The 144,179-nt window shown below is 46.6% G+C and overlaps 1 protein-coding gene across 5 annotated transcripts; it reads right to left on the reverse strand.

The window, feature by feature from the left end:
• Positions 1–2,517: 2,517 nt before the first annotated feature.
• On the reverse strand, positions 2,518–67,453 carry LOC120397750 (hexokinase-2). Of its 5 annotated transcripts, none has more exons than XM_039524152.1 (18): positions 67,391–67,453; positions 52,755–52,917; positions 39,715–39,863; positions 36,931–37,050; positions 33,535–33,630; positions 31,836–31,935; positions 31,040–31,223; positions 27,613–27,768; positions 24,624–24,857; positions 23,410–23,714; positions 22,047–22,195; positions 19,263–19,382; positions 16,311–16,406; positions 15,297–15,396; positions 13,251–13,434; positions 11,813–11,968; positions 9,439–9,672; positions 2,518–8,022 (listed from the first exon to the last, which is right to left on the reverse strand). In XM_039524152.1, exons 1-18 carry the CDS (start codon positions 67,451–67,453, stop codon positions 7,878–7,880), a joined length of 2,754 nt encoding a protein of 917 aa, XP_039380086.1. In that variant the 3' UTR covers positions 2,518–7,877. The 5 variants fall into 5 exon arrangements, with proteins under 5 accessions (XP_039380086.1, XP_039380090.1, XP_039380087.1 ...); XM_039524156.1 differs by lacking the exon at positions 67,391–67,453 and adding an exon at positions 67,358–67,376 and having other exon boundaries at positions 7,878–8,022; XM_039524153.1 differs by lacking the exon at positions 67,391–67,453 and adding an exon at positions 67,253–67,366 and having other exon boundaries at positions 7,878–8,022.
• Between the last annotated feature and the right edge of the window lie 76,726 nt (positions 67,454–144,179).

A 144,179-nucleotide genomic window follows, 5' to 3' on the forward strand; every position in this document is an offset into this window, starting at 1 on the left:
GTATCATTATCCCCATTTTACAGATGGAAAAACTGAGGCACGGAGAGGGGAATGTGTCTTGTCCAAAAATCACCCATCAGGCTAGTGGTAGAGATGGGACTAGAACCAAGGGCTCCTGTGTCCCAACCCAGAGCTCCAGCCAATAGGTCACACTGCTCCATAACAAGAAATTGCTAATAGGCCATGATTCACTGTGGCTTGACTGTTAGACACAATGAGTACCTATCACTTCCATTGTAGTCAACAAGAGCTACAGGTGATCAACCCTTTTGAAAAAATCACATCACCGGTCTACACAGCTTTTGTCCTGGAATAGCTGTGTCGGTTGCGGGTTGTGTGTTTCTACCCAAGCAGTTTTAGCAGTACAACCCCTTTGCACCAGTATAAAAGTGCCTTAATAGCAAGCTATATTATTCCCCTTCCTGTACAAGAATAAGTGATGCCAGTATAAACACCTGTATGCTGGTAGAGCCACATCCACACTAAGTGCAAGTCCACACTTAAAACACAGCAGCACTGATGCAGCTGGAGTACTTCAGAGAAGACACTTAACTCCCGTCCCTGAGAGGCAGGCGCTGTATCTATGGGAGCTCTCCTGTTGACATGGGGGTTAAGGTCGATATAACTACATCGCTCAGGGATGTGGATTTTTTCACACCCCTGAGCAACACAGGTATTCCGACACAGATCTGTAGTGTCAACCTAAGGGACTTAACTGTACCAGTATAGTTTACTGCTTTAACTATAGCAGTATAGTTAAAATGTACAGCCTGTGTATTCAGACACGCTCTCAGGTCTTATTCTCTATTACCCTTCAAGGGTGGCACTTTGGCCCTGAATGAACATTAATTATGTCTTGTTGAACTTGGCAATTTAAATGGCCAGCCCTTTTCAGTTTCCTTCCAGGCCAAACGAGGCTATGCCCAGCAAAGCGCAACACTGCAGACTTCAAGGCAGTCACACGTCAGATGACACGGCTCCCAAGAAGGGTACAAGATCACGCTCCTCATTTTACTAAGTCCCGTCAGAGGCTGCATGCTGGGGTTGATGTCAAGAATGGTGGATCCTATCCCTTGCTCTGCCCATGGCATGCTGGCTGCCCAAGGGCATTGCTCACACCAGCTGGGTCTCTGGTTCCCCATCGGTAAAACAGCCAAGAATAATGCACACAATGTATTATTCAGCCACTATGTGTCTCTGTGGTGTACTCGCTGGTAAATAAATGAGACAACTGGAATGCAAGCTGTGTGGAAACCACTTTGTGTCTATAGTTTATAGCTGTTCAACTAAAGGGGATGTGCAAGAAAAGAAAGTTGGATCTGGGCCTTTTGGGGCTTGGCTAGGATGCATATAAGGCTGAATAATGCTCATTCTGGGAGATTTTAAACTTTTTTTTTTGCCGCTTTATTTTCTGCCTTAGATATATCCGGAATATCATGTCTTCACTTGCCTCATCTTGTTGGAGAACTTTTTGTATTACTCAAAGAAACTGGCAGTTTTCTTAGCCTTAAATGATGGGGAAGGGCCCTTCACTCTAAAAACCCTTCTCTAAAGCACTGTTAATAAAAGTATAAACACTCTGACCAGGACCACTACCGTTTTCAGATAATCAGGTTTCACTTCATTGCTATTGCTGATGTCAAACTTACTGTATTACCCAATAGCACCAGAGGCCCCAGCCAAGATTGGGGCCCCTTTGTGCTGGGCGCCATATAGACATGTAGCAAAAGACTGTCCTTGACGCAAAGAACTTACGATTTAAAACAAGACAAAATGTGGGAGGTGAAACTGAGGCACAGAGGGACAACGATGTGCACAGACGTAGTGGAGTGAGAAATAGAACTGGCAAGCGAAGAATGTTCATTAGTGTGTTAGGTAGATACGTGAGAGGGAGAACTAGTGGAGGATTTGGGAATAGGACCCAGGTCTCCTAACTCCCCATCTAGTGCTCCAGCCACTAGACAGCACTGCCTCCCTAAAGCCTCTTCCAGGACTGGGAGGCCCCTGGCTTTCTAGTGTTAAGAAAGCATTGACTGAAACAGGGTGTGTGTGTGAGAAATCACATTTGTGCATCATACAGAATCAAAACCAGGGCAAACACCCTACTTCTTGTCTTGGTTTCCTTTAGAAACATTAAAGTGGCTTATAGAGGATTAAGCAATCCTTGAATGAGAGGTGCTAGATGAGTGTGTATGTAGTTTCTCTTCATACAGCTTGAAATATAGAAACTCCAGCACCAGAGCTTAATGGTCCGTGGTATGTCGGGAGGGTCCCACTGTCTCAAACCCTCCCCTACCCGCATTGTGGCTCCAATACAACTAAATGAGTCTGCACCGAAGGGCCTGTATGCTCACAGGGGGTCTCAGACATCATCACGTCAGCAAGATGCCATGTAGGCAGAAGGGGATCCTTTGAAGGCTGGGCCTTAATTAAGGTTCTGTCCATGTGCGTCTCTTTGTGAGATGAGATTAAGACGTTCTGAAATTATTTGAAAAGAACCACACAAGCCCAACCAGATAAAGTTGTGCCTTGGGGAAGAGTTTTTATTTGTAGGAATAATCATCGTGCCACGGGGAAGCTGGAAGTACAATACCACACTAAGAAAAATGGTATGAAAAAGTACAAAAATAAGGAATCCTATGTACGGCAGTGAATTACTAAAAATAAATATTGTAAACACAAAAACAACAGAACAGCTGAAATCTACAGTCAATCATTGCGCTAATAGCTGAACGATCTTTGGCTTTAAATCAAATCTCCTCCGGCCTCCTAAGGAGCCCATTCTGAAGACCTCATTAAGATGCACTTTTCTTTGTTTCAGACCAATAAAGAGAGTCCAGACTGTCTCTAGGACTAGCTCACATTTTATAGGAAGTCTGTGAAATAACCTCTCTCTATCTGAAAAATACTATGAATCTTGCAACACAGGGCCACCTCCAGAAGGTAACACTCCATCTTTAATGACGGCTTTAAAGCAATAAGGAATAATAATTCTTATCTCTTTCATAGCAGTCTCCTTCCATAGATCTCAAAGTGCTTTGCACTAGGATATGCATTATTATCCCCATTTTACAGATGGGGAAACTGAGGCACAGATTTTTTTTTTTAAATGCCCTAATTTTTAGTGGGACTGAACATCCACAAAGCCAGCTGAGTTCAGTTGGGGTTGTAGAGATATTCAATATATCTGAGAAAAGGTTATGCAGAGAATCAGTGGCAGAATTGGGACTACAACCCAGGTTTTCTGAGTCCTATGATCCACTGGACTATGTTGCCTCTGAAATATTCTACTGCAATTTAGAGACTTATTAGATTATATGTATTGCTTAAAGGCAGATTTCACTATAATTTGCACCTGGCCTAGCTCATTCTGCTCGGAAATCTGCATGTTAAGGTTCTTCCTACCATGCACAATATTTTACAGTTTGTCAAATAAAAAATCCCATCCAAGGTAACAGCCAAGTGAATAATTTGTAAGGTAGAAAGAATGATTCTCTCTTACACCTGGCAACTAACATCAGGGAGAAAAATAGGTGCCGGCTTGCTAAAAGATGAATCCCTGCCTTTCTGGAGAAGAAATAAACCTTACATCAAAGAGAACAAAGAAAATGCATCTGAATGAGAACAAAAAATAAGCCATCCTGAAAAGTGTTGCAAAATTTTCTTAGTGGAGGAAAGACAGACCAGTGTTGAGAATCAATGCCCGTCTACATGATCTGATCTTCCTTTCTCATTTTGACACACATTAATTTAACATCCCATTGTAATTTCTGGTTTAGAAGTTACAATCCCGCTTTGTTATGTCTCAGTTCCATTTCACATTGGCCAGTTTCTGAACCAAGAACAACGTCCTCCTGAAAAAGCTGCATTCACAACCTGCCATCAGCTATAAAATTCTTAATATAGTTCTCCTAGCTCCTAAGCTGGAAGGAATGGTAAGACAGCAGCAGCTTTCTATGTGTACTAATGCTTTCTCTTTCGATACAGAAAAGTGCACAAACTGTACTCTTAAAGTGAACAGAGGAAACATTCTGCATAGACACAACTGAGCCATATGCTGAAGACATATTTTCAGTTACATGGTCTGGAGATGATCTGTATGTTTCAAGTATAATTTTTGTTTCAGGTGAACTGGGAACACATTGGATTCTGGTTTGCATTTGAGTCAAAGTGGGCATGAAAAGAGGGCAGGAGCCTCTGCTGCAGCTTAAGTCAAGTGTACCCAGTGCATCCCTAAGAAGCTGTACAAGGAGGTACAAGAGGCAGAGTTTTTAAGAGAGATGGGCCCTGAACTATCCAACCCAGATTGAAATTTTGGGGAAGCTCGGAGACAGCCTTCGCAATTAGCCCATTGCTCTGTAACTGGGCAAACCCAAAACTCAGATGGGAATTCCCTCCGAACTTTGAGAAAGTTTGGATCTAGTTCCCACAAGTTGGTAGCATAGAAATTTTGAAACAATACATCCCACATGGAAATGCTTTCCTTTCGCACTCAAGAGCGCCCACCTCTTTGCAGATCTCATTTGAGCCTAAGCTGGGGAGAAATTCCAGGAGCCACATAACTACACACTTGTCAGGACAAGAAAGCTTGAAGATAGTTGTGAGCTCCTGGTAACTTATCCTGCCACCATTAAGCCTGTTCCATTTGCAAGAGAGCAAATGTGCCGAGAAGCCTTCCACTCCCAAAGTCAATGAGAATTAAGAGTGCTCAGCTATCCCGGATCTGACCCTCATTCAGAGAGCCTAATGTAGCTTTCCTTGCTCACCCAATTAAGTGCCATTGACCCCAATGGGACTACTCACCAAGGCCCAGATCCAGCAGAACACTGGCACCTACTGAGCTTGAAGTGCATGAGTAGTCCCACTGACATCATGAGATTGCTCCCAGGCACCTACTTCAGGGCCGAGCTCTGCAAAGCACTTAATCTAATGCCCATTAAAAAAAAGAAATCAGTGAAAGGACTCCCATTCGCTTCAGTGGGCATTGGGATGGGCCCATAAGCAAGGGTGAAGGACTATGGCCAGGGACTGGTTCCATCTAGAAACCCCTTATTCATGCAAGTCAATCCACTCACGTCAATGCAACTCTTCAGGTGAGAATTAAACCATTTGCACAGTCGGAACCCACTATACTGCAAGGAAAGGGAGAAGCCAACATTGCCAAGCCCCGGAATCAGCAGAGCACTTAAACATACACTTAAGTTTAAGCGTATGCTTATAACCCCTTAAGTCACATGCCCAAGTGCTTTGCTGAACCAGACCCCGAATCAGCTACAAAAAGGGACTGCCCTGGCACCCACTATGTCATTGATTGCAAAGAAAGCATCTGTTGTAAAAGTGAACTCATTCACTACTGGTGAAATATAGTGCATTTCAAAAAGAGGTACACTGCTGGATAATCCCTTGTCTTCAAGTTTATAAATATACTCCCCAACTGTAACCCTCTTCACTGTACAGTAGATATAATCAAAGCAAAAAATGCCTTGATCAGTAGGCAAATACTAGTAATCCCAGTAAAAGAATCACACACAACTGCTTGGTATTGGATTAGATGGTTTTCTGTTTTTTTTTAAAAAACGATAATTTATTTAAATTCATCTAAAGTTTCTAAACTGGATGATTCTCTTACATTATTTCTGTACACATCATTTTTGATTTTTCCATTTATTTTATATAGTAATCTTGTGGCTTATAAAAAAATATAAGCATTTAAAATGCCAAGAGACACGTGTGGCGTGCTTTAAAATGGCGCTATTGGAATTGACAGCCACATAGAGATTCTTTTGGTAAAGACGTTACCCCAAGCAGTATAAAAATATACAAAAAAAACCCCACCCACACACAAAAATTCTATATCCCTCGAAACTGATGGCCAGGTTGAGGTTTTTATGTGTACATCACCAGACGTGTGTTAAATATTTACAAAAAAGTTTATGCGATTCATCACACACCCCTGCATAATTTTGTGTGTGAATTTGCTGGTTTTGGAAACAACAAATTGCAGAATTTAATTCGTCTGCACAGTTTTCTGTTGGCAAAATTAACAACTCTTTACCATAAAAAGCAAAGTGGTGAGGAGAGTTCTGCTGCACAGAGCAAACCTGCTGTTAGCTTTGGGGTTGCCAATTTGGAAAACCAGAAGGATTTTGACATTTGGGGGTGGGGGGTCACAAAATTACGCTTATTTCTTTGCTACTGAGCTCCTGCACCCACACACGTGTTTAACTATAAGCAGGTGAGTGCTGCCATCAACAGCAGTGGGTTACTCTCGTGCTTCAAGCAAAACACGGTGCCTGTTTGCAGGACTGGGACCAAATCTCATGAGAAATTCGGGCCTGAACCCCAACTCCTGTTGAAGTCAACAGTAAAACTCCAGTTGCTTTCAATGGGAGCTGATGGTGGTGGTGAAGAAAAACGTATATTTGCAGAATAAAATGTTTAACCCTTTAGATTAGAAACAGCTAGAGCCTAATCCTGGTTTATTCCAGTGAGTAAACCAAGGACCTACTCCTGCAGTGCTAGTCAATGGGGATTTTGTCACTGACTTCAGTGTAAGCAGAATTAGGACCATGCCTCAATGGGGGCCTGCTCCCATGAGCAATGATTACTCGTGAGTCAGAATGAGCAGGATCAGACTCTGAACTAACCAATTCATTTGTTCCCTGGCTGCCACTATTTCTTTTAGTGCACTGAATACATGGCCTTCATACTTCCATTTCCCCTGATGATATAAGACCTGAAATGACTGCACCCCTTCCATACATCTATCCTCAGAAATTTCAGTCCTTCTAGCCTGCTCCCAGACAGTTATTTTAAATAATAAAAGAGCATTCTGCACTAGTCTCTCAAACCACATTAAAACTAGTCAATAACAATCCCCCATTCATGACTATATACATAAAAGACGTAAGATCTCTCGAAACATAAATACAGTGCATAAATCCAGATGTGACCTATGGGGGTTTTACAAATAAAGATACATAGCTAGTTCACAGACAAAAATAAAACCAAAGTCACCACATCAATTGAGGGCACAGTGTTGAAACGGTTGTGGAAGAGAAACCATTCATTTCAGCGATGGTTTTTTCTATGCACGCATGCGCCAGTAGGGGTCGCCATTGGCTACACATGTCAAGTACTACATTTAATGAATAGAGGAGAAGCTGGGAAATGGGACTACACCCTGAGTCCCCAAGTATTTCCAGGCACATGCTCTGCTGGTCGAATTAAAGAAGCACCTTTAACTCGATCCAGCAGGTACTTTAATATTACTCACCACTCCATACGGACACTTTGTATCCTTCGGCGCAGATTCAAATGCATTGGTTTAAATGCTGCGCCCTGTGCTTTTAAGAGCGTTACCATGACTTTCATGGAAATAACACAGCCTTGATCAGGGTAAAAGACTAGTGGAGGTCTTTAACCCAATCTTAAAAGAGGTTTTGCTTTCTAGTGTGCTTATGTTAAGACTTGGACATCTACAAATAGGTACTGTTTACTATCGAAGTGACAATGCAGTGTCTTAATTGCTCTGGCATTATCCTTCTACTGCTACAGAACAAACGCCATTGTGGTTGGGGAGGGAGGTTTAGTATTTTAAATAGGCTGTGGTGAAACAAAAAGGGCTTTGACTGGAAATGTAGCTACACTCCCTGAGGACACTTTTAGCTTTACTCGATAGGTAGTTTGATGGCATGCAATAGAACTCCTAAGAAAATAACTTCGAACACACGGCATCTCAGGTCTCAGTATCTTGATAGAACAAGTAAAGCTAAAAATCTGCATGTTGAGGAGCAGGAGAAGGTGTGTGTGTTGGAGGGTGGGAAAGGGTCCGCTGGTTTTGCTCTGTTAAATCCAAGCCTTCCGAACGACCCCTCTTATCGCTGCCCGGCCTCCCGGATCCGGCACGCCACTGCCGTAATGAGCGCCGCCCCTTTGCCGCTACCATCTTCTGACTGGAGGAAGGTCACTTCGCACTTCGGGGTCAGCTGCTTCACCGTTTCGTGCATGATGGAGGAGAAGCTGCAGCGGGTGGAGGACAGGAGTGAGTATATCTATGATGCTCCTCGTCTCGACCCTAGATTTTGGCCTCAGTTCATTTTAATCTCCGCTAAGAGGATGGTCAGAAGGACAAACCTTTCCCCCAGAACTCCCACAATGACCATCTGGATGAATCAGCTGTGGGGAATGAACCTGAGACCTCTGGATCTAACCGCATGGTCTCTACTGTGTAAGCTAAAGGAGTAAGGTACCCATAAACCTCTCTATGTGGGCCAGCCAATAGATGGAAACAGAGACCCACTCTGAAATGAGGTGGGTTACATTAGGCACCATCTAACAGTACAAACTTGGACCTGAGCAGTCAGGCTGTGGACTAGGGAGATCCTCTGGGATGCAGTGAGGAAAACACTTCCCAGTCCTGCAGAAAGCTATTCCATGCCACCAGAACAGCCTCAGGGCTATAGCAGTTGGTACCTGCTCTTTGTGAACGAGAACAATCTAGCGGGTCCAGATAGCAGCAGCTCCACTGGCCTCCACGCTCCTTCTACTACTTCCCCTGGGTTGGTAGCTGAGGAGGCCAGGTTTAGCTCAGTGAGTCTCCAGCACGATGGACCCAACGGGGTAAAGCTCCTTGCGTCCCTGACTTTCGAAAAGCTGAACTTTCCAAAATGGCATCCTCAAAGCTGATCTAGCCCATAATGCACTGCACTGACCGCACAAGCCATCCCGGGGCAGAAGGAAGAATACTTCCTGAGCCCTGCACTGACCCAATTAGCAATGAAAATGTAGACACAGCAACACAGCTATTCACAAACGAATGTCAGTGATAGAAATCCAAGACCAGCTGGATACAGTCTTTAAAGCATGTCTCATGGTCTCAAAAGTAGGTCTCCCAGCCCTTTGCTAAAGTGACCAAGACAAGGGTGCTTCTACCCCTTCCATGCAGAACATATTCCATCATCTAATGGATCACCCCTAACCCACTCCAGGTTTGGCCTATTAATTTCATCCCACTGTTTTAGGACTGGTTGAGAAATGGTTGCATAGTTTGGGCAAAAGATTTAGAAACAAAAATCTCAATTTTGCATGGATTTTTTAAATTTTTTCATCTCAATAAAGTAATTTGTTTCAATACGAATTTTTCCCTTTCATTCCTCTCCTTTTTCAGTCCCTTGGGAAAGAGAAAGGGTGAAAAACCAATACCCCAAAAGTGAACATTTTTTCATTTCAATGTGAAGCAAATGTTTGGTTTCCAGGGAGGGGAAATACTGAACAATATGAATATTTTTGGCTTATCCAAAAAAAGGTGGATGAAAAGTTTTCAACCAGCCCTGGTTCTTATGTCTGCCTACAATGCTTGTGACAGTCATATCTGGCTGCCAACGTCCCCTTGGAACAACCTCTGACCTACGGAGACTCTCACCCAGGGTAACTTACTGAGGATGCAGTTTGTAGAGTGTCCCATCCACACCAACTGTGACCTTAAGGAAGTCCAGCTTGCGGTTCTCCCGGATTTTATCCACCACCGCTGCCATACCAGCGCCACAGAGCTGAGCAGCACGCCTGGCTACCACGGTGCACACCTCCTTCACAATGATACTGTCATCACATGTGCTCTCCAGGCCCAGGTGCTGGAGGATGGAGCGGACCTGGAGCAGGGCTAGGCAATCGCTGGAGGAAGGCAGACAGGGCAGGACAGAGGCATTAGAGACCAAAAGAAAGCCTGTTGTCAACATCAGAATGCAGGAACAGTCTGAACTCGGATGCCCTTGGAAGTATAGTTCTAATCTAAAGAATGACGTCAGTTCATTCCTTCTCGTGCAGCATCACCTGTACTAACAGCTTCTGCCTTCAGTGCAGCCCCACCACTTGCACTGGGCGTAAGTGATCAGAACTTGGCAAAGAATCCTGTTGATGATGCACAAGGAAGAAGAGATTTTCCAACTCACTCTCCTGCAGCTGAGCTGTCTCCACGGGGCTAAGAGAGTGATAAGCAACAAGGTCTAGATTTTTAAAGCCTTATGCTTAACCATCTGTCCCACCTTGTATTTAGCTTGGACACTCTGGTTACCACCTCCAGACATGAGGAAGAGCTCCGTGAAGCTCAAAAGCTTGTCCCTTCCGCCCATTCAAGTCGGTCCAATAAAAGATAGGACCTCACCTGCCTTGTCTCATTTAGATTTTGAAAAAGTATTTAGGAGATGCTCCACTCAGTGCTGCAACACCTAAGTGACTTAGGAGCCAGGCTCATTTTCAAGAGCACCTAAGTCAAAGTGCCTTTCAAACTTATGCGTCTGATGAAGTGGGTAAAGCTTATGCTCCACGAAAGCCCCACGAAAGCTTATGCTCCAATACATCTGTTAGTCTATAAGGTGCCACAGGACTCTTTGTCGCTTTTTACAGATCCAGACTAACACGGCTACCCCTCTGATACTTTAAAACTTAATACTTGTATTTGTCACTCAGATCAGCAGAACTGACTGAATATCCAGGAGGCAGATCTGTTGGGTAGTAAAGGGGCAGCATTTCATGTATACTGGGAGTTCCAAAGAGGTCTAAAGAAATTAGACGCCCCACTCCCACTGGATTTTAATGAGATCTGGGTACTTAAATCCCTTTGGCACCTTTGAAAATCCCAGTTTTCCCATTCAGCAGATCTTACTGGCGTGAACTAAGTTTACATCATAATCAGAGTGGTGATTTCATCGTAAAGCCCCCGATGATGAGTGCAGAAGTAGCTCCTCCAGTTAACAATAGCTTGTTAATATCTAGTGAAGCGGGAATAGAGAGCACTCTGCACTCACAGCTTTGTTTCATCCTCCGCCACCCAAAAGACCCACGCCATTGACAGTGTCACAGCACTAGCCCTGGGATTCTATCTAGTTATTTACATGTACACCTAAGAATTTGGAAGGATTCTGGATCTAATGTGACTTGGATGAAATTCCACTGACTTCCTTAGAACTATATTACTAGATTACTCCTGGTTGCTGCTTGCGCTGCAGATGTTTGGATTCTCCAATGGAGTTTTACCATGTGAGTCAATCAGGAATCAGAGCCTCTTCCTACCCCTCCCCACCTCCCCTAGTGCTTTAATGGAGGACATTATTTTTAAACGGCAGCAATTAAAGATCAACACCGCAGCCAAGCAGGGAGTGCAAGGCAACCACACAACAAACTTGAGCGTGCGTGCACAAGAAGGGAAATTATTTCAGGAAGGAAATATCAGGGTCAGTGATATTACAAAAAATAGAGATGAAGAGTCACTGCTGTATGGGGGACTGGTTTTAATGCAGCATGAAAACCCTCGGCATGACATTGCTCTGCAAGAAGCAGACCCCGCAAGGGACTGAGTGGGGTAAGTGGGGGCTAGAATCCAGCAAGCTGCTGAATGCTCAAAACCACAACTGGGCAAAATGTTTAGTCTGTCACTGGGGTGGGGGCAAAAATAATACAGAGTTGGCAAGATCCAAACATTTCGCCAATCATTTCAATTAAAAAAAAATCTGAAAAATATCAGTGTTTTGTTTCAAAGTGTCCTTTAATATTTATTAAAAACTCAAAACCGTTATAAAAAGGCTTGAAATCCAAACAAAATGTTCAGTTTCAGGTCAAATGAAACTTCGGTCAATGAACCCCATAGCAAATTTTTTTTCCCCCAATTTTTCCATTTTCTAGCTGTACTCAAGACCTTGCTAAATTTCACTGGATATACTTTCCCCAACTCGATTACATCCCATCTGTAGGCAAGGGGCAAGCGTCTTTGTTCATCCACCTACCCAACCCCTCCCTTCTGCGTCTAGAATCTCACCTCTCAATTTGAGACAAGAACTTCGTCTCGAATATCCCTCTGGTCTTCAGCCTTTCGGAGATCCGCCCCCGGAACAGCAGCCCCCGCTTGGTGAAGTCGATCAGGATGTTTCGGACAATCTCGCCCAGGTACATCCCGCTGATCATTTTCTCAAACCTGGAGTTGAAAAGGCACAGCTGAGCGTGGGGTAGGAAGGACAGGGTAGGGGGTAAGGCAAAGGACTGGGACTCTGGAGATCTTGATTCCATGCTCAGCTCTGCCACAGATTCCCTGAGTAATCTCAGGCAAGTCACTGAATCCCTCCTCCTCCCCTCCCCCTCACCCCCCCCACCCCATGCCTCAATCTCCCTCCCTCCCAATCTGGGAAAACAAACCCATGTGAGAAGCACCCAGCACTACCCTGCTGCTAGTGTAGCTAAGTAAAAGACAAGTACAAGTGGGTGATTGAAAAGTCATGTCATCACATGACATCACATCTGCATCATCTGCATCATGCATCATGTGTTGGTAGCTTAGGAGGTGGGAGAGGAGTCAGCATGCTCAGCATGATGATCAGCTCAGCAGGGGGTGAGAACCACCTGCCTCTGGGAGGGGTTTGGGGAAGAAGATCCAGGCTGCTGCCTTTTAACTACTGCCTCGTGGCACTTTCTTTCCAAGGATTGCAAAACAATGGGCTGGATTTTCCTGTCACTTAACAAGGGTGCAAATCAGTGTAAACGCCACAGACTTCAGCAGAGTTATTCCTGATTCACACCTGTGGGCGAGTGAGAGGCGTATCTAGCCCAGTGAGTTAAACCTGACACCATCCCTGTCAAGTTGTAGCATGATCCCCCCACGCTGCTGGTGGAAAACAGAGGCACAGAGAGATGAAAAAGAAACATGATGGTCATGGGGCTTGGTCCGACCCCCTGATGTCAGTGAGAACATGGTCAGGCCCTTAGGAAAGGGTCAGCTAGTTTAGTGCTAAGTCTCCAAATTTCCATCCCAAGTTCTAGCCTTGGTTTATTTCAAATTCTGCCCGAGGTGATGGTCAGAAAAACGGGGAGGAATCTTCATGATGCTCAGGTACCATGCAATGAAACTAATGGGACAATCCTAGCCCCTGGCCTGTAGCCCAGGATATGCTAGGCCAGGGGTTCTCAAACTGGGGGTCGGGACCCCTCAGGGGGTCACGAGGTTATTACATGGGGGGTTGTGAGCTGTCAGTCTCCACCCCAAACCCCACTTTGCCTCCAGTATTTATAATGGTGTTAAATATACAAAAAAAGTGCTTTTAATTTATAAGGGGGGGGGGGTTGCAGTCAGAGGCTTGCTATATGAAAGGGGTCACCAGTACAGAAGTTTGAGAACCACGGTGCTAGAGAGATCCCTTAATGCCATGTGTTCTCCAAGAGAGCGTGGAAAGCATGGCCGTCTTCAAAGCTATGCGCACACACACCTTTGTTTCCCAGCATTGAGAGAAAGTTCGTCCACCGCCACATCAAATTCGGTCCGGAAGTCATCCAAGCAGCCGTTGTCCCCGAATGCCCCCCACTCCATGTTAATGCACATTCTGCCCTCTTCACCCTCCACCAGCTCCACGTTCCTCATCTCCTCCATGTAGCAGGCGTTGCTGCCCGTGCCTGTGGCAGAAGAGCACAGAAAGGTCTAAAGGTTCATGAAATGTCTCTTGCTTTGAGGGGAATACAAGGGAAAGCAAAAAAAGTTGGAAGATAAGAGCTGTACTACTACTGGCAGTTAATAGAGACTCTTTCAGCTCAAGCAGGGGAGAGACCTATCCCAGATGCTGTCAATGCCTGGTGTAGCATACAGCCATGATGTCTATAGTGTGCAGTCACTCATCTATTACTATATATGATCTGTTGCTATGATCTTACCTGCTAAATGCTGGGGCAGGGGTGAGGAACCTTTTTTCTATGATGGGCCATTGACCCACAGGAAAAAAAAAATATCAATCACTGGCAACACACAAGTATCATAGGATCATAGAATATCAGGGTTGGAAGGGACCTCAGGAGGTATCTAGTCCAACCCCCTGCTCAAAAGAATCACAAAACAATGGCTGGATTTTCCTGCCACTTAACAAAGGTGCAAATCAGTTTAAACGCCACAGACTTCAGCAGAGTTATTCCTTGATTTGCACCTGGGGGTGAGTGAGAGGAGTATCGGGCCCAGTAAGTTAAACCTGACACCATCCCTGTCAAGTGGTAGCATGATCCCACCAAGTAAAAAGCAACTTAAATTTAGTGTGGTTTTTTTTAGAGACAGAAATATAAAACGTTCAACTCACCCGCCTGCAGGGGGCGCGGAGGCTCAGGGCGTCCCCCCGCAGTGGGGCGAGCCGGCGCTCGCAGCACCAGCCCTGCAGGGAGGCACCAAGACTTGCCACAGGCTGGATGACATTAAGCGGCGGGCTGGATGCAGCCCACGGGCTGTAGGTTTCCCACCCCTGTGCTAAAGCTTGCTAAAAGTCACTTCGGCAGAATCTAAATTTTCCATGGGACCATGTCATTTTCAACAACAAAATTTTGCCAAGGAGAAAATGGACACGATTTCCATTTTGACATTTTTGGAACAGAACATTTCGGTTTTTCTTTTCTAAACTGATTTTATATCGTCCAAAAATTGAAAAAAAGTTGACATTGAAAGAAAAAGCCATTTAAATTGACCCCAAAGCAATTTTTCTCCAACATTTTTGTTCCGTGGAAATTTTGAAATTCAGTGTTTTGTTTCAATTCAGAACAAAAACAAATTTTGAAATCGTAGAAAATTCCAGTTCATGCTCTGCTGAAGGCCAAATATTCTGCTGACAATTCCACTGAAATCAGTGGAGCTAACCCGGTAGATCATTGCCCGGTATGAGCTCAGATGTGCTAAATTAAGAAGTTTCTTTGTTAGAAAGCAGGCAATAGGGTTTAGGGGTTTTACCATTACTCTGTGCAACCCTGTCAATGCAAATTTCACAGTCTTATGTGATACCTGTGTCTACTATCTCTGCAGCATGGCCTACACAACGGCCGTTCTCTTGAGCTTAAACAGCTTGGGAAAAAGCAATGAGCGTTCCGTGAGCCTCTCAAGAATGAAGCAAGATCACCCGGATGGCTTAGGCCTGTCAAAACACGCCACCCACAAAACCTAAAGTATTCACCAGGAGGAATTCTTTATCATTACCAGCATCCTTTATAGTCTTTCACCATGGAAGGTAATAAAGTCACATCTGCTTGTACCACATCTGAATTTGGTCCCAAATACTCAAGGAAATGAAGCTGGTTGGGGGTGAGGAAGGCAAAAGATTTCCACTGACTTTGCCATTTTTCACTGAAATTTCAAATATTTTAACATTTTTCCAACCATTGGTGGAAAATTCTGATCTGTACTAGATCTCCCGGGAATAGCTAAAAGATACAGGACATGAAAGGAGTACAGAACAGGAACTGGGTACGGGGGGAGAGATTGGTTTGTTATGTAAAGCTTCAGTTCTTACCAACGATGAGCCCGACTTCACAATAAGGATCTTCATAACCACAGGTCATCATGGTGCCTACTGTGTCATTCACCACTGCTACCACATCCAGATCAAACTCCTGAGGAAGAAAGGGCTACCATGCATTATTCTGGAAGAACCAGCACCTTTTACGCTCCCTTTCACTGTTGCATTCAGAGCAACACGCTCGTGAATGTAGGTTTAATACAGCTCCCTATTACTGGAATCAAAGCAACTAAGGGCATGTCTACACTGCAGTTAGACACATGTGGCTGACCCATGCCAGATGACTTGAGCTCAGGCTAAGGGGCTGTTTAACTGTGGTGCAGATGTTTGGGCTAGGGCTGGAGCCTGGACTATGGGACCCTCCGACTTTGCAGGTTGGGAAGGTCCCAGAGCTTGGGCTCCAGTCTGATTCAGAATGTCTCGCTGCTATTTTTAGCCTCGTGACACAGGACGTGGATTCAGACTCGCAGACGTGTCTCCTCCCCCCAGTGCAGACTTACCTTAGATGGCGATATTTAGTACTTAGGACTGTTCATCTACAGAGCCAAGTGCTTTAGGAAACTGGGCCTCATCCAAAATACCCCAACAAGGTAAAACTGCCTGTAACTTGGCTCATTTACACTGGCAGGTTGAAGAGCCGGGATGACCTTGCTACGGTTAGAACCTGCAGCTGCAAGAATTTCCCCTAATGCCCTTTTTCGGAGCATGTTATGTGTCCCCAAATTCACAGCAGCACAGCACACCTAAATCTGCTACCGCTGCCAGCTAGGGGACTTAGTCCAATCGCTCAAGCTGTAGAGACCCTTGCTCTTAGCTCTGAAGGTCCCGTGTGGAGTAAGATATGGCAGTCATATAGCCATTTTCTGACCTTATGCTCAGCCAAGTAGATTTCCTTTCTAGCTGCAGTGAGAATTCCAGACGGATCTGGATTATCTGAGTGACTAGCCGCAAATTCTCCCTTTCATTCGCGCACTGATCGCTCATATCAGAGGTCCCATGGACATTCACCTCTCTCCTGTGAATAGCTTCTTTCAGTAGGTTCACCACATCTTCTCCTTCGCAGCCAGTAGCTTTGAATCCTTTAGTCCATTTCAGGAGTATCCCCTTAAAAAGGGAACAAAAGATACAATAAACCAGAGGGGGAAGAGAGTGCAGAATAGTTAGCAGCAAGCAAAGACTTTTGACTGGTCTACACTGGGGTGGGGGGTGGGGAGAATGTTTAGAACTAAGATACACAACTCAGCGAAGCTGAAGTCGAAGTATCTTAGTTCAACTTACCTGGCCGTCCTCATGGCGGCGAGTAGACTGCGCTTACTCCTCCTGCCGAGGTGGAGTATGGGCGTCGATTAGAGGATCAATTTATCGTGTCCAGACGAGACGCGATAAATCGATCCCCGATACATCAAACACTACCCGCCAATCTGGCGGGTAGTACAGATGTACCCTTACAGTCACTTAAGATCTGCTCCGGTAACAGTGCTCTTTATAGCTACATCAGTTCACGTACACGGCTAAAGGGGACTGTGGTCAAGATTTAAGATGGACTCGTAATTTTAGGTGCCCAACTGGTGGTAACTTAAAGGCTCTGATTGAGAGTAGGCCTATTAGCCAAGACGGTCAGGGATGCAAGCTCATGCTCGGGGTGAACCTAAACCTCTGACTGCTAGAGGCCAGGAAGGGAAGACGGGGTAGATCACCTCAACTGTCCTGTTCTGTACAACCCCTCCCTCTCCTAAAGGTCTGTTACTGGCCACTGTCGGGCTAGATGGACCATTGTTCTGACCCAGTATGGCCGTTCTTATCAGAGAAGGCTCAAGAATTCCTTAAAATCAGGCCCCTTTAAGGCATCAGGTTGGGTACAGTGTTAAAAGTCTTGGCCAGCCTATTCAGAACCTATTTAAGGGAAAGCTTTAAAACATCTTTTGATCTAGGAGGACACCAGCTGACCAGAATGGTACTTGTTTTCCAACAGATACTACTACACACAGAGGGCGGAGCCTAGATACCGTTTTCGTCAATATCAACTAGTGCTGTGTCCTCTTCTTTGTCGCAGTGATGCAGGTTATTAACACAGGAGGAGTTTTTTTTAAAGGCATCAATGGATGCCTACCTCCCATTCCTGCCTGGGGAAAAGCTTCCCTATAATGTTCCCATCAGTCCTGGCAGATGTTCACTGAAATATCTGCATTAAATAGCTCCGCATCATGACATCTTAAACTACCGTATTTTCCGCACTATAAGGCGCACCGGATTATAAGGCGCAGTCTCAATTACGGGATCTATTTCTTACATAATACTTAACCATATATAAGCATATTATATAAGGCGCATGCAAAAACATACGGGGTAAAAAAGAAGGTAAACGCGGCGTACGTACGACACGTAATGTTTCTCTGATTGGTTTATCGCGCACAGCGCACGAGTTTACGACACGCCTGTGTCAAAAAAAAAAAAATGGTCCAATCAATCAAAAAGCAAAGCGCCAACAACAACAACAAACAACATTTTTTTTTTTGGAACTCAGTGCACACATACACACGATTATATTATAAGACGACGGCCAATTTTTTGAAAAATTTTAAGCTAGTAGTGCGCCTTATAGTGCAGAAAATACGGTAATTCTAATTCTTTTTTTACATACCAAGCTCTTCACACACGGCATTGCAATAGGCTTTACAGGGAGAATTAAGATGCTAGAAAGAAAAGGAAGGTTTAAGGTGAGGTTTAAAAAGGAAGGGACTCTGGACGTAGGAGGGCAGGGGGGAAGGGAAAGTTCTTGGTAGAGAAAGGGTTAAAAATGAACTAAAGCGACAAAGTGGACGGTCAGAAGGGGAAGTGTTAATAAGAACAAAAATGAGGGATTGCAAGTCTTGAATCTGGGTCCCCAGAGATTCCTCAAACTGCAGCCACCACTCGGCAGCCTGCTGGCATCAGCGGGGAGCATGAGCAGGTGGACCCTAGCTCACCAGAGGCACCACCTACGCAATTCCTGATTGGAGGAGACATCTAGTCCGGCTGATTGGCTCAGACTCATTATTTAAGCCAGAGGAGGCACAGGAAGTTGTCTGAGCAACTAGGTGACGTGGCTGGCTGCTCCATCAGAGGCCGTCTTTCTGCTTTGTTCCAGTTCCCTGCTTCTGCACCCCTGAAAGCTACTGACTCCGGCTCCAACCTGCAGCTCTGACTCCCCATCTCCAATTCCTGCTCCAACCACTAGCTCTGACCATCACTGCTCTGACAACTAGGTCTGACCACTTGCATCTCAGTCCACAACAGGAAACTAAGGAGAACCAGGGAATAATGTTGTGTTGCACCCTCTGTATCTACATTTGGTCTATTTAGATCATAAGCTCTTTGGGGCAGGGACCTCTCCTTCGATGTGCCCAGCATTGCTTGTGGGTGGAATTAATAAAAACATACATAGTAATACACTGACATTTAAAAACTATCACAGACAAGGGTATGACAAGTCACAAGACATCCCTCCATGGAGAGAAACCTGGAAAGGACAGAGATGAGGACCAAGAGAGTACATTTTGTGAAAGACATCCATGGGCAGCTATCCTCTGGTAGGATTTAGTCCCTGGATTGGTGGGGCACAATGAAGATGAGATTAGAGTGGTCAGAGGTTCAAAGAGAATTTCAATAGTTAGGAAGGTAACTAAGGTTGATGACGGTCCATCTTGGAGCAGAATTGCTGTGCCAATGGTGTTCTGGAAGACTATGGAAGAGGGAACTACAATAGGATGGAAAGGGGTTAGGATATGAGCAAGATTTCAGGTCAGGTAGGGTCAAGATAAGGAGAAATGTCTAGAGGTGGCAACAGACTCACAAGTGAGACAGGAAAAGGAAGTTTGAAAACAAGGATGTCATCTTCTAATCCTTCCCTCTTTTTCTGAACAGTGTAGCAATACAGGCTAGTTAGTAGGTACAGATACCAGGTAGCTGGATATAGGTTACCTCATCAAGGTTATTCTGTTGGCAAGGGAAAGAGAAGGTGAATCCCAGAGGAAGTGACACGCCCTTCATTCCCATGTATTCCAGGAAGTCCGAAATGCAGTGGACGATGTGATCGAACAGCTGTAGACAGACAACCAGAGGCAGTTGCTTTAATAACTGCAGAAAACTTGATTAAGTACCAGGCTACCAGCTAAGTAAGAGTGTGTCTGCTGGTACTAGCAAAGGCCAATGGGCTACCACTTCAACTCAGCTGCATAACCAAGTAGTGAAAAGTCCATCTCCATGGAGGTCTTCCTCCTGTAGCTAATTATACAGCGGCACCTATATAGTCAATATTTAGGAGATGCCTGAATCCAGAGTTTGGGGCTGGGTTACCTGTCACCCCATCTGCAATGGGATACAACCCCACCCCCTCTCAGCCCCAAAATTATCACCTGAAGTTTCAGACTTTTCTTCTTCAGCCCCCTTTTCTTTATTTAAAAGATTTTTCTCTGCATTTCATGCACAGGTTAAAAAACAAAACAAAATTCAACATTAATACAGTGTTCTTCACCCAGAGGAATGCAAAAGCACTTTACAAACTTAAGAGACACGTGCCTTATAGTGACAGGTTACAGGAACTCAATCTATTTGGTTTATCCAAGAGATGGTCATGAAGTGACTTGATTATGGTCTGTAAATACCTACACCCGGGGAAGAGATTTCAGAGAGCAGCCAGTTCTAATTGAGCAGAAAAAGGCAGAACATGATCTAAGGGTTGGAAGCTGAAGCTAAAACAAATTCAAACTGAAAAAAAAAAATGTGCTCTTTATTTCTGAACAGTGAGGTTAGCTCACCATTGGAGCAACTGACTCAGGGATGTGGTGCATCTGAAGCCTTTAAATCAAGACCTGGTCTCTTTTTAAAAAGTTATGCTATAGCACAAACAGAAGTTATGGGCTTGATGCAGAAGTTATTAGGCAAGGTTCTTTGGCCCCTGTTACGCAGGAGGTCAGACCAGATGATCACAACAGTCCCATCTGGCCCTGTGAATCTCGGGGCTGATCTGCAGTGCCAAGATCACACTCCACTCTCGCTGATGCAGTGGGTGTTGAGGAGGCTCAATCTCTCCAAAGAGGTGTTTAGCACCTCACGAGAGGGGGCATCATTTTTGCCCAACACTGAAATGCAGCCACCTCTGGGATGGAAGCCCACAACTGTTCCACCAGCACAGAGCTACGCTAGAATTAAGGTTGTGTTTGCTGTTATCCTTCTCTAAAGGGCTTCTCTACACTATGGGTCTACAGCAGCACAGCTATGGCATGCTGCAGGAACTTCACCTCCCTGACTGACTATAAAGTAGGTCAGCTGAAGCATCCTTCCATCACCCTAGCTACTTCTACCCCTTGGGTTACGGGGACATAACTATGGCCCTCAGGGGTGTGGATTTTTCAGCCTAAATTTTAAGTGTACAGGGGAAAATTATAAGCAGTATGAAAATTCTTCTTCAGTACCCTCTTCATTTGCTCAGTGCCAGGCTAAATTCTCTGCTGCCTGAATTCTATCAAGGGCAGTGGGTTTACAACAGCAAGGAATTTGGATCATGCTGATTTCCCAACATTTGCTGCTCTATTTTAGAGCTTCTGTGATTTACTCTCTAGTGAGGGGTATGGAGGGGAATACTTCAGTGAGTCATTTCAACGCATTGGGGCAGGGAGGGTTAGGGGAGAATCTCCTTTTCTTAGAGCCTTGTTTTGCCTGTTTTTCAGATTCAGGTGATGGGTCTATTAAGTTTCAGGGACAAAGCAAGAGCTTGAGCGGTCAGGCTGGCTGCTAGAATAGCTGGATTCCTTGGAAGAAGGCCTTGTGACAGGAAATATGGGCAAGGATGGGTTAACAGAACCACATGGCCATCATATAGTCAAGGCAAGATGGGAATGCTGAATGCAGGGGGCTGCTCTGCAACAATGGACCTAGGCCCGTGGCTTTGATCTCACTCTGCCACTGACTGTGAAATATTAGCGAGGCTTATTTCTTCTGTCTTTTAACAGGAACAAAGCTACCAGCTGAACTGAGACACAAAATCTCATCTTCTTTCATGTGTCTGAATAGTCACAAGGCATTAATACATCACACCTACACCCTGCTCCCGCTCTCCTCACCAAGCCCTCTTGCCTTGGTCCCTTATTATCATTATAACAGTGACAAGTGGGCACAGGACAGCTGCATCTTTACACTCATTTTATATTGGGGCAAATGACAACACAATGCCCAGAATTTGCTCCAGTGCAACTACTACACCCAAAACAGCCTGAAATACTTTGCAGAATTATGCTTAAGTCACCGTGTGACTCTGGGAAGTCACTCAACTTCTGTGCCTCAGTTTCCCTACCGGTAAAACACGATCTTTGCACACCTTTGCGAAGTGTCTGCATTCCATGGATGGAGAGCACTATCGCAGCGGTATGAGTTACTTGAAATGGCTTTGATGGTTTCTACAGATAGGCATTACGAGTGCATCCATTTTTGGTGTCCAAGCATGTAGGTCTGCTGGACTGTGTAATTTCAGATCCCAAATCTGTAGAACTTCTCATCCATAGATGTCAAAGCATTTCACAAAGGTGGAGCAGTATGACCATCCCATTTTAAAGACTGAGGCACATAAGGGGCTTGTCCAAGGTAACAAACAGGCTGCGGCAAAAGCCACGGCTAGAAGCCAGGTCCCCCAGCTCCTAACCTGTACCCTCACCACCAAGACACTTCAGGTGAGACACCACCTCTTCTTTCAAGCTGGCCCTTGCTCACCTCCTCTCCTGTCCCCTGCATGATCTCCTGCGGAATTGAGTAGATCTTATTGTGCATCTCAACACCACGCCTAATCCCGTTCCGCACGCGCACCAGCAGCACACGGAAATTTGTTCCCCCAAGATCCAAGGCCAGGAAGTCTCCTTTTTCTGAAACCCAAACAAAGGCAGTTACAACACTATCCAGAGCAGCTGCCAGCAAATGATGTACCCAGATCACCCCAAAGACCCAGCCAGCCCCAACCTCTCATCTACAGGCAGTGGAGCAACCAAGGAATGCAAAGTGAAGGGGAGCAGGCAAGACAATGGGCTTGAAAATGGAGGTGGTTAATTCCAACCTCACAGAGACCCGTGGAAACTGAAGTCATGGGAGTTAAACCAGTGAGAGATCAGAATCCTCCCTCTGAACAATTCTGGAGAATCGGAATGAACCATGGACAACCAGTTCTCCGTCCCCATTATGCTTTGTACCACGACAATGCACAGAGACCCCAACTGAGATGAGAGCTTCCCTGTGCTAGGTGCTTCAATCTAAATGGACAAGACAGAGAACGTGTGGGATGGGAAGCAGGGACACAGAGCGTGGAAGTGACCTGCTTATGGTCACACCGCAAGGTTAGTGGGGGTGTCAGGAGTAGAACCCAGGTGAATAAAGTCCTAGTCCAGTGCTCTAGCCACTGGGCCACATTGCCTTGAAAGCTGTTCAGGAACTTTCTTTGCTTCAAAGTGTGCACTGGAAACCCAACTGCATGTGCAAATCTGAAGTTCACAAATACAGGGCTACAAGTCCCCAGAGGGCCACCCTGTTCCTCAGTGACTCATGTTTGTTAATGCCTAGTGCCAGCATGAGAGTCCACTCTGAGATGGTGCCCGAGTGGATTAGGAAGCTCATAGGCACCGACTCCGTGGGTACTCTGGGGCTGGAGCACCCAGGGGGAAAAATTAACGGGTGCTCCGCATTCACCGGCAGCCAAGCTTCCCCGTCCTCATCTCCTCCCCCGCCCCAGTACCACTCCTCCCCCCCCACACACCTAACAGCTGCTTGGCAGTGCTTAGGATTTTCGGGGAGGGAGGGGAAGGAGGCAAACAAGAGGTGGGGCAGGGGTGGGGACTTTAGGGAAGGGGCAGAGACTTTGGGGAAGGGCTGGAATGGGGGCTGGGCAAGGGTGGGAAGAGGTGGGGGCAGGGACGGGGCCAGAGTGGGTCAAACACCCACTGGGCGGAGGGGAAGTTGGCGCCCATGAGGTAGCAGATCCAAACCTTGAAATACAAAGGAGCTCAGATTGAAGGTTCTGGCCCCTTTACGGCCTGATGTTCTATCCAGCAGGGGACAGGAGTGTTCACACACACACACAGTATGTTACCTGTTCCATCCGGAGTGGCGCACACGTAAGTGGGAAGCATTTTCACAGTGGCGTCCGGGTGCGATGCTTTGCTCAGTCCCCTCTCCATCTCTGTCCTCATCCTATTCTTCACCTCCAGCAGCTGCTCATGGCTCAGCTTCAGGGCTTCCAGGGTCTTCTGCCTTGCCTTATGCTGGGCTGCTAGCCTGTAGGCCACCGCCGTGACCATAGCGGCCCCTTTGCCGCTCCCGTCTTCTGACCGAACGAATCGGATGTCACAGTCTGGCAGCAGCTTCCGCACCGTCTTCTGAAGGCGTCGAGCAAAACTGCACAGGACAGAGGTGGGAGTGAGTGTCACCCACTCAGCGTGGTGCTCCAGGCCCCTCTACTGGTGGCTGCCCCGCATACAGACACTGACAGCTCAGGGAAGCTCATGCTTTTAGATCCAGGGGGCCCACGTTCAATCCCTGTTGCCTACCCCCACCCAGCCTTACGCAAAACTAGACCTCATTCAGGTCTGTAGCCTTGCAAGAGCTTATCCACTGATGGACAAGCTTCTGAAGGCCTTTTCCTGCAGCTCTTTAACTTCTTCCAGGCCCTCCTGTAAAGCCCTTTCACTCAATGCATTTTTACAAACATTAACACTGGTGGTACCTCAGACGGGCAGGAAAGCTGGGAAAATGGAGTCCCAGAGACCTGGCACAGCTAGGATTAGAACCTGGTTCTCCATGTTTGTAGGCTTGTGCCCTATTCACTGGACTACACTGCCTCGCAGATTGCAATCTACGAGGGTCTAATTCCCAGGCCATGCAATCTACTTGGCTTGTGCCTTAACTGATACACTACTGATCTGGGCTGTGAACAGCATACTGGACTCTCACTGACTTTTCTGGGAGTCACAGCCCCTTAAGAGCAGCAAAGAATCCTGTGGCACCTTATAGACTAACAGACGTATTGGAGCATGAGCTTTCGTGGGTGAATACCCATTTCGTCAGATGCATGTATGTATTCACCCACGAAAGTTCATGCTCCAATACGTTTGATAGTCTATAAGGTGCCACAGGACTCTTTGCTGCTTTTACAGATCCAGACTAACACGGCTCCCCTCTGATACTTGACAGCCCTTTAAGTGCTCTGGGATTGGGTTGCTTTAAACTCCATCAAGCTGCAGAATGACCCCCAGGGCCATTTCCTCGGAAACTCATTGCTAGCCTCACTTAGGTCCTCAGGCTTACTGGGGGTGCTTCTTGTACACCGAGCCATCCACGCCGACGGTGGAGCGTAGCCTGTCGACTCCTTTGTTCTCCTTGATCCGGCGCAGCACTGCGGCCAGGGTAGCACCACAGAGGTTCGCCGAGCGGGTGGAGACGATCTGGCAGATATGCTGGGTGGCTATGCAGTCTTCTGCAGATGGGTCCAGCCCGAGCTTGGTCAAGATCTCGTGGGCTTTTTGTAGTCCTTCCTTCTCCCTGAAGGTCAGGGAATAAAAAAAAGGAGTTCAGTGCAGTAGCCTGAGATACTGTTGAGGTAACTCAAAGTATTACAGGCCCAAGGTTTCTGCCGGTCCCACCTCTTATCCTAGAGGTTAAGGAAATCATAGAAATGTAGGACTAGAAGGGACCTCGATAGGTCATCTAGTCCAGTCCCCAGCAGTGAGGCAGGACTAAGTATTATCTAGACCATCCCCGACAGGTAATTGTCTAACCTCTTCTTAAAAACCTCCGGTGTTGGAGATTCCACATCCTCCCTTGGTAAATTTGTTCCGGTGCTTAACTACTCTTAAGAGGGTGATAAGTGACAACCAACATGGATTTGTCAGAACAAATCATGCCAAACCAACCTAATTTCCTTCTTTGACAGTATGACTGGCCTAATGGATGGATGGAAGCAGTAGGCGTGATATATCTTGATTTGAGCAAGGCTTTCAAAACAGTCCCACATGACATTCTCATAAACTGGGGAAATGAGATCTTGATGAAGTTACTGTAAGGTGAGTGCACAACCAGCTGAAAAAACATACTCAAAGAGAAGTTATCAATGATGGGCTATCAGACTGGGGAGATCTATCTAGTATAGTGGTTCTCAAAGCTGGTCCGCCGTTTGTTCAGGGAAAGCCCCTGTTAGGCCGGGCCGGTTTGTTTACCTGCCGGGTCCACAGGTTTGGCTGATCGCGGCTCCCACTGGCCACAGTTCGCTGCTCCAGGCCAATGGGGGCTGCGAGAAGGGCAGCCAGCACATCTCTCCGCCTGCGCCGCTTCCTGCAGCCTCCATTGGTCTGGAGCGGCGAACCACAGCCAGTGGGAGCCACGATCGGCCCAACCTGCGGACGCGGCAGGTAAACAAAACGGCCTTGCCCACCAGGGGCTTTCCCTGAACAAGCGACAGACCAGCTTTGAGAACCACTGATCTAGTGGGCTCCCCCAGGGGCTTGGGGCTTTTCAATGTAGTGGAGAGTATGCTTATAAAGTTTTTAGATACTTGGTGTCATCACTTTGGCGGACAGGATTAGAATACCATATGACTTTGACAAATTGGAGAACTGATCTGAAATCCATGAGATGAAATTCAATAAAGACAAGTGCAAAGTACTACACTTAGAAAGGAAAAATCAAATGACGTAATAAAAAAATAACCCAAACAAGTGTAGTACTGCAGAAAAGGATCTGGCAATTATAGTGCATCACAAAGTCAACAACCTGATGCAGTTGTGGAAAAGGCTATTATTACTCTGGGGTGTATTAACAGGAGCGTCAACTGTAAGAAACTGGGTGCCACACTTTAGGAAAGATGTGGATAAATGGAGAGAGTCCAGAGGACATCAACAAAAATGATTAGGGCCCTACCAAATTAATGGCCATGAAAAACGCGTCACGGACTATGAAATCTGGTCTCCCCCCATGAAATCTGGCCTTTTGTGTGCTTTTATGCTATACTATATAGACTTCACAGGGGAGACCAGCGTTTCTCAAACTGGGGGTCCTGACCCAAAAGGGAGTTGCAGGGGGGGCGACAAAGTTATTTTAGGGGGGTCATGGTATTGTCACCCTTACTTCTACACTGACTTCAGACCTGGGCGGCTGGAGAGCGGCAGCTGTTGGCAGGTGCCCAGCTCTGAAGGCAGCACCCCACCAGCAGCAGTGCAGAAGTAAGGCAATACCATACCAGGCCATCCTTACTTCTGCGCTGCTGCTGGCAGCAGCTCTGCCTTCAGAGCTGGGCTCCCGGCCAACAGCTTCTCAGCTCTGAAAGCAGGGCTGCTGACAGCAGCAGCGCAGAAGTAAGGGTAGCAGTACTGCAACCCCCCCTCTCTTCCCCCACCACGCACACACACACACACACACACACACACACACACGCAAGCCTTGTGACACCCCCACAGCTCCTTTTTGGGTCAGGATCCCTACAATTACAACACTGTGAAATTTTAGATTTAAATAGCTGAAATCACAAAATTTACCATTTTTAAAATCCTATGACATAATTCCACATGACTTTATTGAATTTCATCTCGTGGATTTCAGATCAATCTGTGAAATTGACCAAAATGGACCGTGAATTTAGTAGGGCCCTAAAAATGATCAAAGTTTTGAAGACCTGACCCAGGAGGAGAGGTTAAAAAACTGGGCACATTTAGTCTTAAGAAAGGAAGACTTGAGAGGGGGTGAGTGGGGGCATGATAACAGACTTGAAATATATTAAGGGCTGTTATAAAGAAGACAGCCATCAGTGGTTCTCCATGTCCACTGAAGGTGGACAAGAAATAATTGGCTTAATCTACAGCAAGGGAGATTTAGGTTAGATAGTATGAAAAACTTGATAACTCTAAGGGTAGTTAAGCTCTGGAACAGGTTTCCAAGGGAGGCTGTGGAATCCCCATCACTGGAGGTTTTTAAGAACAACTTGGACAAAACCCCATCCAGGATGGTTTAGGTTTATTTGGCCCTGCCTCAGTGCAGAGGACTGGACTCGATGAGCTCTCAAGGTCCCTTCCAGCCCCACACTTCTACAATTCAATCCCTTAAGTGATGACATCACACAGAACTGGAGGGGGGGCTAACCTACTCACTTTCTACTTGGTGGCAACACAATAGATCGCTCACCATTGGCTCGACAGACCTTTCCCTTCCCAAGAGCACACGTCTTGAAGAGATGAGGGTGGCCTCCCATCCATTGTGGGGGGCTCATTGAGGATAGAACCATTTGCTCAGGCTCTTTCTTACTTACTTTTCAATAGCAGACACATATCCGGTCTCGAAGTGTCCTGTGGTGAGCAAGCTTGGGGTGAGCCTTCCACCGAACAGCAACTCCTCCTTGGCCATCTTCACCAGGATGAGCCTGACCAGCTCTCCCATGTACATGCCGCTGATCATCTTTTCAAACCTGCAGAGAAGGTAAGCACAAGGTTCAGTCCACTGGGCAAGTCATTCTACACTGTCACTTTAAGAGGCCAATATCTAGGGCTACACGTGCAAAAAGAGGCACCCGAATTATCCGTGCAAAGCTGCATTCTACACAGGTAAGCACATGAGCTCACAAAATCTCAGTGCACCCCCAAATGAGAAGGCTACTGTTTGTACCAAGGTCTTGGGACAGCTAAGTACTTGAGTTAGTTTGCAAGAAGAACAACTCTTAAGCGTAGTCATGCAATTTGCCCATTTAAAGAATCATGAATTATGGCAAGGGATCCTGATTGTCTCCATCTGATTGTCAAAAACAAAATTGTGTCAAACCAACCTGATAGCTTTCTTTGACAGGGTAACAAGCCTTGTGGATAGGAAGGAAGAGGTAGATGTGGTATATCTTGACTTTAGTTAAGCTTTTGATACTGTCTTGCATGATTTTCTCATAAACAAACTAGGGAAAGGCAACCTAGATGGAGCTACTATACTGTGGGTGCAAAAACTGGTTGGAAAATCATTCCCAGAGAGTAGTTATCAGTGGATCACAATCATGCTGGAAGGGCATAACAAGTGGGGTCCCACAGGGATTGGTTCTGGGTCCGGTTCTGTTCAATATCTTCATCAATGATTTACATAATGGCATAGAATGTACACTTTAAAAGTTTGTGGCCATTACCAAGGTGGGAGGGGTTGCAAGTGCTTTGGAGGATAGGATTAAAATTCAAAATGATCTGGAAAACTGGAGAAATGGTCTGAAGTCAATAGGATGAAATTCAATAAGGACAAATGCAAAGTACTCCACTTAGGAAGGAACAATCAGTTGCACACATACAAAATGGGAAATGACTGCCTAGGAACAAGTATTGCGGAAAGGGATCTGGGGGTCACAAGCTAAATATAAGCCAACAATGTAATGCTATTGCAAAAAAAGGTGAACGTCATTCTGGGATATATTAGCAGAAGTGTTGTAAGCAAGACATGAGAAGTAATTCTGCTCTACTCTGCACTGATTAGGCCACAACTGGAGTATTGTGTCCAGTTCTGGGCACCACATTCCAGGAAGGATGTGGACAAATTGGAGAAAGTCCAGAGAAGAGCAACAAAAATGATTAAAGGTCTAGAAAATATGACCTATGAGGGAAGATTGAAAAAACTGGGTTTGTTTAGTCTGGAGAAGAGAAGATTGAGAGGGGGCATAACAGTTTTCAAGTATGTAACAGGTTGTTAGAAGGAGGAGGAGGAAAAATTGTTTTTCTTAACCTCTCAGGATAGGACAAGAAGCAATGGGCTTAAATTGCAGCAAGGGAGGTTTAGGTTGGACATTATGAAAAAGTTCCTAACTGTCAGGGTGGTTAAGCACTGGAATAAACTGCCCAGGGAGGTTGTGGAGTCTCCATCATTGGAGATTTTTAAGACCAGGTTACACAAAACACCTGTCAGGGATGGTCTAGATAATTAGTCCTGCCACGAGTGCAGGGGACTGGACTAGACTTCTCAAGGTCCCTTCCAGTTCTATGATTCTATGATCTCATATAGTAGCCCAATACAGATACCACCAGATTTTGCTTAAAATCACAGGAAGACATTTCAAAACCTTCAGTAAAAAGACTGGGGAGTTCTAGTCTGGAGAAACACCTGTGCTTTGTAGGAGCTTTGCATTAGCCCCATAGAGCTTATGAGTTCTGTAGGAGTGGAGCTGCAGTCCCTGAGGCAGGATCTACACACAGAAAGGCTTTGCTGGCATAGCTGTACCTGCATAGGATACCAGCCCAGCACTCCTAGTGTAGACGCAGTTTAAATTAGCATAATCACTGGTAGAACACATTCCAGTCTCCCCACCCAAGGACTAAATAAGCACAGCTTTTCCTGGCACAGCTACGTCAGCCTGGGATCACAACTCTTCAGCACCCCTGACCAACACAGCTCTGCTGGCAGACGCTTGTAAAGTAAACGTGGCCTGAGGATACCGTCTTTAGAAGCACTATGCAGCACTGAAAGTCAGTGGGACTTAGGTTCTTAAGTCACTTACAGGCCAGGTCTACGGTACAGGTGCTACTGTGGCACTGCTATGGCAGTACAGCACCACAGCTTAGACACTTCCTACAGCGATGGGAGAGGTTTTCCTGTCGCGGTAGGTAATCACTGAGCGGCATTAGCTAGTCAACGAAGCACTCTTCCATTGACCTAGCCAAGAATTCACTGGGAGTTAGGTTGGCATAGACTGACACTTGGGGGTGTGGATTTTTCACCACGCTGAGTGACGTTGCTAGATCAGTCTACATTTTAAGAGCGTCCAAGGCCTGGTCCACTTTTCAAACCATCACCCTACAGCTCCGGGGACACGGCCAATCATCATGTATCCCAGAGTGTTGGTTAAACCAGAGTAACATCAAGGTTCCAATGTAACAATGAGCACATGCTTGTTGGAGGATTCTGGCCTTCAAATTAAAACTAGAAACACTGTGGAAGATTTTCCAAGATGCACATGGGAGTTGAGTTCATATCTGCCCTTTGGAAATATACCCCACATCTCCCATCTTATCTTGCGGTGGGTGAGTTTGTATGGTCTGCAGAATCCTGGGGAAATTGCTAATGTATGGGCTAGAACTTCTCCTGTGGGCAAGGTTTGAGGTGCCTTGAGAATAGGTGGACTGAACTGTGCGCACAGAAAGAAATGCAACTGAAGGATCAAATGCTTAATATATACAGTATATAGAGAGAGGGGGAAAAATTAAGCCTTCAGGTGACTTCCTCTCCCATCCATTGTGATTAGACGTAAACCTGAACCAGAACTCCAGAACCAAAACTATTTCTGCATCTTGGAGGAAGCTTGGATCCAAGTTTTATGGACTGGGTCCATCTCTAATTTAAAAATAAATCTCGCATTCACCAAGTGTGATATCTGTTGGTTGCACTGATGGTATGAACACTAGGTGACGCTGTTTGCCTTCGGGTGATGATCACTACACTGAATGGGAAATCCAGAAGTAGCTGTTATTCCATTCATTAGAACATGAAGCAAAGCAGGGGGATATGGGGAGGGGGTCGCTCTTGGCGGTTCATTCAGAAATACCATCCCCAATTTGTGGTACAGTCCCAGTTTGCATTGGTCTAGCCTGCATCCTTTAGGGTCCTGTAACCCAATTAACCTACATGACCTCTTCCTCACACCAAAACAATCACAACAGAAGGACAGACAATACAAAATAAACCACCCCCTACATCTGAGCCACAGCCAAGAATCTGCTTACAGTTGTTTCCCTGGATTGAGTGAACCCATGTCGATCTCACGGTCGAACTCTGTCCTGATGTCGTTCAGCACGCCATCGTCTCCGAAGGCTCCCCATTCCATGTTTATGCACATCCGCCCTTCGTCCCCTTCCACCAAGTCAATGTGCCGCATCTCCTCCATGTAGCATGCATTGGTACCAGTACCTGTGTCAAACAGATCACAAGTTAGTCACCTGGGAGAGGGAGTGGTAGGGTCTTCATCACTGCTTCCAGTGTCTACCCATCCCATAAGTATGGCCTAAATTGTTTGTTCTTAGATGCACACATTTACACTTGGCCATACTGAAATGTATCTTGTTCGCCTGAGCCCATCTTACCATGTGATCCAGATTGCTCTGTATCAGAGCCTTCTCTTCTTCATTATTTACCACTCCCCCATTCTTTGGGTTGTCTGCAAACTCTCTCAGTCATATTATGTTTTCTTCCAGGTCATTCATAAAAATGTTCCATAGTGTAGGACCAAGAACTGATCCCTGTGGGACCTCCCAGTAAAAACACTCAGTGATGAGTCCCCATTTACAGTTCTATTTGGAGATCTGTCAGTTAAGACAATTTTTGATGCATGCTACGTTCATTGTGTATCGTTCTAGCTTCTTAATCAAAATGTTGCATGGTACTAAGTCAAACAACTTATAGAAGTCTTTGAATATTACATCATTGCTCTTACTTTCTTCGGTCAAACTTGTAATCTCATCAAAGAGACTTCAAATGAGTTGGACAGAATCTATTTCCTGTCAAGGTTACATTGTGTCTTACCAACAATGAGCCCAACTTCGCAGTTGTGATCGTCATAGCCGCAGGTCATCATCGTCCCTACGGTGTCGTTCACCACGGCGACCACGTCGATGTCGAAGTCCTGAAACAGGCAAAGGGGAGAGACATCAAGTCCACGGAGTCAAGTTTGACCCAAACTTACCATTCCTAAGATTGACTGTGGGGGCTGGGGAAATTGATACTTTAGCGGATAGAAAGAGCAAGGCTCCAAGGCCAAGATTTGGGATCCGTGCCCATAAATATTCAGCCTCATTTGGGCCAGGATTATCAGCTGTGACTAATTATTTTGGCTTGCTAGATTTCTCAGTGCTCAGCTGGAGATACCATGAAGGGGCAGATGTTCACAGGGCAGGTGGCTCAGCACTTCTTATCAGCTCCCTTCTTAACACATCTCAAGGTCAGCACTCAAAATCATTAGCTCCTTTTGAAAACCATGGCTCAAGTGGGGGCTGAACGTTCATCAGCACAGATTCAGTGTGGAAGAACATTAATAGGCTGACTATCTTTAGTAAAAATTGTTCCTTTTATAGTGCTATTCAATGTCAAAGCACTGCACAAACATTCATTAAGGATCTCAACACCCCCTTGAGAAGGGTAACTAAGTAGCCATGTTACAGATGGATTTATCTAGACTTCTATTAACCATCTGTCCCTGACTCTTGGTGTTTTCAGAAGACTAAAAGTTATGATACAGGAAGGAAAACTTGCAACAGATGCAATAAACTGTACAGATAATGTCATCATGCTCACGGAAGTAACTTCCCATCTATCCAGTCCACAGCCCTCTCCTGCCACAAAATGTAGGAGGAATCAGTGTTAATTGGTGCTGCGTTAATAAATCTAGGCTCTGGCAGATCCAGACTAAGAAATCCAGGCTCTTGCAGTGGAAGCAATTCTGGAGGAATCAACCCTTCCTGAAAGATGCCTGGCCAACATCTCTACGTCCTGTTTTAGTCACAGGGCTATCAGCTCAAGCAGTCAGCTGAGGAGTTGTACAGGGAAGAGAGGCATAGCCAGATCTCAAGCCGTTTAAGGCTTTACAGGGAAAGATGGGGAAATGGAGGCCGAGGTTACTACATTTGTTTTTCTCTCTATCTCCAGTCATTCTGGATGCCAGAATAACTGTGATATCAGAAGGTACACCAACAATATGCAATTCAGAGCAGGGGTGAATTCAGCGCTAAAGTAGTTCTTTGTGTACACCCACTTTCATAGCTGATAATGCAGCCTGCAAGAGAACAACATAAAGAAAAGAGCAGGGCATGAGCATGAGAAAGCACAATGTTTGCTGTAATCCTCAACCAACAGGATCTAACCCAATTAAAAAAAAAGGAAGAGGAAGTTTGTTTGGGTTTAAAAAAAAAAGGAGCACAGCTGTCTTGCATTTGTTTCCAGATGAAGAGTGCATCAAACTGACTGACAACCTTTGAGTGTCTCGGGTCTGAAGCCAAGTACAGCCACTGCTGGCATTTAGATAGTGCTTTTCACATCCTGGAGGAACCCAGTCTATGTGAATACCTTGAAATACAATACCTTCCCCCCTGCATGGAGGGCGGTACACTAGATCAAGACCAGGATTTATACACATTCTCTTTGTTCTGTTCCAAAGCTGAACAGAATGCCCGGGGCAGAGCAGCTGATTCCCAACAGCCTGAGAGTTCAGCACACAGGTAATGCTTACCCCTCGTTTCTTGATGGCTTTACGTATCATGGCAACCACGTCTTTCCCCTCCACACCACTGGATTTGAACCCTTTAGTCCATGTAACGAGGATACTCTATGAAAAGAAATAAGAACAACCATATTACCAAACCAGAGTCTTCAGCCATCTTTTTCTAAGGCCCTATTGCTACCCTGGGGATTTTTGCAAAAAAACACCACACCTTCTCCACTGTAAATCAGCTGCTCTCGTATAAGACAAGGGCTTCCACTGCTACAACTTACTGCAGTAAGTTTCTGCGATGGGTTGCGGCACTGTTGTGTGTATGTTATGACAATGTGATTACACTGGGCAAGGAGTCTACACTAGAAACTTACATCGGTATAATTACATTGCTCAAGAATATGAAAAATCTACACCCCAGAGAGATGCAAGTTATACAGACCCAGTGTAGACAGCGTTATCTCGACAGGAAATGGATTAATGACACTGATATGACAGGCAATCCTGTGGACGTAGCAGCATCTTCACTGCAGCGTTTTACGTGTTGACCTTCCCTGAGTCTCAACAAGGCCCAGGTTTCTGGAAATGCCATCAAAATACGGGTGGGATGGGGAGTTAGTCATTTACTTCCACCCGCATTAGAAATGCAAAGCACAGGGTGAGGCTGACCAGATTCTACAGAGTTGAGTTTACAAGGATGCTTCCCAAAGAGCTCAGGGTGTCAGATGGCTTCTGATTAAAAACAGTCTTCAGTGCTTGAGGTTTTCCATACAAATCTAATCATCTGCCATGAGCAGCAGAAGGCACTTTGCGACTGGGACTTCTACTATGATCAGTATATCGATAATAGCAGGAATATCATGGCCACACAGCTGTGGAATTTGATTAGCTCCCACTCTGAAAGGACTTCAGTGACATCTTCTGTTCTCTCTTATACAGAGCTTTTCTTCCCTAGGTTCCAAGGCGCTTTAGAATCATAGGGTCAGAAGGGACCACCAGGGTCATCTAGTCTAACCCCCTGCCAGAAAAAGTGAATAGAAACTTGTATTGTTCCTCGTGCTCTAGCGCAGCAAGGCTGACAACTTGTCATGCAGCACGTGGGCATCTTTACGATGGAGTATTCGCTGCACATGGAGGATGTGCCAAAGGGAGAGAGAAATACCTAGCTGGCTACATTTCTGAGGGTATGGATACACTGGCGAGTTGCAGCGCTGGAAAGCCTCCACCAGCGCTGCAATTAGTAAGTGGCCACAGCTGCAGGGCACTTCCAGCGCTGCAACTCCCTGGCTGCAGCGCTGGCCGTACACCTCACTCAGCATGGGGAATAAGGATTCCAGCGCTGGTGCTGCAGTGCTGGTCATCAAGTGTGGCCACACACCAGTGCTGTGATTGGCCTCCAGGGAATAAGGATGTATCCCAGAATGCTTTTATAAATTACTCTCTTTGTTTTGTTGTGAACTCGCTCCGTTGATCCCGGAGCTGTTTATCTACAAACACAGCTCCTGTTTGCTGTGATCAATCTGTGAACAATCAAATGAGATAATGAGGCAGGCAGGGAGTGAGTGTTTGCTTGACAGAAACAGCGGGGGCAGAGGGGAGAAAGGGAGTCGTGTTGGCTGCAGGCTGTTTGCAGTTAAGAGTTAAGGGTAAGGGATCGGGAACATGTTCTGATTTTTCAAGTCAGGAAGCTAAACACACAGTGTTGGCTCCAAAAATCCATTCTCTCTCTCTCCCCCCGCTCCTTGTCACACTACGCCCCACCCCACCCCCTCTTTTGAAAAGCACCATTGCTGCCACTTGAACGCTGGGATAGCTGCCCATAATGCATCACTCCCAACAGCGCTGCAAATGCTGCAAATGCGGCCACACACCAGTGCCGGTAGCTGTGAGTATGGCCACACACCAGCGCTGGCCCTGCACAGCTGGACGACCAGCGCTGCAACTACCAGCGCTGCAGATTTGTAAGTGTAGCCATACCCTGAGAGATGAGTAGAGTTTTTAGCATTCCAGTTATGATGGCGGGGAACGGGTAGAAAAGGAGACACACACACAAAGGTGCCAGAGGAGAGGGTACGTGACAAGCAAAATGACATACATGCCTCTGGAGGGCGCTAAACAAGCAAATTTCACCTTGGACTCCTGATGCCACAGACAGTACATCAGGCAACTGAGGTCACCAGAGTCCCTCCATGTAACAAGTCAATTGCTAAGCATGGCTGACACCACATCAATCCCTGCAGGAGTGCCTGCCCCTGCTCCCTGGTAGAAGCATTGCCGATGACTTCAGTGGGAAGAGGAGCATGCCTGCTATGTTACATCCAGTGTGGCATGGTACACCATGAATGATGCGGTGCTTGACATGTCTGTTTGCGTGTAGCGAGGGGACACATGTCCTGAGGTATTTGGATCTGCTTTACCTTACTCTGCACACCCTCCACATCCAGTGCCTGCATTCAGTTCATTTTCCACCTGCCCTACTCCCATCTCAGTCCTACCTTTGTCTCTCCTTCCTGCACCTGAGGCTCCAGATCTGTCTCCACCCTGCCCCCTCTGCCACTAACAGCCTCCCTCGACTTGTGTGATAAACAGCTGCCTTCATCGGTCATCCAATCCTTCCTCTAAAATTCTCCTCTCAGCCAGCACGGGAGCACACAGCTGGTGTTATTCACAAAAACAATCCCAAAATATAATCAGCTAGGAGCCTTGTAAATAACACTCCCTTTGCAAGCTAGGCTGCCCTCAAGAGCAATTTTACCCTCCCCCTTTGTTTCTTGTCCTTTCCCCACCTTCCCCCGATGGTTTCTTGTCATCTCTCATTATCTTATTTCCCTAATTTGGAGCGTAAATGCCTCAGGGCAGCAATCTTCTTGGTTACTTGTCAGGAAAATGTCTTGCACATTAATGGTGCCATAAAAACAGATCAGTAATATGCACCAAAGAGTTGAAGTTCCATGTGACAGCATGCAAAAGAGGCATTTCCTTACCTCATGTTAGCTAACACATGGTAACCAGCAAGAGGTACAACCCTCATGAAGACAAGGCAGTTTGTTCAGAATTTTACTTCATATTAGTTACCTTATGGTACCTAACGCACCTTTTTTCCTAGTGAAGATGCAGCCATAGTGCATGAAGACATGCTTACGGTCTTTGCCAGTTTAAGGGAACAAATGTAAACTAAACCGAAGCAAGCCAAAATCCACCCTGCGGTTGGCACCAGTTTAACTAAATTGGTTTAAAAAAATCCATTCAAGTCAAATTGGCGTAACTCCCAGGTGCACACAAAGCTAAAACCACAGGGTGTGATTAAAACCCAGCCACTTTCACCTCTCCTGGTCATTGGCAGCAGCCCAAGCCTCAGCCTGCAGGTCAATCCATTATGGTTTACAAGCCAGAGGAGGTAAAAGCGTCACTTACCTCATCCAGTTTGGTTTGGTGGCAAGGAAAAGAGAAGGTGAATCCAAGGGGCAGCTTCTTGTCCTTCATATTCAGCTTTTCCATGAAGTTAGCCAGGCATTCAGCAATATGATCAAACAGCTGTGGAACAGAGATCACCACCCATTAGACAGCTGAGACCTTGAGTCACCTTAATCTGTCTCTTCAGTGTAAGGGCCCAATCCGGCACCCATTGGAATGGGTCAGCACAAAGTCAGGTCAGAATCATTTCACAACTGAATGCGCTGGATCCTACATTCTACTGGGTGCCATTAACTGTGTTTCACTTGCCAACGTCACTCACCTTAGCTCAGGCAATACAATTAGAGAGTAACCTTCCTCCAAGTAAGGAAACTTATGGCCACTATCTATAAGCCTACCTGTAACACTGGTGGAAACTTTCACAGGCATGTAAAGCATTCCCTGTACTGTATCTATATTCCTGATTGTTACTGGTTTGGTATTCTGGGACTTTACAGAACACATCGTAATACAAAACCAAACAGTTGTTATTAAGACTCACTTATCAGTTGTCCATTACCATAGTGTCTAGGTGTAGTTTGCTTAGTTTAAAATAAATCCTTAAGCATGTCTTCTGTGTATCGATATGGGAGATTTTCAGAGATGGAAACAACTTTTTGGGAAAGGAATTTGCTATCTCGTGGTTGAAGCAGGAGTTCTGGGATTCAGGACTCCTGGGTTCTGTTCTTAGTTCTTCTGGTGACTCTCTGCAAGTTTTGACAAGTCACTTCACCTCTCTGCATTTCAGTTTGCTCTCTGTCACAGCGAGGGTAGAAGGAACTAACTTTTTATCATGAGCTTTGAGGTCTTGGAACCTAGGGTATTAGAGCAAAATATTATGATTCCCTTGACATGTTCAGGATGGTCCAGTCCTTTGATAAAGAAAAAACCTCTCTTACTTGGTTCTTTAGACCTTGACTGCATGGAGGATTTGAAATGAATTTTCACAGAAATGTGTTAACACAATAAATGCAACTGAGATTTAGTTATGTCCTCACCAAACCAAAGATTTGCAGGGTAGCTCTTTTAAACAGTAGCTGCCCACCAGTGCAAACCCCTAGCATAGACAAGGTAAACTGCGATAAGCAGCAATTTGCACTAGTGCATTGAACTCAGGTGTCAAGCCGGGGTCAGTGCCAGAGCGCAAATTTGTCTATCTGCACAAGGGGCCCAGTAGGTGGCTGGAATAGAGATAAATTCCCAACATAGACAAGGTTCTGCCTGCTGCATCATCCAAGCTGACCATGGTTCAATCCTCACTATCCGTTAGTTTCTTTCTTCTAAGTTTTCAGCAGAGAACAGAGCACTGAACTCCAGTTCCCTCAGCTGTTTATTCCAAGGCGTTTTCCACCCCCCTTGCCAGACTGTAAACCCCAGGTAGTGACGAATCTCATTTAAAGCATTAACATCTCTCTGCAACGGACTTTAAAGTGCCTTCTACACACAAGGCTTTAATGAGAAAAGCAAAGACAGCTGGACAGACAGATTACACCAGTTTGTCTTCAAGTGGTATAAAGCAAAGAGGGGGGGAAATGACTGGATTACCATTCAAAAACTATATTCCCTAGGATTCACACACAACAGTCATCCCCCTTAACAGTCATTTACTATTATTTTATTCTATTTACATTTACTTTGTGTCAAACTCTATTTTCTCCCATACAATGCGCACTGTTATTTTATTCCATTTGTATTTATTTTGAGCCAAAATCAACAGCACAAGGAAAGGGTTAGGAGACAATGTGTTTTATCACCTGCCTGTCTCTACTTTACACTTACGTAGCTCTTTATCTCTCCATCTCAAAGCACTTTATTAATGGTGGGCATGATTAGACTCACAAGTCACCCCCCTCACGTGGACAACGAAACGGATTTCCCTGGACAAGAAAGTGGCTATTGATTATTACTTCTGACCAAGCAGAGGAGCATCTTCCCACTGCATGGTTCCTGCATCTCCCTAGGGCAGAAATGATGCTGCCAGACGACATGTGAACTGATGGGCAGTGGCGGTGGCCAGAGGCGGGGGAAGAGACCTTTTATGTAAGATTAAAACTGGGATTAGGCACAGTTGGGGGAGGATGGAATCAGAGGGGAATTAGAGCTACACATGCTCTGCTTTACTTCTGTCCTTTCAACGCTGGCAGCTACTCAGTGCAGACCAGAGTACCACTCTCTCTAGGGCCAAGATTTTTAGTGACTGGCAGTTTTGAATGCTCAACACGAGACACCCTTTAAGGGGCCTAATTTACAGAGAGTGCTGAGGACACCTGCCTTCTGAAAACAAGGCCCCATTAAGGGGGCTCAAATTGGGCATCCAGGAGAATGGTGGACATGTTGACACTAGGAAAAAAGGTGCATTTAACATGTATTAGAAATCCCTAGTGGAGAGATGGCAAGTTGTAGTTTGAACACATTAGTGGTGAACCCTAGTGCAGATACCTGCCAGCTACCACATGTTAAAATACAAACTGACCTGTCTACACCAGGGCAATGTGTGTTAAAAACCCACCTTTACTAGTGAAGGCAAGGCCCAAGGTACCTGAAATTATTAGTCGCTTTTAAAAGCCTTGGCCTTTTGCACTTACACAGCCCCGATGGCTGTCGCATGTGAGCAGGGGTTGTTTCCTTCTCGGATACCCAGGAGAATCATGTCGGGAAGACACAGCAGGCTGGGTGAGCCAGCAAGAATGTGCGCTCGGGAACAAAAGGGCAGGGGGGGGGGAGGGAGAGAGATATTAAACCTACCTGTGCCCCGCTCCCACGCATAAGATCCTCTGGAATGGCATAGATCTGATTCTCCATTTCTACCTTCCGCAGGCCATTATCAGACACCTTCACTCTCAGCACACGGAAGTTCGTGCCGCCAAGATCCAAAGCCAAGAAGTCTCCATTCTCTGCAGGCGCAAAGAGAGAAGAATATTGTATTAGAGGCCTCTGTCCTATTCACACACACCCCTTTAAAATGGAGCTATGGAATAACTGCCTATTTACATGGACCGGATATACTACTGCTGGCAGTGGTACTAGGCTGCTTTTAACAATAAGCAATAGTGGTTTCTGGCACTTTTCAGCAAACCAGTAATCTCCCCGTTTAGTGCAATCGTCCTGCAATCCCTGCTCGGGCAGACGCAGCCAGCCAGCTCCACCGCAGAGATAAGGCGTGGTCAGGAAAAGGTCTAAGTGAGCGTCTCTCCTGGATAGACCCTGCTGACACACCTCTGAACGGCACTTGAAGCTGAAAAGCTGTTCTCAAGGAAGAGTGACAGCCATTCTGCCAGTGCACACCCGCCATAAGTGAATCCCACTCGCAACACAGCTGTCCCTTTGGGTGGAGGGGGTGAAAATTACCCCCTCAGGAATGAATCTGACATCCAGGGACCCCTTCAACCAGCTAAAATGCAAGCAGCTCTGTGGAGGAGGAGGAGGCAACTAGCCAGAGCAAGTTGCACAAAGTGGTTGGGGAACTGTGGCCTGTGACACAAATAGCTCATACAGAGAGTTACAAGATCTTCCGAGTCCACACAGAGCAAACAGTGGTGCTGTTTTTAAGGCTGGAGGCCGCATGGTCTTAGTTAGAGCAGAAGAATTGAGCCAGGAGGCCAGATGCCGTTCCTGACTCTCCTGCTGCATTGCTGTGTGACCTCAGGAGAGTCGCTCCATCTCCATGCTGAGTAATTCGAACACAGGGGACCGGTTTCAAAGCAGGGCTTTTTTGAAGAAAGGATTTTGAAGTGTAAATAGGAGAGACTGAGTGATCACAGAGGGACAGAATGGAAAGACGCCCCTGAAGCATCACAGGACCACTGCCACGAACTTGGGCAAACTTCGTAAATACAGGACTCCATTCTCCTCTCACCTACACTGGGATAAAACTGGCACAAAGCCCAGTGGCCAACAGGGAAAATGGGAGTAAGAGCACTGTACTAGAAAGAGAGCCTAAGACATAAGGCCCTGTATCAGAGGCCTGGTGTGAGGCCTGAGGCCTGAACTAAAGTAGCAGTCAAGCCTTGCTAATATAAAGCAAAGTTAGCAAGAGACAGGCTGAAAGCAGAAGTCAGGTTCTTCCCCACAGGTTTCAGGTGGGTTTGTACTCGACATGGTTAGGTGCCACCACTTGCCACAGCCTACGCTAGCATGGCTACACTACTATTTTTAGCGTGCCACTTCTATGTCAACTAGTGTGAGCAGGTCTGCTCAAGCTGGGAATCGCACCCCACAGCTTCAAGTGTAGACGTAACCTAAGATTGTGAGCTGGTCAGATCCTATAACGATGCAGGGGGGAGGCAGAAAACAACATAAGGTAGATATACAACCCTAAATCTCAAGGCTAATCTCCAAATCCCTCATCATTAGAGGGATGCAAAGCAGCGTAAATCATCTACTACTTCAAAGCAGTGTAATCTACCAGCATGACAAGCAGAGAGGGAAAGTGAATCGAGTTTATCTGCCTATTTTGGTTGCTGTTAGTGGAGAGTTACAAACAAATGCAGGCTAGACAGACTCAGATAACACAGCGTGATTTGGCTTGGTCTGTCGAGCGTAGCTTAACACACAGTTTCTCTGGAATATGGCCTACCTTAAATTAATTTGCTTTAGGAAGCCTGTAACGATTTGAAAGTGTTATTGAGCTAAACCCACCTCCCAGAGGAGATGGGTAGCTAATTCTATTTTTTTTAAAAACACTCAATTTTATTTTTCCACTCACCACAATAGGCCACCGCTGAGTTTAGGACAAGGAAGTTTAATGGCCAGCATGACTGGTGGAAGCACCAAGCTTACTATATTAAATATTGAGCTGTGGGTGGGAGAGCAGGGTGGGGAAAAAACCCACTATCAGCACTCTTAATTTCTGAACACACCAAATCTGCTGTGCTGGCTACTCCAGACGGATTACAGTGCCTAGGGACTGCAATGTGCCCAATGATGCTTTTATAAAGGGGCTACAGTTGAAACAAAAAAAAAATGTAGTTAATTAGTATTCCAATGACACTGAGCCAGTTAGTGTCTCCCGTGAGGTGTTCTGCGGCAAAGACAGCTTACTGTCCGAATCTGAAGGGCATTCGGCAGTAACGATAACTTGGCTGGAACGATTATGGGGTTGACTTTGCAAAAACTTGGAGGAGGGTGTGAAAAAAAAATCAGAGCTGAAACAACTGCTCATTTCTGTAAAGCTGCCTCTTCTCCCCTCACCCCCCACTCCACCCCCAATCTCCTGTTTAAAATATCTTGCACTCCTGGGAAACTAATAACTTGCCAAGATCAGATCCCAGAGGATAATTTCTTTTAAAATCTCGTCTAAATCATCCTTCCACAAGCAATCCCAAGCTGCCACGATGAAGAGAGTTTAAACTTGAGCCAGCTCAATCGCTTAGTGGTAAGGGTGGTGAGATGCCATGTGGGACACCAGGGTTTGAGGCAGTGGCTGTGCACTCCCTTGTGAGAGATCGGCGTTGGATCTCTCACTCCTGGGGCTGGCAGGCCTTGTGAGGAAGGTGGCTGGTCATCAAGGAAAGGAGGGAGAAACAGGTGCCAGATTCTCAAGGGCACCCTCCTGTCAATCCCATTTTATCCTCCTCAGCAAACTAGGAAGCAAAAGCTTTGCCCAGACTGTGACTCTCTGGTTACGCCCTAATTACTTACACTCATGTGATAAGGAGGAGATGCCAAGCTGATTAGGTCATTATTTATCAAGCATAGGACACAGCCCCCCATCAATCCATCTTTATAAGGATTCAAACAACATCCCCACGCCCGAGCCAAGCAGCGGAGAATTATGTGGTGTTTCAACCTGGGACCCAGGTCACAGCTTGTGCCTTCTTTAACAATAATCCAATGCCTTTGAGCACCCTAGAGCAGGGAACTGCATGTGAATCGCATTGAGTTCTGATCCAGCATCTGCGTACGAGAGGCATCTGCTTCCATGAAAATCAAGAGCTTGGGATAGGTGCCGTGAGATTTATTTTTAAAAATAAAAAGTAGCCACTTTAATTTTAGGTCGGGTGAGTGTCAGTGACAACGAAGCTTGGCATAGCGCAATGTCTTTCACCCAGATATCAAAGCCATTTCTAAACATAAACAAAGACTCTCAGCCCTTCTGCAAGGTAGATTTATTTTCATCCCCATTTCACAGATAAGGAAACGGTGGCAGAGAGAGACATCTTTTGGGACTTGCACAAGGCCACGACAATTCAGGGGCATAACTGGGATTTGAACTCAAGAATCCCAACTTCCATTCTACAGCCATAAAACCCCAACTAGGCATTACTGCTTCTCTCCTTGAGATACCCAATTTGCAGGTCAGGTAGCTTAGATCACCATTGCACCAAGGTAAGCGGGTCTGAAAACTAACGGAGTCAGGTGACTAAAATGGAGCACCCCCTCCCCAGCAAGCTTGTTAGTTTCTCTGGCTCTTGCAACAGTCACCAAGACAGACCTTGTCTATATCTTGGACTCAACCACCAATGGGCGGTAGCCGGTGTAACTTCACCACAACAACCTGTAGGGAAAGCCAGGATCTGCACTGTGTTCAAGACAGGCTAGTCTCAATTACAGAGAAGGCCTTTGTTTCATTTCCAAAAGCACTAACCTCCCTCTCTTCTCAAGTGATTGGTGCAAAACACCTGAAGGGACATTTAAAAGCTGCCAGGCTCTACGTATTTTCAATGCCCGTTGTCAGACATCACCAGTGTGGTGCTCTGCTCTGTTCAATGTTGATAACAGTCGGCTGCATGCGTGTGTTCCCTCTGTGTGCTGCCCCGGCTCTGCAGATTGCCGCCACAGCAGACCCCGAGAGAATCCCCAATGACCACAGACTCCGATAAGGTACAAAGGTATCTGGACAGGTTTATTGCCAAATGAAACACAGTCTCTAGCTCCCCGGATCAGATGTCTACAGTTCTGCTAGTATATATCCCTGACAATGGACCGGCTCAGTTAGTGGTGGGATTTACCACTGCCCCCAAGGCCAGACAAAGGCAAATCCTCAAGGGTGCATTCTTATACACAGGTACAAAGAAGTTACACATCACTCCTGACGTATTGAGGTACAACCCCTCTACGTAGTAAGCTACTGCCCGTCACCTTGCACAGGTTGGTTCGAACGAAAACAACTCTCTCCATCATATTACTCTTTTGCCCCTCTCGTTAGGATGGGTCCGTCTGTTCTTTGTTATCTGTGTGGAATGGGCAAGTATCGGAGTGTTCTGGTATCATCCTGGCATATGTTTATATCTCTAGTGTCCAGTACCTTTTAGTTATGTGTATTTTTGCAACATCAGCCCTTTCTTTACCAGCTTCTGAGCAGGGCCTGCCTCTGGCTCACAGTTTAACTTTGCTTTATGTTAACAAAGTCTTGACCATTACTTTAATTCAGGCCTTAGGCCTCATACCGGGCCCCTGATACAAGGGTTTATGTTTCAGGGCCTCATCTTACCACAAGCCCCTTGTGGGAGGTGCTCATAATCTGGCAGGATCGAGCCTTTCGAATGTAAAAGTCCATAGTTGCACAAACTAGGATTTCCTCTAAATCCCGTACTGCACCTTGCACACCAACAGCAGCTAAGTATCCAGGTCACACGGTCTTACCAAAATAGCTTCCATCCAGGGAGCAATTCAATACCTGTTGCCATAAGAGACACTGAGACACAGTAATTATAGTTGATACCAGCACGGGATTGTAAGACACACTAGCAGCAGCAGCAACAGAAGAGCAACCTCTGGGGCTTTTCGGATCCGATTTAATGTCAAGGTGTTATAAAGTGTCTGATGGATGGGACTAGTCATCCAGACCGACTCCCAGAATTTTGAGGGGAGAGAAAAGTATTCTGGGTTGGGCAGGGTTGTTTTTTAGGGATAATAATAATTGGAGATATACCAATCTCCTAGAACTGGCAGGGACCTCGAAAGGTCATCGAGTCCAGCCCCCTGCCTTCACTAGCAGGACCAATTTTTGCCCCAGATCCCTAAGTGGCCCCCTCAAGGATTGAACTCACAACCCTGGGTTTAGCAGGTCAATGCTCAAACCGCTGAGCTATCTTTTTTGGCAGGATGTTTTTGCTAAGAGGAAAATCCAACTGTGATTGGAGATGCCAATTAAACAATATTATTTGCATTATGATAGCGAGTGGAGGCCCCGATGGAGATCGTGGCCCCATTGTGCTAAATGCTGTAGCCGCTCAGGGTATGTCTACACTGCAATCAGAGGTGTGATGGCAGCACATGGAGATATACCTGAGCTGGCTTTCATCTAGCGACTGCAAGTACCAACAGCAGTGACGCTGTGGCAGCATGGGCTGTACAAGCCTGCCTGGGACACTGGGTCATTATTCAGGCATCCAGTCTGTGCTGCCACAGCTTCACTGCTATTGGTCGCTGAAGCTTGTCTACACTACAGCCACTACAGTGGCACAGCGATGGGGCTGCAGCTGTGCTGCTAATACTGTAGTATTGATGCTTCCTACCTTCCTTCTGTCGACCTAGCTGCATCTACACTGCGGGGGGTTAAGTCAACCGAATGACAGTGATTGAGGCGTGAAATTTTTCACAGCCCTGAGCAACATAGCTAGGACAACTTAAGTTTTAGGTGCAGACCACCAAGGCCACAGTTAGCTAGATTAAAAAGAAGTGAGAGTATACCTACATGTGATACAATCACACCTCCGACTGCAGCATAGACATACCCATAGCGAGAGAAAGTCCCTGCCCCAAAGAGCTTATATGACATTACCCATGCATGTGTTAGCTTGAAAAAATAAAACTGAAGCCCTGAACAAAAAGGGGGACTGAAATCCTGTCGCTTACACCATCCTCGACCTGATCTGAGTAAACAGGTGCTGGGATAGCAGCTCGGGAAATGGATGTTTTTGCTTAGCTTTAAAATTTACTTTTAAATTTGTTTTCACTCCATTCTCCCTACCGCACCCCTTGTACAGAACTTTAGAATTCCATGACTGAGCAGACTAAGACTCCACTGACTCACACACAGGTTTGTTGAAGTGATCTGGAATATTCAATCTAGTCAGCTTAAAAAAAAAAAAAAAGAGGAAAAATTGGAGCCGCTCCAGACTTTGTCCAACATGGAAACAAAGGGGGAGGGTGGAGACACACCACAACACAGCTTTTTCAATGACTTTTCTGTGCCTGTTACAATCTCATTGTTGTGGATCCACCAACTAAACATATTGCTGCGATTATTCCATAAAGTTTAGATCATTCTAGCAAAAGAACCAGGCTGAAAAAAAGGATAAGCATTCTAAACTTCAACACACCTGTGCCAAATTAGGTTATAGGAGTAGCATAATATTGCTTTCGTAACAGTGTAAACATATGGCATAACCCCAGGGTAAACAGTTAGTTCAGAATCAGGCCCAGTAAGTTTAAGCAGTTTAACCTGACAATTAAAATAAAAACCTATCATCAGATGGGAACTATTTTGTTCGGTTCTATCAGTACTGAGTATAATACAATACCAGAGCTGAAGTTTCATGCAGATCGGACATTCTCTATAAACTACAGTATAATATATTTAAAGTCCTTCAAACCCACATGTGTTGTGACCTGGCTTTTCCAGGTGGGGCAATCACACAGTTCTCCCATTTACTTCAGTTATGGGTGCTGAGCACTAGGGGGAAGGAAAAAAAAAATCAGACCTCAAAGTACCTAAAGTTCCCTGAATTTCAGTGAGATGTAAGTATCTAACTCCCTTAGGTTTCTTTCCAAATCCCATTCTAAGTACACTGATCTACTTGGGGATTCAGGCATTCCATTGCATATTGTGTTAGTCTAACTCCTATGTGGGTATTACACTGATGTGTATATGCAATGGCGTATCTGTCTATGGTAACATGGGGAAGGATGTAACATTAAGAAGAAATTACATCTTCAGAATGAAAGTGACATTTCAGGATTCCATCCCATAGGGCAAAGCAAAGGAGCAGAATATTCCAGTAACCTGGCTGCCACAGATTTCAAGGGGAAGTAAAACAATCAGCTGGCAAGGGATATGAACTGCCTACGCTATTGAGAAAACAAATGGAGCCTCTAGAGATTGAAACCTGGTAACTAAACACACCATTCTTTCCAGCAGGACTTGTGTTTGCTCAGGGCCTAAGCAAGAGGACACAGGGATTGGGTCTCCTCTCGCTTACTCTGCAGAGCAAGTCAGGAGAAACTCTATTGAAGTCAGTGGAGTTAAACTAGTGAGAACAGAAGAGATTCAGCATTGCTGAGAGCAAGCTGCGTGTTCATAGCTTCCAAGAGCCATTTCACTTAGTAAAGAAGGTGTGGCATAAAATGGTTATGCAACTGTAACACTGCACCCTCCTGACTAATACTTCCTCTATTTCAGGCCAGCAAACAGAGAGATGGGGAAGAAGGAAATGGACAAATGCCACCCACACTTTCAAGTGCTGGGGGGGAAACCCAATGTCTATTGCACAAAGCAGAGACACATTTAGATCACTTTCCAATAAAATGTGTCACTAGATTTGCCTTAGATTCCTTTTCTCTATTGCAGCATGTTGTTACCATTGTCTCCATTAACCCCTCATGTGGCAATCAGGCAGTGTGAGTGGCAGAAGCCTGCTTATAACATTCTCCTTCCGGGTACAGAGAACAGCTGCTTGTTCAAAAGCCCCATATAGCAGCATATGGTATTCAGAGCAAAAAATAGGTGGCAAGAGTGCCCGGTGACCAAAAGGAGCAGTAAGGATTTCCTTTAAGAAAGATCCACCTTGAACAATGAGAAAAACACAGAGCTCAGATTACAAGGTCAGTCGCCTCATCTTTGCTATATGACATATGGGGAGATCGCAGCCTAGTGAATAGGGTGTTGGACTGAGAGTCAGGATACAGGGGCTCTAGTTCAGGATCTGCCATTGCCTACCTCTTATGCCTCAGTTTCCTTATCTGTGAAGTGGGTTAATGATGCTTCCTTGCCTTTGTAACACGCTTTGAGATCTACAGATGGAGAATGCTATATAAAAGAACTACTATTGGTCTTTGTCTCCAGGGGAAGTCTCCTTTAGCTCTAACACCAATTCCCTCTAAGCTAAGAGTCCGGAGACCCTGCTACCCATTACAATATGTTGTAACAAACAGAGTTGAGCTCTTTTTCACTGGCTAACAGCATCTCACTTAAGTAGGTGCCAATGTATTTGGGAACCTGATCCTGCAAGATACTAACAGCCCTCAACTCATCCTGAAGAGGTGCTGTGCAATGAGCACCATCAACTCCCATAGGGCCTGAAATTTGTAACATCTGGCTGCTTCCGAGCAAGACTGAGTGGATTACAATTGCTTCTAAAGCATGGAAGGGGCACTCATGTTAAGTATTAGACAACCAAACAATTCCATCTAGACGCTTATACAGCCCCAATCACTGTAGTATCTGAGCACCGCACATTCAACATCCCATCTTCACATCACCCCTGTAAGGGAGGGAGGTATCCCCATTTTACAGGGGAAGCATGGCTCAGAAATGCCAACGGACTAGCCCATGTCTTCAGAACAAAGAGCTGAGCCCAGCTTTCATGAACCCTAGGCGAGAGCCTTAACCACAAGACCCAGAGCAGAACCTATGCTGGAAATATATCCCCACCCCACCCCACCCAGATTAATATTTAAACAGGACAGAACCTGTGAGCATCGATCACCAAGGAAAAAGAGCAAATGGAGTGGGGACGGTTTGTTAAGAAGTTTATGATGGGATTTGTCCCTTAGTGACAACAATTCAGCGACTCGATATTAGTGATCGGTTTGAACCGGGCTCTCGGTTTGGACATGCACAGCAGCAGCTCTAAGCTGACATCAAGGGCCAGATTCTGCTCTCACTTAGGCTGACGTTAACTGGAGTAATTCCCTGGAGCCAACGGATTGAGAGGAGCTCTAAGATACTCAGGCTCTAAGATGTTCAGGCTGCCAAAATCTCAGCTCCTTTGTAGACTACGGGATCTCAACCACAGGAACAAACTGAATGTAACCAAAAAAATAATATTCACCCCTGCTGAGCAGTTAAGAGATGGAAGAACCTGTACGATCAGACAACTCCTCTCCCTGCAAAAGATATAGTTCCCCTGAGAGAAATCCCTCTGCTGAATCTTTGCCCAAAGGCACGGGAGAAGCAACAGATAGGCAAGTCACTATGCATCATTGGATGAAACGTTACATAGCACCCAGGGTAAAGTTTAGAGCTTTACTGTTTAAAAAGCAGAAGATGCAGCAGCTCCAGGAAAGCATCAAGATTCCTTTGACGCTGCAGTTACTAGGAATTCCGGCTAGCGAAACCAGAGACCAACTCCGGATGGGATTTGGCATAGGGTCCATACGAGTACGGTGACATGGCTAGCAGAAACCCACAGCAGCAAATCTCAGAGCTCGGGTCTACAGGCTCGCGGGGCTTGGGCTACGGCACTAAAAACAGCTACGCAGACAGTTGGGCTCAGGCTGGAGCTCGGGCTCTGAAGCCCGGGGATGAGTGTGAACTTCACAGCCCAAGCCACAGTGTCTGCACTGCCATTCTGAGTGCTGTGGCGCCAGCCCCGTGAATTCTGTTGACCCGGGCTCTGAGACTCACTACTGCAGACACACCCTATGAGGACTCGGTGTCAGTGACACCAAAGTCACAGGAGCTGTTCTCAGGAGACTGTAAACCAAAGACGTAGACACTCCGGGACTCAGCTGGTCTTGCCAGATGCCTGCGACAGTGCTCAGAAAGGTGGATGAGCCACAGCGATGGAACAAGCCCTTCCATACATGCTAGGACATTACAGCACTAGAGCTACGCTGCTGTAGTGCAGACAAGACCACAAACAGAAGCAGCGGGGGCAAAGCAACAGCAGAGCAGCTGAAGATGGGAGGAGAAATGGAGATGGATGCCTTCTTCTGTGGCTCAGTTCCTCCTCCCTTTCCCTCTCCTGGATGCTGGCCACCTGGTCCCACGTTGGTCATTTCTATACAAAGTCTTTATAGTGGTGCCAGTGAGGTCACCACGCTCTTTGGGCCAAAGAGCCACTTCGGGACAAACGCAAATACAGGTCCAGTGAAGTCAGAGGGAATTTGCCCCATCGTCTTCCATATCCTTTACATACTCCTAGATCACCTGGCTGATCTCCTGTTTCAGCAGTCGCAGACCCATTCCCCACCCCTTTGCCTGCACAGCTGACGCTGGTTCAGCTCCCCCAGAGCAGCAATGTTGGGAGAACCAGTGTCACTCAGACACCAGCTGCTGCCAGTGTCTCAGCCATCACGTCTCCTGTACTGCACAGAGTCTGTCTAATCAACAGGGTTACTTAACATCCCAGCCACCTGGCTACCTTAGGTCTCCCCAATGTTCAGCTCTGCTGGAGGGATGTGAGCAACTGTGGGAAACCACTGCCAAATTTCCTTCTCATGTATCCATTCCATGTCACCCTCTGCATGTAATTGACTTTAAACCAGAAATCCTTCTTTTCTCCCTAAGCCTAAGAACATAACATAAGAACATAAGAAAGGCCGTACCGGGTCAGACCAAAGGTCCATCTAGCCCAGTATGCTGTCTACCGACAGTGGGCAATGCCAGGTGCCCCAGAGGGAGTGAACCTAACAGGCAATGATCAAGTGATCTCTCTCCTGCCATCCATCTCCATCCTCTGACGAACAGAGGCTAGGGACACCATTCTTACCCATCCTAGCTAATAGCCATTTATTAGAGAAGCCAGCGTTCTCTTTAAAGGAACAATCAAATCCTACACCTGGTTTCCCTACAGTCATTTATCTAGAAACTTTACTAACAAAAACAATGAAGAGTCCGGTGCCACCGAACTCCTCATTGTTTTTGTGGATACAGACTAACAGGACTACCCCTCTGATATTTACCAACAAACATGCTCTGCTCATCAGCACTGCTGTCACTATTATTGTCGATTAGCATGCAACGGCCACAACCAAGATCAAAGACAATCCATGCACCTGTAAGACCCAGTCCCCCTGCCCTGCCCTGGCGAAGTTTGAGTCTAACAGCAATATGCTCCCTGTACCTTATCTTTTGATCTGCACAGTTTCCTTGTGTTTGTATCAAAGATTAATCAGATGAGAAATGCCTTTGATTTTTATCTGAACAATTATGGCACAAAGCTATGGCCAGATCCTGCAGGGTGCTGAACGCTTTCTACACCGCACAGGCTTTCAAAAGTAGAAGGCCCTCAGTACTTTATAGTTTAGGGGACCGATCCTGCAAACGGAGGCAGTGTATCCTAGTGGACAGAGCTCTGGATTGGGACTCAGGATATCTGGGTTCTGCTCCTGACTCTCCCACTAGACTGCTGGGTGACCTTAGGCAAGCCATGTTCCCCTCTCTGTACCTCATTTTTCCCCATCTGTAAAATGGGAATAATGATACTGACCTCCTTTGTAAAGCGCTTTGAGATCTACTGATGAAAAGTGCTGAGTAACAGCTCGGTATTATTCTTATTTTTAAAGGTGGTCATGGGCCTAGTTCTCCTATTAAACCAATTTCACACCAGGATAAATCTATTGCATCTACACTAACATCAAACTGATGTAGTCAAATTAAGAATCAGGCCTTGCATCAAGCACTGACAATGCTTGCCAGGTGGTTTTTCCTCTGTCTAGTGGCCAGCCTGGAGTTGGGGTGAACAGTCTTCGCCCAGGATCCCAGCCGTTGTCCTTCAATCTGTCTGGTATCTGCGAACCACTAAGTGCACAGCAGAACCTGGAATCTCGGTAACTCCGGCATAAGTAAGGGTCATTTGGAACATTGCTGAAAGACATCCAGGTCCTGTCCCAGCATGCAAGGATCCAATGCCAAGTCTCGTAGCCAAAAGACTCTAGTTTGCGCCTCACTATCAAATGCTGTAACTTTCCTTGCCAGGCGGTGAGCAGCACGTTTTCTGACATCTCTCAGGACCTCAACCCCATCGGATTTATTTATTCCTGGTCCTGAATGCTTTAGACAGATGTTACATCAGCAAATCAGTTTTAAAGGTAATCTGGTGATTGCACAGAGATCACAACAATCGGAGGGAGTAATAAGCTGCCGCGGCTAGCAGACCTGGGAGAACAAAGCTGTTAGCCATGGGAGGAGTTTGTTGCATCTATCTAGGTTCTTATATCAGCACCCATCATTGTAATATCTGACCACTTTCTGGGCACTCCTATGCTAGGATAGTGATGAACTATTCACCAAGATCTTAGAAATCTGTCTTTTTGGGGGAGGGATAGCTCAGTGGTTTGAGCATTGGCCTGCTAAACCCAGGGTTGTGAGTTTAATCCTTGTGGGGGCCATTTAGGGAACTGGGGTAAAAATCTGTCTGGGGATTGGTCCTGCTTTGAGCATAGGGTTGGACTAGATGCTCTCCTGAGGTCCCTTCCAACCCTGATATTCTAGGATAGTGGCTGGCAGGAAGCGTTCAGTTAAAAGGCTCAACTGTGCGTGTGTATTACAGGGAAATAAGGTCTCCCATTGTCACTCAGAGGTCAGTTAGCCTGCTGGCACTACCGGCCCCTTGTGTTCTACCCAGGACTGTTTCTGTCCTGCAAGAAGTGGCATTCTTGACTTGCGACCCCAGTGTGAGTTAGAAGCAACTCTCTTCAAGTCAAGAGAATTACACCACCAGGGCAAGCTGAAGGAGAACTGAGCCCTTCATTCCCCAATTCAAACACAACAGGATGACAAAACAATCGGGAAAAGGGTGAATAGAAGAACAAATAAGGAACAGAAGAGCTCATTCCTCCACCAGCACCCCCACCCACGTTGTACGCGGAACAAGCGATTCCTTGCAGCACTTTACCTGTTCCGTCTGGGGTGGATCTCACAAACGAGGGCAACATTTTCACCGACGCTGTGGGGTTGGTGTCTGCTCCGAGACCCTTCTCCATCTCCTTTCGGAAGCGCTCAGACACCTCCTGGAGCGTTTCATCGGAGAGGCGCATGTGATAGAGGTATTTGTCAATCTGAAAGTATAGGAAAGCCAGTGGGTCAGCAGGGCGGGGTCAGGCATTGTGGTTGGACCCTGAGAACATTACCCAACCACAGGTCATCGGTGGGATTGAACCAGAGACCCTCAGCACCAGGGCACACAGACCTTTCTCAAGGGAGCAAAAGGAGTAACTCTTTTGGCAATAGTAGGCTATTGTCCTCTCTACGGACCAGCCACTAGTGTGGTACATTTCCAAACAGACGTAGCACGTTGTTCATATCACAACTAACACTCATCTGCTGAACTGAATCACTACAGATAATACTTTATGCTTCCCACATGCCTTCCTTCTTAGCGTTGCAGCACTTTTCACATTAAGGAAGCAAGCCTCACAACCCCCAGGCCAGTTAGGATTATCCCCATTGTATAGAGCGGGAAACTGAGGCACTCAGCTGCATGGTCTGCTCTTCAGAGTTGCCAAGCACCCATCACTCTCACCAAACATTAATGGAAGCTTCTGGTGCTCAGCACCTCTGAAAAATCAGGCTATATGTTACTCGTCTGTGGCCATGCAGAGAAATTGAGGCAGAAGCAGGAACTGAATTCAAGATCCTCAAAGGCCATCCAATGCCTTAGCTACCAAGGCCCGGTCTACACTTTGGGAGGGGAGGGGTGGGGTCGATGTAAGATACGCAACTTCAGCTACGGGAATACTGTAGCTGAAGTCGACGTATCTTATTTCGACTTACCTCCCGTCCTCACGGCGCGGGATCGACGGCCATGGCTCCCCCGTCGACTCCGCTACCGCCACTCGCTTTGGTGGAGTTCCGGAGTCGACGGGAGTGCGTTCGGAGATCGATATATCGCGTGTAGACGAGACGCGATATATTGATCCCCGATAAATCAATCGCTACCCACCGATACAAGTCTGGACGTACCCCAAGACTCTCCTCCTTAAGGCCTCTGAAACTAGCCAGCCTGTCAGTCTCTAGGGGTGTCAATTTTATATCACAAGGGAAGGGTAAGCTGCTGGCCTCTCCCTGCAGCCGGGAACACCATGGCAAAGTTAGGGTCAGACTTTTCCACTCAGGGCTTCCTTTATTATTCAAACACAATAAAACAGTCAGAGTTCCACACCTAAACCCGGTCTTTTCCCTGACCCTAAGATGGAGACAGCCAGCCCTGACTGAAAACATCCCTCCAGTTTAATTACTTGGTTCAAACAAATTAAAAAAGGCAGGTTCAAGTGTCGGGGAAGTCAGAGGAAAATTCCACCCACTCTGCTCACATAAGGCAAAGAGCACGCTTCACCAGAAATTAAGTGGAAGGCTTTTAAAAGTGCTGTATTGCAAAAGACAGTTGGCATTCCATAGGCCAGCAACATCCAGCTGGCTGAGAAGTGACCTCATTCATGGACATGGCCATACGACCACTAGGGTGAGCAAAATAAGTATAATTTTAAGAGCTGCTTTTTTTAAATTCCTTGTGCATTTTCAGCCACACTGCTTCCTAGTTGCTCATGCACTTGGGGGCCAGATCCTCAGCTGGTGTAAGTCAGCTTAGTTCCATTCAAGTCAGTGGCTCTACACCAATTCACACCCCCTTGGGATCTGTCCCTTGAATAGCAAACATATCTTTGCTATCCAGCCAGGATATTCTTACTTCCTAGAGGAAAAATTCTTGTGTGCTGAATAAAGTCACAAAAAGAGGCCAGCAGAAGACAAGCTGACAGACAGATGTGAAAATGCAAATAGTGACATCTGAAAGGGTTTCTCAGAGCAAGCTAGACAAGATTCCTTTATGGGGCCTTTAAATACCATACAGCAGGGAAGCCAAATATTTACCTCTCCTTACCCAGCTATGTACTTTCACTCACAGGAAATTAGTTCCGGCACAGCCCACATATCAATGCTACGGTAATAGCCTTTAGTTATCTGCCCCTCCTCCCACTCGGGAATGGAAAAAAGCAGGAGACACAAAGCACATGCCCAGATCCACATTTTGTAAGAGTTCAGGATCTAGGGCTCTGGGCCCATCTCATCTCTAGACTGATAAGATGTTTGGACATGCTGGAAAGTCAAAACAAGAGCACAGCTGGGGAAACTGGGAGCGTGCTTGCTTTTTAAAGTCAGATTAGCCAGGCTGTTTGTAACACTGCAGCCTTCAAAGCCTGCAGGAGCATTTAGCAGTTTATGCATTTGACACAGGGCAGGGGGGCACAATATTATTTCTCAGATGTGAGCTTAATGCGGGAGGAATGAAGTCACTGTAACTTCCCCGCAATGCGGGCGTCTCGTGTTCTTTAGTTGTGCCCTTTTGTAATCTCCTTGGGAGAAGCCAACCATGCAGTTAATCAAGAACTAGGGTGACCAGACAGCAAGTGTGAAAAATCAGAACAGAGGGTGGGGGGGCAATAGGGGCCTATATAAGAAAGAGACCCAAAAATCAGGACTCTCCCTATAAAATGGGGACATCTGGTCACCCTACCAAGAACGAACCCAACCTAGACGCCATCTAGCAGGAAGATTTCACATGGGGTTTTCATCGTGAGAACTAGGCCTGCACCCCAACACCCTCAACTCTTGAAGATCCATTATCAGCACAGGCTGTTTTGGGGAGCCCAGTCAGGCCATCCTCACCAGAGACGCACCCCGTCCTTCTCATGCCAAATTATTTATTTTTCCTCCCTTTCCCCACTTCACTGCTGATCATTCTCTCTCCTGCTGCCCCAGGGCTAGATGGTGCTGCTGGTGGAAAAAAATCTCCTCTTCCCCACATGGTAGCCAGGTGCTTTCCAATCACTTGCCAGCTGAGATCTATAATATTTGCTCTTCCGCCTCCGACTATGGCAAGGTACAGTGAGCAGAGAGCATGCAATATGCTTGCCCAAGAGCAGACGCCGTGGTGCCTGGTTTGTGACTACATGGTGATGCGCCTTGGTTGATCCCCACAACCCTCTCTCACTACATGTCTGGTACTCGCCAAGATCCTCATGTGCTTATGATTCCACAGTATTAAAAATAATCAACATTGTCAAGGAGCGGGGTGACCTTCCTCTAATTCCACAAAGCTCTTTAAAGCCTGGATCCATCAGCTCCTAAACACTTAGACTAAGGGGACGTCTATACTACCCCGCGGATCGGCGGGTAGTAATCGATCTATCGGGGATTGATTTATCACATCTCATCTAGACGCAATAATCGATCCATGAATCGACACCCGTACTCCACCTCGGCAAGAGGAGTAAGCAGAGTCGACAGGAGAGCCGCAGCAGTGGACTCGCTGCCATGAGGACGGCCAGGTAAGTCAAACTAAGATATTTCGACTTTGCGTAGCTGAAGTTGTGTATCTTAGATCACCCCACCCCACAATGTAGACCAGTCCTAAAGGTAATAATTGGAGATATACCAATCTCCTAGAACTGGAAGGGACCTTGAAAGGTCATCAAGTCCAGCCCCCTGCCTTCACTAGCAGGACCAAGTACTGATTTTGCCCCAGATCCCTAAGGATTGAACTCACAACCCTGGGTTTAGCAGGCCAATGCTCAAACCACTGAGCTATCCCTCCCCCTCCTGAGGCTTCTAGCTAACACAGACATGGCTGTAAGCCATGCTATCCCTATGCCAATCTGGGGAACAGCATTAAATGGGGGGGGGGGGTTTAAAAAAAGAAGAATATGTCAGCAACTACATGAGCTAGGTTAGAGAAATGGCCAAGTTTGCTGGATGGGACCTCAGTTTGAAACCAAATAGTCCACGCAGCTGAAGTACTGAGGCCCCAATTCAGCAAAATACTTAAGCATGTGTTTTACCCTAGTGATTTCAGGGACTATGCCGGGTGGGACATCACCAAGAAACCATGACTGACCATTCTCATGAAGCTCAGAGTTATAAGGAAGTGTTTTGTTGAATCAGGGCCTAAGTGATGACTCTGGACTCCAAGGCTTTGGCTACACTTGCATTTCAAAGCGCTGCCGCGGCAGCGCTTTGAAGCGCTAAGTGTAGTCAAAGCGCCAGCGCTGGGAGAAAACTCTCCCAGCGCTGTCCGTACTCCACATCCCTGTGGGGAATAACAGACAGCGCTGGGAGCATGGCTCCCAGCGCTGGGGCTTTGACTACACTGGCGCTTTGTAGCGCCGCAATTTGCAGCCTGCAGAGGGTGTGTTTTCACACCCTGCTGCAGCGCTGCAAATTTGTAAGTGTAGCCAAGCCCCAAGTAAAAGCAGCAAAGAGTTCTGTGGCACCTTATAGACTAACAGACATATTGGAGCATGAGCTTTCATGGGTGAATACCCACTTTGTTGGATACATTTCAGACTAACATGGCTACCCCTCTGATACTTGACTCCAAGTAAGTTATAACAAAGCAGCATTAGTGGCTATTCGGACAGCACTATGAGACGCTGACGTGCAAAACTATTTGGGAATTGACTGTTATTTAGGAACTACCAGGAATGAAACTATTTGGCAATTAAATATATAACCCCACACTGCTATGTTGTTCCAATTAGCCAACTGTATTTACTGCAAGTAAATTTACATCTAATTATACAAAGATCTAGCAAGATGGGAGAATTAGACTGTGACTGTGGGAGATGAATGCCTTTGGGGAGGAACATCCTCCTTGGGTGTTCTACCTTTTCAAGATCATTGTCAATCTGGAAAAGGAAATTTCACAAGTTAATGGTGTTTCCCTGAGGAAATTGAAACCAGGTAGGTGGCAGAAAGTTGTAGTACTGAGTTTAAGATGGCATGTGTTATACACTTTCATAGCACAGACAGCGGGGAGAAGACACTTGGATAGAAGTTTAGTTCAAGAACCAAACCTCAAGAATTGTTAAGATTCCAGCAGAATGAGACACTAACAATCTGGAATGAGCTAGGGAAAGACACCTAGAAGATTAATTTCCTGTTCCTGATTCTATTAGCTATTATCCAGATACTGTAAAAGCAAACCCTGAATCACAATTAGAGATATAGCCTAAAGCAGATGTAATGAGTAGGGGGCAATTTAAGAAATAGCATTTTATATTTTGAATTTAAAAATACTGAGTCCCAAACTACCAGCTATTCAAAAACACCTCCAAGAGTATTCTGTATTAAGCACAAAATCAAAGTCTAAAAACTAAGTCACTGAAAAACTGACTATGGTGTAGTCCACGTCTTGTCCTAAACTGTTGAACAGCTGCCTTGTTTCACCCCAGAAATGGCTGCATTTCACCCGTGGGTGACAGGATCCCTACATAGCCCTTTCTTCATAGGTGTGTTAAGGGGCTTATATAGTTCATATTAGAGAAGTGTTTTTGAGATGCTCAGCTGACAGAAATTGTAAGAGACCTAAGCAATGATTATGAATAACTGCAATCCCTATTTGTGAAATTCAACCAAAGAAGGGAAGACACTGTGATTACACATCTTTTACCATCCCACATGATCTCTGTTGGCAGCGTAGCTTTGGGAGGAATAAAGTGGAGATGGCCCTGAAATCACATCCCCAGATCTAGAGAAGCCCCAAACTTTAAATTCTGATCCACATCCAAATTCTGCAGCTCAGGCCCATGTCTGTGTCCACACAGCTGCATTCCTGTAGCGTGTGGACTAGTTATAGCAGGGGTCAGCAACCTTTCAGAAGTGCTGTGCCGAGTCTTCATTTATTCACTCTAATTTAAGGTTTCGTGTGCCAGTAATACATTTTAACATTTTTAGAAGGTCTCTTTCTATAAGTCTATAATATCTAACTAAACTATTGTTGTATGTAAAGTAAATAAGGTTTTTTAAATGTGTAAGCAGCTTCATTTAAAATTAAATTAAAATGCAGAGCCCCCCGGACCGGTGGCCAGGATCCAGGCAGTGCGAGTGCCACTGAAAATCAGCTCACATGCCGCCTTCGGCACACGTGCCATAGGTTGCCTACCCCTGAGTTATAGAAACCCTGTGCAAAGTCCAGTGTTATTGCCAATATGTTATGACTGAAGCCTCCATCAAATTATAGAGAAAATGGAAATGAATATTTTAAATATATACTTATTTCACCTTAGATAATGGTTGGACTTTTGGGGGGTTGGAAGTGAGGAATGATTTATACAAAACAAGGGAGCTCATGGCTGGAGAACATGTCTCAGCTAATTTGGGGTGGCCACTTGGGAATAATTTGTGCAATAGCAAAGGACAGGACAGATGTACCTTCCTCAGTGGACAAGTTGTGAGGTTTCTCCTTTTCCTGCTAACTTGTCTCCCTCCTCTTCAGGACATTAGACTGGCAAGGGGCTTGATTCTGTATTTATTGTACACCGTAAGGGCCTGACGCTACAAATACTTAAGCGTGTGGGGAGTTTTGTTCAAGTTCAGTGCAATGTTTTCATGTGAAAAGAGTTAAACCCCATGCTTGAGTGCTTGCAAGATTGGTCCCATCAATGCAGCTACTTGTAGGAGTAAAATCACTCAGACAAACAAGTGCTTGAAGAATCAGGGACGCCCATGCAGTTAGTAAGAGTACTGGGAGCAAAAGGAATGAAGAATCAACCTAATGGTTAAAGATTAAGGGGGGCTTTGTATGGATTGAAGCAGTACTCTGGTTATGTGGATCTTTTGTCTTGTTTTTGTTTCCCCAGTCGAGTGGCAATGCTTATCTGACTACATCTGAGTGTTTTGTAAATCATGGCATGATAGTAGCTTCCTGTTAAGTACAAGCACTTCCTGCATAGCAAAGATAATGCAGCATGGGAAGTACTACAGAGCTGTTTATTTTAATGCAAAAGAACCTGGGCACATGCTTGTCTTAAATTATTTTTGCATGCTGGCCCTCTGAAGGAGAGCAATGCCATTTGCCTTTTTCTATGAATAATCACTTCATTTTTTGGCTGATTTTTTCAGATCCACGGACATGGCAAGAATCAAACACAGAATAAATGTCCCAGCTCTACAGTATTTTCTCTCTATATAGTTCTTAGATCTACTTGTGCATTTTAGAAGCACTTAGAGAATTTAATGTGAAAAAACACATTAAAGGTCTTTTTTTGTGGTGGTGGACTGAAAGTTCGATGTGTGTTAAGAAGAGATGTGTTTAAATTGCAAAGTTTGGATCTGGATTTAACAGGTGATCAGTTCAAATCTGGGATTTTGGTTTGGCCTGCTCCACTGACAAGCTATTTACCATAGCCAGCCACAGATCAGGGTGTCAAATACCCTTCAGGGAGTTGGTTTAGGCCTGATTGCTGCTGCATAAGCGTTCTGCTTGGTATCAGGATCCTCTTCCCAAGTCCCACAGGATGGTGGCACCAGGAGGTTTTCATTTTTCCTACCCATCCCAGCTATGGATTAGTAAAAATGTAATTTAAAAAAATGAAAAGTTTTTCAAATTCTGAAGCACAAAATAATACTTTGTGATCCTCTGATGAAAGATACTGTACAAACATTAAGCAATTATCAAAACATCCCTAAGTGGGTGGCAGATGGATCACCTGACCCACCACTAAAATGCAATCACTTTGGTGGGGAATGCAGCAACTGTTTAACAGTGCATAGGAAAGAAAGCAAATAAATATTCATCACCCATCTAGCACTTTGTATCATCAGTAGCTTTCAAAGTGCTTTGCAAAATTGGTATCTTTATGCCCATTTTACAGAGGAGGAAACTGAGGCACAATGAGGTGCAAGCGACTTGCCCTAGATCACACTCTGAAGTAGCAGAAGTGCAGGGAACAGGACCCATTTCCCAACTTGGGCCTGTTGCCACAGCTAAGACATAGCCAAACATCCTGGTAAATTTAGGTAGACAAATGTGATCACATACGGGAGCATCAAGGGCTGGCCTAGCCTTCCCCCACTTAAAATCTTAGGGACAAAAGGAAGAAATTCTGCTAGCTAGTAAATTACAAGTCACAAGATGCTGCATGACTGTGTTGTAGGTGTGGATTGCTAGTATTGACCCTGAACCTGCAAAACGCTGAGCACTTCCTGAAAGATCCTGCCGGCCCTCACCTCCAACTGACTCCACCAGGATAGCTCAGCACTTCGCAGAAATAAACCCCGTGGTGACCTTACAAGGGAAGCAAAGCCCAAACACTCCTCCCAGATCCTGTTGCAGCACACTATAGTGTGAGTCAGATAATTTCCTGTACGGACGGTTCCTCCCCACCCCCATCCCTCAAGAGTCTCATTTTACAGGACACAGCGTGCGAACGGGGCGCCTCAAGGGGTGGGGAGTAAGGAACCGATTACTAAGAGAAGTCATGCTGCAGTGCATCAGCAAGGACTGGCAGACTCAGTCTTGCCCTCACCAAGTATTTTACGAGAAACCAGCTGCTGTTCGCGGCAGCCTAAGTGCAGCCCCCAGGAAAACCCCCACCCCAGCGCAGGGAGCATTTGATGCTTGTGGCTTGGCACACAAAAGCTACTGTGTATTCCAGCCAAGCTTCCATTCAGCTGCTATCAGCTACTGCTGTTGCCACAGGACAAGAGAGGACAGACAGAGATGAACTGTGATAAAACAGCCTCTGGTTTTTGTTACCTCATTCTCCCCTCCTCCCCGCTCCCCATATACTTTATATTGCGAGCTCTTAAAGACAGGGAACATCTTTTATTATGTGTTTGTACAGCACCTAGCACCAAGGGGCCCTGATCTGATTGGCGCAATTAGGTGCTAAGATAATATAAATGTGTATTAATAAAATAACTATACCTAACGCTTTTCATCAGTAGATCTCAAAGCACTTTACAAAGGAGAGCAATAACTTTATGCCCATTTTAGAGAAGAGGAAACTGAGGTTCAGGAAAGGGAAGTGACTTGCCCAACGTCACCCAGCAGGTAGTAGAGCTGGGAAGAGAACCCAGGTATCCTGAGCCCCAGCCCAGTGCTCTATCCAGTAGGCAACACTATATAACAAGACAGAAAATGAACCAAGTGCTAAATCGACAGCCCTGGAGGTTTACATCTTATCCAGCCAGAAAACGAAATGGACAGCAGGGGTAGCAGGAGGACCCCACCAAAGTCCCTCTACCTTGACACAAATACTATTGTCCAGCTGGCTCATTGTGCCCCCAGGCCACTCCGCCAGAGTGTGGTGGGACTCTATCCAGTCCCGAGAAGGCAGGTACCCATAATGCAGAAACCACCACAATTGGGACACTGGAGCAGAGAGGCCCTTAGAAGAGCTGCCTGCAGAGCAAAGGTGAAGGTTATTGGCTGGGTATTACGAGAAAGCTTGCCTGCCACAGACATTGCTGGACTCTTCCAGTGGCTGGAAGTTGCCAGTTTCCAGGGAACCTCCACCCACCATCCTTCTCCAGCACAACTACGCAGTCACAGTTTAAAAGGAAGAGACAATGACACTCAGATTTAAGAACAACTCCAAGCGACAAGGGGAAGAAGACACTTAAATCCTTCCTCTAAGCAAGCGAAAGAAAGAGCCAGCCACGTCAGAAAACAGTCAAATGGACTGGTATCCAAAGGAGAGTGGAAGTTTTACAATTCTGCCAAAGATGGAAGGTCGACGACTTCCACATAACTGACTTCGCTTAAAGAGACAGACAGACATTGTACTGAACGGGAGGCCTCATTATGAAAGTAAAATTAAATAAACTTATCCCTAATTAGTACCTTTAGCTAGAAGGAAAAGAAAAAAACATACCAGCCCAATTTTTCAGCTCTGAATCACAAGTGTCCACATGCAGTTAGTACTTTCCCTAGCATTATTTCTACCACAAATGACAGCAGTTTAAAGCATAATGGTTCTATCGACATTAATGTACGAGACACGCAGCACCGGCCCAGTGCATGTGACACATTCAAATATGATTAGTCTTAGAGTTTTTAAAGCACCTTTCATCTGTGACTCTCAAAGTGCTCTGCAAACATTCATTAAGTTTACACAACACCTTTGAGGTTTGACAAGAATTACTTCGACCCCGTTTACAACTGGGCAAACTGAAGATTAAGTGATTTAAGCTTAGGGCCCTACCAAATTCATGGTCCATTTTGGTCAATTTCAGGATCATGGGATTTTTTAAAAAATCATAAATTACATGATTTCAGCTATCTAAATCTGAAATTTCGTGTTGTAATTGTAGGGATCCTGACCCAAAAAGGAGTTGGGGGCGGGGGGGAGCCGCAAGCTTATTGTAGGGGGGTTGCAGTACTTCTATCTTTACTTCTGTGCTGCTGCTGTCAGCAGCCCTGCTTTCAGAGCTGGCAGCTGGAGAGCAGCAGCTGCTGGCCAGGAGCCCAGTTCTGAAGGCAGAGTTGCCGCCAGCAGCAGCACAGAAGTAAGAGTGGCCTGGTATGGTATTGCCACCCTCATTTCTGCGCTGCTGCCTGTAGACCTGGGCCCTCAGTCAGCAGCCACCACTCTCCGGCCGCCCAGCTCGGAAGGCAGCAGTGCAGAAGTAAGGGTGTCATGGTATGGTATTGCCACCTTTACTTCTGCGCTGCTGCTGGCGGGGCTCTGCCTTCAGAGCTGGGCACCTGGCCAACAGCTGCTGCTTTCTGACCACGCAGCTCTGAAGGCAGCACAGAAGTAAGGGTGGCAATACCACAACACACACCCCTAAAATAACCTTGTGACCCCCCCTCCGCAACTCATTTTTGGATCAGGAGCCCCAATTTGAGAAACGCTGGTCTCCCCTGTGACATCTGCATAGTATAGGGTAAAAGCACATAAGAGACCAGATTTCATGGGGGGAGACCAGATTTCATGGTCCGTGATGCGTTTTTCATGGCTGTGAATTTGGTAGGGCTCTACTTACGCTATGTCATGGCAACTCAGTAAGTTGGGAACAGAACTCAGGAGTGCAAGTTCATGGACTCCAGCTTTAATCAAGAGACAACACTACCTCTTGAAAATGACTGTGATCAGGAATGGTTTCCATCAGCCACGGTTGGAGCAACAGGATCACTAACCTGCTCAGATTTTTTTTTTTAATATATAAATACTCTGTTCTTCCCCAGTCAGTTCCATGAAGATGCAAGTTAATGAAGCGTCATTTCACCAAATCAGCCAGCCAAGGTTATTGCTGCTTCTTGCTTTACACCCGTAGTTCTCCAACTGTGGTCTGTGGGCTGCCTACCTGGATCTCCTTTTTTTCAACTGCTAAGATGCATTAGAAATAGCAAAGAGATACATTTATTACTTTCCAAACATTACTTTCCCTTGCATGCAATTGCAAACAGGAGACGCGATGTAGCCCACACTGTGGAAAAGTGGGAGCACCTATGTGTTATTATTGTTTGATTTTATAGTGCCCAGAGGCCCCCAAGTAACATTGGCGAGGGCCCACTGTAGCCACATTGCAACAGACAGTCAAACACAATCCACTGTCTTGACAAAGAAACAGCACACTCGGTGTTCAAAGCAGCATGGCCATTAACTACAGGATTTGGTTTTTTTTAAATAAGAGGTTTTACAGAAGCTTCTTTAATAAACAATTCTGAAAGAAATCCAAGTCTGGAAGCAGTTATTCAGAAAAAGTATCTGTAAATCTGTTTCATCATACATAAACACAGCCAGTGTAGCTGAACTGTCTTGTTGAGTATTTCTGAGAGCCAATTATTGCTTGCAACTTTTTCCCACATCCAAACAATAACTTTTGTTTGCCCTCCCTAGCAAGAGTAGTTACTGAAACAGAGGGACAGACCATGCTTTGCACACCAAGTTCCTGGTTTGGAACTAAGTGAAATTCCTTAAGAAAGAACTTTATGCTAACTTACTGATAAGGGCATAGCAAACTCAGAGCTAATGCACCAAGACTATCTACCTACCTCCTGCGTCTTGTTACACTACCTATATCATAGAAGCTGATTACACTGTTACACAAGCCCCATTATATCTAAATGCAATGGAACAAGACGGAAGCCTAAACTATTTCTTTACATATCAACTTGATTTTTGCTAGGTATTTTTACTTCCAATTTAATGCAGCCACCACCAGGGACATCAGAGGCATGGTAGCGTTTCTTAGTTTTACATCTGATCTCCCTGGCGAGCGGGGTCTTATCTCTGTCACTGTTGCTACAAAGGAAACCAGTGGTACTAAAATGAGGAAGTGATTTTTTTTCTCTCTCTAAAAAGGAAGCATTAATTGGAATTTAGAAATCCTGATCAGCAGCTTCAGATGAGCTAGAGCATCTGTGTGCATGTGTGTACAATAGCATGTGACTGTAGCACTTAGAATTGAGCTTTACCAGGTGTACATACATGTAACAAAAAGATGGTCCCTGTCTCTAAGCTCTAATTTAAGGGCATTCACCAGACTAGCTGGAGAATTCAGACTCCATTTTCAGATAAAGTTTCACCACCAGAGTGCACCCCCTCCCAAAAAAGGAGGGGGGGTGAAATCACCTCACAGTTAATTTTCAGAGACCAACAGCTGGTTCTGTTCAAAGCAGGACAAATGCATTTAGACTATTCAAATAAGCTAAACAAACACTAGCACATTTCAGTATGGCCACATTCAGAATACATAATTACTTGTGCAAATTGTAACTATACAATAATAGAGTCAGACCACACAATTCGTTGGTTTCCATTTTCAATCCAAGGACAGAGATCATGGTTTGCTAAAGTTACGCATATGGTTTTTTGTATTAATTTTTTTTTAAGAAAGCAATTTTGATATATTTGCCGCTCACTTTCCAGACAAAGCAGGAGGCAGAGTTAAAGTTTTTGTTTTCTAATTGGTATAGAAAAAACACGTTAATGATGTAACACAGGTTTGGTGGGGACTAAAATTGGATTCAAAGCTCCCTGTCACTTCTCCCCCCCCCCCCCAACTTAATCAAAAAGCCATTTGGTTTGCAAATCCTGAGTGATCTATGCCATCTCCTACCCTGCTCTCTTACCCAAAGCGGACAGCAGCGCTGACATTCGGCATATATCCACACTGTGTCACCATCCAGCTAATGCTGATGCTCACTGTGTCCCCAGTTAACCTCCCCTACCCCGCAAAATGAGAGGGGAAAGGGAAAACATTGAACTGCAGGATTTTGACACATGGCACCACTGAAGAGCCCTCTTTGGGCTTCCAGGGAGGAACCCTCCAGGGAAGGTTTTCTCATAAATCTAAGCATCCCACTCAGACATGTCCTAAAATAACCCTCACTCTTATAGACAGGGAGCCTAAAGCAAAACTTTAAATCGCAGCCATGTGGCTCAAGCTATGCTTGGGGATCAGGAAATCTGGGTTCACCTGGCCTCTGCCTAGTCTTCCTATGGGACCTTGAGTAAGTTACAACCTGTCCCTCACCTCCCAGCTATAAACTGAGGGACAATACTTACCCCCAATCATAGAGGGTTGTAAGAGCCTTGGCTGGAACAAGCTACAGGAAGGTTTTGGTTTATAACAGGCCAAAGCAAAATCTCAAATCCACAGAGCGAGGAGCTTTGGGATGCTTTAAAAGAAACCGTTTTGTTGGCTGGCGGGAAGGCGCTCCGTGGTTTCCCAGCCCTCCCCACCTACCCCGGGGAGGGAGATTTAGCAGGCACGGAAAGGGTCTGGTGGAGGGGGACATGGCTCCTGTAAAACCCAGCAGCAGGAGTGGGAAATTAATCCCAGCACCAGGGGCGCCCCCAGCCATCCTGCTGGGCCAGGCTTTGGCAGCGAGACAAGGGGAGCCAGAATTGCCTCCCCACAGACACTCTGCAGCCGCTTCCTTTCCAAAGGCTGGAACTAAACCCCCGGGGAGGGGAAAACGCCTTCAGAATCGGCCCCTCCCAGGATCAGGTCACATCGTTCCACCCACCCCTAACCCGTGGGCAGAACCCCCCGAACCAGAATCATTTCACCCCACGGCCCGGGGGGGGGCAGGGCTGGGGTGAGGAACATGAAGTCAAGGCAGTGGGGAGACCCTCCTCTTCCTCCAAACAAACCCTGGGGCCAGGGACCCCCTGCCTCTGCCGATAAAAGCAAGGCAGTGGAAAGATCGCCCCCCCCCCGGAGCTGCGGCCCACGGGGTTAGGGCACACCCCCCTCCCCGCCTGCCGGGCGAGACACAGGACGTGAGGTATCATGCACGGAGTTTCCCGGAACGGGACCTCCCAGGAGGGACCCCGAGCTGCCCCGTCCATCCGCCGCCCGGACTCCCTCCCCGGTACCGAGGGGTGGCAGGGGAGGGAGCCCGCTTCCCACTGTTCGACCCCCCAACACACCCAATAAAGCGAGAGGGACGCACAGCCGAACACGGGTCAGCAATTCAACCGGACGGGGGTGGGGGGAGCGCTGCAGCCCCCCCCCCGGGATGGTGGGGGGAGAACGGAACCTGCCCCCCGCCCGGAGCCGGGTATCGCTCGCTCCGGTCCCCGGACCAGTGAGCTCTCTCCGACCGGACAGGCACAAGCCTCACATCTCGCTCGCCCCCGGCTCGGTATCGATACCCACCGCAGAGCGGACCGCTCCCCCCGCGGGTATCGACAAAGCCCGCCCCGGGTGCCGCTCCGAGCCTCACTAACACACACACACCCCCCGACCACCCACACCAGGTACCGGCACGCCAGTATCGATGGGGGGGGCGCCCACCTTCTGCCCTTGGTCATGGCTGAGCTCGGTGAAGAAGTAGGCGAGCAGGTGGGACGCGATCATCTTCCGCCGCTCGGGGAGCCGGAGCCGGAGCCGATCAGCCGGCACGTTAGTTACTTTCCGCTGCAACAATGTGGCTCATTCAAGAGATTCCCCGGGCCCAGGAGTGACGCGCCCCCGCCGCCCGGCTCCCATTGGCCAGGGCGGGAGGGTGTGTGCTCCGCGTGGGGCGGGTCTTGCGCCTCTGTCTGTCTGTCTGAGCGAGCTGGGGTCGGGGGTTTGTCCGCCCAGCACGGGTCTGTTTGCGCTGAATGTGGCTATGCACGTGGGTCTGTCTGCATTGCCCCTCCATTCATGTGCCTATCCACCCAGTATGTGTCTAGGCACCAGTCTGTCTGTCTGCACGGAATGTGGATATGCATGGGTGTGTCTGAGCCCAGGGATGTGTGCCTCTTGTTGGCCCTATGCATGGGTCAGTCTGTCTGAGCACAGATGTATCTGTGTGCGCTTCATGTGTCTGTGCATGGGTCTGCCTGTCTAAGCACAGGGCCGTGTGTCTGTACGCGCTGCACGTGGCTATGCCTGGGTCTGTCGGAGCACAGGGCTGTCTGCACTGCATGTTACAGAGGCAACTTGGGGGAGGAGGTATCTTTTATTAGCCCGACATGTCTGAGCACAAACAGGGCTGTGTCTCTGTCTGTGTACTGCATGTATCTAGGTGTGGGTCAGTCCGTCTGCGCACAGAACTATGTGTCTGTCCATGCTGCATGGGTCTGTGCATGATGGGCTTGAACAAAGAAACCCTACAGACAACTATATACAAGAAACCCACAGCCTGCCACACTTACCTTCACAAGTCCAGCAACCACCCCAGACAAACCAAGAAATTTGTTATCTACAGCCAGATACCATAGAATATATTCTGAGAAGAAAATCTGGGATTGAGCACACTTAAAACTGTCTTCACCAAACAAGGACACTGCACCAGAGAAGGAGATCACATCGTGAAACAGGCCACCCAAATACTGCCAGACAACCTGCTTTAATATAGAAATAAAAACCCCTCCAACCACACACCCCTAGTTGTCACCTGCCAGCCAACGCCGAAGCCCATATGAGGTATCATCAAACAATTACAGCCCACACTTAATGGAGATCACATCCTGAAAGAAATCTTTCCTGAACCCCCTCTTCTGGCCTTCAAACAACCCCCCAGCCTCTCCAAGCTCATCATCATAAGCAAGCTCCCCATAGACCAGAACGCACCAATTTAAAGTGGCAGCAGACCATGTCAAAACAACAGATGCAAAACCTGTAGACACATCTCCATTGTTACAATGATCAACAAAGCCCTACCACACCCCTTTCAAGATCCATGGGTCCTACACATGCCTATCACAACATGTGGTGTACCACACCCAGTGCACTCAATGCCCCAATCACAAATATTTGGGTCAAACCAGACAGTCACTACACTCTCGAATAAACTCACACAGAGAAATGATAAAATACAAAAAACACCCTATCACCTGTGGGTGAACAATGTTCACAAAACAATCACTCTATATCAGACCTCTCAGTCCTCATCCTCAAAGGAAACCTACACAACATCTTCAAAAGACGAGCCTGGGAGCTTACATTTATAATGTTGCTAGACACTAAAAATCATGGATTGAATAGAGACACTGGATTTATGGCTTATTGCAACAATTTCTAACCCCTCCAATCGCTCCACACCACCAGCTTTCCCCCTGCCTCCTTATGACTGAGAGGTGTTAACGGTTAGGGTGACCAGACAGCAAGTGTGAAAAATCAGGACGGGGGTGGAGGGTAATAGGAGCCTATATAAGAAAAAGACCCAAAAATCAGGACTGTCCCTATAAAATTGGGACATCTGGCCACCCTGTTAACGGTTCACTTCACTTCGAATGGTCCCTTGAAAAATGTGCTATTTATGCTAAACAATCTGTTCCACCACTCTGGTCTTGTCTTCATGTACAGCGCTGCACCAGCACCACTGTAGTGCTTTAGTGAAGACGCTCCTATGCCCATGGGAGAGCTTCTCCTGTCCGCACAGTTAATCCCTCTCCCTGAGACATGGGTAGTTATGTCTGCACCGTGGGTTAGGTCGGTGTAACTACATCACTCGGGGGTGTGGGTTCACACCCCTGAGCGACGTAATGATACTGAAGTAGGTACATAGTGTAGACCTGCCCTCTGACTACATTTCCCAGGAATATTTTGTATGTGTGTGATGTGCATATTTTGTATCTGTGTGAGAGTTCTATGTCTACATTTGTGTGTGTGTGTGTGTGTGTGTGTGTGTGTGTGTGTGTGTGTGTGTGTGTGTAGGGGAGTTGTGCATGATATACATTTCCCAGATCAGAAGAGGTCTGTGGAAGCTCAAAAACTTGTCTCTCTTACCAACCTCAGTTGGTCCAATAAAAGATATTACCCCTCACCTACCATTGTCTTTCTAATATCCTGGGACCAATACAGCTACAACAACACTGCATATGCATAGGTCTGTCTATCTGTCTGAGCACAGTGCTGTGTGTCAGTCCGCATTGCATGTGTCCTTAGATGGGTCTGCCTGTCTGAGCATAGGGCTGTGTGTCTGGGCTGCAGGGTCTGTTGGAGCGCAGGGCTGTTTGTGCTGCGTGGGTCTGGTTTGTCCGGCTGTCTATGCACGGGTCATCTGTCTGCGGATCAATCACTGCAGGGAGCTCTCAGTCAAAGGGTCTGTACATAGGAATGCGTGTGTGTCAGTTATTGAGTGGATCTGTCAGAGCTGGCTTTAGGGTTTTGGAAGCCCCCAGCAAGGTTATTCAAGGGGAGGCGAGGGAGGAAGCTGCTCCCTTCCCCAAAGCAGGAGGATCATCCTGTTACAACACAAGGCAGACAACAGCAGAGCCCATAGTAGTCTCACAGTAAAACTGCGAGTGACTCACAAAATTGCTAACTGGGCATGAGCACCCGCACACACAAATACAGGGACACACAGGGATGTCATGTGCAGCACAGGATAGCAGGGGGCTGCAAGTTCTCCTGGGAACACGTCTTACGCTCCTCTCTCTCCTGTTAATTCAGCAGGAGTCAGTCTGCACTGCCTGTATCAATTCTACCATCAGACTGGTTTTAGCAGCCTCTTTCCTTCATGCCTGGAGAGGGGTGTGTGTGTGTGTGTGTTTGTGTGACCAGACAGCAAGTGCGAAAAATCAGGACAGGGGTGGGGGGGTAATAGGAGACTATATAAGAAACAGATCCCAAAATCGAGACTGGCCTGATAAAATTGGGACATCCAGTCACCCTTGTGTGTGCACAGTGCTTATTTAACCATTATGGATGCTCTTACCTCTTCTGTGGAAGCTGTCCTTTCAAACAGTTTTAAGAAACTCAAACTGTTAACAGATGTGTTGTACAGTAATTACTCTGGGAGGGTATAGAGCCAAGTTCCATTTCAAACCCTTCTACCAGTGAAATTCAGGATTTCAAAGGAAGCATGGACATTGTCCAATGCAGCCAGCGAAGCCTGCTTTCCTCAGCCAAATCCCATCCTTTTTGGTTTTTTGTGGGTAAACCAGGCCTTGGCTGACCTTATTTCATCATGCAAAAGTTAGAACTAGGCGTGTGCCTCTTAAAGCTAGGGAGAGTTGCGTCAAGAGATGATTCCATATAATCTTTTCAGCATGACTCCATTTCATTGACCCCCTCATCCAGCTTTTGCTAAGCATCAAACTCTTTGTAGTTACGGCAAAATTAAAACACAGTGAGAGATAAAAATAACTCAGCACATCTGTCCCCTTTCTGCCTGTGTTGGAGTTTGAATCATAAAGGGACCATGTGTCTTCTGGAGGTTAGAACAGGAGCCCTGAAGCCAAGACTCCTCTTCTAGATCTTATTCTTGCCTTGCTTTGCCTGGTCAGTGCTTCACTTAACTTTTCTGTGCCTCAGTTTCACCATCTGTGAATCAATATATTCAGGTCTGTGATTGCATGGATAGGGCACTAGACGGGGAGTCAGGAGACCTGGAGTCTATTCCCACCTCTGCCACTGACCTACTTGGTGACCTTTGGCAAATCCCTTTGCCTTTCCGTTTTCCTCCCGCCCTATGTTTGTCTTGTGTATTTAGCCTGTAAACTCTTCAGAGCAGGGATTGTCTCTTGCTTTGTGTATCCGCAATGCCTACCACAATGGAGCCCTGATCTTGGGTTTCAATGCATGCAATATATGTTATGTTTTTTTCATGGCACAAGCTCTTTGGGATCCATTTCTTTGCCCTTGATTCTGCTGCCCTTACTCACCATTCTTCTTCGGGCATAGCCTCATTGAAACCAATGGGATTATATGCAGAGTAAGAGATTACTCAGTGTAAGTAAAGGTTGTATAATCTGGTATTAGATTGCTTTATGACACTCCAAATAATTCCATTTTCAAACTATATCTTGAAATAAATTATTTTAGAATTCCTTTCACACAAAACAGCACTTCTCAGCTGCACAAAGAGACTGGTAATCAAGCCAATAAACCCAGAATAGAGTGAACAATGATTCAAAGGCATTTCAAGCTGCACACGTCACCAAAACGCTGGAAGCAGACAAGAAAATTATTCAATTTGGCGGCTGCTTCATGAAATTGGATAATGTTAATAAAAGAGCTATTTCCATGAACACCGATTGCAGATGCAGAGCCGTCATATTATAGTGGCAATAACTTCTCCTTAGCGTTCAAGAAGGGAGTGTTGTCTAATAATTAGAGCAGGGGGTTGGGAATCAGGAATCCTTGGTCCTATCTACAACCACCACTGACACACTGTGGGAGCCAGAGGCAAACTGGGCCTAATCCAAAGCACGCTGAAGTCAATGAAAAAGACTCCCATTAAGGGTATGTCTACACTACCCGCCCGATCGGCGGGCAACGATCGATCCAGCAGGGGTCGATTTATCGCATCTAGTCTCGACGTGATAAATTGATTGCCGAGCACTCTCCCACCAACTCCTGTGCTCCACCGCCACGAGAGGCTCAGGTGGAGTCGACGGGGGAGCGGCAGCAGTCGACTCACCGCGGTGAAGACACTATGGTAAGTTGATCAAAGTACGTCGACTTCAGCTACGTTATTCACATAGCTGAAGTTGCGTAACTTAGATCGTTCCCCCCACTCCCCCAGTGTAGACCAGGCCTGACTTCAATGGGCTTTGGATAGGCTCACTGTACCTCTGAAACTCAATTTCCCTATCTGTAAAATAGAGGTTCATTAACTAATGTTTGAGGTCCTTGAGTACAAGACGCTCTAGAAGAGCAAACCATGGGCCAGATTCTGAGCTAGGGTAAATTGGCATAGCAATGGAGTTACACTGGTTTTCCCCATCCAAGGATCAGACCCTCTTATAATTCTCCCCCTGCAGCTATCCTAATTTGCCTGAAGGAATCTTGGAGATCACATGACAAGAGCAAATACAACTTTCAGCGGCACCCATGTCCCTCACCATTGCTCTCCAACCAAACAGAACATATTGGACGAAATTCAGCATTCCACTAAGCAGACATATTAATACATAGTTCTTACATAGCACTTTTCATCTGTACATCTCAAAGCAGTCAGTATCATTATCCCCATTTTACAGAGCGAGAAATGAAGGCACAGAGAGGTGGAGTGACTAGAACAGAATCCAGGTACTGTGGGTCCCAATGGCCATTGGTTGTTGCACCTCGTTTCTGCAGTGCTGTAGGTGGCCCGTTCAGAGGTATTTATGTGCTATTCATTGAATGAACTCGCTCTAAAACCCACTTGGCTGAGTGTGGCTGACACTTAGGATTATCTCAAAGCTGGGGGAATTTCAGAAGCTACACCCAATAAATTCTTGGGGTGTTGTCACAAAGTGTGGGGGAGTCAGGGCCTTGTACCCCCCACTTCCTGTGATTCACCGTGACTCTCAGCCAGCCAGTAAAACAGAAGGTTTATTAGATGACAGGAACACAGCTCAAGCAGGGCTTGTAGGTACAACCAGGACCCCTCAGCCAGGTCCCTCTGGGGAGCAAGGATCTTAGACCCCAGACTTGGGGTTCCCTGCCTCTTCCCAGCCAGCCCAAATCTGAAACCAAAAACCCCTCCAGCAGGCTCTCTCCTCCTCCTTCTCTCCCCCTCTCCCTTGTCCAGTTTCGCCCCGCTCCCCTTCCTGGCTCAGTTTACAGGCTCAGGTACCGTCCCTCACCTAAAGTCATCCCCTGCTCTCCCATCCCCTATGCAGACAGTCCCAGTAAAACTAAACGACATTCCCAGGTCAATCCACCCTGCTCCCTACTGCGTCACAGGTGTATTGGAGACAACTTTTTGTTTCAGAAAGTGAAGAAAGTAACCAGGAAGACAGCCATTTTGGACCTGATTCTGATCAACAGGAAGGAATTGGTTGTGACTCTGAAGGAGGAAGGCAATTTGGGTAAAAATGATCATGAAATGATAGATTACATGATTCTAAGGAAAGGAAGAAGTCAGAGTAGCAGAGTAAGGACAATGGATATCAAAAAATGGACTTTAACAAATTGAGAGAACTGGTAGGTAAGGTTCCATGGGAAGAAAATCTAACAGAAAAAGAAATTCAGGAGAACTGGCAGTTTTTCAAGGAGATACTATTAAAGTCACAACTGCCAGCTATCCCAATGTGAAAGAAAGACAGGAAGAATAGTTAGAGGCCAATATGGCTCCACCATGAGCTTTTTAATGACCTGAAAACTGGAAGGAAAATGTGCAAACATGGACAAATTGCTAGGGAGCAGTACAAAAGACCAGCACAAGCATGTAGGGACAAAATCAGAAAGGCTACAACACAAAATGAATGATGCCTGGCAAGGGATATAAAAGACAATAAGAAGAGATTGTTTAAATACATTAGGAGCTGTCATAAACATATAGTTAAGGGTTAATGTCTCTTTTACCTGTAAAGGGTTAAGAAGCTCAGTAAACCTGGCTGACACCTGACCAGAGGACCAATAAGGGGACAAGATACTTTCAAATCTTGGTGGAGGGAAGTCTTTTGTTTGTGCTCTTTGTTTTGGGGGTTGTTCGTTCTCAGGACTGAGAGGGACCAGACATCAATCCAGGCTCTCCAAATCTTTCTGAATCAGTCTCTCATGTTTTAAACTTGTAAGTAGCACAGGCAAAGAGTGTTAGTCTTATGTTTGTTTTCTCAACCTGTAAATGTTCCTTTTTTGCTGAGAGGATTTTACCTCTGTTTGCTGTAACTTTGAACCTAAGGCTAGAGGGGGGGTTTCCTCTGGGCTATATGAATCTAAGTACCCTGTAAAGCATTTTCCATCCTGATTTCACAGAGATAATTTTTACCTTTTCTTCCTTTAATTAAAAGCTTTCTTTTTTAAGAACCTGATTGATTTCTCCTTGTTTTAAGATCCAAGGGGATTGGGTCTAAACTCACCATGGATTGGTGAGGGGGGATGGTTAATTTCTCCTTGTTTTAAGATCCAAGGGGTTTGGATCTGTGTTCCCCAGGGAAGGTTTTGGGGGGACAGAAAGTGTGCCAGACGCTGATTTCTGGCTGGTGGCAGTGTTACCAGATCTAAGCTTGTAATTAAGCTTAGAAGTGTCCATGCAGGTCCCCACATTTGTACTCTAAAGTTCAAAGTGGGGGAGGAACCTTGACAGGAGCAAAAGAAAGAAAAAGGAAAGTATAGGTCTACTATTTGTGGGTGAGGAGAGCTAATAACTGATGACATGAAGAAGGCCAAGCTGTTTAATGCCTATTTTGCTTCGGTCTTCACGAAAAAGGTTAATGGTGACCAAATCCTCAACACAATTAATATTAACAAGGGGGAAGGACATAGCCAAAATAGGGAAAGAACAGGTTAAAGAATATTTAGATAAGTTAGACCAGGAGTAGGCAACCTATGGCACGCGTGCCAAAGGCGGCCCGCGAGCTGATTTTCAGTGGCACTCACACTGCCTGGGTCTGGTGGGCTCTGCATTTTAATTTCATTTTCAATGGAGCTTCTTAAACATTTAAAAAACCTTATTTACTTTACATACAACAATAGTTTAGTTAGATATTATAGACTTATAGAAAAAGACCTTCTAAAAACATTAACGTATTACTGGCACATGAAACCTTAAATTAGAGTGAATAAATGAAGACTCGGCACACCACTTCAGAAAGGTTGGTGACCCCTGAGTTAGACGTATTCGAGTCAGCAAGGCCTTATGAAATTAATCCTTGGGCTCTTAAGGAACAAGTTGAAGAAATCTTGGAACCATAAGCAATTATCTTTGAGAATTTATGGAGGATGGGTGAGGTTCCAGGGGACTGGAGAAGGACAGACATAGTACCTATATTTTAAAAGGGGGAACAAAGAGGACCCAGGAAATTAGAACCCAGTCAGCATAGTTTTGATACCTGGAAAGATACTGGAACAAATTACTAAGCATCAATTTCTAAGCACCTAGAGAATAATAGGATTATAAGGAACAGCCAGCATGGATTTGTCAAGAACAAATAAGAACATCAGAATGCCCATACTGGGTCAGACCAAAAGTCCATCTAGCCCAGTATCCTGTCTTCTGACAGTGGCCAATGCCAGGTGCCCCAGAGGGAATGAACAGAACAGGTAATCATCAAGTGATCCATCCCCTGTCGCTCATTCCCAGCTTCTGGCAAACAGAAGTTAGGGACACCATCCCTGCCCATCCTGGCTAATAGCCATTGATGGACCTATCCTCCATGAATTTATCTAGTTCTTTTTTGAACCCTCTTATAGCCTTCACAACATCCTCTGGCAAGGAGTTCCACAAGTTGACTGTGCGTTGTGTGAAAAAATACTTCCTTTTGTTTGTTTTAAAACTGCTGCCTATTAATTTCATTTGGTGGCCCCTAGTTCTTGTGTTATGAGAAGGAGTAAATAACACTTCCTGATTTACTTTCTCCACACCAGTCATGATTTTATAGACCTCTATCACATCCCCCCTTAGTTGTCTCTTTTCCAAGCTGAAAAGTCCCAATCTTACTAATCTCTCCTCATATGGCAGTGGTTCCATACCCCTAATCATTTTTGTTGCCCTTTTCTGAACCTTTTCCGAGTTCAATATATCTTTTTTGAGATGGGGCGATCACATCTGCACACAGTATTCAAGATGTGGGCGTACCATGGATTTATAGAGAGGCAATATGATATCTTCTGTTTTATTATCTATTCCTTTCTGATTCCCAACATTCTGTTAGCTTTTTTGACTGCCGCTGCACATTGAGTGGATGTTTTCAGAGAACTATCGAAACCAACCTAATTTCCTTCTCTGGCAGTGTTAATGGTCTAGCAGATAGGGAGGAAACAGTAGACATGATATATCTTGGTTTTAGTAAGGCTTTTGAGGCAGTCCCATATGACATTCTCAGAAGCAAACTAGGGAAATATTGTCTAGATGGAATTACTCCCCATGTAGCAGACAGCTTGTAACAGGGGGCCTTGTGCAAGAAGACCTGAGGCTGGAACCACAGTCAGCAAAGCCAGGCCATGCTATGAGACAAAGTCAGGCCCTGTCATAAAGCAGAGGGTTGTTTACAAGTTCACAATCTGGCAGATGAACTTGGCAAAGGTACGGCAAGCGTTGCTAAAACACAGGCACTCCTAAGTACTCGATATTCATGTAAGCACATTCCTGAGAGATGGCCCAGGAACACATTGGCCCCGAGCAAGACAAGGATGGGAGGACAGGATGATGGATGGAGACGTTTTGTTCGAACCAGCAGGTACAAGGTGTAGGGTTGGGAACTACTTCAGGAGTGTTATATGGAACTTGTTTGTATCAATGTATAAAAGAGAAATCATAGGCATGGCACCTTTGTCCAGCCGAGAGGGCAGCAGGAAGTCCTGATGCTGACTGACCTGAGTCCGATGTCATGAGCATATATGTGTTAGTGTACCTGTAGAGACTATGGGGCACAGGGACTGTGCTTCATCGGCAAGAAATCTGGCCAAGCGCCTTCGCCATCCAACTGAGTCCGTGGTCTTTCTGGGGAGTACTATTGAGGGCTGCTGAGCCAGCTATCTGCACAGAGCTGGGACGGCACACAGAGAGAACACCCACACACACAAGCCAACTGACAACACCCCACACTGGCCCCAAGAGGGCTGAGTTGGGCCAAGTGGGCCCAAACAACCACTTAGGCTGAAAATGTGGGAGACTTAGGGTAGAGCAGGGGTAGGAAAACTTTTTGGCCTGAGGGCCACATCGGAGTTGCGCATTGTATGGAGGGCCGGGTAGGGAAGGCTGTGCCTCCCCAAACAGCCTGGCCCCCGCTCCCGATCCTCCCCCTCCCACTGCCCGCCCCCTGACTGCCCCTCTCAGAACCCCCAACCCATCCAACCCCCCCTGCTTCTTGTTCCCCAGCCGCCCCCTCCCAGGACCCCTCACACCTAACCACCCCCCTTGGGGACCCCATCCAACCCCCCCTGCTCCCAGTACCCTGACTGCCCCGACCCCTATCCACACCCCTGCCCACTGACAGACCCTCTCCCAGGACTCCCACGCTTATGCAACCCCCCTGTTCCCCGTCCTCTGACCCTCCCCCAGAACCTCCACCCCATCCAACCCCCTCCTGCTCCCTGTCCCCTGACTGGCCTTCGGGACCCCCACTCCTTATCCAACACCTCAACCCCGGCCCCCTTACCATACCAGCCCCCTTACCATACCGCTCAGAGCCTACCTCTGGGCTAGAGGAAGCTGATTAGAACAAAGCTCACCTGTGAGAGAACAGAGGCGGCTTCTACAAAGGAGGCTGACAGTAGGGAGGAAGGGAGATAAGGGAGAATGAAGGGGAGAAGACGCCTAGTAGGAAGGGGGTCCAGAGGTAAGAGCAGGATGGGGTGTAGATGCAGACCTGATCTGTTCACTACAGAGCCCTGGACTGGAACCCAGAGCAGAGGACAGGCCTGGGTTCCCCTAACGACCACTGCAGAGTGGTGTTGCTATGGGCAGGGAACAGGGAAACTGCCCTAGTCACTGTAGGAGTGACAGGGTAAGGGCAGCAAGCGTGAGGGCCACCTGACACCGCTTGGACAAAAGAGACTTTGAAAGACTAGCCCGGAAGGGGGAAACATGCTGAGTGACCTGGCTGGAGGGCTGAGTTGTGAAGAGGAAGCAGGAGCTCCTGGAGCAAAAGAGGGCAGTACTGAGTGAGAGATGGGGTGCAAATGCAGAAAGGTGTGTTGGCCTGGGCTATGCAGAATTGCCAGCAGGCGGCACTGTGCAGTGGTGAGTAGAGAACCCCGTCACAGTGCATTCACAAGTGGTTGAAAGGCCATACTCAGAAAGTAGTTATCAATAATTCACTCTCAAACTGGGAGGGTGTGTCTAGCGGGGTCCCCCAGGGGTCAGTCCTGTGTCCAGCACTATTCAATATTTTCATTAATGTCTTGGATATAGGAGTGGAGGGCATGAGCATAAAATCTGCAGATGACAACAAACTGGGAGGGGTTGCAAGCATTTTGGAGGACAGGATTAGAATTCGAAACGACCTTGACAAATTGGAGAATTGGTCTGAAATCAACAGGATGAAATTCAAGAAAGACAAGTGCAAAGTACTGCACCTAGGAAAGAAAAATGGAATGCACAAAATGGGGAATCACTGGAGAGGTGGTAGTGCTGCTGAAAATGGTGAGGGGGTTATAAGTGGATCACAAATTAAATATGAGTCAACAACGTGATGCAGTTGCGAAAAAGGCGAACATTATTCTAGGGTGTATTAACAGGAGAGCTGTACATAAGGCAAGGCCTGCACAGGCGGTAATTGTCCTGCTTTGCTCACACTGACGAGGCCCCAGCTGCAGTACTGTGTCCAATTCTGGGCACTACACTTTAGGAAAGATGTGGACAAATTGGAGAAAGTCCAGAGGAGAGCAACAAAAATAATAGGGAAGGTTTAAAAAAAAAATGGCTATGTTTAATCTTGAGAAAAGAAGACTGAGTGGGGAGACCTGATCTTCTTCAAATACATGAAGGGCTCTTATAAAGAGGACTATGATCACTTGCTCTCCATGTCCACTGAAGGTAGGACAAGAAATAATTTAGGTCAGATATTAGTAAATACTTTCCAACCATATGAGTAGTTGAACTCTGGAATAGGCTTCCTATGGAAGTTGTAGAATCTCCATCGCTGGAGGTTTCTAAGAACAGGTTGGAGAAACACCTGTCAAGGATGGTCTAGGTCTAGGTTTACTTGATCCTGCCTCATTACAGGGGGCTGGACTTGATGACTTCTTGAGGTTCCTTCAAGCCTGACACTTCCATGATTCTATGATTTACTCGTATTCAGTCACCTACCATAGACACATCTACCCATTGCTGCTCCAGATAATTTCTGACAACATCTCATTAATCCCACATCCACACACACATTGAATTTAAAACGGCCATTTATTTACATTGCATTTTCTCATACATGTACTGGAAACCTTTAATTCTTTGCACAGCCAGCTCGTGTTACACTGTTTGAAATAGAAAACCGGTCTGGTTACTTTTGTTTCTCGGGCAGACATCAGACAAAGCATGTGACCTTCAGAGTGAGCAATGGAACATATCCATCCCTCAGCTGTGCTGGAAGGCATAAATCCAAGACCCTGCTGACCTACCAGCCACTCTGCTATGACGACTCGTACCTGCAGATAGTGGGGGGGGGGGGGGGAGGGGCGCACACAAGGAAGGGCAGAGTGAGGGCAGAGGCTTCAGCAGATGATACTGAGCATGCTCAGTCCATGTGACCATGCTCAGTAGAAGCCAAGCCGTTAAATCTGGGGGCATCCCCCACACACACATATTGCCTCTGGATTAGCTAGTATGGAAACAGGCATGGGAGCAAAGGCTGGCAGGAGCAGGAGGAGTTTGTCAGCACTACTAGGCAACACAGGTGCTGGAACTAGGGGTGCTGAGGGTGCTGCAGTACTCCTGGGCTTGAAGTGGTTTCCATTATAGACAGGGTTTGTGATGTATATACATGTGTATATACAATGGCTCTCAGCACCCCTAGTATACAAATGGTTCCAGCACCTCTGCTAGACAATGGGGGAGTTCCCAGTCAGGCAAAGATACTAAGCTGACCAGGAAGGAAGACTCCCTTAGGGTCCTATATAGCAGCTTTGGGATTACCTGGGTGGATCCTTGCCTGTGGATTGGCTGAAGAACCCTGGCTGAATGGCGTGGGGCCTATCAAACCACCTGCTGGTCATTGCCTCTGACTCATCACACGCTGTGGGTCAGGCTCAGAGGTGACTCAGGAATGACTCATCACCCAATCCCCACTCAGCACAATGTCCCCTCCAGATTCCTAAGGGGTTGTCTACACTACAGACGTGACAGCGGCACAGCTGCTGGTTTGCTACAGTGTGGACCCTTGCTACAGTGACACCAGGGGTTTTGTCACTGTAGTTAATCCACCCCAACATACTGTGTTCATCTATGTGTCATAGAATCAGAGATTATTAGGGGCCTCAGGAGATCATCTAGTCCAACCCCCTGCTCAAAGCAAGACCAATCCCCAAATCCCTAAATGGCCCCCTCAAGGATTGAACTCACAACCTGGGTTTAGCAGGCCAATTTGCAAACCACTGAGCTATCCCTCCCCCCCCAGAAGCTCTTTACCAGAGCTTCAACCAGTTTGCCTCACGCTGAAGTCAGTCTTACTGGCCTGTCATTGCCAGGATCACCTCTGGAACCATTTTTAAAAATAGGTGTTACATTAGCTACCCTCTAATCATCTGGTACATAAGAAGGGCGATACTGGATCAGAGCAAAGGTCCATCAAACCCAGCATCCTGTCTTCCAACAGTGGCCAGTGCCAACGGCTGATTTAATTTAATAGTTTACATACCAAAATTCTGTAATTTCATATTTGAGTTTCTTTAGAACTCTTGGGTGAATACCAACTGGTCCCAGTGACATATTACTGTTTAATTTATCAATTTGTTCCAAAACCTCCTCTTCTGACACCTTAATCTGGGATAGTTCCTCAGATTTGTCACCTAAAAAGAATGGTGTGGGTGTAGGAATATACACCATATCCTCTGCAGTGAAAACCGATGCAAATAATTCATTTAGCTTCCCCACAATGGCCTTGTCTTCTTTGAGTGCACCGTTAGCACCTCGATCATCCAGTGACCCCACTGACTGTTTGGCAGGCTTCCTGCTTCTGAGGTACTAAAAATAAATTGCTGTTATTCTTTGTGTCTTTATCTGATTTCTCTTTACATTCTTGCTTGACATGCCTTATTACACTTTCACATGTGACTTGTCAGAGTTTGTGCTCCTTTCTATTTTCTTCACTAGGATTTGACTTCCAATTTTAAAGGATGCCTTTTTGCAACTAACTACCTCTTTCACTCTGCTGTCTAGCCGCGGTGGCATATTTTTGATCCTCTTACTGCTTATATATATATATATATATACACACACACACACACACTAAATAAATATATATATATATATATATACTAAATATAAATAATTTGGGGTATACATTTAGTTTGAGCGTCTATTATTGTGTTTTTAAATAACTTTCTTGCACTTTGAAGGCATTTTACCCTTGTGATGATACCTAATTAATTTTTGTTTAACTAGCTTCCTCATTTTTGCATAGTTCCCCTTTTGGAAGTTAAATACTAATATGGTAAGTTTCTTTGGCATTTTGCCCCCACAAGGATGTTAAATTTAATTACACTATGGTCACTATTACTGAGCAGATCCATTAGATTCACCTCTGGGATGAGATCCTCATGCTCCACTTTGGTCTAAATCAAGAATTGCTTCCCCGCGCTGCTCCAAGAAGCATTCATAATGGTGTCTAGAAACTCTATCTCTGTATCCCTTCTTGAGATGACAGACTCAGTGAGTGTAAGCATAGTTGAAATCCCCCATTATTATTGCGTTTTCTGCCTTTATAGCCTTTCTAATCTTCCTCAGCATTACACAATAACCTGTCACCATGCTGGTCAGGTGGTTGGTAGGCTATTCCTACTGCTATGCTCTTATTGGTCAAGCATGGCATTTCTATCCATTGAGATTCTACGGTACAGTTTGAAGATTTTTACTATATTTGACTCTTCGCTTCCTTTCACAAATAGTTCCACTCCCACACCACCATGACCTACTTGGTCTTTCCTATACGTATTATGTGAGGGGGTGTATAATCCCAGCATTCCTAGTGCTTAGTTTAGGTCTAATGTGCCACAAATGACAGAGCTTTGCTTTAGCATCATCTGCCATTCAATCACTTCACATTCAATGCAAACTTCTCTTTAAACTCAACCATGGAAAGAAGAGATTTTCAGAATATCCCAGGCACTTTCCTGACCCAGCACCACAGCCAGGAACTGTTACCCATCCTGTGAGACATGGTGACCTCACTTCCTGCTTACCTGCAAATCCTTGGTCATTTAGAAGACCTGCAGACTGGAGGACATGATGGTTATGAATGTGGGACAGCCATCTGAGTTTTAAATCTGGATTTAGATCAGATAGGCCCCCTTCATTTTAGCCTTTGTGTCACCTATGGACCCCTCAGCTAGGGCCTTATCTATCAGACTCTGCAGGTGAAATGAAGGAAAGTTCTGCTGCTGGAAGTACAGAAGAGAATAAAGGAAATAATCTAGACCAGAGGGCAATCACTCCAATTTCCCTATCATGTTTCCCGCAGAAATTCTAGTTACAGCTTTGTCTGAGCATGACGAATGGTAAAGACCCATCAGGACCCAAAAGGGGCCCCCTGTGGTCATGGCAACCCCCATCCCAGATTTTTTAGTGTAGCAAAGCAACAGGCGTCTGGTTGGCTGGAAACCTGAACCCAGAGGCGTTTCCCTTGGGAGCTCAATAAAGGAGGCAGGACAGCTGCACCTGATTTTCAAAGACACATAAAAGGAACAGTCTCCTAGGAAGCCTGACACCAGTAGAAAATCCCTTCTGTTCCCTGAGGAATGGCTGAAGTCTCATGTACTTTTGTTGGCTTACTTTGCATTGTAAATATTGTCTAAATATACAGTCAGTGGCCACGTGTCCAGAGCACAATAGGCACTAAGTGGCAGCCACTCTAGTAGAGGTTGGTGCATTGTGGACTCTTCTTCCTTTCTTGAGGTGAGCCCTATGAGTCAGGTTTGAGGCAACTTACCTGCTGTCTGGAAAACAGTTCTCAGAGCGTAGTTATCAGTGGTTCACAGTCAAGCTGGAAGGGCATAACGAGTGCGGTCCAGCAGGGATCAGTTCTGGGTCTGGTTCTGTTCAATATCTTCATCAATAATGGCATAGAGAGTACACTTACAAAGTTTGTGGACGATACCAAGCTGGGAGTGGTTGCAAGTGCTTTGGAGGATAGGATTAAAATTCAAAATGATCTGGACAAACTGGAGAAATGGTCTGAAGTCAATAGGATGAAATTCAATAAGGACAAATGCAAAGTACTCCACTTAGGATTCGCAGCATAATTTCAGTGGAGCAATGCCGACTCTCGCCAGCTAAGAATGTGCGCTCCCAAGTGCTCACAGCTCTTAGAGCAATTCAGTGAGCTACGAAAGCACCAGTGCATTCAGGTAATAAAAGCTCACTTACAAAGGGCCACATTTCTGCCTTTCAGCTGCATTCAAGAGCCAGCCCTAGCCTGCTTTGCTGAAGACAGAGGCAAAACTCCCACTGACTTCCATGGCTCAGGATCGAGCCCTACGGGAGTCACAGGCCTGATCCAGCATCCAGCGGAGGGACAGTCTATGGAAGTCTTTCCTTTGACTTCAATGGGCTTTGGATCAGGCCCCAAACCCTGCCCTCCTCACAACTGCCATTGACGTAATTGAAAATAGCATTGGACCCTTTGCTTTGATTGACAGATTCTCCTGCTCCCTCCCCACACAGTAAGAAGGCTCAACTACATATTTAGCAGACACACTTCTTCAAATGAAAGGCTGGGATTTTAAAAAGAGACTAAGGGAGTTAGGACCCCTGAATCCAATAAAACTCAATAGGAGTGAGATGTGTAACCTCTTTGAAGATGCCGGCCAAAAACAATTAATTTTTTTTTCGGGGGGGATTTAAATCTAATTTCACTCCTTGGCTAAGAATGGTGTTGTTTCAGCACATGAGGCACCCAAAGAAGTTGGTTAGTGTTTGAAAGTATGCTAATGGCTAAGCTTGTCTACCAGGCAGTGAATGAGTGTGTTTGTTTCCACAGAGTTGTAATAATACAGTGCATGCACATAGGTAACCCTTTCGTCTGAGGGTCTCCTAGTGCCTTACAAGCCTTAATTAATTCTCACAACACCCCTGCAAGGTGAGTCAGGATCAACACCCTCACTGCACGAGTGGGGAATCTGGACCACAGAGGCAAAGTGACAGCCATGTACATGGTGAGTCAATGGCTCAAGAGGAGAAGAAGCCAGGAGTCCTGACTCGCAATCTTCTCTTGCAACTGACACACATGCTACTTATCAGCATGAATAATTTAGCCACATCTGTGCTGTCCTGTCCCAAAAGAAATTGCTGCACTGAAAATTCTCTGGGCTGGTGTGTGTGTGTGTGTGTAGGGAATCATAATTTTATGGCTTAATGAAAAAATATTTCTATGTTTTCTTGTCTTTTGCAAAAACAAAGCAGTTTATGCAGACAGACAGAAGTGCCATCCTGCTGGGGAGTAGGGCGAATGAATAAATTGCCCCCAAAAGCTGGCAAATAGACATCTGAGTAAAACTCATCAATATTCCTAGCTTTTGCTGAGAGATTGCAGGTCATTTTTGCTATCAAAGAGACACTGCTGTTTTCTTGGCCAGGTCTGGCAAAAAGCATCTAGACCCTGAATTAGAATTTGAAATCACAGCATCAGGCCACTTGTAAAAGTTTCCCTGAATGAAAGTCTGAAACTCAGCTGGATAGTATAGCTAAACAACAGCATTCTCCTGCATTGATGGAGAGTGCCTGTCAATATCATGCACCTGCCAATCTCATGTACCCGCGCGCCCACAACCAAGAGTTTCAACCCACTAAACAAAAACTTTCCCTCTGTCTCCCTTCAATTACACATTTTGCTCCCATTGGTTTCCTGTAAGGCTGCTGTAAGAAAAAAGCATGCAGTAGACATTTAAATCTACCCTGGAAATTTGCCCATTAGAAAAAGGCTTTGATAACTCCCAATATGACACAATCCTATGGATTTTAAAGAAGTCATTTAACACCCTTAAGTAATCATTTGCTATTAGTTCACCAGGACCAGTCAAATGATCTCCTGATATCCAGGTCAAGCCGAGATGTATCTAGTATCCAGGTCACTTCCTATCCTAGGTAGCAAATCTTCAATCAAATGAATACCCATGTGTCCCATCTTGGGAGCCTTCAGGTTACACTCGGATGCAGAAAGTGCACCATAACTTATTACTAGCTCCTAGCTAGGAGGATGAGAATAGACGGGTTAGAAAATAAAATCCCTGTACCTGAGGGAAGCCAGCCCCATCCTTCACATTCACTGAGCTTTCAGCCGACATCTTCTACTTCTGGAGACAACGTGGGCTAGTGGTGGTATTGGGATTCCCCTGCCCAGGAGAGGTTCAGAACTGAGGAAGTTAACATAGAGACAGCTTTATCATCTCTGATCCTTTGCAGAGGGCGGCCCTGTACAGTCAGGCCTGAGGTCATTGGCTGGGCAAAGTGGAGCTAAATACGGATTCCAGCAGCCAGTGATTTAATCCCAGAGATTGTGATGAGCACAAATAATTCATTCCTCTGGAGAAAGAGAGAGGCCTATGTTAAAAAATCAAAAACCAAAGCATCCTTGGAAGGATGGGAAATTAACTCCTGGCCAAATTCTGCTCACTCTTACATCTGTGTAAATCCTGAGCAATTCAACTGAAGGCAATGGAATTACACTGGGATAACTGAGGATTTGTATGTGCTGCAGGTTTTGCACTGATGCTGCAACAGGGAGAACCACCTGTGTCGTTGCACTGTGGTAGTGGAAAGAGTGACTTGCACCTGGGTAAACTGCACCAAGGAGGTAGCATTGCCTAGTGCAGATTGCCCGGAACACTTGACAGTTGCAGGAGGCCTAGGTTCTATTCCTGCCTCTGCCACTGGTTTGCTGATGGACCTTGGTCACTTCCCCAGTCTGTGGCTCAGTTTCCTCATCTGTAAAATGAGGGTAAAGATATTGATCTCATTTATAAGGGGCTGTGAGATCTCATGAAGAGCAGTATATAAGAGCTAAGTATTACTATGAAGTCACTCATGCAGCTCGCCAGTGCTAATGAGCCTGACTCACATTGCTCTGCGCTTGGTGCATCCGCTGACACTGGTGCATCTGATGAAGTGGGCTGTAGCCCACGAAAGCTTATGCTCAAATAAATTTGTTAGTCTCTAAGGTGCCACAAGTACTCCTTGTTCTTTTTTCAGTGTACAGTGAGTGTCAAATGTTACCAGATCAGAATAGAAGTGTTTTTACATCCACTTTGGATGAGTGCAGATGACTGTCGAAGGTGCTGGGCAAAAAAGAATCAGGCCCGAGGATAGCAATGTATTAGTGTCATTACAATCAACCCTTTGGTGCTACATGAATCAAAGTAGCAAACAATCTGTGGACCTGTACCAGTGCAAATTCCCCAGTGCAAAATTTAAAAGGCAGGTATTGTTTCGAACACAGATCACACCTTTCATATGATTCCTCAAAAGCCTTCACTTAGGACTTGTCTACATGCTGCTGCAGGATGGACTACAAGTGTGTGAATTGTAGCGTGTGCTAACGTTGTCCTGGGTAGGGAGACCTGGCTGGCACAAACTGAAAGGTACCCAGTGCAGGTTAATGTAGCCCAGTTTACATCAATGTAAACTTTTTAGTTCATGCCAACAGATCTGCACACGACAGTTAAAGCACAATGGGTTAGTGTGCTTTACAGTTCACACCTCTGTAGCCCTCACTGCAGCACCCTTAGAAGAACTCACTGTAACAGCCTGGCTTGCCCCCTAAGCCTGATTACAGAATGAGCAACACCTGGAGAGAGCATGGCGATTGCCCTATAGAGCAGCAGGAGGCAGCCATGTAAATGGGCTACACACAGTTTGATAGTGTGTGGTCAAGAACCAAAAGAAAATATCCTGGATATGAAAACTAAACCAGATGCCATATGTATGCAGTAAACATGGTGGGTTAAAAAGCTTGCTTTTAAAATTCCAGGGTCTGTGGCCTTTAGACAAGATCAAAAACAAGAGGATTAGGCATTTGTACTTTCATAAGGGAAAGATTAAACTACATGGCAGTAGAGAACAAAAATATAAGTCTTGAATATAATGCTGATGAAATCCCAATGCAGAACAGAAATTAACCCATGTAGGAAATTAGAAAGCTTGGGGTTGCAACTTGCAAGAAATAGTAAAGAATGCTAAAAGACCCTATATGATATGTGGTGACCTAAATAGTCATCATACATTGTGGGGATGTAAGACAACTGATAACAAGGACACATACTTAGAGAAGTTAATTGGTGAAAACAATCTAGTGGCACCCCCAATTATTTTTAATGCAGCAGATGGTAGATATTTTTTTTTATTTAGACCTTTGCAATTATAACACCAAATATTGCAAGTAGATGCAACTGGGAAATAAATAAACGGAAGAAGTAATGGGGAGCGATGACTTCCCTATACTTATTACTTTTCAAGGGGAAAGTAAGGTTAAAGGTAATGGAAAATTACCCACCTGATATTTTAAAAAAACTAACTGGGAGCTATTTTCAAGTAAAGATACTGAATTGGTGAATACTCATTGTGTGAACAATGACATAGAGAATTTCAATGATAGAGCATTAAAGGGATTAATAGCAGGAGCTACAGTAGCCATACCTAAGATATTCAAGTACCACATGCTGGAATGAGGCATGCAAATGGTAATTAAAGAAAGGAACAAAGCCTATAAAAAAGCTTTTTGCTATTCATTGTTTTTTTGCTAATGAACTACAAAAGAAATAAGGCAATAGCACAAAGACTTATAAAAATATCAAAGAAAGTGAGTTGGTGGAAGTATTGTGGGCAGATAAATAAAGATACCAAGACATCACAAATATGCAGGCAAATTAGAAGAATGAATGGAATTCAGACTTAGAGTAGTCACATCCTGGGTCTTATCAGAACTTCTATTTTGTCAGTTCCAATAACAAGAAAGTAGAAGTTTGAGCAGGAACTTTCTGAGGGGCAATGATGAAAGTGCAGATTAGAAGTGAATTCACTGAAGAAAATCATGAATTATTACATAGGGGGAGTAAACACTATGCTGAACGAATAGTTTTGTAGGCTGGAACTTAAGGTTAAGATGACCAGAAAGCAAATGTGAAAAATCAGGACGGGGGTGGGGAGATAATAGGAGTCTATATAAGAAAAAGATCCAAAAATTGGGACTGTCCCTATAAAATCGGGACATCTGGTCACCCTATTTGAGGTAGCTATTGATATCAGTAAGACTACACCCCCAGGTAAAAATTATATATAGGGCCAGACCAAATTCATGGTCCATTTTGGTCAATTTCATGGTCATAAGTTTTTTAAATAGTAAATTTCGTGATTTTAATTATTTAAATCTGAAACTTCATGGTGTTGTAACTGTAGGGGTCCTGACTCAACTCTGAAGGCAGCAGCGCAGAAGTAAGGGTGGCATGGTATGGTTTTGCCACCCTTATTTCTCTGCTGCTGCTGGTGGTGGCGCTGCCGTCAGAGCTGGGCACCCAGCCAGCAGCCACTGCTCTCTGGCCACCCAGCTCTGAAGGCAGCACAAAAGTAAGGGTGGGAATACCGCAACCCCACTACAATAACCTTGCAAAGCTCCCCCAACCCTCTTTTGGGTCAGGACCCCCAGTTTGAGAAATGCTGGTCTCCCCTGTGATTACGGGGGAGATTAGATTTCACAGTCCGTGAATTTGGTAGGGCTCTAATTATATATGCAACATAATGTTTAACTATCCCTCTGAAAGCAGTTTGAAAATTCTCTTGAACTATATGATATTGTATGGGGCAAAGGAGTGATACACGTACTAGTAATTCCAATACGGAAACGAGGCAAACTATTCACAGAAGGGGACATTGATGAACTTGTTGCCCTTACATCCTGTCTGGGTAAAATTATGGAAAGAATGGTGAATGGGAGATTGGTTGCCTAGTTGGAAAAGAATGGCATTATAGATAAAGTGCAGAGTGGTTTTTGGAGATGAAGCAGCACCATTGATCACACTGTTAAATTAGAAACTGAAATACAAAAACATGTGAGGCACAGAGGTTTCATGACAGCTGTCTTTCTAGATGCTGAAAAGGTGTATGACATGCTACAGAGGGAACGCTTGTTCAAAATAGGTGCCCTAGGGATAAGGGGATGAATGTATGGAGGGATTAGAAACTTTTTTGAGTAAAAGCACTGTGCAGGTCAGAGTTAGGAAAATTCTGTTGACTATATATAATAGTACACCACACAAAGTGTTATCAGCCCAACCTTATTTAGTATTACAATAAATGATCTTCCAAAATGACTCAGTGCCAGGTGAGTGTCATTCTGTTCACAAATGATTGTGCTGTGTAAGTTAGGAGCAGGAATATTGAGCTGGCAGAAAAGGGAATCGGGGAAGCGTTACAAGAGACTTCTGACTGGGCAAATGCATGGGGTTTAAAGTTCTGCATTGCCAAAGCCAAAGGACTGATCTTTACAAAAAAGAAAATGACAAAGGAGTGCAAACTGTATCTGTATGGAAAATAAATACTTATAGTTAAAAGGTCTTTTTTTTTAAATTTGATCCTCAATATGGCAATAAAAAAGGGTGTCTCAAGATGTAAAAGTGATTTAACCAATGAAATTCTATTTCTAATAACAGAACTAGTACAGATGGGATACATGTAACATTAGCTTGGATCTCAGTGCATATTAGGATAACAGGATGAAATGATGGACAAAGCAGCTAAAAACGCAGTAAGAAATGGAAAGATTGACATAGAACTACCCTATTCAAAAGCCTAGTACAGAAAAACGTAAAAGAGAAATGGCGAAAAACTTGCACTAACAGAAAAAGAGGAAAAAGAAATGTTTGAATTGTGCCTAGAGTTGAGGATAATGACATACTTCAGGGCCTGGATAGGAAATATGAAGTGTCATTGTGGCTTAAACAAAAATCTTTTTTTAAATAAATAGATACAAAGATGGACCAGTGCACTCTGTAAGGCGGAAGAAACAACTGAGCACCTTTGATGGGTTGTGTGGCACCTTATAGACTAACAGACGTTTTGCAGCATGAGCTTTCGTGGGGGAATACCCACTTCTTCGGATGCAATTACCCCTGCTTGCATCCGAAGAAGTGGGTATTCCCCCACGAAAGCTCATGCTGCAAAACGTCTGTTAGTCTATAAGGTGCCACAGGATTCTTTGCTGCTTCTACAGAACCAGACTAACACGGCTACCCCTCTGATATTTGATGGGTTGGTAACGGCTTTGATAAAGAAAGAGAAAAGCTTGCTGAGGAATTCAAACATCGTAAGGTAACAAAAGTTACATGATGTTATTTAGCAAAATCAGGGAAATTGGGTTATATTAGGATTGTTACATTACCTGAAGGACAGGGTAGAGCAAGAGACTGTGAACAACTGACAGATATAGACTGTTCAGTTAAGTCTGCTTCACCATTAAAAAAGAAGAAAAAGGAAAGAAAACAAAGCGAAGAATGCTCAGGGATCAGAAATGGCTAGGAGTGGGCAGGGTCCATCAGACAGTCCTGGGAGTTAGGACTCCAGCCAGGTGTGGTCTGGGGGGTGGTTTGTCAAAGCAGGAAAGGTTCCAAGGAGGAACCATTGTTGCATGTGGACTTTTGGATGTACTTGAAAATTTTGTTGTGAATGTTTGTTGCTTTAATAAAGCACAATCTGAGAAGGGACAGAAATGGACAAAAGAGTCTATTAAACAGTCCAAAAGGGGAAACTGAGGCAGCCTGCCAGTGTGACTCTAAGTCAGGAAGGGGCACATGGAGATGGCTGGCCTCGTTATATTCACCATTGTGATATTACACAGTCTCCTTCACAGCATGCTGCCCCCTCAATCCCTAGCACAAAAACAATAATACCACACACCTATATACCGTCTTGTGCTTGGGGCTCTGAAAGCACTTTGCAGACACTAATCCACACAACAACCCAGTGAGAGAGAAGCATCCTCTATGTTCGTAAACATGCTGCTCAGAGCAGCTGAAACCAGTGCTAGTTATTAAAGAGGATGCCTCCGAATCAAAAAAATGAATTACAGAAGACAGTAGCACTAATTCAGAAGCACTTGAGTAAACTGCATCACTTGCAAGGGGTTCTAAAAGACATCAACCGGCAACAAGAAAAAACCTGCAGAAATGCCTCCAGGCCCGTGAGCAGCCTGAAAACAGGCTTCTGCTAATATTCATGTCTATGAAGCAGACATGATTAAGGAAGGTGGTTGGATTTAAATCTTTGAATTGTATTTTTAACTTCCAGCAAAGTGGAATTGATCTTCTCACCTTGCATAATCTGCAATGTAACTTGTAGTATAAATATAAATAGTATGTTTCACTACGGGACAGTGAGACACAACTAAGTGTAAAATAAATGGGAAAGAATATGAAGGTTTTTTTTTATAAAACAAAACAAAAAACCCCAGCTGGGTGTGGAAAGAGCCAAGATCCTCTAAGCCAGTGTTTTTCAACGACCAGTCTGTGGACAGGCACTGGTCCCTGAGATCTCCCTGGCACGGTTTAGGAAGGCAGCAAACCGGTCTCTGGTATCAAAAAGGTTCAGAAACACTGCTTAAGCCAGTGGCTCTCAACCTTTCCAAACTACTGTACCCCCTTTCAGGAGTCTGATTTGTCTTGCTTACCCCAAGTTTCACCTCACTTAAAAACCACTTGCTTACAAAAGAAATCCATTGGAATATAAATATTGCACCTACATTTCAGTGCATAATATATAGAGCAATATAAATAAGTCACTGTCTGTATGAAATTTTAGTTTGTACTGACTTTCCTAGTGCTTTTTATGTAACCTGTTGTAAAATGAGGCAAATATCTAGATGAGCTGATGTACCCCCTGGAAGACCTCTGATTACCCCTGGTTGAGAACCATTGGCTTAAGCTGCATTGAGTTAGTTCATCAGTTTGTATATTACTTGAGCCTACAAATGCTTACTACCAGTTACAGCTGTTAGTACTGAGAGGCGTCCCATTGACTTCAATGGCACCTACTGATTTTGGTAGGGCTACACCCAGCAGTAAGCACTACGTGTAATGGCAAGTACTTGCAGGATCAGGCCTTAGTATTCATTATTTTAATAAGCAACCTGCACTACTACAGAAACATGCCAGTAACAATTCATGCACAAAATAGCCAGGCGCCAAGTCTGATCTCACTCTCGCTGGGTGTGATATTCCATGAATTCTGTAAAAGCAGCAAAGAGTCTTGTGGCACCTTATAGATTAACAGACATTTTGGAGCATGAGCTTTCGTGGGTGAATACCCACTTTGTCGGATGCATGAATTCTGATTTTTACACTAGGGTAACTCAGATCAGAATCAGGCTCAGTATTCTTTGACCTGCCAGGGTGTTGTGAGGCTGATTAGTATTTGCTAAGCACTTTGACAGTGCTATCTGATGAGTATTGTTATTCGCTACAGAAGCAGAGAGCATTATGATCATAATTTGCAAGTAATTCATTTTAATGAGGAGAATTCGGTTCCACCCCAGTTTCCTTCCAGACTGAGCCCAGGGCAGTTTCACTTTTTAACCTGGCAATAGTTAATTCCTTCTGTCAGCCACAGCTAAAGCATTACAATGTTTAGCTGCAGCTGTTTTGTTAGCAATAAATGATGAAGCAGGCAGGCAGATTATTGTAGGAAAGATCTTTGCTAAGCAGACATAGAGGCCAGGGCTAATGCCAAGAGGTTGAGATGTTCAGGTTCAGGCTTGGTCTCTAGGCCCCCATGAGATGGGAGGGTCCCAGTGCTCAGAATGTCTACACCATAACTAAACAGCCCGGCAGCCCAAGCCCAACAAGCAGGGGTGCTGGAACAATTTGTATAGGGGGTAGGGCCGGGTTAACCCATAGGCTAATAAAGCTGTAACCTTACGCTCTCCAATTTTTAGGCCCTCCTATTTTTAGGAGGAATATTGACTGTAGCCCTACTGTAGGGTCTCCATTCTATACTGAAGTTACAGCTGAGTGGGGCCGTCAGAAATTTGTCTCATTGATATTGCTTTGTACAAATTAATCCATCAAGATTGCAAATTCAATTTATCCTCTCCATCCTCCCTTCTCTTCTCTAAGGGTACGTCCACATCGATTTATCGCATCTCGTCTCCCCACTGTGAGGATGGGAGGTTCTCATAGCTCATTCTCATAGACTTTAAGGTCAGAAGGGACCATTATGATCATCTAGTCCAGGAGTAGGCAACCTATGGCACGTGTGCCGAAGGCGGCACGTGAGCTGATTTTCAGTGACACTCACACTACCTGGGTCCTGGCCACCAGTTCGGGAGGCTCTGCATTTTTATTTAATTTTAAATGAAGCTTCCTAAATATTTTAAGAACCTTATTTACTTTACATACAACAATAGTTTAGTTATATATTATAGACTTATAGAAAGAGACCTAAAAAAGTTAAAATGTATTACTGGCACGCGAAACCTTAAATTAGAGTGAATAAATGAAGACTCGGCACAGCACTTCTGAAAGGTTGCTGACCCCGATCTAGTCTGACCTCCTGCACAACGCAGGCCACAGAATCTTACCCACCCACTCCTGTATCAAACCTGTGTCTGAGCCATTGAAGTCCTCAAATCATGGTTTAAAGACTTCAAGGTGCAGAGAGTCTCCCAGCAAGTGACTCATGCCCCATGCTGCAGAGGAAGGTGAAAAACCCCCAGGGCCTCTGCCAATCTCCCCTGGAGGAAAATTCCTTCCCGACCCCAAATATGGCGATCAGCTAAACCCTGAGCATGTGGGCAAGACTCACCCGCCAGCACCCAGGAAATAATTCTCTGTAGGAACTCAGATCCCACCCCATCTAACATCCCATCACAGGCCATTGAACATATTTACTGCTAATAGTCAAAGACCAATTAATTGCCAAAGTTAGTCTATCCCATTATACCATCCCCTCCATAAACTTATCAAGCTTAGTCTTGAAGCCAGATATGTCTTTTGCCCTCACTACTTCCCTTGGAAGGCTGTTCCAGAACTTCACTCCTCTGATGGTTTGAAACCTTCATCTAATTTCAAGTCCCAACTTCCTGATGGTCAGTTTATATCCATTTGTTCTTGGGTCCACATTGGTACTGAGCTTAAATAATTCCTCTCCCTCCGTGGTATTTATTCCTCTGATATATTTATAGAGGGCAATCATTTCTCCCCTCAACCTTCTTTTGGTTAGGCTAAACAAGCCAAGCTCTTTGAGTCTCCTTTCATAAGACAGGTTTTCCATTCCTCGGATCATCCTAGTAGCCCTTCTCTGTACCTGTTCCAGTTTGAATTCATCCTTCTTAAACATGGGAGACCAGAATTGCACACATTATTCCAGATGAGGTCTCACCAGTGCCTTGTATAACGGTACTAACACCTCCTTATCTCTACTGGAAATACCTCTCCTGATGCATCCCATGACCGCATTAGCTTTTTTCACGGCCATGTCACATTGGCGGCTCATAGTCATCCTGTGATCAACCAATACGCCGAGGTCCTTCTCCTCCTCTGTTACTTCCAACTGATACCTCCCCAGCTTATAACAATAGTTCTTGTTGTTAATCCCTAAATGCATGACCTTGCACTTTTCACTATTAAATTTCATCCTATTACTATTACTTCAGTTTACAAGGTCACCCAGATCTTTCTGAATTATATCCCAGTCCTTCTCTATATTGGCAATACCTCCCAGCTTCGTGTCATCTGCAAACTTTATTAGCCCATCCCCACATTTTTGTGCGAAGGTCTGTAATAAAAAGATTAAATAAGATTGGTCCCAAAACCGATCCCTGAGGAACTCCGCTAGTAACCTCCCTCCAGCCTGACAGTTCACCTTTCAGTGTGACCCGTTGTAGTCTCCCCTTTAACCAATTCCTTATCCACTTTTCAATTCTTATATTGATCCCCATCTTTTCCAATTTAGCTAATAATTCCCCATGTGGAACCATATCAAATGCCTTACTGAAATTGAGGTAAATTAGATCCACTGTGTTTCCTTTGTCTAAAAAATCTGTTACCTTCTCAAAGAAGGAGATCAGGTTGGTTTGGCACGACCTACCTTTTGTAAAACCATGTTGTAATTTGTCCCAATTACCGTTGACCTCAATGTCCTTAACTACTTTCTCCTTCAAAAAATTTTCCAAGACCTTGCATACTACAGATGTCAAACTAACAGTCCTGTAGTTGCTCGGATCACATTTTTCCCCTTTCTTAAAGATAGGAACTATGTTATCAATTCTCCAGTCATACAGTACAACGCCTGAGTTTACAGATTCATTAAAAATTCTTGCTAATGGGCTTGCCATTTCATGTGCCAGTTCCTTTAATATTCTTGGATGAAGATTATGTGGGCCACCCGATTTGGTCCCATTAAGCTGTTTGAGTTTGGCTTCTACCTCGGATGTGGTAATATCTACCTCCATGTCCTCATTCCCATTTGTCATCCTACCATTATCCCTAAGTTCCTCATTAGCCTCATTAAAGAATGAGGCAAAATATTTGTTTAGATATTTGGCCATGCCTAGATTATCCTTAACATCCACTCCATCCTCCATGTTTAACAGTCCCACTTCTTCTTTCTTGGCGTTCTTCTTATTTATATGGCTATAGAAGCTTTTACTATTGGTTTTAATTCCCTTTGCAAGGTCCAACTCTACATGGATTTTGGCCTTTCTCACTTTATCCCTACATGTTCTGACCTCAATAAGGTAGCTTTCCTTGCTTATCACTCCCATCTTCCACTCCTTGTAGGCTTTCTGCTTTTTTTTAATCACCTCTCTGAGATGCTTGCTCATCCAGCTTGGTCTACAACTCCTGCCTATGATTTTTTTCCCCTTTCTTGGGATGCAGGCTTCTGATAGTTTCTGCAACTTTGACTTGAAGTAGTTACAGGCCTCCTCCACCTTTAGATCCCCAAGTTCTTCAGTCCAATCCACTTCCCTAACTAATTTCCTTAATTTTTTAAAGTTAGCCCTTTTGAAATAAAAAACCCTAGTCACAGATCGATTTTTGTTTATCCTTCCATTTAGTTTAAACTGAATTAGCTCATGATCGCTCAAACCAAGGTTGTCCCCTACAACCATTTCTTCTAGAAGGTCCTCACTACTCACCAAAACCAAATCTAAAATGAGCATGGGCAGGGGCTCCGCTTTGCCTTGAAGGCCCAATTCTGTTCCAGCCAATGGGCCTAATCTGTGAAGAACGAAGCAGTTCCTGCAAGCAGGGCCGACTTTAGGCCAATTCCACCAATTCCCCCAAATCGGGCCCCGCGCCTAAGAGGGCCCCGCACCCAGTGAGAATCTCTTCCCTGGCTAGAGGCACCTTTTTAATTTTTACTCACCGGGCGGCGCTCCAGGTTTTCGGCAGCACTTCGGCGGTGGGTCCTTCGCTTGTTCTGGGTCTTCGGCAGCACTTCGGAGGCGGGTCCTTCAGTGCCGCCGAAGTATGGCCGAAGACTCGGAGCACTGCCCGGTGAGTACAAGCCCCACGTGGTTTTTTTACCTGTTTTTTTATTTTGTTTTGTTTTTGTTTTTGTTTGTCTTCCCTGCCGGGGCCCCGTCAAAACTGTTCGAATTGGGCCCCGCACTTCCTAAAGCCAGCCCTGCCTGCAAGATGCAGAGTGTTCTCAGTTCTCATTGAAGTCCTACTCTGGCATGTCTTCAGCCTGTCCCACTAGGGTAGGGGATTTAAGAGGAGCTGAAGATCTGGCCTCTAGATTAGAGATGATGGATCATACTCTAGTGGACAGTCCTGTCTTGAGAGGAAAAATGGTCCAGTGGCTATAGCAAGGGACTTAGAAGACCTGGTTCTATTTCCACCTCTGCCAATGATTCACAGCGTGACCTTGGCGTCTTGGACCTCCCTTCTGTTTCCCCTCCCTTTGTCTCTTTAAAATGTCAGCTCTTGAGGGTGGAGGCTCTCACCAGGTGTTCGTATGGACGGTTCGTAGCACAGTTCTTGGCTGGAACCCCGAGGCACTACTGCCATACTGCTATTAGTGCATTGACTGGGAGCAGGGCAGGATAACCTCAGAGATCTTTCCCCATCTGCGACTCTGCGTCGATGAATCAAACTGTATGAAAGTTACACTTTGCAAGAGCTTCCCCAGAGAGCTGAAGTCAAGCAGGGATCAAAGTGCAGAAGCACACAGAGCATGTAATTGCAACGGTCAGCAAGCATGGTTCTAGTCAACCTATTTTTAATTGGGTGGAATGTGATTGATGGTTGTAATGAAGAAATGGGGATGCTTTGTAACCCTTCCCCCTGGGCACCTACCATGAGATCCAGAGCAAGGCACAGGTGCGAAAGGAAACAGCTGCCTGGGGGTGGCTGAAACCCACATCACAGCTATTCCAAACACTCTGCACTGGAGTGTGTTAGCATTAGGAAATGCAAATAATAATTAGGGAGACATGGAAGCTATTAGTAAAACGTACCATGATGCAAACCTAGGGCTTGATCCAATGAGAGAGAATCCCACTGACTTCCAAGCGCAATGGATTGGGCCCTTAGCATTCACACTGATTGTGCTTGGTGGTGGGAGAGGCGTGCAGGGGGATTGGGTGGGAAAGCCTTCTTCTCCTTCCTCCCTGCAGGAAGTGGCTTGGCACAATGGCAGTCTTTGTGTTCCTCTGCCCCCAGGGACTGCTCTGAGCAAGCTGTGCAAGACAGTATTCTCTTGTGTCCCTTGAAAACTGCCTTTTCAGGGTGATGCCTTCCACTTGTATTTCGGTGGCTGCAACGTGAGCTCAGCCTTGTGATAGCAGCAGTATGATGCAAGGCCAGGTGTAGGGACACCTGCAGATCCCTCTATTATTTGCAGAGTGATTGAGAGGGCTTGAGAGTACAGTTACTTTGGACTGAAATGCATGAAACTTCATAGATTCTAAGGACCGAAAGGACTACTGTGATTATCTAGTCTCACCTCCTGCATAACACAGGCCATAAAATGTCCCTGACATAGAACTTCCCTGCCTGGGATGTTTTGAACCATAGGCATTGACTCCGTAGGCTGGAGCACCCATGGGGAAAAATTGGTGGGTGCTCAGCACCCACTGGCAGCAACCCACCTTGCCCCTCCGCCCGAGTTCACCTTCGCCTCCACTCCACCTCCGCCACCTCCCCTGAGCGCGCTGCGTGCCTGCTTTCCCCCGCTAGCTCCCAGCTCTTGCGCCGCAAAACAGCTGTTTCGCGCAGCTGAGAGGGAGGGGGAAGAGGAGGAACGCAGCATGCTCAGGGAAGAGGTGGGGCCAGGGTGGGGATTTGGGGAAGGAGTCCAATAGGGGCAGGGAGGGGGTGGAGTTGGGGCGGGGACTTTGGGGAAGAGGTTGGAATGAGGTGGGGGCAGGGCCTGGGTGGGGGGGGCGCAAGCTCCCACCAGCACTGGGGAAAGTTGGCATCTATGTTTTGAACACCAAAAGTATAACTGCATTCAAAAAAGAATTGGCTAAATTCCTGGAGGACAGGTCTATCCATGGCTATTAACCAAGTTGGTCAGGGATACAACCCCTTGCTCTGGGTATCCCTAAACCTCTGACTGCTAGAAGCTGGGGCTGGATGACAGACTATCACTTGATAAGTTGCCCTGTTCTGTTCACTGCCTCTGAAGCATCTGGCATTGGCCATTGTCGGAAGACAGGATACAGGCTAGATGGACCATTGGTGTGACCCAGTATGGCCATTTGCATGTTCTGTTTGAACTTTACCCCGTAGTGCTTTTCCAGATGAACAATATAAGAACAAAGGAAAGGCAGAGGCCTGTCTGGAAATGCTGGAAGACTTGGCACTTCGGAGAGGCGTAGAAAGTTCAGAGAGGGGGGAAAGCGGCTACAAACGGCCATGGGTAGCAACTTGCTTTCTGATTTTAGAGTCACTTACTTAACCCCTTGGGGGCAAAAAGGTTGGGAGTCCTGCTGCTTATACTAATCCATCTCAGCCCATAAGCTTCCTTCACCTGTGTCCTTCCCTAGGAAAATCTCTTCTGAAGCTCCTTATGTATCGTTATAAGACTAGCACAGATCATAAACTAACAAAGGAGCCCTTCATTCCCTGACGCAGTGAGAGCTCCTGGTATCCCAGGGAAGGGGAAAGCAGTTCGTTTTACTCCTGGCACCACGTGGTGTTCTTCGGTGATCGCTCTGAGCTTAGGGACCCTGTGTTTGCAGGAGCTGAGTTATGCTGTCTTGCGTCTGATGCCAGCTGGCTTTGCATAACAAGAGCTTCACAGTGTCCCACCCAGACTCCGTCTGATGGGAACCTCTGTCCTTAAATGCACAGCCCCTAATATTAGGGGCTGTGCATTTAAGGACAGAGGTTCCCATCAGACGGAGTCTGGGTGATGTTTCCATTCCCTAATGGGGTGAGCATAAAAATCAGGTTTCCATTGTGAGCGTGTGGCTCCAAATTAATTTATAGAGACTATTCTGGCTTCAGAGCCATTGGATCAGATCCTTTGCTGGGGCCTGGTCCAAAGGCCATTCAGTGGCCTTTAGACCACTGGAGTCTCTCCACTGACATTTGTCTTTGAATCCTGCCCTGGCACCTGACAATTTAGAGCAGGTGGAGGATCAAGACCCCTATTTCCACAAATCTTCCTGACATTCATTAGAACATCTGAAGGCAGTATAAACCCTGCTGGAGCCACTGTGTTTAAAGATCCAAAGTTCAATGGAGTCAAGGGTAAGGCTCCAAAGCCAGCTTGAGAGATGGAGTTTCTTGCCCTGAGCACACAAGAACCTCTATTCCCGGCCCTGCACGGGCTCTCTGTTGGCTCTTTGGCGGAGTTCAAAGTGTTGGTTTTTAATCTATAAAGCTGTAGATCAAGATAAGATGTCTCTTTCTAGAAAAGAAGATGCTCTAGTTCATCCACAGGATACGGGCTTAACTCAGGATTTACTGGGCACCGTTCAACGAGTGGTGTTCCACAGGTCAGACCAGATGAGCCTAATGGTCCCTTCTGGCCTTATGAAGCTATCAGTAGCCTAGGATCAGGGGGAGGGATAGCTCAGCGGTTTGAGCATTGGCCTGCTAAACCCAGGGTTATGAGTTCAACCCTCAAGGGGGCCACTTAGGGATCTGGAGCAAAAATCTGCCTGGAGATTGGTCCTGCTTTGAACAAGGGATTGGACTAGATGACCTCCTAAGGTCCCTTCCATCCCTGATATTCTATGATATCTGCCTCTCAGCCCATGAACTACTGCTTCAGTTGCGATCAGAAGGGGTGCATAAGTGGGAACACACAAACCTCATAGGAAAGAGTGGGCTGCTGGCAGAGAGTTCATTAGGATGGTTGCTTTCCTCTGGCATGCACTCTCCTATCCCAGTCAGAGATAACAGGACATCCAAAGTCCTGGGCTGAGTCTTCCTCCTTGTGGAGGCTGAAGGTGGCTGAGATCACCCACAGTGCTGTGTTGTTAAGTGCTCGCTTTGTTGTTGGAGGGGCTGTCCAGCACTTGAGGCTGGAGCTAGAGGCACAGTAAGGAGACCTTTCTGCTGTCGTGCATCCTTGGGAATTCGCTCCTTGGGCACTGGCTCAGCTGTCTGCCTTTCCTGTAGCATCTGGGTTGCAACAATTTCAGCACCTATTGTCTCACTGACAGATCCTTGGCTGCCCTCCAATGGGGGGTTCAAGCAGAAGGTGGGAGTCTAATCTCTGGCATGGTGGGGGCCATTCTGACTCACCTGTGCCAGAGTGAAAGAGAAGTTACTCACTAAAGTCAATGGAGTTATAGGAGTAGCCCCTGAGAGCAGAATCATACCCAGCAACCCGCTCTACGGCCTTGAAGCCAAATTCTACCAACAAAGATGAGCACTGTTCAAAGATGCCAAGTGAGACAGATGATTGAAATAGGTGGGCCTGATAGCAAACTCACCCATACTATTGTAACTGCATTGACTTCAGCTAGGGTGACCAGACAGCAAATGTGAAAAATTGGGGCGGGGGGTAATAGGAGCCTATATAAGAAAAAGACCCACAAATCAGGACTGTCCCCTAAAATTGAGACATCTGGTCACCCTGACTTCAGCACAGTTACTCCTGATTCACAGCGGTGTAAATGAGATCAGAATTCAGCCCGTCTATTCAGAGCTGAGCACACCCAGCGGTAGTTAGAATTTGGGCCTTCACCTCTGCCTTGTTTGATGCTTTGATTTAAAAGGGGGAATAGTGTCACTTCTTTTCCTCCCCGGGGTGTTGGGAATCTTAATTAATTAAATGTGTGGAAAGGGCTTTGAGATGCTCAGATGAAAGGAGCTACAGAAATACAAGGATTATGATAATCCCTTTCCCCCGCTTTTGTGCTGTGCCCACATACGACCCCACCCATTCACATGAGCTCATCCCGGCAGAAGGAAAGCCTTGATCGGCCTACAAGAGCCTCTCTCCTAGTGGACGTGCAGCAAGAGGAGTGGAGGGGGTGTGTTCATTCACATGGCTTTTAAATGGATGCCCTCTAAAGTGCTTAATCAGCTCAGCAGCTGCGGGCATCTGGTGCCGCATCATGTGAGAATAGCTTCTGTGCTTATTCAGAGCTCTCTGAAGGGACCCCCACCCCAAGAAGCAAAAGGGGAGGGGCAGGGGGAAAGCGATGCATGAATATCACTGAAACAAAGACACACAGAGAAATAAAGGGAGGCAAGGACCCCGCAACTATGGAAGGAAAGAGCTGCCTGCCTGAGCACCATGGCAACATGCCATCAAAGCCTGTCTCCTCGGCTGAATCACCCTTCCCAGTACGTGATCTCAGGCATGCAGGCTGGGGCGACTTTCCCTCGCCCGTGTCCTGGGATGAGAGTTTATGAGGCGAGAGCTTTAAGCGGAGGCACGATTAATTCAATCACATTTAGATTATACAGGTTTGAGAGCATGCCATTGCAACAGCGCCCGAAACAAGCCCTTCCCCCGGAATGACCTGGCCTCAGCAATCATGTCTGACCCAATTATCTGGTCTCATGGTGCAATGGGCAAGCGAGGCAGCGTCCAACAGCAGACATGTGCTGGAGCGGGAACCAGAGCCCCATGCTATAGCTCTGACAATAAGATGGAGAGAGAAGTTTGGGATGGGGTCACCTCTCTCTCCAGCCCTCCCCTCTGCCTGGCAGAGACAACTGAGCCTCACAAAGACAACTGGTTTTTGCCTTCAGGATTAACTGAATTGTAACAAATTCTAGCCATTAAAATAAAAAATCCCAAGGGAGGCTGTCTACAGATCCTTCAAGGTCTTCACCCCCCCACTTGCAGTTCCCCAAGCGGAATATTATCAAGCTACTGTATATACTTCCCAGGCATCCAGGATAAATGTTTCCAGCAACTTCATGCAAGTTTGCCAAGTGGCATTCTTTCTTTAGATAGGAGAACAAAGGAACAGTGTCCTTAGTCTATTAACAAATGCATCCCTACTCCAAGGGTTGGTCACAAGGGAAATATTGGTGTTTAAAATATTGGTAGCGCATCACTGGCCCATATGAGAGACCTTTACGCTAACTGCCCTGGCAGCACTTGTTAGAAAAGGAAAAAAAAGTTTCTCCAATTGAAATTGCAGGGGGAAATGGGTATACTCAAATCTGACTCTTCCCATAAGACCAGGATCCAGATTCTGGTCTCCGTGCTGCTGGTATAATTTGGTGTCACCAAGACGCATTAGCCTTTGGGCAAAGTTATCCCCGGGCTGATATGGTGAGGATGGCATGAGATTATTGAGCATCACCCATTAATTATTTCTTGGCTTTCTCCCAATGCACCCGTCTCATGCTATGGCCAAACCAAGACTCTGCTAAACCCCACATTTCTGAACCCCACAACCGATACAACCAGAGAAAAGAAAAAGCCTCTCAGAGTATCAGTCTAGCTAGAGAACTAGACAGTGCAAATGTTAATAGTGATGGGTGCTACAGAAAGACCCAAAAGACAGATATTGCATCTCCCATCTGAGGGATCTCAAAGCACTTGAGAGACCTTAATGTCTAGACTGTTCTTGTGCCTTGCACTGCCACAGAAGGATGCTAGGAAGGATGCCCTCCACATCCAGATATCCCCTTTCCTCCAGGCACATGGGAATTCTCCACACACGCATGGGCAGTGTGTCATGGAGGCTGGGGGACGCTAAGCCTCCCCAAACCTCCAATAATGCTCTGTGCCTTGGCCCCGGAACGGTCCACAGTGGGGCTCATGGCTCCTCTGGCTGGCCAGGGCTTGGGGTGGCTCAGTCAGGCGGGCCAGGGGCAGCTCGGAGCAGCTCAGACAGGCTTGTGGGGGGTGGGATTCAGGGCTTCTTTGACCCTGGAGGGTGAGAGCGGGGGCGTGGGGTGGAGTGGGGGTGAGAACTTGGGCAGAAGGGGTGGGGCAGGGAGGATAGCCTCCCCGAATGGGGGGTTCACGCACTACCTATGCACACACGCCTTCCAAGGAGCAACTGAATCATAGAATCACAGAAGATCAGGGTTGGAAGAGACCTCAGGAGGTCATCTAGTCCAACCCCCTGCTCAAAGCAGGACCAATCCCCAACTAAATGATCCCAGCCAGGGCTTTGTCAAGCTGGGCCTTAAAAACCTCTAAGGAAGGAGATTCCACCACCTCCCTAGGGAACCCATTCCAGTGCTTCACCACCCTCCTAGTGAAATAGTGTTTCCTAATATCCAACCTAGACCTCCCCCACTGCAACTTGAGACCATTGCTCCTTGTTCTGTCATCTGCCACCACTGAGAACAGCCGAGCTCCATCCTCTTTGGAACCCCCTTTCAGGTAGTTGAAGGCTGCTATCAAATCCCCCCCCCCCACTCTTCTCTTCTGCAGACTAAATAACCCCAGTTCCCTCAGCCTCGCCTCGTAAGTCATGTGCTCCAGCCCCTTAATCATTTTCGTTGCCCTCTGCTGGACTCTCTCCAATTTGTCCACAAAAATAAGGAAGTGCTATTATCCCCCTTTTACAGATGAAGAACTGAGGCCCAGAGAGGCTATGTTACTTGCCCAAAGTCACAGAGGAAGTCTGAGGCAGAGCATGGAATGGAGCCCTGTCCCCGACATGCCAGTCAGCAGAGCTGGCTGGCCCATGGGGATGGGGATGATACCAAGATTAAAGTAACAGGGAGCAGGAAAAAGCACAGACAGCTCCCCCAGCTCGGCTGAAAGCAGAAGGAGGGAGCTCTCCCGCCTCTGCCTGCCTTGGGGGAGCAGCACACCCCCATTGCACCTCTACCCCATCTCCCTCTGCTCCTTGGCTGTGCAGTGAGATCTCCCCTCTCACCCACCCTCAGTTCATTTTACTTTAACCACTGCAAAAAAAGGGCATTAAGAATTATTCCTGGCTCACGCCCACCTGGTACAACCTTAGAACCCTGGGGGGGCCCTTTGGGCAGCACAGCTTGTCGCTTCAAGCTGCGCCCAGCTGGCATAATTGTAGCCCTGAGGCCAGATCAGTGTGGGGAAAGTCCTCCCTCCAGAACTGCCTTTAGCCATGTGGAGTCCGATGGAGATTTTACTTGGATTGTAAGCTCCTTGGGGCAGGGGCCATCTTTGTGTTCTGTGTTTGCACAAGGAGGCCCTGAGGCAAATAAATGACAACCCTGGTTATTGTTTTTAGGGAGATTTCCACAGTGGAGGCCAGGTCCAGGTGACAGAGCCCTATGGTCCCTCCACGAAGCAGCTGAGGGAAAAACTGATGCTCAGAATCACACAGCAAGTCCCAGAGCTAGAATCATAACTCACCACTGCCAGCATGCAGCCCATGGCTCTGATCCAGGGGTCAGCAGCCTTTCAGAAGTGCTGTGCCGAGTCTTCATTTATTCACTCGAATTGAAGGTTCCGCGTGCCAGTAATGCATTTTAACGTTTTTAGAAGGTCTCTTTCTATAAGTCTATAATATATAATTAAACTATTGTTAAGTATCAGAGGGGTAGCCATGTTAGTCTGGATCTGTAAAAGCAGCAAAGAGTCCTGTGGCACCTTATAGACTAACAGACGTTTTGGAGCATGAGCTTTCATGGGTGAACACCCACTTCATTGGATGTGGGACCCACATCCGACGAAGTGGGTATTCACCCACGAAAGCTCATGCTCCAAAACGTCTGTTAAACTATTGTTCTTTGTAAGGTAAATAAGGTTTTTAAAATGTCTAAGAAGCGTAATTGAAAATTAAATTAAAATGCAGAGCCCCCGGGACCGGTGGCCAGGACCCAGGTAGTGTGAGTGCCACTGAAAATCAGCTCGTGTGCCACCTTCGGCACACGTGCCATAGGTTGCCTACCCATGCTCTGATCACTGTACTGTGCTCATCGCAGTAGACAATACCCCCTTTGTACCTTCACTCTGCTACATATCCAAGCACGAGGGACCCAATCCTGCAGGGGGAAGGCCCCACATTTACTTGGCAAAGAAAGCAATCTAATAAATAAATAAATTAAATGAAAACAAGGATGTGTGTACATTAGAGGAGGAAAGTTACAGAAAATAGATTTTAGTTTGTGATTTAGATAAACCCTCTGGAAGCTTACATACATTTTGAAAATTATACGCAATACCTGTACTCCAGGCTCTTTGAAGTAAGCCTTTTATGACGATTTAATCAGCGTACGTTTCCCTTAATGGGCAAGCTTTTATTGTAATCATGTAATGATTACGTGAGACAATAATCTAATCCACAAATAATACTGATTAGTCTAGTTGGGAAAGTTTGCTTTTCAGTTCACATTCAGAAGGTATATGACAAAAGAGGCATGAAAGAGAGGGTCATTTTGTTGTTGTGATCAGGTAGAATTTTGTTCTGTGCAAAAAATTCCATGGAAAATGTAATAGCGCTGAAAGTTTTGCCAAGTTCTTCCTTGCCAAAGTCTTGGATATCATTGAGTTTAAAAATCATTCCACCTACAGCCTTGGAGTCTTAAGTTCCCACCTGCCTGCAGACAGGAAGGGTCTCTTTCACAGGAACTCAGTGTAATTCATGGTATTCCCCTGCAGGCCAAGAGCAATTGTAAGGCTCTATGGGGGTGTATCAAAGGTAATTCCTATTGTAGTTACCATTAAATCTGCCACCACTTTCCACTGTGGGCTTAATTCTCAGCTAAGTAAATCTGCTCAACTCCTTTGATTTATACACGTTCACACAGATCTTTAGCTGGTACATGTTGTTATAGTAGCACCTAGAGCCCAAGTCCTGATGTGGCGATCAGAACAAAATGGTTCCTGCCCCCTGGTTACAGAGGTTGGGTTTCCAACTCTTGTGACTTTTATCTTGTGTCTTGCAAGATTGGGTGTGTTTTTTAGCACCCTCACTGCCAGATTCATGTGATTGTGTGAGAATCTCAGCTTGCATTTCCAAGACAGCTTCTAGCCCTGAGTGTTGCGGAGAAAAGCTTTAACAAGGTTGACCCTAAAAGCTCAAAAATCAGGAAACAACAGTTGCTGGTATTTAGTTTAAAATGTAAAAACAAAACAAAGAATGATACAAAATGCTAAGAGTCCCTGCGCTAAAATATTACAAGCTAAGACAGAGTGTGAAAAAGGAAATGGTATCTCCAGTTTGCAGATGGGAAGTTAAAGCCCAGAGATTAAGTCACTTGCCCAAGATTCAACAGGATTAAACCCCAGGTGTCTCCAGTCTCTATCCACTGCCATAACCACAAGGCCATCCTTTCTCTCAGATGCTACACCATTATCCTATTCTCTCAGATATTGGTACTGTGATTATCCCCATTTAACAGACAGGCAAAGAGAGGTACAGACACAGGAAGAATTCAAGGTTTCACAGCACATGAGTGGAAGCCCTGGGTCTAGAACTCAGGGTTCCTATCTCCTAGTTTAGTGCAGTGGTTCTCAACCAGGGGTATATATATCCATGGGGGTACGCAGAGGTCTTCCAGGGTTACATCAACTCATCTAGATATTTGCCTAATTTTATAACAGGCTACATAAAAAGCACTAGCGAAGTCAGTACAAACTAAAATTTCATAGACAATGACTTAGTTATACTGCTCTATATACTGTACACTGACATGTAAGTACAACATGTATATGCCAATTGATTTATTTTATAATTATATGGTAAAATGAGAAAGTGCGCAATTTTTCAGAAATAATGTGCTGTGGCACTTTTGTATTTTTAGGTCTGATTTTTTAAAAGTTTTTAAGTGAGGTAAAACTTGGGGTGACACAAGACAAATCAGACTCTTGAAAGGGGTACAGTAGTCTGGAAAGGTTGAGACCTGGTGGACCATGATACCTCCCCACTACTTGATGGGTCAGAGTGGGAATAAAACAAACCTAACCAGCAGTTCCTGGACCAAAGCATGGCCTGCAGTTCCTCCAGATTGACATCAATGTAACTTTGACCCCTTGACTTTGATGGCAGTTGTTGTCAGCTTGCTGCAGGCCAGGAGTTTCGCCCATGCTGTTTTTTTTGGAGACACTTTCTGTTGTGTAAAAACATTTATCTTCGCAAGCTCCAATGCAACTAAAGCACGTAGGAAAGAAGTGTGCTGCTGATTCGAACGGCTATAACCTGACATTGCTTCCCTTCACCGAACGGGCTTCCACCACCTGAACACCTTAGGGAAAGCGAGTCTTTAAAATCACTGAAATATGAAACCTTCGCCAAGCAGAGAGAACAGAGTGGGCTTTGTTTATTCCCCTCTGCTACTGCTTCAACAGGAGACAAAGTGCTGCATGGTGGCTGATTTAGAGTATATCTTCTGGCATGTCTGCATTTAGATCATACCAGAAAAAAAACGTGACAGTTATATAAAAATAAGTGCTGCGAAGAGAAAGATCTGTGATGGAGTGGCAGGCTAGGCTCAGACCTAGTCTGAATTAATCAGCATACGAAAGGTACATGATTGTAGAATACAACCATATGTCATAAAACTTCAAGACCTCCGGAGCTGGCCCAAAGTGAGAAATAAACCTCTGGTTAGTGTCGCCATTGGGTTGTTGCTGGAGGCATTTTTACCTGCCTTATATTGCGCCACTCTGCTTAGTGTCTGATGCTGGTTCTGTTCGTCAGCTCGGGGCAGGTTAACTTGGAACACCGAGAGGCCCAAGCTTGGGTTTTCTTCCCCTGAAAATCAAGCTAGTTGTGTGACCCATCTGCAGGATCTAAATTCACCCCAGCAAACAATTCTATCCAAGACCTCCATTTAGGCACAACAAGCAATATGCAGACTCACAGAGTTAAATCTCGCCCAGTCATAGACGTCCAGAGAGAGTGACTTGCCTTTGGCACACTGGGCCGAGAGTCACCACCTGTCTCCAGTGTGAGGGAATCTAGTCTGTGCCAGCTGGGTGTTCGCATCCTGGTTCATCCAGCCTGTCAGATGCTCAGCCAATCTCCTCTGGCGACACCAGCCCCACGTTTGCCCTGCGGGTTGACAGTAAGTATTCCTTAGCTCCTGAGTCCTTTCAAAAGTGGTATCCAGCTCCAGATCACTGGATACCCACAGAAATCCCAGCTCCGCCATTCCCCAAGGAACAGCGTGCCCCAGTTTACCAGCTTTACTTTAGACACCACTCCTGTATCACCCACTGCCCTTGAATTCAATTTTATTGAGGAAAGAATAGAGACTCAAACAGAAACAAGTGTGAGTGACAGAAACAAATGGTTACATACCAAAGAAAATCACAAAACGTGAACCGCAACCTACGCTTATTAATAGGGACTTTTTCTATCTGATAAAGTAGATTCTCATGAAGCATTCCCATCCATCAAGGTACCGCCTCAGTGAAAGGATCCAGACTGTCCTCCTCCACCCGGTGATGCACTGAATCAGACTTTTGTCTTTATTCACAAGACTATTATATTGTTCCTTTGCACTTCCAAGTGGTTTAGATGTTTATAGTTTATCTTTGATGGTTTTCCTTTGACTTTTTGGGTATGGAATAGACAGTTGAGCAATACTTTACATAATTGGCTAGCCAGGGAGGGATGACAACTTCCTCCTGCTTGAATGGGCCATCACCAAGTCATATTATTAGCTGGTGGCTCCATTTTACTCCAAGATAATAAGATCCTAATTTCAATATAGTTACATTATTCCTTAAATAGTCCCTGTATGCATATCTCGCAATGATTATGAGTATCAATAAGTTACACACTTCCAGTAGAGACCTCACATGCCACCTTTAAATACTATGAAAGCAGTGTGTTAGGTGTAGTGAGTTTGTCAGTTCCGAGACGGGAGTTACTTGTAAAGAACAGTGAACGCTTTGCCAGCTGGCACCGGTGGGCCTGTCTCAGTGTCCCAGAGGGTCTTAAGACAAGCACAGGATTGGGAGGAACGAGACATATTATCAAGGTGATGGACACAGTACCCAAAATTTGGACAAAATGCAGTGCAGAGATAGCATCTAATTCTTCCTTATTTATACCAGTGAAAATCCCTTGTTTATAGTGGAACACCTCCTGATTTACACCAAGGTATGCGTCAAGAAAGTCAGACTCCTAAATTCGATTTCCTGCTCTGTGTGACCACGGGCAAGTCACTTAACTTTTGTTTCTGCCACGTGCCCCCATCTGTGAAATGCAGGCATGGGTAGTGAGTGGCTTGATTCTTTAATGTTTAATGAATGCAAATATCTATTCATATTTTACTTATCTATATCCCCTTTTATGCCAAGAGATTTCCCACCCACCTATGGGGGCCTGATTTTCACAAGTGCTGAGCACCTGCAACTCACACCGAGTCAGTGGGAGCTACAAGTGCTCAGAGTCTCTGAAGGTTAGGCCAATACAACACCACTGAAATGACTGTACCATTGCTGGCTATGTGTGTGTCTGTATGTCTGTCTCTGGAAAGGGGAAGAAGTCAAGATATGTTAAACCTGTGGCTTAAACCACTAAGCTGACCCTGCCCTGATGTTAACAGTTTCCAAAACAAAGAAATTTGTGGTTAGTGGGTCCTCATTGTTAGAAAATATTTGAAAACCAGGCATGTCAGCTTAGTAATTGCATTTTTCCTGGATATATATGCTGCACTTAATGAGTCCCATTGTGCTTCCTGAACATATATCATTCATAAAGGTAATAGAATGTATTGTGGGATGAAAGCCTCTCTGACCTACCAAGCAGGAACTAGGCATGTTTAGCCCTGCTCCTGTTGAGAGATGTCTCTGGAAATAGTCAGTACTGAGGGCTGGTCCACACTAGCACTTTAAATCGAATTTAGCAGCGTTAAATCAAATTAAGCGTGCACCCGTCCACACCAGGAAGCCATTTAATTCGACATAGAGGGCTCTTTAGTTCGACTTCGGTACTCCACCTCGACAAGGGGAGTAGCGCTAAATTCGACATGGCTATGTCGAATTAGGCTAGGTGTGGATGCGAATCGATCTTAGTAGCTCCGGGAGCTATCCCAGAGTGCAACACTCTGCTGACGATCTGGACGCCAGTCCGAGCTTGGATGCTCTGACCAGCCACACAGTCAATGCCCCTGGAAAATTTGAATTCCTTTTCCTGTCTGGACAGTTTGAATCCCATGTCCTGGTTGCTCATCGGGGCGAGCTCAGCAGCACCGGCAACGATGCAGAGTTCTCCACCAGAGGAGTCCAGGCAATCTCACACTACAAAGAGGTCCCCAGCATGGACTGACCGGGAAGTCTCAGATCTGATTGCTGTGTGGGGCGATGTGTCTGTGCTTTCGGAGCTGCGCTCCAGCAAACGGAATGCAAAGACCTTCGAGAAGGTCTCCAAAGCCATGAGAGACAGAGGATACAGCCGGGATACAACGCAGTGCCGCATGAAAGTCAAGGAGCTGAGAGAAGGCTACCAGAAACTCAGAGCGGCAAACGGACACTCCGGAGCCCACCCCCAGACATGCCGCTTCTACGAGGCACTGCATGCCATTCTCGGTGGGTCTGCCACCACTGCCCCACCAGTGACCATGGACTGAGAGGATGGGATACTGTCGACGGACTGTTCCTCGGAGATGTTCGCGTACGGGAAAGTTTAAGAGGATGAGGCAGTCGACAGCACTTACAACACAGATTTCCCCGACACCCAGGATCTCTTTGTCACCGTCAATGAGATCCCCTACCAACACTCCCCACCCGTTACCACGGACCCTGAATCAGGAGAAGGATCAATCGGTAACTGCTTCAAACATGTTAACATTTATTTTTTAAATAAACTGGGAAAACAACTAGGCGAACACAAGGTCTATGTACAGGTGGATGGAACAGTCATCTTCCTCTCACATCTCCAGGAAGCTCTCCAGGAGGTAATCGCCAAGCCTCTGCATGAGGTTCCTGGGCAGGGCTTGCTTATTGGGTGCCCCGAGGAAGCACACTTTTCCATGCAACGCTCTCAGCTGGAACTTGGGGACCAGCGCCTTCACGAGCATGGCTGCATAGGCCCCAGGGTTGTGTTGGCTTTCCTCCAGCATGCGCGCTCTCTCTCTCTGTGACACTCTCCTCAGTGTGATGTCGCGCGCAGACTCCTGCATGTAATTAGAGTAATTTGTGTACCATTAGTAATGGTTGTGCTTAACTGTTCCTTTGCATAACAAGAAGCGTCACTGTACAGCCACGTGTAGGAGGCTGCAGAGTGGGAGAATACAGGGATCTCTAACAGGGAACGGCCGCGAGGGGCTGCAACAGGGGCACCGATTCTGCTTTCATGTTTGCCTGCAGCAGGAGGACAGTGCTGTAGATGCAACTTAAAGCTGCAAAAAAAACTAGGCTTACCATGCCTGTCCGCTCCACGGATTCTTCTTTCCTGCCCCGCTTCTCTGGTCTGCAGTGCAATACCACAGGCAATGAAAGCGAACCCAGAGAAATCGAACTTTCCCCGAGTGAGTGCTCATGAGAGAGGTGCTGTGCTTGCTCTTGTTCACACACACTGAGTAGACTTTATTTCTTTTTTGACCAAAAATATCTCTCTATGGAATTCACTCACTTTTTCCCATCACACAGGTGCAACTGTATCCCTACCTGATCCAGGCGCCTTGTCGATGTTCTGCAGCACCGCAGGAAGGAGGACGGAGCTCCCCTTCACTGCATCTGCGACCGCCGCCCCCCGCCGCAAAGTCCAATTCCCCCATCACCCAAAATGACAAGAGGAAGGGGCACCAGGGGCCGTGAAAAATGTTAATGCACCACAGCAGAGTGCTAAACTTACAAAACGCTCTCAGTACCTTACTTTTGAGAAGTCCTTCCCTTAATGTGCTGTTCAGTATAAAAAGTTTTTATTTTTTGGTAATTTCTTTTCCCGTCAGGTTTCTTTGCAGAATACTTTCCGTGAAGGGGGGAGAATGGTTTGGGAATTGCATAGGACTTTCACCGTTAATAGTGGTACAGATATGGGGGCAAGATCAACAGCTGGTCACTCACAGAGTGCAGCGTCTAGTCACCCTGGTCAGTCTGTGGGGTGATTTTCATGTTCTGCTCATAGGTGGAAGGTGACCTGCGCCAGGTATATTTGCAGGTGGGTCTCTCCACCGGCCATGCCTGGATCGTGCCCTGTCCCACGCGGGTCTCCCCCAGCCCCGTCAATTCCCTGCCTGGAGCAGGTACCAGCCCCCACCTGCCACCCCTCCCCCGGCGTGTCGTCTCACACACACCCCGCCGCGCCACGTCCCTGTCTCACAGTAGAGAGGCTACCCACAGAAATGCTGTCTGCTGCCCCAGGGTCATTGAGCATGCCATCCACAAGTGGCAAGGCAGGTTGCCCTCACCCTGCCCTTCTATCGTAGCCCTGAGCCTCTACAATGCATCAAACCATCAGCCCCCAGCCCGCAACCCCCTACACCTCCTCCCCATTATCACACACCACTCACACCTTCCTACGCCCCCAACCCCCAGCCCAGAGCCTGCACCCAAACTCCGTCGCAAAGCCTGCACCCCTCACCCATTCCTGCACACGCACCTGTACCAGTCCTCACCACAGAGACCGCTGTACGAGCAGGAGCCTATCAGTCCTATAGTCTAGAAGTGGTCTCTACATCACTGCACACCCAACCCACCACAGTCAGCGTCCCTGTGTCAACCCTTTCACGCGAAGTCAGTAGTCCAGAGAAGGTTGTTGCTGAACAATGCTCTATTAACTTTATTTGTACACGTGTGTTGGAAGGGGGCAAACGGGGTGAACGGGATATGAAACTGTAGAGGAGAGTCAACAGAAACTGGGTAAAGAAACAGGGGCAGGTTCTGCTTCTCTATACACAAAGTTAATAGTCACAGGTTATCCTGCTCGCTGAGGAACCTGGCTTTCAAAGCCTCCCTGATGCACACGGCTTCCTGCTGTGCTCTTCTAATCGCACGGGTGTCTGGCTGAGAGTAATCAGCAGCCAGACGATGTGCCTCAAGCTCCCATCCCGCCATAAACGTCTCCCCCTTGCTCTCACACAGATTGTGGAGCACACAGCAAGCTGCAATGACAATGGGGATATTGGTTTTGCTGAGATCCGAGCGAGTCAGTAAGCTCCTCCATCTCCCCTTCAGACGTCCGAAAGCACACTCCACCACCATTCTGCACTTTCTCAGCCGGTAGTTGAAGAGTTCTTTGTCACTGTCCAAGGCGCCTGTATAGGGCTTCATGAGCCAGGGCATTCGCGGGTAGGCTGGGTCCCCGAGGATCACTGTAGGCATCTGCACATCCCCAACATTTATTTTTTGTAGTCTGGGAAGAAACTACCTTCCTGCAGGCGTCTACACAGACCAGAGTTCTTGAACACACGCGCGTCATGAACCTTGCCCGGCCACCCGACGTTGATGTTGGTAAACCGTCCCCTATGGTCCACGAGTGCTTGCAGCACCATGGAAAAGTAGTGCTTGCGGTTTATATACTGGCTGGCCTGGTGGGCCGGTCCCAGGATAGGAATGTGAGTCCCATCTATAGCCCCACCGCAGTTTGGGAATCCCATTGCGGCGAAGCCATCTATGACAACCTGTACGTTTCCCAGGGTCACCACCTTCGAGAGCAGGAGATCAACGATTGCGTTGGCTACTTGAATCACAGCAACCCCCACGGTAGATTTGCCCATGCCGAAGTGGTTCGCTACTGAACGGTAGCTGTCTGGCGTTGCAAGTTTCCAGAGGGCTATGGCCACTCGCTTCTGCACAGTCAGGGCTGCTTGCATCCGGGTGTCCTTGCGCGTCAGAGCAGGGGACAGCAAGTCACACAGTTCAAGGAAAGTGCCCTTACGCATCCTGAAGTTTCGCAGCCACTGTGATTCATCCCAGACCTGCAGCACTATGCGGTCCCACCAGTCCGTGCTTGTTTCCCGGGCCCAGAATCGACGTCCCATAGCATGAACACGACCCATTGCCACCATGATCTCCACGGCGCGGCGTCCCATGCTTTCTGAGAGGTCTGTGCCACTCTGACACTTCATGTCCTCACCACGCTGCCGTTGCCTTCTCGACCAAGTTCTCAGCATCTCACTGTGGAAGAGGTGTTCGATAAGGTGCGAGGAGTTGACAACAGCCATAAGTTCAGCGATGATCGCAGCGGGCTCCATGGTCGCAGTGGAGTGCTGTGGCGTCCGCGCTGTCACTTATAGCAGGAAAAGTGCGCGAACTGATTTCCCGCCGGCGGGAGTGATGGTTGAATGATGACAGTTACCCAAAACCACCCTCGACACAGTTTCCCCCCCCAGCATGCGTTGGTGGGAAATCCCAGCATTCCGATGGGCGGCGGGGAGTGCGGGAACTGTGGGATAGCTTCCCACAGTGCACCGCTTCAAAAGTCGACGCTTCGCCCGTTACTGTGGACTCACACAGTCGAATTACTGTATTTATTGTGGATATACAACTTCGACTACATTAGGTTGATTCCAGAAATTCGAATTAAGATGAATCGAAATAGTCTTGTAGTGTAGACATACCCTGAGAAATGTACTATGATGCTACAGAGTACTAGACAGAGCTGGTGAGTTGCAAAACTCTCACAAGGAGGGATAGCTAGAATCTGGTGAATCCCTTTGACACAATGTTCACTATGCGTTTCCCACAGCCATTTTAAAAACCTCTATTTTATTCAAAGAGACCATTCTGTGCCTCAGTTTCCCCACTGTCAAAAAAAGTACTTGGAGAAGCTTATAAAAAGCTACAGTATAAACTGCAGTGAGCTACCCAAGGTTAGAGTGAGTCAGTTGCACAACCAGGAATGGAAGCCCGCTGTTTGACACTCCGCCGTCATCTTTGAAGACCAGCTCACACTTTTGCCATCACAGAGGCTAATATGCCACCGTAGGTCTGTGGCACACTGGTGGAGGATGACAAGGACTGAGATGCTGAAGTCACAGCAGGAGAGATGGGATAATAACGTGTTCTGCTAAGCCACTGGGAATTACTCTGATTTATATGAGTTTGATGTTAGGAGTCCAGTTCTGATCTCTGTTTTAAGTCAGGTGTAACACAGCTGAAGTCAGTGGAGTTACATCAGTTTGAAAACACTATCTGGACCTTCCTTAACACATAAGTATTCAGATACCAGGTATGTAATGTTCCTTGTGGTAGACAAGGCACTGAGCTCTGTTATAATACAAAGGAGACTTTGAGGCTGCTGGATGCAGACAGACTCGGTGGTTCTCTCTGGCTCCCAGACCTAGGCCTGGTCTACACTTAAGTTTTATCAGCATAGCTCGATCAGTTAGAGGTGTCTTATGTTACTGATAGAGCTTTGAGGGTAAAAGCCCCAGTGCAGATGCAGTTATACTGGTATAGCTTATGCCGGTTGGGGGAACCAGCAGAAACTGTACCAGTATAGATGGCACTTTAAACCCACCATAACTGCATCCCCACTGCAAGGTTTTGCTGATATATACGGGTATGATACTAGCTAACTTTCCTAGGGTAGCGAAGGTCTTCCTAACACAGCTAGTGCTACCTAATTTTTCCACAGCATCTACTCTAAACCTGGGATGCACTTTCCTTTTTGAGTGTTACTGAGAATGGGTCCTAATGTCTCAGCTCAGGTCTGAATTACCCCAGAGTACAGGGAAACTCGGGTCCAGGATTCAAGACTCCCTCTTAACTGCTGCAGGGTGCCCTATATTCTTGCAGGCTAGTGCCAGGTATGAAATCCCTGCAGGCAACAGCCAGTGGACATTCAACCACAGTCAGCTCAGGAATCCCAGCTCTAAACCAGCAGCATCTCACTGCAGCAAATTCCTGGGCACAAATGCGGTCGTTTCAGGACAAGGCTGACCCTGAGGGAGGGAGAGGAAGACAGCGAGCGAGGGAGAGCATCAGAGCGTCACTAAAGCCCCCGGCTGAGTGGTTGCATCAATAAACCTTCCTGACACTGCTTTTTGGAGCATGCCTCTTCTGAGCAGAGCCAGCCCCGGTAACAGCTTTAATATTTAGTGTCTCATACAAAGCCATCTCTAGCTCGTGTAAAACCAAAGCACCAATGTGACACAGGGAAGGAAGCAATGATAGAAGAACCCCAGCTCCTCCAAACGAAGCGGTAGCAGATTCCATAACTCCAGAAGTCCCTGAAACGGATAATCCATCATCACCCTAGGTCAGTGGCTCTCAACCTTCCCAGATGACTGTACCCCTTTTGGCAGTCTGATTTGTCTTGCGTACCCCCATGTTACACTTCACTTAAAAATGACTTGTTTACAAAATCAGAGCTAAAAATACACAAGTGTCCCAGCCTGCTATTCCTGAAAAATTGCTTGCTTTCTAATTTTTACCATATAATTATAAAATAAACTGATTGGAATATTTCTATTGTACTTACATCTCAGTGTATAATACATAGAGCAGTATAAACAAGTCATTGCAAGTTTGTACTGACCTGGCTAGTGCTTCGTCTGTAGCCTGTTGTAAAACTAGGCAACTATCTAGAGTTGATGTACCCCCTGGAAGGCCTCTGCCTACCCCCGGGGGTACGTACCCCTGGTTGAGAACAACTGCCCTGGTGCTTCCCACTGGGATGCGACAGGAAATTGCAGCATCGCTGGAATGCAGCCATCTCCAGGCCTAAGGCAGCAGATTCCAGTGACTGGAGACACCACAGAGAGAGATAGCTCAGTGGTTTGAGCATTGGCCTGCTAAATCTAGGGTTATGAGTTCAGCCCCTGAGGGGGCCATTTAGGGATCTGGGGCAAAAATCTGTCTGGGGAGTGGTCCTGCTTTGAGCAGGGGGTTAGACTAGATGACATCCTGAAGTCCCTTCCAACTTTGTTATTCTATGATTCCATCCTGCAAGGTGCTGAGCCCTTGTAAAAAGTCAATAGGAGCTGAGGGTGTGTGTTCAGCATCTTCCGGGAGCATTCCAGAGCAGCAGTGTAGTTACCTGATTTGAGCAGATGGGCTAAGGGTGCTGGGCTTTATTTCCTGTCTGCTCACTGCTGCATGAAGACTCCGGCAGGTCTGTTAAGACCTGAAGCCACAGTAGACTGGATTCTGCTGTCTTTAGAGTACTCTCTGCTTGCAGAGTAAGGTGCTGTGCCTGGTGTATGAAGGTGGTAGAAGTGACTCAGTGGGGGGACTCTGAGTGCAAGGATGGCATGAGCCTGCCCGGAACCGGAACCTCTCTGGGCAAATGCGGGCCTGCTTGCGACCTTGCTCACACCATCTTTACTGCGTAGAGCCAGCTGGAGCTGCTCTGGGCTTACCCCATTTTAGGAGAGATCATTGTAAGGCTCAGTTTACCCATCTATCACAGTAAAAGCACAATCATGCCCAGGGCTGGCTCCAGCTTTTTTGCCACCCCAAGCGGCGAAGAAAAAAAAAAGAAAAGCCCGATTAAGCTGCCGCCAAAGTGCTGCCGAAGAGGAAAACAGGGAGTTAAAGACCCGCTGCCGAATTGCTGCCGAAGACTGTAGCGGAACGATTGAGCTGCCGCCGAAGTGCCTCTGAAAAGGAAGCAAGGCACTGAAGGACGCACTGCTGAATTACCGCCGCAGACCCAGACGTGCCGCTCCAACAACAGACGGACTGCTGCCTCTTTCTATTGGCCACCCCAGACACCTGCTTCCTTTGCTGGTGCCTGGAGTTGGCCCTGATTACACCCAGCTCTCAGATGGCAGTTTTCCTCTGCAGATCTCAGAGCTACTCTACGAAGAAGGGCAGTATAATTGTCGCCAGTTTACAGATGGGGAAACTGAGGCACAGAGATGGGCAGTGACTTGCCCAAAGTCACCCAGCAGCAGAGCTGGGACTGGAACCCAGGTCACCAAAATGCCAGTCTGCTGCTCTAGCCACTAGGTCACATGACCTTTTTTCCCCCCCAATGCATTGATTTGCCTAAAGCCAGATTCCGCCACCCTCACACACATGGAGCCCAGGCAGTACCTTACTTTACAAGTACTCCCATTGGGGTCAGTTATGCCTCTGTCCCAAGACCTACCTGGGGGCAGTGTAGAGCCCAGGAGCAGATTGTCAATGAGTCACCATGCTCTGCTACTGCCCAGGAGGCTGTACTCTGTGCTAGCCCTACAGCTGGAGCAGTATATGTCCCCAGCACAGCGGTGCTGACCAGTGCTTTGAGGGTGGGAGCCAGGAGTACACAATCCCCCCTCATGTATCCTGGGAGGTGGAAGGGAAGACGACGTGGTTGCATTGGCTGGCACAGAAGTGGGGTGGCAGAGCCAGGGCTCCGTCCAACCAAGCAGGAGGGTGAATAGCAGCCTCATGGCTGTGTAGCCAGGGCCCCAGAATGGCCCTTACTTCTAATTTTCATTATACTAAAACGAAACCATTCCAGTCAGTCCAAGTCATTGGGGGTACAGTAATATGCTTCCCAACAGCTAGAGTCACGGGTAGAGCAGGGACACACTCTGGGGCACCCTAGAGAAATATGAGTGCTCCAGGAGATTTTCAGTGAACCTTTGGAACAAAGTTACAAAACTGGTGCCCGCTCATTTTGTGCCCCGTTAATGTCTCCACTCATAGACTACAGCACTAATGAACTGCTTCAAGTAGCGGCCTGCCCTTACCCGTGTTTATGTGCCAATGACACATCAGCATCCGTTCCCGATTGGTAATCCCAATCTGGCAGCTGCCCAGAAGTCTTTGGGCGGTGGCAGGCACCTGACCAAGAAGCTTCTTGCCAGTATCAGCTCTGCGGAGCCTGACCTGTCACACCGCATCTTGTCAGCCGAGGTAGAACCAGGTGACTCATGCATTCTGGGATGATGTAAGTCTCCAGTTGCTTCCTTCTCACCCTGCCATTAAAGTAGTAGAGAAATTTAATGTTATAGTTGTGATGGGTTGGATCACAGAAACCTCCTTGGGGCTGCCAACTGATGTGCCAAGACTACTTCTGCCCCTGCTTTCCTGCCCTGGCAGCCTGGACTTCAGTGCCCTGCCTGCGAGACCCACCAGCCTGCTGCAAACCCAGACCCAGGTCTGAACCATGTCCCCTAACATCTGTAAACTTAATTGAAAGCAGCTTAAGAAGTGTTCCTGTCTCTAACACTCAGATGCCCAGCTCCCAGTGGGATCCAAACCCCAAATAAGTCCGTTTTACCCTGTATAAAGCTTATACAGGGTAAACTCATAAATTGTTCGCCCTCTATAACACTGATAGAAAGATATGCACAGCTGTTTGCCCCCCACTCCCAGTATTAATACATGCTCTGGGTTAATTAATAAGTAAAAAGTGATTTTATTAAATACAGAAAGTAGGATTTAAGTTGTTCCAAGTGATGACAGAACAAAATAAATTACTAAATAAAATAAAACATGCAAGTCTAAACCTAATACAGTAAGAAAACTGAATACAGATAAAACCTCACCCTCAGATATTTCAATAAGCTTCTTTCACAGACTGGATGCCTTCCTAGTCTGGGCACAATCCTTTCCCCTGGTACAGCCCTTGCTCCAGCTCAGGTGGTAGCTAAGGGATTTCTCATGATTGCCGCTCCCTTTGTTCTGTTCCACCCACTTATCTCTCTTTTGCATAAGGTGGGAATCCTTTGTCCCTCTCTGGGTTCCCACCCCCTCCTTCTCAATGGAAAGACACCAGGTTAAAGATGGATTCCAGTTCGGGTGACATGATCACATGTCACTATAAGATTTAATTACCCACTTGCCAGCACATATGTATACAGGAAGAATTACAAGTAAAACAGAGCCACCTACAGTCAATTGTCCTGGTTAATGGGAGCCATCAAGATTCCAAACCACCATTAATGGCCCACACTTTGCATAATTACAATAGGCCCTCAGAGTTATATTTTATATTTCTAGTTTCAGATCCAAGAATGATATATTCATACAAATAGGATGAACACACTCAGTAGATTATAAACTTTGTAATGATACCTCACAAGAGACCTTTTGCATGAAGCATAACCCAGTTACATTATATTCACACCTATTAGCATATTTTTATAAAATCATATAGAATGCAACATCACAATAGTCTATGCAGTGTGGGGGGCCCCACTGGCACCAGAACCATGGCCCCACCCCCTCTCTGCTCCTTCTCCTTGAACCCCCAACCTCACACCACGTCTTCCCCTGAAGCCCCGCTCCCGCAGCACCTCTTCCCCCAAATAATCTGCCCCCTGCTTGCTCCTCTCTGCCCCCCACCCCCATCACTCACCCTTACCGCCGGTAAAAAGTGATGGAACCATGGCCTCCTGGCCCCTCCTGTTCTGCCGACGCTGAATCTGTATTAGCCATTCAGGTTTTTGGAGGCCATCCATCGTCATTATTTGTTTGTATTGTAGTGTCAACTATGGGCCCCAGTCTTTGGCCCGTTGTGCTAGGTGCTGTACAAAAAAGACAAGGCACACAGATGATTCCTGCCCCAAGAGCAATCTAAATATAAGAGGAGGTAAGAGGTGGATCCAGACAGCAAACCAGGGAACAGTGAGACGGTATACAAACTTTGCATTGCCACATTATGCATTTCATCTGTAGGGCCGCCTTCAAGAGTTGGTCATTATAATTATCCCCATTTTACAGGTAGACTCAGTGTACTGACATGACTTGAGTCAGTCCCAGAGACAGGCAAGAAAACTCTGGTCTCCCGAAGTTCCCATATGAGATGACAGCTCCCTCACTGTAAAAACCTGCAGAATGATCCTTCAGCTCACCTCCTTTGGAATTAGCTTCTGACCCAAGTTACAAACAGAGCTGATCAAAATTATTCACATGTAGGAGTTGTGTTAAATTTCCAGGGGACTCAGCCACCTCTGTTTTCTGGGGAACGGGGAAATTGTTGAAATTAACTCCTTTTTGATTTTGGAGATGGTCAAGAATTTTTAAAAGCAAACAAACCCCTTTTGGTGAGCTCTCTTTACTCTGGTCGTCTGAGAGACTCCAGTGGAATTGCATGAAGTGTGAGTAAAAGTAAAATTTAGATTGCTAGGCTTTAAAAAAAGCCTGTACATTTTTTTTGAACAAGCTGCGCCTCTACAGGCTGTTACACAGCAGAGAATTATCTTGGCTTTTCTAGGCCCCTTTTTCTAAAAATCCTCAAGCGTTTTAGAAAACCAAAGCCCCATTTTGTCCCTCCAAGTTGGTTTGAATTTCCTCCTCATCTTAGAGAGGAGGCAACTGAGCCCAGAGAAGTTAAGCGGCTTGCCTGGGGTCAATGAGAGAGCCAGAACTAGAACCTGAGTTCCAATTTCTAGCTTTAAGAAATCAAATGGAATAAAATATTCCCTTGCTGCAACTACCAGTGTTGGTGGGAGACATCCCTAAGGGCAAGGTCAGCATGGTCTCCAGGAACCGCTGAAATTTTGGCCTTCCATCAAGGGTCACCACTAATACCAGCTGTTGTGTGGCTGTAGTGTGGGCACCTCCATTTGGAAACTGACCGACTGAGGATACTCTCCACTCTGAAAATATTTCGTCCTGCCTTGAGTGCAGGGGACTGGACTAGAAGACCACTCAAGGTCCCTTTCAGTCCTACGATTCTCTGGTTTGATGATTAAAAGCAGGCCACAGACCAGCTATCAGAAGATACCTTTAAGATCTATAGAGCACAACACTACTTTGGTCCTGAATCTCGCTGTTAACCGTCTGGCTTGTTGCCCCCTTGGTTGAGAATCCCATCAAAGGGATCACTCTTAGTGGCACATAAATAAGGAAGGAGAGATGAGTGTGCTCTCTGCTGCAGCCAGTTTCCATTGGCACACAGGCCTTCTAAAGGGGATGTACTTTATAGGGCACCACGGGAGGTGCAATTAACAGCTCCCCAGGGGTTAAATCTCTGCCATGAATGGCTGGGAGCAGATGGGCAGGGGAGGCGGGAATTAGCATTTGGAACATAGTGAAGCTTTTGCATAAGAAGTCAGAGAGAGACAAACAAAGGTGTTCCTGACCCACCTGCATGGGGAGTAGCAGTCAGTTTGCTACTAATCTCCTCTCAGAGTAGTGTAAATAGGGGTAGGTTATGTTGGCTTTACACCAGTTTAAGTGATAGCAGAACAAGGATCAAAAGGTGCGGGCAACTAGCTAAGGGCAGAAGACAAGTTTTCCCTTTTCACTAATGCGAAATTCAAATGCCAGTCCCCCCCCCCCCCCAGTTCCCTACCATGTCTGAGATTTTAGCAGGAAGCTGTTTGTTTTCTTCCCTTCATGGGCTCCGTCCTCATATTTACAGCCTCTTGATGCTATGGAATCTTTCCCGGCTGCTTATACATTTGCTACGTGTCTAATGAAATGTCCTCAGATTGCTCGTTGGCTTGAGGTTTCTAGTCTAACAACTTGGTTGCTTTCATCTGAAATTCTCATTCTTGATGTCTGTTCCAACCTGCCTTCACTCTTTATATATTTGCGTGGGTACCATAAATAGACCAGGGAGATATTCGTCTAGGAATCAGTATTGCCAACTGCAAATGTTCAAAAATATTGAGTCAAGCTCATCAAAAATCATGAGATTATGTAAAATAATAGAGTTGATGTTCTTTTTATTTGCCTTCTGCTTTCTGAGCCTTTCTGAGTGCAGTGGGGGTCCCATTTTGAAGCTTTCTCCACAGCCATGAGGGCTAGAAACTTACTTTTTTCTTTAAGAATGAAGGCTGAAATCATCACATTTACACGTGACTCCAGGAGCTGGCACTTTAAGAAAACAATCATGATCATGAGACTCATGACAAAATCATGAGAGTTGGCAACACTGCGTTCTCACCTTAGTTCAACGGATTTACACTGGTATGAGTTACTCTGCAAATTACACATCTTAACTGAGATCAGAACCTGGCTTTGTGTCTTTTGGTTTAATTTAAGAGAAACTTGCCTAGCCATGCTAAATCAGGCTATGCAACTGATCCTACTAAAGTGTTAATTACAAGAGGATTTTTGCCGTCTTTACTCCGATAATAAGGCTAATCCAGTCAACAAGGCACCTACAACACTTGATTAAGGCGTATTTAATCAAGAAAACATACGATTATGTAGGGATTAGGTACCGCAAGCAGAGCAGGGATACTAAAGATCAGAGTCTGGAAGTCAAATGAGAAACTGAAATCCAAGGGCCACTCATTTCAGTGGAAACAAGATCAGGCCCTGAACGTGGAAAGCAACTTTGTTGCAATTTTAACATGCAGCTCAGTATGTAAATACTATTTTCCCCACTGAATCTTTTCAAAAGATTGTTTGCAGTGTTCTTGTAGCTGTGTTGATCCCAGGACATTAGAGAGACAAGGTAGGCGAGGTCATATCTTTTATTAGACTAATTTCTGTTGGGGAAAGAGAGAACTTTTCGAGTTTACACAGGTCCCTAAAGAAGAGCTCTGTGTAGCTTGAAATCTTGTCTCTTTCACCAACAGAAGCTGGTCCAATAAAAGATATTACCTCCTCTGCCTTAAGAAGAACAAGGAGTACCTGTGGCATCTTAGAGATTAAGCACTGGAATGGGTTACCTAGGGAGGTGGTGGAATCTCCTTCCTTAGAGGTTTTTAAGGTCAGGCTTGACAAAGCCCTGGCTGGGATGATTTAGTTGGGGATTGGTCCTGCTTTGAGCAGGGGGTTGGACTAGATGACTTCTTGAGGTCCCTTCCAACGCTGATATTCTATGATTCTATGATTTCAGAGTGCTGTACCAGCAGTTAATCTCTCAACGTGCCTATGCTGCTACTGCAAAAGCATATGGACTCTTAGTATATCAGCCTACCACTCCTTTCAACACAGGTCTGATAGTACATTTAGCTCTGAGCTTGCTTGGGACAGGCAAACCCTGGACTTGGTTCAGACTTCTCATGAGGCAGCACACTCAGTACCCCCTGGCATACATGCATGTCCAGGCATAGATCAGAAAACTAGGTAATTTGTAATTGTCTGGACTTGAAAGATGGTGATCCTGAAAGAGGCAAATCTTCCTGGGTCATGCTCGAGAAAGGGAGCCAGAAGTCAGAAATTGTTCAGAGCAACCGTTGCGACACACAATGAAAATGTGTCCTCACCTCTACTCTGCTCTCAGCCTCAGGTGATGGTCTCCCAAGGTCCCTTCCAAGACAGTTCTCCATATGTCTTTCTGGATGAGCCAGGAGGGCTGCTTTCAGCCCCTTTCTGTAATTTATCAACCACACGGCACCACAAACAAACCCATTCTCCATTGTATCCCGCAGCAAGCCAGGCTGTGGTCACCATTACGCCATTGTAAGGCAGGAGAAACCGTAATGCCATTTGAGATTAGACTCTTGAAGACTTCAACAAGGAAGAATCTCTAGAGGGGATGCATGTTTGGGGGTGTGTGAGAAAGGAATGGGATGCAGGAGATCTGGGTCCAGTTCTTAGCTCTGCCACAGACTTCTTATGACCTTGGGCAAATCATTTATGGCTAGGTTTTAAAGAGAGCTCAAAATGTTGAGTGCTCAGCACTTAAAACCTGGCCCTTTTCTCTGCCTTATGGAAAATGAGGATAACACATGCTTTCTCCCATCCTGTATATCTCTTGTCTATTTAGATTGTAAGTTCTCTAGGGGGAAAAACCAAGAGATCTGTGTTTTTAGTAGAAAAACACCATGAAAATTTCATCCAATATGAACATTTTCTGCAAAAGGGTTGGAAATATTTGATCAACTCTGCTCCTTAGGAACAGGCCTAGCAGTTCAAGAAGAGGGATTCGTTACACAGTGGCCTCCACCTGGCTGTATTGCTGCATCTCAATGCTGGACTTCAAGAAAGGTAGGATTGCCATATAGGCACAGAGGACCATAGTGGTAGTATTGCTGAAAAGGGTCTGGGGGGTGAGAGTGGAGCACAAATTGAATTTGAGTCAACAATGGGATGCCATTGTGAAAAAGGCTAATATTCCAGGGTGTATTAGCAGGAGTGGCATACGTCAGACACAGAAGTAACTGTCCCACTCTACTTGGTACTGGGGAGGCCTCATCTGGCGTACTGGGCCCAGTTCTGGGCATCACACTTTAAGAAAGATGTAGACAAACTGGAGGGAGTCCAGAGAAGAGCAACAAAAATGATCAAAAGTGTAGAAAACCTGAGCTAGGAGGAAAGGTTAAAAAAACTGGGCATATTTAGTCTTGAGAAAAGAAGAGTGAGGATGGGAACCTGAGAACAGTCTTCAAATATGTTAAGGGCTGTTATAAAGAGGACAGTGACCAATTGTTCTCCATGGGGTAGGACAAGAAGCAATGGGCTTGATCTGCTGCAAGGGCGATTTAGGTTAGATATCAGGAAAAAGTTTCTAACTCTAAGGGTAGTTAAGCGCTGGAACAGGCTTCCAAGGGAGATTGTGGAATCCCTGTCATTGGAGGTTTTTAAGAACTGGTTGGACAAACCCTTTTCAGGGATGGTTTACTCTAGGTTGACTTGGTCCTGCCTCAGCGCGGGGTTGGAATTGATGATCTCAAGGTCCCTTGCCACCCGACATTTCTATGATTCTATATTTATCTCTGTTATAACCCCGCTTTACTCCACTGATTTTGACCTCACATGTTAGCTCACTAAACAACTAGCGAGCCGCACGAGCTGCCGTCTATCCTTGAGGGTCTGTATTTATCTAGGAAAATAGGCATATGGCTCTGGTGAACAATTCTCCATGGCCTTAGATCATCCTGGAAGGGGATGTTATAGAAATGTGAATAATGGTGGTTGTCAAGTGGGCCACTTGGGTGAGAAGGCAGCTCAGAAGTTAGCTCAGCACAGCTCAGAGGAGCACTATGCTTCCTTTCCACCTCCCGGTTATCCTGCAGTCAGCCGGGGACAGTCTGGCTCCCAGCACAAGCTGTCCCAGTCACGGGGGCCATTCTCTTGGCAGGCACCCCTTAGGTTCTTGCCAGTGTCTCCTCGCAACCCCTGGCCTCAGCCCCCACCCCTCACTCCAGCTGTATGCTGCCCAACAGTTCTCTACACCAGAGGGACTTCATCTTGCCTTTCAGGGCAGCTTGAAATCTTTGTGTGACTGGAAAGGTGAAAAAAAAAAGGAGACCTGGCCCTCAGAATTGGAACTCAGCCTGAAATGTGCAAGTTCCCCATACATCTATGTTGAACCAAACCCAAATCTCAGCTCTAGCCATCCCTGGGGCTTTGGGTGTATTTAGTCTAACCCTTATTCTGCAGCTCTGCCCCCAGTTGGCTCCAAGAAACCGCCTAATGCCTATTGCATGGACTGATCAAAGGACAAGCCTACCCTTCTGGATGCTGTAAAAACTAGCAGAACTCGGCTATTACACAACACAGAGCGCCCTGGGGTGTGAAATGGCAAGTGCAGCACAGAGAGGATGTAACAGCTGCCCTTCCAGAACACACACCGGCCTTTGAGTCGAGCTCCCTTCCCTTCCCCCCTCAGTGCTGCCTACAGCCACACTTCAAATGAGAGAGACCAGTGTCCTTGCAGCCCACTCATAGCGTAAGTCTAGCCCCTTTGAGTTCAGTGGGACTGCTCACGTGATTGACAGCTGCAATGGGGGAAAGCTAGAGTGATTTTGTCTGGATTCTGAGCAAGGGGCCAGGCTTGGCAACCTGTCTGTCATCAGGGCGATCCCTGCTGGGCGTGCACAAGATGCCACACAAGCACCCTGTGGGAGACACAGAACCCCCCAAATACCCTGGAAGGCAGAGGGAGACTATGGCACTCAGCACCAGGCAGGATCAGGCCCCACATGCACCTCTAACCAAGGCGTTGCCCAAAGCCTCTCGTCTCTAGTCCACAGGTACTGTGTCTGGCTTCAGTCCAAGAAAAGATGATTGCGAGAGTAGTCACGGAGCTACAGGGTATGACTGATCCTGCAGCCCTGGCTAGGCACCTCAGCTGACCTTCCCAGAAAAGTCACTGCTATAAAAAATGATGATCCAGCTTATCATTTTCCAATCACAGGCCAAGCGCAAGCGCCAATCAAGCCACAAAACCTTCCAGGGCATCAGCTGCTGCCATTCACATGCCTAGAAGACTAGACACGAGGGAGGACTGAATGTTGGACTGTGCTGACAGCTGGACCACCAGTCCATTGGCACAAGCCAGGTGAACACTTTGGGATTGCTTTAGTTACTTATTACAAAGCCCCAGGGCCGCCCGGGGGGGGGGGGCAAGTGGGGCAATTTGCCCCAGGACCCGCAGGGGCCCCCACTAGAATGGCTGAGGCTCCATCCCCAGCCCCAGCCCGACCCGACCACATCTCCGCCTGTCTCCCAGAGCCGCAGTGCATCCAGGAGCATCCCTGGACAGCTGCAGCATGGCTCCGGCGGGGCCTGAGCCCCTCCCCGCTCAGAGCCGTGTGGTAAGGGGGCAGGGCTGCGAGATCCAGGCTGAGCTCAGCTCCGGGGCCGGGGGGGGTTGGCTAAGGGGCAGGAAGTTGCAGGGACAGTCAGGGGACAGGGAGGGGGCAGAGGTTGGGGGGGCGGTCAGGGGACAGGGAATGGTGGGGTTGGATCATGGGCGTTCCAGGGGTCTGTCAGGATTCAGCACGGGGCGGGAGTGGATAGGGGTCAGGGGCAGAGGGGGTCCCGGGTGGTGGTTGGGGGATCTCTGAGGGACTGTGAGGGGACAAGGAGACAGATGGGTCAGGGATTCTGATGGGGGGAAGGCAGTCGGGGGGCAGGAAGTGGGTGGGGGTCGGATAGGGGGCAGGGCCAGGCTGTTTGGGAGGCACAGCCTTCCCTACCCTAAAGCTCATTCAGCAGTTTGAGGCTTGCAGAAGAGCCAAGCTGTTAGCTTTTCCATTAGGGCTACCATCCCTTTCACTTCTCAAATGCCAAATTATAGTCTATATTTAATTTCAGTGCCATAGGGAGATTCATGTCAGGGGAGGGTAGCTTCATTTAAAATTAGCCACTGGGAGAGGGATCACATGAGAAGAGCAATATCCTTCCCAACCCTACCAAGGGAGACCCCCCTCCCCTGCATTCCCTGAGGCTTCAGAGGGGTTAATTCAATGGTTCTCAAAGTTTTGTACTGGTGACCCCTTTCACATAGCAAACCTCTGAGTGCGACCCCCCCCTTATCAATTAAAAACACTTTTTAATATATTTAACACTATTATAAATGCTGGAGGCAAAGCGGGGTTTGAGGTGGAGGCTGACAGCTCGCAACCCCCAGTAATAACCTCGTGACCCCTGAGGGGTCCTGACCCCCAGTTTGAGAACCCCTGGGTTAATTTAATTTTAGCACCCTGTGTCCATTCACATGCATGAGCTATTTTGAGCATTTCAGTTTTCACAACATAGGCTCATCCCAGATTCTGGAACAAGCTCAAATGCTCAGTTCGTGGAGTATGTACATAAGCTATACTAAAGACAAACCCACAGTAACCGTCTCCAGTTTGTGAGGGACCCCATGGAGCCAGTTTCTAGGAAACAGATAAATGCATGGAGGTTAAGTCCATTAATGGCTATTAGCCAGGATGGGTAAGGAATGGTGTCCCTAGCCTCTGTTTGTCAGAGGGTGGAGATGGATGGCAGGAGAGAGATCACTTGATCATTACCTATTAGGTTCACTCCCTCTGGGGCACTTGGCATTGGCCATTGTTGGTAGACAGGATACTGGGCTGGATGGACCTTTGGTTTGACCCAGTATGGCCGTTCTTATGTTCTAACCTAAATGAACCCAAAGTTATGGAGACAGATATGAGTCAAGGAAGCCAGCAGAGTATCAGAAACCTGGAAAAATCTCTGACTGGATGGACTCAGGCGTTTGGTCACAAGCTGAGGTGGTTCAAAAGTTTTGGATTTTTTTTAAGCAGAATTTTGTTATTGTTTCTTTAAACAATCAAACACAGCAAGCAGCAAATATTTGGCCACACACTTCTGAAACCCCAAATCATATTCAGGTTTTGGCAGACTAATTTTAGCTTTTCAATTAAAAAAACACAGCAAATTTTGAAGGAAAGCAGACATTGTCCGTGATTTTTTTCTGCTTTTTAAAAACCCCTAGTTTTCGATCCAGAAAAAGTTTTGACGGAAAATATTTGTCCAACCCTTTTAATGAGCTTTAGTGTCTTTTAGTACTAGCTGATGCTGAGAACCAGTGATACCTTGTAAAGAAGTTTTCTCAAAACTGGGTTTGTGCCGAGATGAAGAAGGTTTATTTTTCCCAGGGCTGCCCGTGGGAGGCGGGGGGAGCAAGTGAGGCAATTTGTGCCAGGCCCCACAGGGGCCCCCACGAGAATACAGTATTCTATAGTATTGCAATTTTTTTTATGGAAGGGGCCCCCGAAATTGCTTTGCCCCAGGCCCCCTGAATCCTCCGGGCGGCCCTGCAAAGCCCAGCCTTCGACTGCAAGCGCTACTGAGAGAAACAGCTCAGTGTGGTTCGGACAAAGGGATTAAGCATAGGTACAAATGAGAGTAAGGAGGTTAAAGTTATAAAGCCTCTATGGACATCCATGCTCCAGGGAATAAACTGATCCTTTCTGGGGTCAGGAAGAAAACTTTCCACCATTGTTGTGGAGTGGGTTCTATCTTCCCCTGGAGGAACTGAGCCAGTGAAGAGAAGAGTTGTGCCCCTGTCCACTTTAATTCTAAGCAGAAGTTGGCAGATAGATAAGGACCAAAGTCTGTATTTTCACTAGTGTAAATCCAGGACACCGATGATTTCAGTGGATTTGCTCCAGATTTGCACCAGCGCGACAGGAGAATGGGTCCCATTTCTTTAGCACGACTGCATTAGTAATCACCACAACGTCCTTCTCATCAGAGCTCCCAAGCTCCTGTTTGTCTATGTTATGCGTCGCTGGTCACTCAGGCTTCCCACATGATTCATTCCCATGACGGTCATCACAAGACACTGTCTGTTCTTGCCAGTTGTGCCTCAGTTGACAATAATAATAAGTGACCTTATTGACAAGGAGCTTCACGCTCACCAGCCCTTGAGTCTGGGCAGATGCCATACAACACACAGGGCCCTAGCTGCACCTGATCCTGACCTCGCACTAGGTTTACACTGATTTGAGTGTAATTCCTTCTGATTTATAGCAGGATGAGTAAGAGCAAGGAAAGTGAATTGCGATAAAGTAAATTAAGGCCATTTTAATTCTGAATGAGAGTATCCATCAGTGTGTGTGTGTGTGTGTGAAGTGGGAGGGGGATTTATGCAGTTTAACTAATCTACTTTAAATTCAGATTAACTTTTCTGACTATCTCCATGTAGACAAGCCCTGGGGCTTTATTTAAGTGGTCCATATGGTGCAAAATAGCATGCCACTAAGGGGACAGAGTTCCGTTTCCACCTGGAAGACAGATCAGCTAATGCCTGCCGTAAGTTTGCTATCATGAAAATACAGGCTGCAAGTAGCTATCCACAGAGCAGCATTCTCAGCCTCATCATCCACACACAGAGCTAGATTCTTAGCCAGTTTACATCAGCTGAGGATGTGGTTCACAGCACGAAGAGACAGACTAGCATCTCCCCCTTCCATACATACTCCAAAGCAAAGCCATCTCTATTTGAAATGTTTCCCTCTGGAAGATGATGGAGTTTTGTTTCTTAAGACTAGCTGCAATGATGTGATGCTACCGCATCAATTCAGTGGCCTCGTACTTTGGCTAGTGGGTGGAGAGTGTGTTAACATGTAAGTTGCAGTAGTACCTAAACACCACAACTAGGTTGAGCCCCATTGTACTAGGGGCTGTACAAACCATTAGTAAATAATATCCATAATATCCCTTTGTATGTGAATAGACATAAATACACTTACTTAGCATTTTTCATCAGTAGGTCTTGAAGTGCTTTGCAATCAGTATCGTTATCCCTGTTTGATAGTGGGGAAACTGAGGCAGAGCAGTACAGTGACTTGCCCGGAAAATGGCTGTGCTACAGGCCTTACTTCTTAACACCAACTCAGCAGGGACATTGCATTCTGACTTTTGGATGGGGAGAAGGTGCCAAGGTGTTGGAGGAAAGGGGTGCTTTGTTGTGTGTCACCGGACAGATACGGGGTTAGGAAAACAGTACGCTGCAGTGACTTGCCAAAGGCCATCCAGCAGGCGAATGGCAGAGCTAGGAACAGACCCCAGCTTTCAGTCCCAGGCCAGTCCCTCCCCCAGCCAAGAGGCAAGATGCAGCAGCTGGGTGAGGCAAACAAGCAGGCCAGGGTGTAATGAGGGGAGATCAGGGAACAGAGATCATTAGGGCCCAGCTGGGAAGAGTGGTTTTACAGCCTTGCTCCAACACAGCCAAACCGAAGCTAGCAGCGTGTCCTGTACAGGTGTACATTTAACTTTGCTGAAGTTACTCCAGATTAACATCGGCACAACAGAGCAGGATCTGATCCTCCGCCTAAAACTGCTAGTCAATGGGGGCCAGACCCTCAGCTGGTGTGAGCAAAGATCCATTGCCAGCCGAGGCTCTGGCCCCAGTTCTATTAAGGCAGTGACTCTCAAACTTTTGTATTGGTGACCTCTTTCACATAATAAACCTCTGAGTGCGATCCCCTTTATCAATTAAAAACACTTTTTAATATATTTAACACCATTATAAATGCTGGAGGCAAAGCGGGGCTAGGGGTGGAGGTTGACAGCTCACAAACCCCCATGTAATAACCTCGTGACCCTCTGAGGGGTCCCAACCCCCAGTTTGAGAACCCCTGTATTAATGCCAGTGTAACTCTATTCACTTCAGTGGCATGAACCTGGCTTTAAACCAGTGAGAGATCACCTGCAGGCCCAATGACATCAGTCCCTCATACCGAAACATTCCCAGTTATAATAAAAATAAGGGCCTGTGCTTCTCAGACTAGTTTGACACTGGGGTAACTCTGTTGGCTTTAGGGGTGTTATTCCTCTTTACTCCTCTTTAGGCAAGACCAGAATCAGGCCCAAGAGTTCCAAGCCTTCATCAGGGCCTGGTCTTCCCAGTCAGTCCATTGCACACCTATCAAATAACCAGTGCCATGCTGTGATATATTTAGTGAGGCGTGCAACAAATTTGTAGTGAGCAAATTTTGCCCTAAATTTTCCATCTGGACAAAGAGTTCATGCCGCTAGCTCAGTCCTATCACGGACTATTCCATTCCACGCTTGCATGCTTTAGGTCCTCCAACCTTTCTAGTGACGTTCCACAAAACAGCGTTCTGCATACGGTGTGGCCTTGTATGGGGGGTGCCTGCAAGGTCGCGCCGTGCAGAGGCTGCTGTTTTGGCCTATAACGTGTGTTTGGGGTCCAGATGCAGTTCACAGGCCACCTGCTGGACTATGTTTTTTTCTGAATTCTGGGGCTTGGGATGCATGCGTTGCATACGTAGGTGGCACCTCCCTGCAAATAACCTGCAGTTTCCGTTCTGAAAGCTGGCTCAAGCGAGCACACAGCTAAGGGGGATAAAAAGGAATCCAATCAACAAGCAAATGACCTGCACAAAATGCAGCACGGCAAACTCTCTTACATAAGGGCAAGCCTCAGAGTCAATCTGCTTATGTGCAGCCCTGGAAACCTGACCAACCCCATCTGATCATGAACCAGCAGCTACTGCCGCTAACCCTCCCTTGCACCGCATGCTGGGCGGAATTCCTTAGGTCATGCCAAAGGCAAATTAGGCACAACACATTCCAAGACGTCCCATCTCCTGCCTCTGGCACTGGCCAAGACCTGTTGCTTCAAGGGAGGGCGATAAGTTGCCATAAGGCACTTGTCTTCGCCAGTGCTGCAGACAGGCCCATTACAGTCAGTGGGATTCCTTCCAGGGCTCTCGGGTCAGGCCCATAAAGTGGAAAAGAATTTTGTCCTGGCCCTGTGCGATCCTACACCTTGAAGCTTTAGATTCGGTTATTGCTCAGCGTACCCAGCTGTAGGTCTGACCCATTTAAAGATCTAACCCAGCTGTAGGTCTGACCCATCTAAGATCGCACAGAGCCAATGCAACCTTAAACCCACAAATTAGGTCTCGAGTGGTGCACTGGTCTTGTGTTTTCCCCCTGCGCAGGGGAACTGTCACCTTGAGCCAGGGGTTGTACCTCTGGGAGGCAGGGGCTGTCTTCCTATGGGCACGCAGCGCTTGCCCTTTGTGGGTCCAACAGGAATACAGGGACGTCATAATAAAAGGCAGGCAGGCCAGGGCTTTGCGGGGGGGGTTTGTGCAGTGGCAGGAGTAGGATTTTGTGACCCCATTTGGAAGCAAACTTAGAAGGGCTCATGCAACCCTGTTTAGAGAATGATTTGCTGTGGATGAGCTGCCCAAAGCTCTCACTTCTTCTCTGCACAACACCCCCCCGCCGCCAGTAGGAGTGATAGATGCTGAACTTACCCTGCACTGGGAGGGACCCAAGACTGAAATCCAGCCAGTAACCTGGTGCCCCTTGCACTCTTTGCAAAGTGCTACGGGTATTTCTTTCTTACACAACACTGCCAGTGCAAGGCAGCTCCAGGAGCAAGAGTCTCAGATGTAACCTTCTGCATCATACCATAAAGCACTTTTATCCACCAGCTTGGCCCCGTGCCGGTATCGGATGTTGATAAGCAGCTGTGTACTTACTCAAAGACCCACACGTGGCATGTGATAAGATATTGCGTGCAAGGCCACGTGGGGAACCTATCTAAAATGTGAGTTTAATTCAGATTTATTAAGATGCCTTTGTAGATGGTACAAAAGGAACCACTGAATTTTATTACGTTATATCTGTGGGCAAGAACTAGGACCTTACGTGGTGATCCCTTTTCAGATCTCCAGGGTTTACTCTCAGCTCAGTCACAGATGCCCTGTGTGATGTGGCCTGTCTAAGATCTAGGTATTTAGGTTCCTAACTCCCATTATTTCAATAGGAGTTAGGCACTTAAATACCTTTGCTGATCTGGGCCCTTGTGCCTGATTTTCAGAAGTGCTCCAGTTTCCATTGTAAATTGTGGGTGCTCAGCATCACTAAAGAATCAGACTCTGAAGCCTCCAGTTTTCCCATCTCTAAAGTGGATTATTTCAACACTCAATTCTTTAGCTTATAAAGCTACCCAAGATCCTTGGATCGAGGACACTAGAGAAACACCAGCATCCCTCTCTGTAGTACACAGAGTGCTTTAACATGAAGCTTGCACACGTGTTGTTTCCCATATACCAATAAGTTCCTCACCCTAAAGACGGAGGTGTCAAATGGGGCCCTCCCCTTTTGGCTATGGCATGACTCGCTGGTCGACCTCACTCCTCTTTGCCTCAGTTTCCCACTTTGTGAACAAGGGAATAATGAGACCGACCCACGCTCCAGGTGCTAGACAGGGTCACTGTCAAAGCTGTATCTCCTGCATGCAGTCCAACGGATCTGAAATGAGAGCTCTTTGAACCTGTGCTTTAAAGAGGGAGCCCTTAACCATGCACAGATTTAGCACCGTTCTTAGCCAACAGAGCACAGAATCTCCCCTTGTGACTGAAGAGTTATGTACTGGGGAAGCTCATTCCGAAGAGAACCATGCAGCCAGTCACATCAGCTGACTCGCAAAATAGGCCATGTCAGATCCCAAGTCACGTGCTTTGGCAGATGACCTTGGGGAAGCTCTGAGCTAGTATGAGGAGCTACAGTATTAAAACAAAATATTCAGATGTGCTGGTGCCTGTTCTCAGATCTTGAAGGTGGCCCCTTTCCTTTAGCCATCTTGAGGGCCTTTCAGGCCAGCAAACTCCAAGGGAAGGAAATCAGGCCTATGAAAGTTGCAGCAATATTTAAGTGTGATGGAAATGATGGATTTTTAAAAGAGAGATGAAGGGAGGCCATCCACAGAGACAATACATCCTTTAAACAGAACCACTCTCATTTGCCATTTTTCAGTAATTCTGTGCGGGAAGCTTCCTAAATTCCTGTCCTCATGAGAAATTGTACTGAATACCATGTGCCAAGTTCATGCCTGGTTTAACTAATGACGTCCACACCAGGGATAAGCTGGGGCTCATAGGTCAGCTATGCCAACCCGCCTGGCTTTGGGGAAATCCTGTGCTGTAGCAGCAAAAAGCTACCACACCGTATGCACACGTACAGCATCAGAATGCCGAGGGCACATTCACAGTCCTTGTCTACCCCGGGGGGCCCCATTCCCCACCCACTTTCTCCTTTACACCCATGCAGAATGGGTGTAAAATGCTGTCAGATCACACTGGGAGTGTCGTTGCGCCTTCTTTGCACAGGTGAAGGCAGCAGGGAGTCAGACACTTACACTGTGTCTTGCGCATATGGACCAGGTACTGCCAGGCTTTACATGGCGCCAGCAGTTGTAATGCAGCTGTAAGTTGGTCTCAGGTCCTATCAACTCAGAAATCAAAATGCCAGGTTTGCCTTGGGGGCAGTTACAACCCTGGCTGTGTGTTTCCAGACTGAAATGCAGAAGCCCCAGTATTCCTGTATTCCTAGCGCGGCTCTTTGCATGGATTTAGCTACACCTATTCAAAACCAATTTTGTTACATTGGTAGAAGGAGTGGGGAGAGACAGACTGTTTAGACAAGCCCTCAGAGTCACCTTAGGGTCAGGGTAGCATAGATGTTTCTGAATTAACTCTTGGGGGCCAGGCTTGCTCTTTGCCACCACAGCAGGGGAAGTTTCCTTGGGGAGAAACTGGTGCGATTCCGCTGTTCAAGGGAGTTCCAGACTCGGGGTGGCCTCAGATGGGGGATGAAGCATGAGAGGAGGAAGGGTGGGACAAGGGCAAGCCAGGAGAAGCAGGGAAGCTGTTCCACTAAATGGGAATGTCGGGGGAGGGGGGTGCCTGCCTGGGCCACAGGGCCAAATTACAGCTGCTGCCGAGAACAGGGGATGGGTACACTTTGCACCTCTGCCATGCTTTGGATGATTGTGGTTGGGAAGTACAAAGGGGTCCCTGGCAGCGGTGTGGACCTGTGACATGACAGTGAGGTGGGGGGCTGCATTACAGAGATAGCAATGTGCCACCATTAAGCATACGCTGTGCCATCTGTGCCACGGGGGGCTGATCCCTGCTTCTAGCCTCTGCAGGCATAATGCCACTGGGAACTGTGCACCACCTTTTCGCTCACTGCCCCCTTCCCATTCCTATCTTAGTGATAAATGATCCCTTATTGCATATCCCTACAAGGTGCCTTGTCCGGCGCTGTAGAACCAGGGTATTTTCATACAGGTCAATAGAAGCAACCTTCCCCGCCCCGCCCCGCCTCGCCTCAGCTTAGAACTGGAGCTGCTTGCCGCCTCCTGCATCTTTAAACACCTTTCACTTCCCCTCTCATCTCTCCCCCTTGGGCTGTAACAGGCAATTGCTATTTTTAGGGATTTATTTTGTTGCAAACCAAGATGACTGCATCTTGTATCAGGCTGGAATAACCAAAGAGCTTTTCCAGGCTTTATACCATTCAGCTTTTAGCCAGCTCCCAGGGACCATTCCTTTGTAACCTTCAGTAGGCATCAGCACTTATATTAGCCTTCCTGCTGCACCAAATGGGGGAAAAACTAGAGGTAGCGAATTCCCGCTGGGTCCAAAGGCAGAGAGTTTATCCTTGCCTAGAACGTGACAAACTGCACGTGTATAACAGACAGCGGTGACCAGGGATGTTATCACGGTCTAGTACCCAAAGAGAGCTCACCCCAGCCAGCTTAAACAAACCTACTGGGGAAGCAGGCACAAAGGACCCCCTCGGATATCAAAGTTGTTCAGACATGTAGGGCTGTCATTGTCATGACTTGGGGCTGTGCAATGGCATGTTACATGCATGTTCTGTAAGTCCCAGTGCTAGGAGCTTGTGTTTTTAGTTATGTTCCCTACATGATTTCTCCATGCTAGCTAGTGACTAGTTCATGCATGTGTGGTTTTGCTGATTGCCTGTCAGCTGATCTCATTCATCTGTCACAGCAAACACATTGTGATCTCCTTAGATCAAAAATATGAGAGAGGGAAGCATGACCTACTTATCAGTGGAAATTTGTAGTCAGGACTCCTGTGTCTAATTCTTGGCTCTGCTTTTAGCTTGTGCTGCGATTCAGGATAAATCCTTTACGGCTGAGTGGGGTATTTAGGTTCCTAACTCCCACCCTAAAGGCAGGGGTATCAAATGGGGCCCTCCCCTTTTGGTTATGGCATGACCTGCTGTGACCTTGCTCTTCTTTGCCTCAGTTTCCCATCTAAAACTTAGGCTGACCTAGCTACAATGCTCAGGGCTGTGAAAAATGTCATGCCCATAGCTCCAGTTCAGTGGACATAACCCTTGGTGTAGGCCATGCTAGGTGGATGGAAGGATTCTTCTGTTGACCTAGATACCACCTCTTGGAGAGGTGGAGTAAGTACATCCGAGGAAAAAACCCTTCCATTGATGTAGGAAGCATCTACAGTACAGTGGTGTAGCACAGACAAACCCTTAGGGTCTCACCCCAGTTTGCAGCAAGCCAGTGGCAGATATGGGAACAGAACTCATCCCACCAACACCTGCTCTAACTACAGACCATTCTTCTGGTGATTCTTTAGGGATTGGTTCCCTCTCAAAGGAACACGGGTGCAAATCATAAGATGAGAGTGGCTCAGTGCTGGGGATAGGCAAGTAACTGAACTTTCCTCTCCCTCGGCCAAGTCACAGATTAGGAGCATCCAGGAGGCACTACCGGACAGCATGCAGCACCGTTCAGTGCTTTGCCTGGTCTCTGCTGCTCTCGATGACATCTGTCTCCAGAGACAACTCTGAAATTTGCCCCGAGTCTCAGCTTTGTTTGCTGCGCTGCCAGCCATGTGGAAGGTGGTGGGTGTTCTGCGCCTGGTGTAGGCACTCTCCATCTTGGAGAAATAAGATCTGGTGCTTGTAATAGAGATGTGACGTGCCTGTCTGCAGCCCCTTTCTTAATTACAGGTAATTGAGCAACCAGTTGCTAGAGCTGGTCCCTCAGGTAGAGAGGAAAGCTGCTAGCTAATTAAGTCTGCAAGATGAAATGTGGCCCTGCCTGCAGGTCTAGTCATTTCTCATAAGTTACAGCACCTACAAGAAGGATGTGGAAAAATTGGAAAGAGTCCAGCAGAGGGCAACAAAAACAATTAGAGGGCTGGAGCACATGACTTATGAGGAGAGGCTGAGGGAACTGGAATTATTTAGTCTGCAGAAGAGAAGAACGAGGGGGGATTTGATAGCTGCTTTCAACTACCTGAAAGGGGGTTCCAAAGGGGCTGGATCTAGACTGTTCTCAGTGGTACCAGATGACAGAACAAGGAGCAATGGTCTCAAGTTGCAGTGGGGGAGGTCTAGGATGGATATTAGGAAACACTATTTCACTAGGAGGGTGGTGAAGCACTGGAATGGGTTCCCTAGGGAGGTGGTAGAATCTCCTTCCTTAGAAGTTTTTGAGGCCCAGCTTGACAAAGCCCTGGCCGGGATGATTTAGTTGGGGATTGGTCCTGCTTTGAGCAGGGGGTTGGACTAGATGACCTCCGGAGGTCCCTTCCAACCCTGATATTCTATGATTCTATGATCTTGCATTAGCATCACTATGCAGTTAAGAGTCTGTCATTGATTCCATTGCTTTGAGGGGTTGAAGAGTTAAGTGTGAATGAGCTATGGGTAGGGATGCCAGCTTTGGTTGGACGAATTCCTGGAGGTTTCATCACACGACATAATCTTCAATTCAAGATTAATATTTAATTCCTGGAGACTCCAGGACAGTCCTGGAGAGTGGGCAACCCTAGCTATCGGCCAAGCCCCAGATCCTCAAAGGTATTTAGGCTCCTAACTTCATAAATCCCATCGTAGATCAGGGCCCAAGACCCTGTATTCAAAGTTTCATCCCAAGAGCAATGTTTTGGAAAAGTCTATTCCACCGTATGTGATAGAAGCACAAAACCCAGGGCAGTAGTATGCAGTGGTTAGTTCAGGGAGACCCAGTCCTGCATTAGAGATACCAGCAGGGCAGTGGCCCCAGAAGAGCAGTGGAGATTAGCACCCTTCAGTGGAAATCCTGTGGGGGGGCTGACCTGTGTTTCTTCCCCTGCACATCATTAGGCTTCACAGTCTGGGAACCAACGTTCCCTGTAAACCAGACGTGGACAAACTACAGCCCACGGGTCACTCCGGCCCGCGGGACAGTCCTGTCTGGCCCTTGGGCTCCCGGCTAGGGAGCCTAGTCCCCGGCCCCTCCCTCTGGTGCCCCCCTCCCCCGCAGCCATGCCGCCGCGCGGGTCGCACTCTGGCCAGCCACTCCTGCTGGGCAGCATGGGGAGCACAGCTGGCTCTGGCCGGGTGTCACAGCTGCAAGTTCCTGCTGCTGGTAAGGGGGCAGGGAGGTTGGGTAAGGGGGCAGAGGGACCTGGGGGGCAGTCAGGGAGGAGGGAGCGGTTGTATGGGGCGGAAGTCCGGGGGGGGCGGCCTGGGGAGGGGTAACAGGGAGGGTTGGGAGTGGGAATCCCGGGGGGCCTGTCAGGGGGCAGGGATGTGGCTAGGGGTCGGGAGGGCAGTCAGGGGACAGGGAGCAGGGGTTGGATAAGGGGTGGGATCCCGGGGACAGTTAGGGGCGGGGTCCTGGGAGGTGGTCTGGGGATGTGGAGCCGAGGGCAGTTGGATTGGGGGTGGTAGTCCCGGGGGGACTGTCAGGGGGCAGGGGTGTGAATAGGAGTTGGGGCAGTCAGGAGACAGGGTGCAGGGGGGTTGGATAGGGGGCAGGGTTCCCGGGAGGGGGCAGCTGGGGGACAAGGAGCAGGGAGGATTGGAAGGGTTGGGAGTTCTGAGGGGGGCAGTCAGGGGGCAGGAAGTGGGAGGGGGCAGATAGGGGGCAGGGGCCAGGCTGTTTGGGGAGGCACAGCCTTCCCTACCCGGCCCTCCATACTGTTGCACAACCTCGATGTGACCCTCGGGCCAAAAAGTTTGCTCACCCCTACTGTAAACTCATGCATGATTCCAGAACTGGCCCGGAGAGCCAGGTAGGAACCACCAGGACCCCTCTTTCTCAGCCTGCTCCTCCTGCTGAGTCTCTTCTCCCATCACTCCCCATTCCCCTGCATCCCTCTGCCTACCAGTCCCCATTCACACCAAGCTTCCACTACCTCTGGATGCTGGGAGGGACTAGGGTGACCAGACAGCAAGTGTGAAAAATCGGGACGGGGGTGAGGGGTAATAGGAACCTATATGAGAAAAAGAATCCAAAATCGGGACAGTCCCTATCAAATCAGGACATCTGGTCATCCTAGGAGGGACTCACAGCCCCGTTAGTTGCAGGGGTCTGACACAGCCAAGAAGGAAGCCAGCTGTGATGACTTTGTGTTACGTGGATATTTATCCACTGGGAGGACCCTTTTTTTCCATGATCACCGATCCTGCCAGCCTTTGCATGGTGCACAATGGTACCAACATAAGCAGAGTAAAATACAGCAAAGCAGCATAGGCCTCTTCGCTGAGCAACAGTGAATCACAGGCCACTCACTTGCAAGTGCCCAGGATGGAGAAGGGGCAGGGCGTGGGCATGTCTGAAGAGACGTGAGCTTAAGCAAAACCCTGACGCTGCTACAAGAATTTAGCTGTGCACTCTTGTGCATCTCTTACATCTTGGAAGGAATGACTTGGTAGCCTCACTGCATTGATCAGCCTCCCTCGTGTGTATCATTGTGAGCTGGGCAACTCCCTATCTCTGCACTGAACAAGGATCAGCCCTTAAACTTTAACAACTTTTGGTCGCTCCTGACTAGAGCTGGGTGGAAAATGCCAAACCTGCCACAGAAAAATGGCAAATTTCCTGTTTTGTGCAGTGGTGTTGTAGCCATGTCGGTCCCAGGATATCAAAAAAACGAGGTGCATGAGGTAATATCGTTAATGGACCAACTTCTGTTGGTGAGAGAAAAATTAGCAAATGTTTTCAGGGAACTAGAGAACTCTGCCAACCAGCATTCCAACCAGTGACCAAGGAGCAAAGGGGTTCATAGTACATTAGTTTCCCACGTGATCCAGTCCCCCCAGAAAATCTCAGCACTTCGCTTTCCAATAAGGATGCCTTGCATTGGAGATGGAATTAAAGCCACTTGCCCTCGGTTTCATTTGTGAGATCTATTCTCCAGAATGCCACCCTGATTAGGTTAGCAATAATGTGATTACACAGATCTGCCTGCTGGATACAGTCGCTCATTACAGTGGATTAAAAAAGGAAATTTAGATTTTCAGGGTCCGGTGGTCATAAAAGCCTTGATGGATAATTTTCCCTCCTCTTCTGCTCTCTCTGCAGCTCATTTGCCACAGTGCTCCTGATACAGACCCTCAGCTGGGCTCTGCCTACCAGACACATTTGCCCCCAGGGTAGGGGGCCAGAACAAGGCCTGTGCAGACTTTAGGCCTGTTCAGCACTCACACAGGCCTGGCAGTAGCCCTCTGCACACGGGTGAGTTGCCCTCAGAATGAGTGAAAGCATTAAAAGTAGTGCAGCTCTTTCTCCAAGGACAAGGAATGGGCCAGAGCTGGGAAGCGCATGGACATGTGCTGAGGAACCAAAGCATGGTGAGTGTCTGCAGCTCCCAGGGGCTTCAGATGAAGTGGGGATTTCCCCAGCAAAAAAACAACTGGAAGGGCTCGATCCACAGGAGAATCTAAGCTGGGATAAACCAATGCCTTTCAGCCCCGTAAGTGTGCTGTTATATCCCGAGTCTCATACCCACTTTGCCAATATTGCATACACATCATCTGTGAGTCTAACTCAGTGTGAGGGCGTTTGAGTCTAAGCTGGTGTTACACATACACCAAGAGGCCGGAAGGAAAAAGCGACTAGCAGGTGAGTTTAAAAATGTGTAAATTAAGGTGGGCTGCCCTTTCTTCTGCATCCATAAATACTACCCAGCTCTTCTTTAATGCTTTTTATCCATTGAGCTCAAGCCACTTTACAAAGGAAGGTTTCATGTCCATTTTACAGATGGGGAAGCTGAGGCATAGAGAAGGGACGTGAGTTGCCCAAGGCCACCCAGCAACTCAGAGCCAGGAGTAAAATCCAGGTCTCTGGAGTCCCAGGCCAGCGCTCTGTGCAGCTAGGGTGACCAGATGTCCTGATTTTATAGGGACAGTCCTGATTTTGGGGTCTTTTTCTTATATAGGCTCCTATTACCCCCCATCCCCTGTCCCAATTTTTCACACTTGCTATCTGGTCTACCTATGTCCAGCAGGCCACACTATCTCACTCAAGTAGAAGAACCCGAACAGAATCCTCAATGGGCCAGGGTTTGAGACCTCCAGGTTTCTGGCCACAAAGATAATGCTTACACTTCGCCATCGCTGTGGTAGCTCAGTGGATCGAAAGTAAGATGATGCCTTGCCTGGGGGTTTACACTTTGCTTCTCAAGATCTCAAATCACTTTAGGAAGGTGGGTAATTATCCTTACCCTCCTTTACATGTAGGGAAACTGAGGCACAGAGCAGGGATGTGACTTGTTTAAGGTCACCCAGCAGGCCAGTGGCAGTTAGGAACAGAGCCAAGATCCAGTCCCTGCTGCAAACACAAGACCACTCTGTCTCCTCTGCGTAGTTTTAATCCTCTGACTGACTGTGCTGATGGTTATAAAAAGTAAAATCAGGGATTCGTTTTCCCTCCAAGTAACATCGAGGGGGAACTACTGAGGCATATACATAGATGCACACACGTGAGCTCAGAATAGAGTTTGAACCAAGAAGGATACTGACCATGCTGTACCTATTAACAAATGCCATCAGCTACTGCTCCGTAGAGCCGCACTTCGTTCTCATCAAGACAGCCAGGCTGAATTTTATTAACATTACTCAGCATCCTGATGTCAGAATTATACAGACCAGTTTAAATGTTAGATCTGAGCGATGAACAGTCAAGGCAGACTCTGTTCTGCAGCTGCATGGCTTTGTAACGTCAAACTTTAATATTTCACTGAGCAGAGAGAGAGAGAGAGAACCACTCCACATAAAAGGCAGTGTCCCTACAGTGCACCTTTCTCCAAACAGCCAGCTCTGTTCTTATTCAATGACCAAGTGTTTCCCAGAAAGTCCACCCAGTGAGCAGAAGGCAGGAACATGTGCAGGACTCAGTCACTCTGAGAAAAGCATGTGGAAAGCAGAAGAGAAACTATTCATAAGAAAAGTAACACACACACACACACCCCCGCTCCAGAGGAAGAAGTAGTACGCTCTATAGGACGTGCAAAGCTGCATGCCTCACAAATTCAGTGAGTTGAGAGAATTAAGGAGACAAATCTGGTCCGATTTAGAAACCCCTAATGCCAGCTGAAACAAAAGCACTTACATAAGATCTTATAAAATTTGAAAGATGCGCTTAAATATATTCAAGCAGATCACAGCAGCTTAGCCAGGCCATCTGAGCTGCAGCAAGCTAAACCTACTGCCCCTTCATAAAGAGTGATCTCT

Source organism: Mauremys reevesii, linkage group 2, assembly GCF_016161935.1.
Source record: "Mauremys reevesii isolate NIE-2019 linkage group 2, ASM1616193v1, whole genome shotgun sequence".
In the NCBI taxonomy this organism is placed as follows: domain Eukaryota; kingdom Metazoa; phylum Chordata; order Testudines; family Geoemydidae; genus Mauremys; species Mauremys reevesii.

Bases quoted from the DNA above. Each gene is read 5' to 3' on its own strand.
- LOC120397750 (XM_039524152.1), bottom strand. From the start codon at position 67,453: ATGATCGCGTCCCACCTGCTCGCCTACTTCTTCACCGAGCTCAGCCAT. The intron at 39,864-52,754 runs GTAAAGTGCTGC...TTGCGCCTGCAG, and splicing joins ATCCACCCCAGACGGAACAG to AGAATGGAGACTTCTTGGCT. The intron at 31,224-31,835 runs GTAAGACACAAT...TGTTTGACACAG, and splicing joins CGAAGTTGGGCTCATTGTTG to GTACTGGTACCAATGCATGC.